Source organism: Diadema antillarum, unplaced genomic scaffold (genome assembly GCF_040938485.1).
Source record: "Diadema antillarum isolate AM-2024a unplaced genomic scaffold, OU_Dant_1.0 seq00000981_RagTag, whole genome shotgun sequence".
Lineage (NCBI taxonomy): Eukaryota > Metazoa > Echinodermata > Echinoidea > Diadematoida > Diadematidae > Diadema > Diadema antillarum.
This window is the reverse complement of record NW_027271821.1, coordinates 149,006-293,184: the sequence shown is the minus strand read 5'-3', so window position 1 is coordinate 293,184 and position 144,179 is coordinate 149,006. Positions and strand designations below refer to the sequence as shown.

Genomic DNA, 144,179 nt, shown 5'->3' with positions numbered 1-144,179 from the left:
CGAAAACTGTTCGAGTACGTGGACGGTGATAAGTATATAGGCCCCTATGAATCACTCTGTAGAGTAAATTATATATGAACCAAATGGTTTCTTTTGAACATGTGTTGTGTTGAAAAGTTCTTGGTAATTCTTTTCCAGGCAAAATGTATAAATTACATGAAAATTCCGATTAAAAGCATGTGATGGGAAATGTAAACAGTATGTGCGAATGCTTCTATGTTTCCTGCTAAACTTATTTGTTCGTGGGGAAAAGAAAAGAAAAGATGAGAGAAGTCTCGCTCTACCACGTCTACATACCACAACGTCTACGGATATCTTTGTTTCACATTGTTAGTGGGGAAAAGAAAAGAATAGAGAAGTCTCGCTTCATGAGAGATGTGCAGATCCCCCTCTACACCACAACGCCGACGAATGTCTAGGCTGAAGGTGGGTTTGATTGTCTTATAGGGCCTATAGAGCACCAACAGTAGGGGAGACCGGGTCTAGTTGTTACAATTTTCAAATTTTTAGGTCTGTACAAAAAACGAATAGAGGAATCGGCTTCATTTTTGCTTTGAGGATACCTTATTTCCTCCTTTAATTAAAAACAGTACAAACTTTGGAAGTCCAGATAATATAAACAAGATATTACGTAATCAATAAACACAAAATTTTGTAACAACTTTCCCCGATGTTGGGGTAAGTTGTTACAGCACATGGGGTACTTTGTTACACCGTAGAAAGTCAACTCAAATCGGGTAATGCAGATCTGACGTGTTAGGTAATTCTTAATATTAACCTGTCTGGCCAGTGTGCATGTTAGCCTATGCTGGGGTGTATGAGTGTGTTGGGTGTGTGTGTGTGTGTGTGTGTGTGTTTGTGTGTGTGTGTGTGTGTGTGTGTGTGTGTGTATATATAACCATAAATTCAATTGAAAGTGCATTGGGGTAAGTTGTTACACCACTCGATTCTCCAGACGGGTCAAGTTGTTGTAACAACTTGCCCAGTGCGTTTTCAAAAACTTTTCACACGTGTGGCCAATAAACAATCAAACATCACGTGTTGCTACTTTCACCAAAAGACAGCCAAAACACGCTTCTTTCAACCACATACTCATCACTTACTGGAGAAGAATGGGTTTGCTGTAATAAAAGAAAATCGAATTTTTCAAAATTTTACTCGGAGAGGTAAAAAAGTGTTTTTTGGACCTACCTTCTACATGTGACGTCCAGGCAACGCCAGATTTCGCATGCAGGGATCGTTGGCTATACGTTTTGATTTGATATTACTTGAAACGCCCCTCTTTTGATAATAATAGAGAAAATGACAGTGTAACAACTTACCCGTGTAACAACTAGACCCGGTCTCCCCTAAGTGCAGATGAATTGGCACGCTATCTTTTGAATAGAAACAATACTTTGTTTCACACAAGATGATAGCAGAAAGACAATTGATAATCATCCGCTCATGTGAAATCAAGCAGAACTTTTTTTCAAAACATTTCAAGAGGCATCTTGGTGAGTTACAGTCTGTTACACATCCTATATTATAATCGTGTAAGGATCGGCCCCATGCCTTCCCGTGCTTTATTTTGTGCGGCTATCTCCTCCGAAGCCGCCGGCTCCGGGCCCCCGAGACCGGTGCTGTCCGCAGCGGGAGGGTCTCTTCTATTCCCCGTTCGGATTTCGTCCGCGCTCCTCCTCCGTGTCGACGTCGAGAGCGGTACAAAAAACAAAGACAAACAAAAGACAAACACCGACATGCAGCGTTTGCGCGCTGGTATCCCGCGTCAGTGCGTGGCGAAAGCTCTGTCGCGATCGTTCTTGGACGCACACACACGCACACGATGTATACGGGTTATATACAGCTCGCGCAAGCTCGCAGGCTCAGGTCGCACACACAGAACTCTATACTATCTGTGGCGGTAGTACAGTGATCATTCTCGCTCGCCCAGCTGATCATCGTTCGCGGAGACATGACACACACACTATAGGGTATTATAGAATGGGTAGCGAGAATCCTGCGATCTGATTGGTCGAGAGCTATGTGTTCATTTTTACTGGCCGCACGCTGAGTCACAGTGGTAAACATGTTATCGCGCACTTAGCAAAAGTACGCGTACTTGTAACAAAGGTTCGCGCACTAAAGCAAGCGTTCGCGCACTCAGCTTGGCCATGCATCCAGTAAAAACTTATGCATGGCTGGCCATGCATCCAGTAAAAACGGTAAGTATGGGTATGCATGCCCTTTACGGAAAGCCAAAAGGAAATGCATCCAGTAATTTTGTCATCGGGTAACACGATAGAAAACTGGGTTTTTGACTAGAAAATTACCCATTCTATAAATCAAATGACGCACATGTCTTTTCGTGCGTCAGTCGGAATATAGTGTGCATGCGGTAACTATGGAATTTAGCCTAAACCCACTCGGCTTCGCCTCGTGGGTTAAGCATTCCATAGTTACCTTATGCACACAATTCCGACTGACGCACTCAGACCACCGAACTAAAACATAGTGGAATGCGTGTCCTTATTCCCAACATACACGAGACCGTGCAGCCAAATTACCGTGTTGCGTCGCCATCTTGTTCGGTCAATTTTTCCTTATATGGAGTGCACGCTTAGGCGCGGTCAGACTGGGCCACTGGTACGCGCGCAAGCAAGAGTACGCCGTCCAGTGGCTAGTGATTATGACTTAACAATGCACGTTTGTACATGACAATGATCTTGCGCTTCGGAGACACAGCCCGCACTCCATATAAGGAAAAATTGACCGAACAAAATGGCGGTGGTAGCAAGTTTTGGTGGCTGCGTATTTCCTGGGTGAACACGCATTCCACTATGTTTTAGTTCGGTGACTCAGACCTGTGCGTCATTTGTATACTGGGCAATATATCGCAGAGAGATATGTGTATGCATTGAGCCTGTCGCTGTGTTGCGTTGCATATCATGATGCGTACTCGGTACGCGGGAAGCTACGAATGCCGTATTTTATTTCCAAAACTGCAGGATCCTCTGCAGCTCAGCTACGTCATTCAGTTTGCTCTCAAGTCGGGTATCATTGTACTCAGACCGTTTAGCAGTGATGTCGACGGCTAAGTATCCACTTAAATTTTGTTCTTGCCGATCGTTCCTTTCCATATCAGATTACAGGCCTGCGCCTGTGTATGTAATAGGGAGCTTTAGATTTTAGACGCGCGGACGTTCAAAGAGAAAAAAACATGGTCTGAGTGTGCGCAGTAACTTGATCCGCGCTACTGCGCACGCTCAGACCATGTTTTTTCCCCTTTGAACGTCCGCGCGTCTAAAATCTAAAGCTCCCTATTGACGATGGTTACACGAAACACACTATCTGCGTGCACGTTGATATGGGCTCTCATATGGTAAATACACGGCTCGGTCATACAAGGGCATTTACGTAACAGCGAATGCTGCTATTTTATTGTATTTTGCACAACTACAGGATACTGTGCAGCTCAGGTACGTCATTTAGTTTGCTCTCACGTCGGGTATCATTGTCAGACTGTTTAGGACGGCTAAATGTCCACTTAATTTTTCATCCTTGCCGATCGTGCCCTTCCATTTCAGATTACACGCGCCGCTGTCCGTTCGTCATAGCTGCTGTAAACATGAATATTCATAAGACATGTGCGGACGTAGAGGAAAACCTCGCTTTGCCGACCACCTATTTTTGAAATTACCGTACAAGTGGAAATAAAATGGGTGGTTCTTTATGGTCCATCAAACCAAGTTTTGGTGATGAAAATAAAACAGAGGGAGCAAATGAAGACAAAAATATTTTTCTTTCCCCCCCATAACGTGGGCCCTGAGACCCATGGATTCCAACGGGTGCCTACTTATTAACATGATGACTTCGGACATGTGTCATGGACAAATGAACATTTTTTCCTTCCCTTCCCTAGAATAATCATTCGTCCCTATAATATACTTTTGTTCTCTTTTTTTTGTGTGTGTTGTTGTTTTTTTATGCACATCCAGACCCTCTCGATCCTATTCCTCCACATAAAGGGGGTAAAACAGAAAAAAAAATGACAATACAAACAAAACACGAAAATTAGTAAAATAAGGAAATAGAAAAAAAAATTATTTGAAGTCAAAAACAAAAAACAGCAAAAATTCGAGTCAGATTGTCAGGTCATTTTCTAAAAGACCTTATTTCCTTGATGCAGACACGTGTTCTCACACTCTTATTTATATCCTGTACAACTGAGCAGTGGAATACTTAGCGTACTTCCAGTGACAATTCTATAAACACAAAACACCACAATTTTTTGGATGAAAACAAACAAACATGAAATATATAAAACATGAAGTAAGAAAATACCACAAAAGTCCGAGTCACATGAATGGCTGGCTTAATGAAAAGTCTGACTTTGTCTATATAGACACATGTTCTCGAGAGGAAATTAAAGAAATCGGAATGAGAGAGAGAGAGAGAGAGAGAGAAGGGGGGAACAATGATTGATCCATCAAGTGCATTTCAGAAACAAGTCATAACCCTCGGATGAGATTGTCATCGGATGGAAAGAGCACAGACGGGTTTTTCAAATAAAAACTTCGGAAAAGGGATATTAATGATGATATAACCCATTTGCATCTTTTTATTGAACCGAAAAGGTATGTGTGTGTGTGTGTGTGTGTGTTATTATGTGTGTGTAATGATCGATCAAACAGGTGTATTAACATTAGGAACGGACGACAACTTATTAGATGGGATTGCGTTGGGAGGGAAAATAATTTTATAATGAAAATGTGGTAAAAGAAGTATGTAAGCTTCTTTCAAGCTTACGAATGAAGAGAAAAGATGTGTGTCTATGGGGACCAGAGAGGACTCATGTATATAAAAAAAAAACATAAACAAACACGAAGTTCTTATTTCGCTTCAACTAATAAAACGGGGCGAAAGAAATATATATAAATCTAAAAATATGGGGCCCTCAGACCCGTGGATTTCCACGGGTGCTGCTAGTGCCAATATAATGTGAAAAACAAAATTGAAGGCCACCTGCAATAGGCCACCTGCAATACATCTTCGCATTTTCCGACATCACAAAAACTTTGATCAACACGTTCCATATGTACCCGTGATGGAGAGGGAAAATAATAAACAACAACATTGCAAGATTGGTGCATTTCTGCCAAGACAACGGACGGGAACTGATTCCACGTAAAATACATAAACATGTATTTTGATTTTCCCATGCATTTTTCCCATATTATTACACACAATCATTATACACGTATACTTGATATGGTGTTCAGCTCACTGTGTGCAGACTGAGCACGACCTGATAATTCAGAACCTCTGCCTGAGAAAGGATTGTAGCCTATCCCGCGAATCAAAAAGAAGCTTTCTTATATATATATATATATATATATATATACATATATATATATATATATATATATATATGCTATGATACAAAATATTTCAACACGTGTGCCCCCTTTACTACTGCTTATTTTTGTGTATTTTTGTTAATGCGCATGCGCAATTGTTTGTTGTTGTCATAGAAGAAATCATAACAAAAGAACGCTTTCATCCACTGAGCTGATCCGAGTCCAACGTTACCGGACACCCCGCACTCTCGCTTGTTTTGTGGATAATTTATCCACATTCAACACCAGTTAATATCGGTAAGTTTGACAAGAAATATCATTTTATTCATTCTGTGACAATGTATGCAAATATTGATTATTTACAGAGTTATTTGAAGTAATTTTATTGAAATTTATGAGGCACTCGGATGCTGAAGTAAGGGAGAGTCATTGAATATTGATAGATTGCACTTTGTCGAATTCTCGCCGTAATGAATTCATTTACAAGGCTAAATGTGTGTCATTTAATTTAAGATAAAGAATTTCGTTGACATTCTTTGAGTAAGTGCATCTTGTTCAAATCTTTCCTGCCTCTCTGATGATATGATTTATTTGATGTTGCATTGTCAATGCGAAGGATTGAATTGTTGTAAATATAGATTTATCTAACATAAAGAATAAGAAATTTGTGGATTTTGCCATTTTCGTGTGCGGTGTGCCGGTGTTCAAATGCGCTATGTGGATTACTTTTGGGGCACGCGCGGGGTAGCGCTTTCTTGATGCGCGCATCCTTGTAGGTGCACGCGCGTACCCCTGCTTGCTACCCTGGATGGGAACATGACGAAATAATGGCCATTATGACGTCAACAATACTGTTATTATTATGTTAACAATGATCTAATTAGCATATTATGCTGTGTAATGAAATTCCTTCTGTTTACATTGCATTATTTACATGTCATCTACTTGACAGTGAGTAATGATGAAATGGATATGTTGTGCAGGTGGCTGAGGCATACTCTCTCCATCACGGAGTTTGTCAGGACTTTGTTGTCTGCCTCCTGTTTTAACGGTAATTATAACCTTTGTAAATTGTAAATATTTTTAATACAATACTACGTTGGCGAGGCTTATATCCAATATGTTTTTATGAATATTTGTACCCTTGTTTTGGATAGGTCGCCAATAATTTGCCACCTGATGTGAGAGGTTTTGCAGGTCTTTGCTTTCATTGGTGTATTTCCTCATTTCTTGTTAGATGTACCTTATTATCGACACTCTATTACGTTAGGTTTTGAATAGTGAAGATAATATTTAAAGCTTGGTTTCTAGAGTTCAAATGAAAATGTGTTTCATGCAGGTCAATAATGATTTTTGTATGAATGTATTCGTAGAAGTAATACCAGTTGTACCATAATGTGTTTCATTGTAATAATTAATGTCATCCATATTATTATTGATTTCCTTTGTTAAAATAAGGGAAAGTATTATTTTACTTCATCGCTATCTTCTTCTCCCTCTTTTCCTTCTACGTCTTCTTCTACTTCTTCTTCTCTTCTTTTACTTCATCTTCTTATTTCCTCTCTCATTATCATGATTATCTTATCGTGTATTCTTCTTATTACAATTGCTGCCATTATTATTAACAGAATAGTTGTTATTTTCGTTGTTATTATCACGTGGATCTGTCTCTTTTAATGTGATGAGATATTCGCTAAACTATTGTTGAATCATTTTCTTTCTTCTGGTGTGCACAGCCTGACTGGATCACGATGAAGATGGTGTAGCTCTTATGGTTTAGCTCTTCACCTTGAACACAGTGTTGCGTTGTTTTAGGTTTAAATTTTAATTTCATTCTTTGTATTCTTGTATTCCAAAAATATATTGTTTTGTAATTGTTATTCAGATTTAAAAAATAGATAAATAAATAGATTTATTATTTAATTCAAAAGAATTGCTTATAATGCGTCGTTCTTTCTCCCCCAGTCTTCTTATTTGAACAACAGATTTAGAAAATAGCTCTCCCACTTTGATATTCATATTTCTTTTGTATTTACTTAAATACCGAGTGGACGCCTATTTGTCCCGTCGGTGACATAATTTTTGGTGCCGAAACCCGGGAAGATTGAATGAAAGAACGATCACCGCAATTTGTGTTTTAGCGATATTATAACTAAATTCATAAAGATTTAAACAAAACCAACGCAACACTGTGGACTGTGGACCGAGGACTACCTGATCACGATGGATACACCAGGACCACCGCATCTGTCTCCCATCACGCCGAATGGATCACCATGTGACACCCCCGTTTCTCAACGTACACCCAGCATGACGACAGCAAGTCTATCACCCCTACAGCTGGCCGGATTCGACCCGATGCCTGCCCCAGAAGTTCATCATGGACGCTACTCCAGCTCTACCCCGACGCTCCTTGTATCACAGCAGTTGAAAAGTGTTAATGTGTTCACAGGTAAAGGGGGTATGAGTGTTGATGACTGGGTGCGTGACATGCGTTACCTTCTTGATTCTAGAGGAAACATTTCTCCCCGCGCGAGTTTTAACGAAGTCGTCAGACACTCGGGTGGTAGGGCTCGTGACCTGGTCCTGAATCTAGAGCTTCAGGGAGGAGAACTGTCGGCCGAGAGGGCATTCAGAGAACTGCTCGATGAGTATGGGGATAGTGATGTCACATCATCACCCATGGCAAACTTCTACTCACGCACGCAACAAGCCAATGAGACGCCGTCGGAGTATGCAGTGGCTTTAGAGGCTAAACTAAGGACTGCACGAGATCGTGGTGACCAGGCAGCCCTCTGTGGAGAGTCGGTCCGTGACGCTATGCTGACCACACAGTTCATGTACGGCTTACGCGATCAGAAGGGGAGAGCCCGTCTGGCACCAATGAGGCCAAGAGACATGTCATTCCGGGAGCTTCGGAAAGAATTACGGGTCATCGGCGCGGAAGAGAAACTTGCCTCAGCCCAAGTGTACAGACAGCAGACCAGGCCGAAGGAAGGGAAAGAGGGAAACACCCAAGATCTGGATACAGTTGTGAAGATGGTGAACGAGCTGGCCGTTACTCAGGAGAGACAGATGGACCTGTTCCATCAAACGATAGAGAAACAGCACCGTCACATCGAGAGTCTTGAACAGCGGCTTCAAGAAAAGGAACAGGTTAACAAAGGAGAAAGACAGACCCGTCGACAACTGTTGATCTGTTACCGATGCAGACAACCTGGGCACATCGCCAGCTCCTGCCCAACCCTTCGTACGCAGTCAAACTAGGACGACCCGCAGATGAAGGGCGATCTGTGGGTGTAGGAGTATATGAGCAACGCAGCCCTAAAGGAGGAGAGGTGAAGCATGGCCATGGTGAATCGTTAATAGGACCAGTGAACAGCACTACGGTGATAATTTGTGGTCAACCGTGTATGGCTATCTTAGACACTGGTTCTCAGGTAACGACGATCACAAAAGACTTTGTCTTAAGCAACCCCCACCTCCAGAAGCAAGAAATCCAGTTAAGTCCTGTAAGAATAGAAGGAGCCGGAGGTCAAGACATTCCTCATGACGGTATCATCCTTTTAGACATTCAAATGCTCGGGACTGAAGTGAAATCAGTGCCGGCTTTGGTAGTCCCAGGAATTGGACAGGATGGACAAGTATCTTGCTTGTTAGGCACCAATGCTCTACGTGCATCCCGTGACAGAATTCACACGATGTACGGAAAGGACTTCATGGGAAAAGTAAAGGAGATGTCGACTCCCTACTTCTTGGCGTTCCAGGTATTGAACTGTGATGGCCTTGATCTTGCTGACGAGACTGGATACGTTGGAGATATACGGTTTGAGGGAAAGAAACCGCTAACAATAAATCCAGGACAGCGCATGGAAATCAGGGCCAGTACTCCAGAGTGCACACGTGGGCGCAGTTTTATGGCTCTGGTCGAGGGCTATGATTCGCACGGTATCAAAGTAGATGCTACATTCTCTCCTGTCGAAAACGAGAAGGTGACGGTAACAGTGTCTAACATGTCTGCAAACACAATGACTTTGAACAGAAATACACCACTTGGGAAGTTAGAAATTGTAACTCAAATGCCGGAGATTCAAAATGAAGCTGATGGCAAAGAAATTGAGTTGGAAGACTATGCCTCCCCTCAAGAGATATTGGTGAATATTTTCAGTCAAGAAGTCAAGACACAGATTCCTGATTTGAACCTACCGACTGGTGAGCTGACGCCTCCCGAAATGAAGGCACTGGAGGAACTGTTGCAGAGAAACGAAGATGTCTTTTCCAAGGGCCCGGAAGACTTTGGATGTACTGACACAATAGTCCATGACATCCCTCTTATTGATCCGACCCCCTTTCGTATGCCTTACAGACGAATTTCCCCATCTGACTTCAGTGAAGTGAAGGACCATTTGAAGGAGCTTCAAGCAGCCGGGATCATCAAACCAAGTAAAAGTCCCTTTGCATCGCCGATCGTTATCGTCAGGAAGAAAGACGGTAGAATTCGGCTCTGTGTGGATTACAGGAAGTTGAATACCCGAACAGTTCGCGATGCCTTTCCCCTCCCCAGAATTGATGAATCCCTGGATGCGCTGCACAAAGCTAAATACTTCACAAGCCTTGATCTGATGTCAGGATATCTCCAAGTCCAAGTGGCACAAAAGGACCGGCAGAAGACGGCCTTTACTACTCCAATGGGACTGTATGAATACACAAGAATGCCTTTTGGACTGATGAACGCCCCAGCGACTTTTCAGCGTTTGATGAATACGGTATTCGGTGACATGCATCTCAGCGAGTTATTGATATACCTAGATGATGTAATCATCTTTAGTTCTACTCTGGAGGAACATTTGAAAAGACTGGAGCACGTCTTCACCCGGTTGCGGCAGCATGGCCTAAAACTGAAACCAAGTAAATGTCACTTTCTAAGGAAAGAAGTGAAGTACCTCGGGCATGTCGTTTCAGAGGAAGGCGTAGCTACCGACCCGGAAAAGATCGCAGCCGTGAAAGACTGGCCTATTCCCAAGACGAAGAAGGAAGTCAGAAGTTTCCTCGGCTTTACAGGATACTATAGACGCTTCATTCGAGATTATGCAAAGAAGGCTAATCCATTGTTCGCTCTGGTTGGAAGCAAGGTGAAACCAGGCAAACGATCAGCCGTAGCAGATGTCTGGACCCCGCAATGTCAAGAAGCGTTTCAATGTCTGAAGGAGACTTTGATATCGGCTCCAATTCTTGCATACCCTGACTTTGAACTGCCTTTTATTCTACAGACTGATGCATCCATATCTGGTCTAGGAGCAGTCTTAGCGCAGGAACAGGACGGGAAGGAGCGAGTGATTGCTTACGCCAGCAGAAGCTTATCACCCGGAGAGGCAAGGTATCCAGCACACAAGCTGGAATTCAAAGCGCTACATTGGGCGGCAACCGTGAAGTTTCGAGACTACCTTCTTGGTAGGAAGGTGACTGCAGTGACAGACAATAATCCTCTAACGTATGTGCTCGGAAAGGCACACCTCGATGCGCACGGTCAACGCTGGGTGAATGATCTGGCTCAATGTAACCTCGATATCAAGTACCGACCAGGAAAGTCGAATGATAATGCTGACAGTCTTTCAAGACTCTCGTCAGAGGATGTTAGAAGGACGCTGGATCTCTCTTGTTCAGGAACCACTCACACAGAAGAGGACCCGTCGCCAGTAAAAGTTGTTCAAGTCAATGCCATGGAAGTGCGTGATGCAGAGGAAGAGGCTTCAACGGTGGTTCCAGGCTTGTCCCTCTGTGAAATCGCCCAATGTCAAAGACAAGATACGACTATACAGCGCGTCATTGAGCTGCTTCAGACGCGCAACAAACCCAAATCACGGGAACTGAAGGAGGAAAAGGTCCCTGTGAGGATGCTGGTTCGTCATTGGAATCGTCTAGAGATTTGTGAAGAGGGAGTACTATGGTATGTCAGGCCGGATGACCGCAAGCTGTTGGTTCTGCCGAAGGGCATGAGGAAGAAGACACTGCATAGAGCACACCGAGATATGGGCCACCTTGGTGTTGAGCGGACACTGGCTCTCATGCAAGACAGATTCTTCTATCCAGATATGAAATCTGTTGTCCAACAATATATCTCACGATGTCGACGATGCACTGTCAAGAAGACTAAGGAATGCAAATCGAGAGCCCCACTGATGCCGATCAAGAGTACGAGACCACTTGAACTGGTTTGCCTTGATTTCCTAAGCGTGGAGTCGTCAAGAGGTGGACTAGAAAACATCTTGGTGATAACTGATCACTTCACCCGACACGCACAAGCCTTCCCCACCAGGGATCAGACGGCATCAACTGTTGCAAAGACACTTTGGAGTAGATACATTGTACATTATGGCATACCAGAACGCATTCACAGCGACCAGGGCAGGTGTTTCGAGGCAGCTGTAATTAAGGAACTTTGCGAAGTCCTTGGCATGGAGAAGAGCAGAACCACTCCATATCATCCCCAGGGGAATGGAATGACTGAGAGGTTCAACGGAACTCTCCTAAACATGCTTGGAACACTAGAACCTTCACAGAAGCCTAACTGGAAAGAATATGTGGAGTCAATGACACATGCCTACAATTCCACAAGGCATTCATGTACCGGTTACTCTCGATCTCATGGCTGGAAACGATGATGTTGATGAAGACGAGCCCCAGGAAGTATCAGCCTATGTTGGCGATCTACTCAACACGCTACGGGAAACTTATCGCACTGCCGAGAAACAAGCGGACACTGCCCGCAAGAAAATGAAAGGGACCTACGACACTGCAGCGAGAGAAGCACCGTTTTGCAAAGGCGACAGAGTTTTATTAGCCAATGAAGTCATTATTGGTAGGCAGAAACTCGCAGACAGGTGGCTGGCAACTCCATGGACTGTAGAAAGTAGAATGCCACAACAGGACGTCTATGTCATACGTAACGACGAAGGCAATTGCAAAACGGTCCATCGAAATCTACTTACTGCCTGCACGTTCTCAAGTGATGACGAGGAAGAGGAACTTGCGGTCGAGGAAGGCACGCAGATTCTAGAAAAATGTCGAGGCTCGACAAGAACGAGGAGGAAACCACAACGCTATGGAAGCGAGCACTCCACCTCAGTGTCTAATGCAGGCTAGTATGTTTGTCACATTAATGTAATAACTTTGTTCATCTAATTCATATTGGTCTAATTTCACTTATTGTTGAGGACAACAATAATTTTAAAGCGCGGGTGAGTGTTATGATACAAAATATTTCAACACGTGTGCCCCCTTTACTACTGCTTATTTTTGTGTATTTTTGTTAATGCGCATGCGCAATTGTTTGTTGTTGTCATAGAAGAAATCATAACAAAAGAACGCTTTCATCCACTGAGCTGATCCGAGTCCAACGTTACCGGACACCCCGCACTCTCGCTTGTTTTGTGGATAATTTATCCACATTCAACACCAGTTAATATCGGTAAGTTTGACAAGAAATATCATTTTATTCATTCTGTGACAATGTATGCAAATATTGATTATTTACAGAGTTATTTGAAGTAATTTTATTGAAATTTATTAGGCACTCGGATGCTGAAGTAAGGGAGAGTCATTGAATATTGATAGATTGCACTTTGTTGAATTCTCGCCGTAATGAATTCATTTACAAGGCTAAATGTGTGTCATTTAATTTAAGATAAAGAATTTCGTTGACATTCTTTGAGTAAGTGCATCTTGTTCAAATCTTTCCTGCCTCTCTGATGATATGATTTATTTGATGTTGCATTGTCAATGCGAAGGATTGAATTGTTGTAAATATAGATTTATCTAACATAAAGAATAAGAAATTTGTGGATTTTGCCATTTTCGTGTGCGGTGTGCCGGTGTTCAAATGCGCTATGTGGATTACTTTTGGGGCACGCGCGGGGTAGCGCTTTCTTGATGCGCGCATCCTTGTAGGTGCACGCGCGTACCCCTGCTTGCTACCCTGGATGGGAACATGACGAAATAATGGCCATTATGACGTCAACAATACTGTTATTATTATGTTAACAATGATCTAATTAGCATATTATGCTGTGTAATGAAATTCCTTCTGTTTACATTGCATTATTTACATGTCATCTACTTGACAGTGAGTAATGATGAAATGGATATGTTGTGCAGGTGGCTGAGGCATACTCTCTCCATCACGGAGTTTGTCAGGACTTTGTTGTCTGCCTCCTGTTTTAACGGTAATTATAACCTTTGTAAATTGTAAATATTTTTAATACAATACTACGTTGGCGAGGCTTATATCCAATATATTTTTATGAATATTTGTACCCTTGTTTTGGATAGGTCGCCAATAATTTGCCACCTGATGTGAGAGGTTTTGCAGGTCTTTGCTTTCATTGGTGTATTTCCTCATTTCTTGTTAGATGTACCTTATTATCGACACACTATTACGTTAGGTTTTGAATAGTGAAGATAATATTTAAAGCTTGGTTTCTAGAGTTCAAATGAAAATGTGTTTCATGCAGGTCAATAATGATTTTTGTATGAATGTATTCGTAGAAGTAATACCAGTTGTACCATAATGTGTTTCATTGTAATAATTAATGTCATCCATATTATTATTGATTTCCTTTGTTAAAATAAGGGAAAGTATTATTTTACTTCATCGCTATCTTCTTCTCCCTCTTTTCCTTCTACGTCTTCTTCTACTTCTTCTCTTCTTTTACTTCATCTTCTTATTTCCTCTCTCATTATCATGATTATCTTATCGTGTATTCTTCTTATTACAATTGCTGCCATTATTATTAACAGAATAGTTGTTATTTTCGTTGTTATTATCACGTGGATCTGTCTCTTTTAATGTGATGAGATATTCGCTAAACTATTGTTGAATCATTTTCTTTCTTCTGGTGTGCACAGCCTGACTGGATCACGATGAAGATGGTGTAGCTCTTATGGTTTAGCTCTTCACCTTGAACACAGTGTTGCGTTGTTTTAGGTTTAAATTTTAATTTCATTCTTTGTATTCTTGTATTCCAAAAATATATTGTTTTGTAATTGTTATTCAGATTTAAAAAATAGATAAATAAATAGATTTATTATTTAATTTAAAAGAATTGCTTATAATGCGTCGTTCTTTCTCCCCCAGTCTTCTTATTTGAACAACAGATTTAGAAAATAGCTCTCCCACTTTGATATTCATATTTCTTTTGTATTTACTTAAATACCGAGTGGACGCCTATTTGTCCCGTCGGTGACATATATATATATATATAAAGATATATAACGACTAGCAGAGAGTAGTGTTTAGTATAGGTCAGGTCAGGAATAATCAACCCTGCTACTAGTACCACGTAACCTAGTACAACCTGCCACGTGGTCCCACTGCCTTGTGGTTATCTTCGGGAGAAGTAAAGGCTAAGGAGTAAACCCTACAGAAATCCGGAGTGGAGTCCCTAAGGCGGTCGAGCAACGTATTGCGTTACCTTCCGGCAACTCCTGCAGCTGTGCTGGTGCCAAATTGTATTGGTTCATCCTTTCCTTTGGACTACATCAGCAACGCCGAGAGGGGGAACTTGACGTATGGGCAGCACAAGTTCTCCATTTCACATCAGCCCAGGCTCGTAGCACTCTGGAGAAGACACTCCAGCGACGTCTCAAGACGTCGACACAATGTAAGAAGGAGAAGTTAAGAAGTGAAAATGAAGACTCCAACTCTTCGGCTAGCAACCTGGAACGTTCGAACCATGTGCCCTGGTTTTAATAACGACATCGAACAGATTAATGATGCCCGAAAGACTGCGGTTATCGACAAGGAACTATCAAGACTAAATGTTGACATTGCCTGTCTACAGGAGACCCGTCTGGCAGACAGTGGTTCTATCAAGGAAGCCAATTACACCTTCTTTTGGAAGGGTCTGTCACAGGACGACCCAAGACAGCACGGGGTGGGCTTCGCAGTGAAGAACTCTCTGGTTTCCACCATTGAACCACCAACTGGCGGGACAGAGAGAATACTCACTCTGCGTTTGTCTACAACAGTGGGCTTCATCAACATCTTCAGCATTTATGCACCGACACTCTGCTCCACCTCAGAGACTAAAGACCAGTTCTATGAAGAATTGGATGAGATGATATCCAGGATCCCCAGCACTGAAGGACTTTATCTTCTAGGAGATTTTAATGCTAGAGTGGGAGCTGACTACAACACCTGGTCTTCCTGCCTCGGCCACCAAGGCACGGGAAAGATGAATGACAATGGACAGCGGCTGCTGGAGCTGTGCTGCCATCTTGGTCTGTGTGTGACAAACACCTATTTCAAAGGTAAAGAACGCCACAAAGTCTCCTGGAGACATCCACGGTCTCAACACTGGCACCAACTTGATCTTGTCATCACCAAGCGTACAGACCTTAGCAGCGTTCTCCACACACGGAGCTATCACAGCGCAGACTGCGACTCAGATCACTCCCTCGTCAGTAGCAAAGTGAGATTGATGACAAAGAAAATACATCGAACCAAAACCAAAGGTCTCCCACGCATCAACACCTGCTGTATCAACGACCTCGAGAGATGTCGACGATTTCATGACACGTTCAGTGAGAAAATGATCACTTCAATTCCAAATGACAATGATATTGATAGTAAGTGGTGCCACCTTAGGGATACTATCTACACCTCAGCCTTCTCTGTGTTCGGGAAGAAGGAACGTCGGAGCGAAGACTGGTACGAAACTCACTGGGATGTGATGCAATCAGATGTTGAAGCCAAGAGGAAAGCCCTGCTGGCCTACAAGCAGAACCCCATCTCTAGCACACACGATGTCCTAAGAACTGCTCGCAACAAGGTTCAACAGACTGCGCGCCGTTGTGCTAATGATTACTGGTTGAACCTTTGCCGCAGGATTCAGACAGCTGCAGTCAGCGGAAATACCAGGGACATGTACGACAGCATTAAAGCTGCAATCGGTCCCACCGCCATCAAGACTGCACCATTGAAGACAAAGACTGGAGAAGCCATCACAGACCAATGTAAGCAGCTTGAACGCTGGGTAGAACATTACCTGGAACTTTATGCAGCCCAAAATAAGGTAACAGATGCTGCCTTGGACACCTTACCTAGCCTTTCAATCATGGAGGAGCTGGATGCCCTGCCTACAAAAGAAGAACTCAGCAAAGCCATTGACCGTCTATCCTGCGGGAAGGCTCCTGGAAATGATGGTATCCCACCAGAAGTTCTAAAGAGCGGCAAGCCAGTACTACTGCAACACCTCCATGAGCTCTTGTGTCTTTGCTGGGAAAAAGGCCACGTACCCCAAGATATGCGTGATGCCAGTATCGTCACTGTCTACAAGAACAGGGGAGACCGCAGCGACTGCAACAACTATAGAGGCATCTCTCTCCTAAGTGTTGTGGGAAAAGTCTTCGCACGTGTAGTTCTGACACGCCTGCAGAGTCTTGCCTCCCGGGTGTATCCAGAGTCACAGTGCGGCTTCAGAGCAGGCCGATCTACAGCAGACATGATCTTCTCACTACGCCAGCTACAGGAGAAGTGCCGTGAGCAGCAAAAGCCGCTGTACATTGCCTTCATAGACCTGACGAAAGCCTTTGACCTGGTCAGCCGAAGTGGACTCTTTAGTCTCCTGCAGAAGATTGGATGCCCCCCGAGACTGCTCCAAATTATCATTTCCTTTCACGAGAACATGCGAAGTAGAGTCTGCTACAACGGGAGAACTTCTGATGCCTTCCCTGTGAACAGCGGTGTGAAGCAAGGCTGTGTCCTCGCACCGACACTTTTCGGAATCTTCTTCTCCATGCTCCTTCAGTACGCCTTTGTTGACTGCACAGAGGGAATCTACATCCGTACCAGAGCGGATGGGAAGCTATTCAACATCGCCCGACTGCATGCGAGAACCAAAGTTAGAGAGGTTCTTATCCAAGAAATGCTGTTCGCTGACGACGCTGCTCTGGTATCGCACACAGAAGCGGGATTGCAGAGGCTTGTTGATTGTCTGTCCCATGCCTGTAACGAATTTGGACTAACCATCAGCCTGAAAAAGACTAAGATCTTGACCCAAGGCACTGACTCTCCTCCAGACATCTCCATTAATGTCACACACCTGGAAGAAGTGGACTCTTTCACCTACCTTGGTTCAGCAATCTCCAGTTCCCTTTCCCTTGACAATGAGATAAGCAATAGGATAGGGAAAGCTACTGCAGTCATGGCCAAACTGAACAGGCGCGTATGGAACAACAGTCAGCTGACCAAGAACACCAAGCTCCACGTTTACCAAGCCTGCGTCCTCAGCACCCTGCTATACGGCTCTGAGTCCTGGGCAACATATGCTGGCCAGGAGAAGAGGCTCAACACCTTTCACCTCCGTTGCCTCAGACGACTCCTGCACATAAAATGGCAGGATAGGGTGACAAATGCAGAGGTCCTCCAGCGTGCCGGCATTCTCAGCATGTTTTCACTCCTCAGCCAGAGACGCCTGAAGTGGTTGGGTCATGTGCGTCGAATGGAACCAGGTCGCATCCCGAAGGACATGCTGTATGGAGAGCTAAGCGAGGGGTCTCGTCCCATGAGAAGGCCGCATCTTCGCTTCAAAGATGTGTGCAAACGTGACATGAAGACGATGGACATCAACACCAACACATGGGAAGGTGTAGCTGAAGATCGTCCGCTATGGAGAGGCATCGTCAGGGAGGGCGTTCAGAGAGCTGAAGCTGTAAGGCACGTACAGCAGACCGACAGGAGAGCTAAGAGAAAGGCACGGGCAGTCTTAGTATTGGCCCCAACAGACTTCATCTGCTGCAAGTGCTCTAAGGATTGCCACTCAAGAGTGGGGCTTTACAGCCACTCAAGGCAGTGCAAATTTCTTGCCTAGCTAGTGCTACGCCATCGTTTCTCGAGACGAATGGATGCCAACCTAACCTATAGTCTAGGTCTAAACATGTTGCGAATTCACGTATTGGCTGTGTGAGGAGGGGGGGGGGTGGACTGAAGATCGATGAAGCCAATCCTGCCTACCGCCACCCCACCCCCCCCCCCCCATATTGAAACGCATATCGACCAATAGGCCTACACAATGACGAGTAATGTATAATGTAACAATTTTCGATCTCCGTTGATTGGTGATTGAAATATTAACAGGAAAGATTGAAGGGAAAAGGAGTGGAGAAGAAGCGCATGGATGGAAAGCTTGAAGGGAGAGTAGTTGAAAGTTATGGAATAGGCTATACAATGGTACATGTACATGCATAAGAGTTGTGAAATAACATGTACATGTATTTATTTCTCAGCCCCCAACCCCCTCTGTTATATCTGTTGCTATTAAAGGCCCCTAAGTTTATCTTCAGACTGATGGTATATTATTTTGTTTCTCAAACCTGCCCCTCTTTTCTTCATATATACTACTTTCAAAGACTCACTCTGCATATTAATTTTCCGACCTCTCTCGACTTCCTCCTTTTTCAAATGCATATGACTCGTGTATTTTTCCCTTCCTCGATCACTGCTTGAATTATCACACAATTTATTTGTTTCTCATACTCTCTCTGTCTCTCCCCCTTCTCTCTTTCTCATTTTAAAACTTTACAATGTTTGTTTACAAGACCACTTTCTATAACTCTCTACATTGATCAGTTTGTCTAGAAACATGTACAGTCGCGTGCAAATATGTACGAAGGAAAATTACACAACTATTGCAGGAATTCATTATGCATTTTATTCACTTCTTTATGTTCAAGCACTTCTTTTTTTCATGAAGATATACTGAGTATACAAATGTAATCTGATCCTCCAATATCCAAGAAGTATTGTAATACAAACTAGAATTATCACTCAATGTTGTACTTTAACACTAACATCTCAAGTAAAATGCTCAAAACCTGAGTAAGTAAATAAATCAACAATTTCTATGATTTTCATTAGAGATACTGTTACCATGGCAACACAATGTTTGACATTAAGAAAAAATGAAGTTTGCACAGCTCTATATCATAGCTGTCACATGTGCCAAATTTCAAGTCAAATGCTCAAAAACTGAGGGAGTTAAGTTCAATTCACAATATCATTGTATGATTTTCATTTAAAATAAAACTATGCTGTCACCATAGTGTCGAGCCCATCAATGTCAACAATATTCGACCACTAATGTGGCTGTCGTATCTTTAAGCTATATATGCTTATTTGACGGCAGTCTTCTGCATTTACACTCCCGATCTTGTGCCATAATTCAGTGAGATCATTTATTCCAAATGGTTCCCAATCGACGTGTTCTCTTACTCTTTTCTTTAATCTGTACACGTACAATTTATATCTCAGTTTTATATTCGAATGTACACACTGTATGTTCCATTCTCTTGTAAACAACAAGAAATGACTATTTCATTTTTGTAAAATATGATCGATGCAGAAAATTCCTAATTGATTTAAATTTATATCGTGTAATGTCATAACAACCACTTATGTCATAAGACGTAGACGACAAATTTCATAACGACCGCTAATGTCATAACACTTCGACGACAAAGTTCATAACGACCGCTAATGTCATTACACGTCGACGACAAATGTCATAATGACCACTAATGTCATACCATGTCGAAGACAAATGTCAAAAATTTCCATTTTTATTGCAAATGTCATAACACGATGTGTTACACGACCACAAATGTTAATGGCAAAACCAATGCTGCATTACAGGGGCGGATCACAGAATTCCATAAAGGCGAGGCGCCTTTGCAAAAGTAAAGACTGCCGCACCCACTCCTTTCTTCTCTTTCTTTTTTCGTGTAAACAAAAGAAATAAGAGGAAAATAATAAGGGGGAGGGGGTTGCGCCAGCCTTTCATTTTCAAAAGGTGTCTCCCCTTTACGGAATTCCTGGATCCGCCCATGAAATGCAAGCAATGAGTTTGACATAATTATTTTGTGGATGACGCAATCGCCGGTTGAGAGGGGGCGCACCCCCTTTGATGACCCTTTCTGTTTTTGTTAAAACAACAGAAATAAAAAGAAAAAAATAGGGGGTTGCGCCAGCTTGTATAGTTTTGAAAAGTCGCCTCCCTGTAATGCAAGCATTGGGTTTTGCCATTAACCTGTGGCTGACGCAGTCGCTGATCTAAAGGGGGCGCGGCGCCCCTCCCCGTCTCTATTTTTGATAAAATCAAAAAAGGGAGGAGGTTGCGCCAACCTTTGATTTTGTAAAGGTGCCTCCCCTTTACGGAATTCCTGGATCCTCCCCTGTGACGCATTATGACATTTGCAGTAAATTTGGAAATTCTGACATTTGTGGTCGACGCGTTATGACATTTGTGGTTAATTCGATTTTGACATTTGTCGTCGACGTGTTATGACATTTGCAGTAAAAACAGAAATTTTGACATTTGTCGTCGACGTGTTATGATATTTGTGGTTAATCCGACTTTGATATTTGTCCAATGTTATGACATTTGTGGTCATTATGACATTTCTCGTCGACGTGTTATGACATTTGTGGCTAATCCGACTTTGATATTTGTCCGATGTTGTGATATTTGTGGTCATTATGACGTTTGTCGTCGACGTGTTAAGACATTAGTGGTCGTTATGACATTTGTCGTCGACATGTTATAACATTTGCAGCAAAAATTGATATTTTGACATTTTTGTCGTCGACGTGTTATGACATTTGTGGTCAATCCGATTTTGACATTTATCGTCGACATGTTAAGACATTATAGTGGTCATTATGACATTTGTCGTAGACTTGTCGTGACATTAGTGGTCGTTATGACATTTGTCGTCGACGTCTTATGACATATAGTGGTTGTTATGACATTACACGATCCAAATTTACATTGATTTATTAGGAATTTTCTGCATCGATCATATATTACAAAAATGAAATAGTCATTTCTTGTTGTTTACAAGAGAATGGAACGTACAGTGTGTACATTCGAATATAAAACTGAGATATACATGTACGTGTACAGATTAACGAAAAGAGTAAGAGAACACGTCGATTGGGAACCATTCGGAATATGATCTCACTGAATTATGGCACAAGATCGGGAGTGTAAATGCAGAAGACTGTCGTCAAATAAGCATATAGCTTAAAGATACGACAGCCATTAGTGGCCGAATATTATTGACATTAGTGCATGGGCCCGACACAATATGGTGACAGCATAATTTTATTTTGAATAAAAATCATACAATAATATGTGAATTAACTTAACTCCGTCAGTTTTTGAGCATTTGACTTGAAATTTGGCACATGTGACAGCTATGATAGAGTTGGGCAAACTTCATTTTTTTCTTAATGTCAAACACTGTGTTGCCATGGTAACAGTATTTTTAATGAAAATCATAGAAATTGTTGATTTATTTACTTACTCACTCAGGTTTTGAGCACTTTACTTGAGATGTGGCAAATGTCAGTAACTGTGTTAGTACAACATTGAGTGATAGTTCTAGTTTGTATATATTACAATACTTCTTGGATATTGGAGGATCAGATTACATCTGTATACTCAGTATACCTTCATGAAAAAAAAAAGTGCTTGAACATAAAGAAGTGAATAAAATGCATAATGAATTCCAGCAATAGTGGTGTAATTTTCCTTCATGCATATTTGCACTGACTAAACATGTTTCTAGACAAACTGATCAATGTAGAGAGTAGAAAGTGGTCTTGTAAACAAACATTTTAAAGTTTTAAAATGAGAAAGAGAGAAGGGGAGAGACAGAGAGAGTATGAGAAACAAATAAATTGTATGATAATTCAAGCAGTGATCGAGGAAGGGAAAATATACACGAGTCATTTATGCATTTGAAAAAGGAGGAAGTCGAGAGAGGTCGGAAAATTAATATGCAGGGTGAGTCTTTGAAAGTGGTATGAAGAAAAGAGGGGCAGGTTTGAGAAGCAGAATAATATACCATCAGTATGAAGATGAATTTAGGGGCCTTTAATAGCAACAGATATAACAGAGGGGTTGGAGGCTGAGAAATAAATACATGTACATACAATGTATATAGATTTAAGCGATCATGTTATTTCACAACTTTCTGATACATGTACATATACCATTGTATTCCATAACTTTCAACTACTCTCCCTTCAAGATTTCCATCCATGCGCTTCTTCTCCACTCCTTTTCCCTTCAATCTTTCCTGTCAATATTTCAATCACCAATCAACGGAGATCGAAAATTGTTACATTATACATTACTCGTCATGTGTAGGCCTATTGGTCGATATGTGTTTCAATATCGGTGGGGGGGGGGGGGGAGGGGTCGGGCAGGATTGGCTTCACCTTCAGCCCCCCCCCCCCCCCACATATATATTGTAGCCAATACGTGAATTCGCAACATGTTTGGACTTATAGACTATATAATCTTTGGTCACTGTAGCCCATTAGGAGCCAGCCTATACTCATCCCCATCATACACCAATAAAGTTGTGGTCTTCCATGGAACCCGCAATAATATTGATCACTGTTGTGCATGAATGATGATTGATGAGATATCACAGAATATTCATTGCTTTTTTTATCTCTTTCCTTATGATTCTCTCCCCCCCCCCCTCCTTCTTGTCAGATTTTTTTTCGTATTGTGTTGTTTTTCGCACTCTCACCCGTTTTTACACGTATTTATACGTACTACTAGTAATTGGATGAGGGTCTACCACGGCGAGCAAAACTTTCACAGCGCGTGCACACACTCACTGATGTACGAATCGAATCGTCGCGAGCGGAGGGTACTAGTACCACAGAAATACTCACAGAACTCTTCGCAACACACAACCCGAGCGGAGTAAGCATAGACGCATCAGGAGCGGTTTCATTGAATTTAATTGCCAAAAGCCACAGGTTTGCGTGTAAATAAAAAATACGCGGCCGGACGTACAATTTGACCTTTGGTATTTGTTTACAAAATCACAAGGTTAGTTATTTGCGGCAGATGGGGTGCGGCATTATACTGAACCATCACCCACTTTTCATCATCTCCCGCGATTTTTATGTCGAACACATGCATGTCCAACTTGATATTGTATCTCGCTAAATGAGCCAACAAAAGAAGTCGATTTAATCAAAGTTGTTCTGCATGGGCCCTAGTTATACAACAAATTGCTAAGAATTAAGTTTTCTTCAAGCACTTGCTTCCTTAAACCACCACTTCCTCCACTCTCCCTTATCTCTCCAGCCTCTCTCTCCTCCTCTCCCCTTCCCCTTCAGCTCCCCAGCCCTCTTCTCCCTCTCCCCACCCCCCTTCTCTCTCTCTCCCTCTCTACACACAAATATATGATTCTAAATATGCACGATATGTATGTACGGTACGTTTATTAGACCGATGTATGAGACATATCCATATATTTTTTCATACCGAAGTTTGATCATACATAATTATACTTAATTTCTGTGCATAGGACCAATAGAAATAATTAATGCATGAAATAGCGCATGACTGTGTGTGTTAGAGAGGAACAAGACAGGATGCGCATGTATGTTTTGAGTTATTGTGATTTACTGAATTTATGTCTTTAATTTGCTGAGTCCTGAAGGACTGCCAAGCCTTCTAACATGGACAGGTCGCAGGTCCATGAAAACATCGCAATTACCAAAATCATCTGCCAGATACACAACACATGATTCAAACACTGTATGTATGCACATAACAACAACACACACACTTATTGCAAAGCATACCGTATATATAACAGACAAGTATAATTCTATTCATGAAGTAACACTTTATCACTATTTAAAAGACTTTATTTTGGAGAACAATGTTAGAATAAATTCATACATAGGTCTACGCGTTGCCATGATCGGAATAGAACATACTTTGGATGCTAATAGCGTCGATGATTAATCTACACTTTTCCTTTCATTATACACACAGTGTGGCGACAACTTATAACAGTATATAGAGCAAAATTAGTGAAGAAAGTTGAGAGAGCTTGTATGTACGTATGATAGGCTAAAACGTGTTTTCGAAGTTTTTTAACGATAATTGAGAAAATGCAAACGTAATGATTTTACAAACGTTTAAGATGACACAACAGCTGGAAACGCTGCTGAAATAAGAAGAATATAGATTATGGATGTTCAAAATTAATTTTAGGATATAAAGTAATGGAGAGGAAAACACACTTTCTGTACAACCACCGCATATTATTGCCTTTGTACTGTATTTCGGTTAATCTTCAATATTTACCGAATCGTGCTATTATGATATGTCAAGGGTATACGCCACAAATTGTTCAGCGGAACTTATACGTATCTTTTTCATTATCAAAGAAACTGTAAGAGAACATAGATAAGTATACAGTAAAATCATATAATATCTCCAATGCTGGAAACACAAACCCAAATACGACTAATGACGTCATTCTACTTTAGTTAGTGGCAAGCACAAAGCTAAGCTGTCTAGTACGAAGACTAGCGGTGATGATGACATTTTTCCATGCTTTTTCAAAATGCTCATCTGCGTGTCTTTGTTTTCTTAAGTATATACAAAACATGCATACCCGTGAATCATTCTTGTATTTTTTAAAAACAGTATAGAGTGGCATATTTCAGTGCTTCGGGGCGTCAACATCAACAGAAGCCATACTATTCATCGATAAGAACTTAGCGAGCTAAGAAAGTTCTCCAGATAGCACTCGCCAATAGATGATAAAGCTTATTGCAGAAAACTTTCTTCTTTCTCTTGCTGCTTCACAGGCTCCTTTGACTGCATCAAATAAATTTTGTGATTCTATCTCCTCTCAAATTAGCTGATAAGACCAAAAACTTTCAGAAACTTAATGATTGATTTACTGGCCTCTTTCTCTCAATGTTGGTGCAAAGAATAACGCAAGTGTACATAACCTTTCCAAAAACAAAATACATTACACTAGTTTGCCGACAGTCAACAGAGTGTAAGTCAGAGAAAGCTGAGAGAACATCAATCAAAACACATAGCATGTATATAGACCAAGAATCAGGAAACGCAAAACATTGACTATCGACTTACACCGAAGAATATCGGTTACTATAGTGGGCTAAATCGCAAATTTGCACATCCTTGTCTTTAACATGTCTTTTTGGGCAAGAAAATGAAATCAGCCACATGTCATTACGAAATAATATACAAAAAGTAACATAAAAAATTTATACTTCTGCTGCATTTAGGTAATGATTGATGCCCGGGATTGATGTGAGTACCAGAATTGGTCTTTCTTCTCCCTTATGGAACATCTACACCGTAACGTTAAAAACGGAAAACACAAACAGACACACACATAGCGCCCACTGTATAGTTTCTTGCATATTTGATATACCACCAATCTCATCAAGAAAATGTTTGAACGTGACGACACTACCAGGACTCATTATGCGAGGCAACATCCAAGCTAGCTTTCAACAGTTCGCCGACCTTTGACCTCGCGACATGATCATCGCGATCGGTCACTCCGGAAGATTGCTTCTTCTCCCAATGGCAGTGCGAGATGGATAGATCATCGGCCTCGGGGCGATGAGATGTGGAAAACGCAGCCCTGGCTGACGGGTAAAGGTCTGGCTTGTTCCATGGGTCCGTTTCCAGGCAACCTGCGGGTGGGTGGGGAGATGCCGATGGAAGTGGGGAAGTCTGTTCCTCCTTAACGATGAGACAGGATGGGTGGAGCGATGGGTGGAGCGATGACTGGCTGGGCACCATCTCCTTCTCACCGGATGTAGACACACCTTAAGAAAGAATAAACACAAGCGGTACAGACTTTGACTTGTAAAAACCAAACAATAGAGTACGCCACAACTTAAAAACTAAACAATCAGACAAACTTTACACTGGTAATCATCACAACATCGTAATGATTCAATGGTAAATTGCTGCAAAGCGATACCATTTTCTTTTGTTGCCATTATACTTCATTTCGTAGCAGTTTGTTTTAATGCTTTTTATTTAAGACATCCGTTTGATGTCCAGGAGTAATGGAAATTCACAGATGGCATAACACCATGGTGAGTGGAAGAGATTATTCAATTTTTCTTTAATTCAGCTCAAATTCAATATTCATTTTTCAATGAGAACATAGATATTTCACTTTCTAGGGTAACAGAGAATAAGGTTTCATATGCAAAACAAAGCAAACTGAGAAGAATATACAATATTATTGTAGAACCTTCTAGTAATCATGATAATTTCATAAAAACTGAAGTGATGAAAATGAAATCACACTTGTACACAAACTGCGAAAAATGGGTATCATCCTTCTGACATTATTATTTTTTTTTTGGTCTATATTCTGATTGATTAATGCCTAAAACAAAGCTGGAAGTAATTGAATCCAGCTTTCACCTCAAGGCATAATACAGTTTTCCCCCTTACCTCCTCGCATGGACAGAGAGTGCATCGATGACTTCGTAGTTCTGGTCTCCATGACTTCATTTACACCTCTCTGGAGTTGCACCTGCGCGTCGACGTCGTAGGTCGGATATTCCCAGCGGCGCGAGTAGATGTCTTGATGCATTGATGTGCCCCACACTTGTCGCAGGTAATCTGCGTACGAGGTGCTGTAGCCTGTGGGCTTGGCAGCCGAGATGTTCAACGTCTCGAATTCGTTGAAGACTTGAAAGTTGCTACGGCGGATGACCCTTTCGCACGTAGAGTGGCTTCGATGGAGCAAGTCCCAGCCGGTAGAGGGCGACATTTGATAGAGCCCGGCACTTTTCTGGCTGTGCTGAAAACGGCCGCACGAAGAATGCCTTGAAGATTGAGAGGAGGAAACCCGGTATGGACCCTGAAGAGGACAATATGAATGTTAACCGTTAGGACAGTTTACGCATAATAGGAGATATTTCATCACAGTAAGCATCAAAATAGTATCAGTGGACTAGACAGTCTAGTGATACAAGAAATGAACGGAAACAAAATAAGAGACACTGGGACAAAAATAACAGAGACAAAACAGTTTGTTGTCATGATGGTGGGTTACATTGCCGTCCATTCAGTTACGAAATTTCGACTTTGTTATTCCCCCGTGTTTTGGCTTCCTGCAATTGAGTGAGGGGAAAATCTCTTTCAATGTTTCAACATTTATAGGGAATACGTTATCTCAAATCCTTTGGTCGGCAGGGAGGCAAAACCCACAAAAGAGGAAAACCTTTCAACCAATAGACATGATTGTGACTATATTTTATCATGTCCAATATAGCCTAACCCTATTTAACCTAACGGTTAAGTTTGTGACCTACTTTTTCATACAATGATATACGTAAAACTATAAGTTGAGTTTAAGACCTACTTTTTTCATTTCACGTTGGTACCTCATAGAGTCATTTTCTGAGTGTTAGTCTGACTCCTCACTGAAATATGGATCATTTGCAGCATACAACAATGTACAGAGTATAACTCACGTTGATCGATAGGTCGAGTGGATTCTCCGAGCCCGAGGACGAGTCCCAGTCGGCGTTGAACGTCGCGTCCCCATGACGAGACTCCAGTCCTCCTCCTCCGTCGACGTCGTACAGTGAGAGGTCGATGGAATCGTCGGTTTGGAGGAGGTCGTCGTTGTCTGCCAGATCGTCGAGACTTGAAGAATATCTTTCTGCGGTTATCAAGATTACAATGACAGAATGATGTGATAATAACTTTTTGTCATAATTATTCAGACGAAGATAAACAAGGTTAATGGGAAAAAAATGACAGGCGAGACATTCATAGGAACGAAGAGTGCCAACATGGACATGGGTACACTGGATTTCAATAAAACATTGTTCTTATTTTCATTCGAAGTACTGTCACTTGAAGAAAAATGATAAAATATGATAATAATAACCATTATCATCATCATCATTATCATCATCAAAATCATCATCAATATCATCATTACAATGATAACGACTTATAATGAGTTTCTTTATTTAGGGTAGCTTCTTCAGTGTTGCCACTGCTCTGTCAAAGGTCTGGCCGCTATTATTATCCCAGCGTTGCCAGGTACTCACTTAATACAACTGAGCCGAGAGGAAGATGGTGGGTTAAAATATCTTGTCCAAGGATGCACACACTTTACTTGACAGGGATCGAAGTCGGGACCTCTGACTTTCAATGTCAAGAGTCTTATCCACTTTGCCACAGCCCCCCTCCCAATTATCATTATCAACATCATTGCCATCAGTAGTACCATCCTTATCATCATTCTATTTAGTACCAGCAGCAAGCATCCTACAACTAAAATAACCACCATCCTTTCTATCATTGTTATCATCATTACTAATATCTTACCATTGCTGGTTGGCATGATACCGGCTATTTCTGCGTTCAGCAATCTTTCTCCTATCTTGAGAATGCGTCGTCCTTCCGCCAGCTGGGTTGTCGCGTTGTCGCCGACATCGTGACAAGGGTAGAAGTCAGTGTCGGCGTCATCCATGGTGACGTCCGCTGCTGGGCAGTGGTCCTCCTCGACATCGAGTAAGACACAGTGGTCGCAGTCGTCGATGACCCCGTCCGAGCAGGCTGAGCAAGTTGGTGACGGCGGCTTCTCGTCGCCGGGAGTTGGTGGCGGAGGTAGAGGAGAACAACTACCTAGTTGCTGACCCTCCCGTTGTCGATGCGGCGAGAAATTGGGCGATATGAAATTCTCAGCAGAAGTCATCGTCAGTGAAATGCTGTTGTCCAATCTCTGCAGTATCCGAAGAAGGAAGATTCAATTCAATTCAATTCAAAATTATTTTATTTCCATATAAAGTAATACAAAGTAATATAGCGCTTACACGAGTACATGATATATTAAGGAACTTTGAATCACGTAAGTTTCAACAAAACATAAATACAATGATATCAACTTTGGTTTGGATAAATAAACAAGTAAGCAATACAATCTTAATTTGTAACTCTACATGGAAAAGAGGAATTCACAAGAAAAACAGCTTGTAAAATTTGTGAAGCATAGCTTGTAAAATAAGTGAAAATTCTGTGAAGATTAATCGTAGTAGACATGCGCACGATCATGATTTTGGGCAAATTGTTGGCCAATTAGAAGAATTTTCACAAATATACATTTATTTCATACAAATACATGCAAACTTGAAAACAATAACGGTGACACAGCAAATGCCACCTGTAAAATTCCATCTTACATGATTTGATATCACATGTAATATACAATTAAAGGTCAAGTTCACATCAATATAATTATACATGGGTTGACAGAATGCAGCAATATTAGTAGAATACATTAATGAAAGTTGAGGAGAATCCGTGCGCTAAAAGTGGTGCATATGCAAAAGATATAGAAAAAGCACAAAACAGAAATTGAATTAATGATGAAGAAGTTTAATTTTGATTTAGTATCATGTATACTGATGAACAAGAACATGAATAACTGCTAAATTAATCATCAAAAATCCGAAGGCACAGTCGAAATTCTCACCGGACTGGCGGCTGATTTCGTCCCAAAGCCGTCGGCGTTCCTAGTCATATTCGTTCCGAGTTTCTTGGCTGTTCGCCGCCTGTTCGACATCAGTCTTCCCCACCTCCACTGACGAGCGACGCGGATGAGATCGTTACCCCCGCGGCAGTGGGAACAGTTCTGGTTCAGCGTCCAGTAATGCGTCCGACCCTGCGAGGCGCCTTTCACCATCGGTACCTGGCAGGGAAGTGTCGAAGGAAAGAGAAAAATGATGCGTTACTATGGATGCAGATATTGATGGAACCATGACTAAATCAGTCAGAGTTCCAACTACTTAGCCCTATATGCCTTCCCTAGAAAAGAGTCTAGTGTAGAATCTGCGGGTCATGCAGATTATACCCCCTTTTGATATGTCACACATGAAACGAGATCCACGCATGGTATAACTTTGCCGATAGCATTCCTGAACGGTGGAATTTGTATGATTACTCGGGAACAACATTAAAATTACACTTCACAGTCGATTCGTAATTTTAAGCCGAATATCCCCCATGTGTGATTGGCAACATGATGATACATTGCATAAATGTAATGTGCTATATCTACACAGAGTTAGGAAAGAATTATACTGGGCTTTACATGTACACAGAACCACTAAAGACAATGATAACCGCATTCTGTTTATGTAACAACGCATGGGATTTTGTCTTCAGAACCTACTTTGTAGAAGCATTCCCTGGCCGAGAGATTGTGACGAATGCTGTTCCTCCACCCGCTGTATGACGTCCTGAAGCAGTCGAAAGAGTCCTTCATGAATTGCTGTATCTCCGTGATGGTCATCATGCCACTCGGAGAAGACTGGATCGCCATCGCGATGAGCTCGGCGTACGTGTAGCCCGGAAGATCGACTCGGGAAGGTCGCTTCCCTGATCGCCGGGGAGGGAGGGGCGTCGGAGATGTGTCTGTCGCGTAAGATGCTGTCAGCCCAGTCATGTTGCCAGCATCCTTCACACACATTGGCGCGCGCCAGGGCGTCATTCTACACACTTCTCGATGTGCTACTCTGTTAGGCAGGCAGATACGTTTACACGAATGCATTAACACTAAAGAAAAACTGTCCTTTTTTTTGGGGGGGGGGGGGGGGGAGGGGGATAATATCCTTAATACATTCTTAGCAGATATTGAAGAGCCAACGCTTTCTCTTCATGAACAGGACAGTAAATAAAACCGAGAGGTAACAACGTACTCGTCAACCAATTAAAGGATGCAGAGGACTGAACACTCAGCTCAGACACATGATAAAGATAAACAACTTTTAAAAGTTGTATACAACTATAATCTTAAAACTAAGAGTCTTGGTCTTAAAACATGAGTGATATTTCCTTTTTTTGCGGACAAAAAAACAATTTGTATGGACAAGATTTGTCAATAATAAGAATCATTCGAGAAATGAGAAATTTTGAGGGAAATGCAAGCCAGATTTGTCAGTGATATGGGTCGTAAAAATAAGAAACATCGAATTGGGATATGCAAGAATTGTAAGAAAAGGTTTATCACTTACCACAAGCAATAGCAGCACGTTAACGCAGTCTCCTTTGGAAACTTCGACTTGATTGGATACTGGAGAAGATGGGAAGAATCAAAGGATTAGAGGTGGCCGACGAGGAAGAGGAGAAGATCCCAACTGCTTATGAAGCTGGTGAGATCGGTGGTTTTCTTCCACCAAAAGTTCCAGAGTTACGTAATAGGCCTATTGTGTCACTGGAACACGGCGAGTCGGGTGTATCTGTCTGCGCTTGCGTACTTTCACTAAGGGAGGAAAGGGGGGGGGGGGAGGGGACCGCCAGAAGCAAAACAAAAGAAACTTGTCTTTCTACCCAGCAATACCAGTTTGGACCAAAAAAATGTGTGTGTGGGGGGGGGGGATTCTAACACGTTATCATTAGTCACTAATTTACACGTTTTAACAGTAAAATTCCTACGGGGGAATGCTTTCACCCTTGAAAGTAAAAAAGAACTGCAGAAAATTACGTAAGATTTCATTAGCTTAATGTGTGGTACTAGCAAGAAATAGGTAAAACAGTTGGTTCACGTCTTTATCACGAAAAGGAAAGGGGGATTTTAGAATCCTATATATTCATAAATATATGTTTGTGACTTTTAACTCTTTGGTTGATTCGGTAATTAAGCCACATAAGCAACAGCTTATTTTGTTTGAAAAACAATTCATGGAAGAATCTCTCGTAAGGTTTTTTTTGGAAAATATTCGTTTTTAGTCATTTCGAACACCATTGATTAAATGTGTATGCATACAACTACCTATAATAAAATGTATGAAAGGCTGAAATGACTGTTTTCGAGATTATTTTAAAGAGAAGAAAGAAGCATAGGTTGCACACACACATGACATAAGTTATTATGTGCAGAGAGAGTTGGAGATGGGGGAGAGGTAGAGGGAGATAAGGTAAGGAAAAGGTGGACAAAGAAAGATGGAAGATTGAGCAAATGGCCCTCTTGGCGTAACGATTTAGCAGTGTGTTTCACGAGATATTTTTGTTTCGTTCATTTCTACAATGAAAATTGCTAGTAGAGCGCAGAGGAGAACGTAACAGAATGCTTCCCTCTAACTAGTATATTCCTGAGTGAGAATTTCAACCAAAATGACACGGAAAAAAAGATGAGCGGGTGTAATCTCTTTAGATCTAGATGGCGTTATTGCGATGACGTCTCCTGCCAAACGATGGGGTTTTCTTTTAGGGCTGATAACCATTTCTAGACCTTATCCTATAGCAACAAAAGACTGTTTCATAGGTGGCCCTTGAACTACATCACTCTTTCCCACGCTACGAAAACAACCTCTCTCACTGTTCTCTGGTAATCCTACTCCACCATCGACGATAATCCCAACAAAAACAACTGAGTCATTCGCGCCCCTTTGTTACAAGTTTCCGGATTACTACCTATTCGAGGCTTCTGTTTCAAGGATTAAAAAGGCTGCCACGAGGGCCTATGCATTTGAACTTGATGAATGAATTAATAGCCTCGTTCAAAGCCGCTACTAAGCCAATAAACTTGTTATTATTCCGTTAAATTTTTGTCACATTGTGCACGGTGACCCACTGTACCTGCTGCCTTGTGTCTAATCACCCCTCCTTTATTTTTTATTTTTTATTTCAGAGGGATAGTATCTTTAGATCTTCTAGATTGCAAATTATATTTGTATATTGTTGTTGATGCTCTGTTGAGAATGAGAAGGGCGTTAAGTTGTCTTGAACACTATATGAGTTTATACAGTGACAACTTAACGCCCTTATCATTCTCAACCGACGAGTATTTTCGTAAATAAAATGAAAGTAGAAAGCCTTAGTTCGATGTCTTAACAAATAATAATATATTATTTACACTGAGTTGGAGACACTCTGGTTTGCTATCACTATACATAAACAAACAAAATAAAACATGATTTCAGTGATAGAAGTAAAAGGGGTGAAGTTTGCTGGGGTTAAAAGCTAGGGAGTATAATTCGTTCATGATTATATCAGTTTCTGAAGATTACCTTTTCAAACATACCTATGTCATTACTATTACTAGCATCAACCATAGTCTTATATTGTAGGTTGAAAATGTTTAATCGCATTGACGTTAAAGAAGGTACACTTTCTTTTAATTCAATTTAATTCAATTCAATTTTATTTATTCCACATGCTAAAAAGTATAAAAAACACAAATACATGTACACGGACATAACATATTGCACATTACGTTTACATAGGAAACAAAGGGAATGTTGCAAACAGATATAGTTAGCATGTGTGGGAATCAGAAAAAGACCAAATAGGACTTATCAAGGCCGATTCCTTTACAAATGAAGAGGCTACAAATTGCAATAAAAGATTTACATTTTAAGAATAAATCTATACCATTCGAAGTTATACACAAAATTGCAAGAAAGGACAAAATACACACAAAAGACAAAACAAAACAAAAAGGCAAATATCCCAAGAATTATTCAGCTGCACTTTGGTGGCTCTTGAAATAAGGGATATAAAGATACCAAAACTTCGAATATATGTAAAAAACAACCTGAATCAACACCCTAAAAACGAATAATCATTTACATTAAAAAAAAAGGTCTGAGTGTTTCGTTGTTTCGTTTTGTTATTTCGTTTCGTTTTTGTTTTCGCAAAGATTCCGTCGTGAACCTGTCAATGCTCAAGGTGTCAATCTGCCGTCAAACAGTACATCAAACTTCTTCTTTTTTTCCATACCTGCATGATGTACCTATGGTAACCGACGGAACGGTAAAATGATGGCCGGAAGTCCTTGCAAAGATACAATATTGCTTAAGAGCTGGCGACAATTGGATTTAACCTTAAACTTGTCGTACAAGTTCTCTTCAGGAAGGGCAAATGTTTGTCAAACTCTTAGTTGAAGTTCCTTCTATAATGAGCGATGTAAAGTTTGCGGATGTTTGCCGTTATGTCAAGAGTGCATTTCCCAGTATTCTTGTTTGTCGGGGTCCTAAAGTTCTCAGCGAACTTATAACAACCAAAATGTTCATTTGGTTGTGGTTTTCTATACGATTCCAATGGAAAGATGTGTCTTGTAGGTGTTTTTTTTTTAGACACAAAATTTATCAACGCTTAAGACTAAACCAAAGTGGTCGTAATTGTCAAGGTACTTCATTATTTCATTATAGATATTACTAGAAAGCACGCAATGTCCACATTTAATGTAATAATTTAGTAAAAAATTATTCATATTAAACAAAACCCAGAATGGTGTACGTTTCATTAAAATCCGACTTAACATTAGCAAGTGATGGAATTTTAAGGTTTCAAGTGAATGCCCATGCATGGAACAACGATCGACAGAGAGTAACCACATACAAGAACCCGGAGAGGCGATGACGTCACAATCACATCACAATTACTCTCCCATTGATGGTTAATTTGTACACAAATAATGTTATCACAATCATGTTTTAGGTCAATATTATTCAGCAACTCAAACCTCTTGTCCCTGAAAGTCGTCATTGCTGCCTTACTTGCAGACTGAAATAATTTGATACGGAATTTGAATAATGTATATGGTGCCTAACTTCTTCTTGATATCACGTTAGAAGAAAAGTCTTTTTGAAAATCTTGGAAAGGAAATGACATCATCACCATATGATTTTGCACAATTATGTGATTCTTAGTAATATCACGGTTGTGTAAAAACGATGTGGAGAATTTAGAATTTCAAGATTGTCTTATCTCAAACTCCGATTGTGATGTCACTTCTGTAACAGTCTATTTCTTTTTTAATCCATCGTTTAAAATCCGCTTGAGCATATCACAGTATAGCATTGCAAATACACAAAGTGAATAAAAAACAAATGTCGCATGAATATCACACTTTCTCTTCGCACACAATCCCCCCCCCCCCCCTGAAAGTACAGTAAAACTGAGGAAAATTGTCAAACTGCTGATGAAATGCTTAGGAAACATTTAACAAAATGAAAGAAAATGGTTGCCGCATTAATTGGCGCTAGTAGTCCTTCTTGTCTAGGTGTGCAATCTGAAAAAGAAATAAACCAATGTCGATAAGAAGACATGATAGCGCGGACACCCACATCAGTTGATGAGTAATCATCGTTTTGGGGTATAGGTCCTTCACCAGTAATAGCATCTCAAAGAAGAGAAAACGGAAACACTCCGTTGACGTTGAACCGGTCTATGAATGGAGGACTGTTGACGTGGGGAGTGTTCGGCAAACATGTTGTTTGTTGACGACTTGACCATCAGAAATAGGCCCCAAGAAACAGGTTTGTTTGATAATCTTCGATAAGGTAAGCTTGTTAGACTGTCAAAATGGGCTGATGATCCTGTTAGAATTAATCTTGATTAGCACCTCTATGGAGAAAGTGACTTTCGAGAGAACACCAGTTTTGACAGACAGGTATAAGACGCAGCCCGAATTTTTCGTAAAGCTCTATCCGGAATACGTGATTGCCAGGTTCAGTAATAAGATATGTTCAGCTTAGAATAATAACAGCTTCAAAGTTCAATAGAAGAAAGAGATATCAAATTAGGTTTTTCTCTTGAATTTTTTTCAATGTTTTGGGATTCCGCTCCTGACAATAGTGCCCAAAAGTTTCATTTCCTAAACAGTAAATTTACGTAATGGGAAGTAGATGACTGCCGTGTTACACGACGAATTATTACCCCATGGTAATATACAGTATAATTATGGTATGTAAAAGAGGCATTCTTTATACAGCATGTTTGTTTCGTCTCCCTTTGGTCAAAGATAATATGCACAATATTCTAAGATGAAATCCCATATTTTATGTATTCAAAAATACTTCATATTTCATGCTGCCTTGATGAATGAATGAATGAATGAATGAATGAATGATGTCTAGTAAAGCCAATTCGATCATAAAGTAGAAATGATCTCTCAATCTCAGCTTAAATTGGAAGCCATGTATTACACTCTGATGATTCAGAGTTTAAAATGAAATAAACGAAATAGGTGGCGTGAACATGGTAACAGTGGGAGAAATAGATAACGGTGTGATCTAGATAATAGATTTACAGAGCTATATATTATCCAGCTTTGTAAGCATAGTGAATGAAGCGGTCAATAAACTTTATATTTTAAAATTGAACAGTATTATTCCACTGTGTTTGTAATTGTGAACGATATACTTCCATTTCCTTAAAAGAACATGTTACTCTTTTAACATTCTTATACAAGTCAGACTGTCGAGGACACTATCACAAATATGAATATCTGACCTCAGTTCTATTCATCGTAATAACGTGGATCAAATTGCAATTACCGCAAGCGCTTCTGTCTTGTTTATCAGCTTGTTATGTTTTCATTTTCATACTCTATCAAGACGAGGCGGCCGTTTAGCCCATATTCAACTGCGCTGTTACGATGCCGCTGGTCTTTAATTGGGACCACTTCATAGGGTTATGCAAAGAGATGAGAGATTTTGCCACCAGGCTATTGATGCTCCTTGACCGCGCAAAATAAAAGCATGCAAATAAGCATTACACAAAAGTATACACAGATAAATAAAAACATATAGAAATAACACATAATAATACAATTGATCGAACGGAATCCGTATTTCATTCCCTATCTATCCCACATCCTCTTGATAATTTGACAAAACAGTAAAAATTCTGTGTGTCCTTGTAAAAAAGCACCAACTTGATCGTTACCCTCTCGTTATAAGATTATGCCTCTCTCGCCTATCGACTACCCTAACCACCCCGTGCACACAAAACCTTTCCACACACAACACACTCTATACATCCTTATTCACATTCACATGCCCATGCAACAGCACGCAAAACAGACAAACACACACACACACACACACCCCACACAAACATGCTTCCAATTACCACTCATTAGTTTGAAATGCACTGCCATCACAAAAGATAAAACCTTTCTGATTATCACTATTTCTATAAATCCGAAAACACACACACACATACACACACACACACACACAAACACACCCACACACACAAATAAATAAATGAAAATAGACACTAAACAGGAGGTCAGACATAAAATGGTTGAAGACAATATAAATCAAAACAAGAGATTAACGCACAGGAAACTGTCAACCAGTATATTTTACTTGTCAACCTTTGGAAGGAAAACGTCTCAAAATTGTCAAATATTTATATAATATCTTCATGTGACAGAAGCTTGCCTTCTTGTTATTCCTCTCTCCTCCTGAAGTCCAAAGCGACTATCTGTATCACTTCCGTCGAAGGTAAATTGTTCTCCACAAGTTTTACTAAAGTTATCAGACCATTCACACACTTAATTCTATTTGAACTACCTTGTAATCCCAAAATGATATCCCTGGATTCCATATCCATAACGCCCATACAGACGATAATAACAAATTGAAATATTATTGGCTTAACTCTGATAACATAAAGGGATAAGTGTGCATAGCTTATCGTTTACAGTTGACAAAATGAACATAGAATATTATTTACCGAGCAAATTAACTAGGTATATAAGTCATGTAAACATATACACACATACATGCACCTGTTTATTATATCATATACTGTAATAACTTTCATTCCATGCAAGATACAATTTGGGAGATACAGCCATGTCATCGAACTGCCGCAATGAACAGAGGGGGACAATAACTCTGAATGTGGGTCTACATGGGGACACTTGCTTGTCCTGGTAATAGTTTATTTGCTTCCTTTCCATTCCCCACCCCAACTCCCCATCTTTCCCTCCCGCTCTCTCCCTCCCCATCCAGACGAAGAGGGATTCCACCTTCGTTACTCACCGATAAGTTATCGACGATTCATTTAATTGTAGACTGGATACTAGCAACTCAGGGCGCATAGCGTCGTCCTGCACCATTAATCGCCGCTTTGTTAATGAGATTCATCATTCTAAGTGCTTTATTTGCATCGAACTTTCTTAGCCTACGGAGACACCGCTATGCGCTATCCGTTCTCGAAGGCCAAGGCACAAGTTGTGAACAGAGCCCTATGTGGTTTATATACAGTAACTAGTAACAGCGTTTATATTTACAGTAACTAAAAGGTGAAACTTTATAGCTGCCGTAGTTCTAAATTGCTCATGTATGGCTGGATTATAGAGCGTGACTATTAACGAATTTGTTACTCTAATAGCTTTAGCCAACCCCTGAGCTTCCTTCCCACCAAACATCTACCATATGTGTGTGTGTGTGTGTGTGTATAGCAATTTCCATTTAGATATGGTAAAGTAAAAATGAAATGAAATATATGTATAGTGCAGAAACCGAATGCATAATGGCGATAACATAGCTATGTTGGTTCTTATTTGCATGGGAAACCATTAGGGAAGAAAATCTTGAAAAACAGAGTGAGCGCTTCTCTCAATACGAAAACATTATGATGTTGGCATACGCGAGGAAATTGTCTTTATAGAACTAGAGAATTTGATAATCCTGTCAAAGTTTCATCATGCACTCAAAATATTACAGGGAAACAATAATAATCACTGTCCGAAAGCACACAGTCAAAATAACCCTATAGTGTTTCTCTTTAACCTATAGATGACGGTCACCAACATTTCTTAAAATTTTATACGTTTGTTTAAGTGCATGTTGGGATTTGCGTAACAAAACATTAAGTATCAAAGATATCGTCATTTCAACGCAATCATAAACTTCTTTTGTAAAATTTCCGAGTGCTTTAAACTGCGAATGAAATCTTAATAATGATTGAAAAGACACATCGGATTTCATTCCATTCACACTTCCATTCACAATTGTAGACTCAAAATTTCATAAACTATTTTTGTTTTCAGCTTCACTCAGATCTATTATACACATTGCTTTATTTTTCTCCAAAGTTCATTCTATTCTAAAACAGACTTCAAGGAAGCATGTTTGACGTCCAATTCAAACATATGAGGTAATTCACAAATCAGACATGGCTATGGAATGCGATTCAATCACAGTTTATAGAATAGAATTTGAGGCAATACAAAATCTTGACACGACCACATTATGTCCTGACATGCTATCAGTACATTCGAATGTAAATAAAAGCTATATGAAAGGTGACAAACAAGGACTATGAAATTAGGTTTATAAACGTTTAAAATGATATGTTGTAAAAATCTTTAGCAGAGACGCTCTATGGTGCCGATATTGGTATTTTACTTCGAACGTTCATACATTATACACACTAGAAATTTTGCATATCTGGAAGCACTTTGAAGAAAAATAATTTTGATGCAATTTAAATGTAATCACGTTTGACAATTCTATGTACTGTTTCCCAATAAACAATCTGATAAAGCTGTCTGTTCAAAAAAAAGATGCTCCACTATTAGAAGGTCATTTAGAGAATTAAAACGCCTGTAAATACACAAGGCACACTTGTATACAATGCAACTTATATGATATACATAACATCTCTAATAACATATTGCATAAGATCAAATACGTTATTATAGGAAATTACAATAGCAGTAATAATTTTGTTGGTGAGACTAAATGTTGCAGACCCATATAGCAAATATTTATAGTTTTTTTTTATACAGGCCAGATTTTGCGAGTGGTTTGATTAAACGCATTGATGGAAAGGGAGAGATGAAATCAGTTACCACCATTGTGCCTATGTAGGCCTATTTATACAGCACTTTACATCTTTTGTTTTGATTAACTCATGCAACAAAAATGTTTAATAAATCTGCAGCATTTAAGATTTCCTATACACCAAAACCATTTCACACATTGCAAGACTTAAACTAAAAGCTGGTAAATGTAGTGTAAATGCAAACAGAAATCTGCCAATCTATCCATTTCGTGACATCAAGACCGCGCTCGATTGTTCGTTATCGTAGATGTCGATCGTACCAACGAAACACGATTATTCAATAACAAAAGACAAACAGACAAAAACAAACAAACATACATATGGTTCCTGCTGTTGACAGTGACAGTGATATAGTTGATACTGATAGATGATTGATTGTACAATCATAGAAAGGATGTGAACATTCGTTATCCCCTGATGGTTGATATAAGAGTTGTAATTCTTCATCTTTTTTCTTCTTCTGCTGTTATCGCTTCTCGCTGTTGTTGTTGTTGTTGGTTGTAGTTTAGGTCTTCTTCTTTTTCCACCCCCTCTTCTTCTTCTTCTTCTCCTCCTCTTCTTTCTCTTCCCATTCCTCCTTCTTACACACATGAGAGACCGGACTCAGGACGTGGATTTAGCAGACGGCATCTTTGCGGGCCACTGCCCGGAGGGTGACACCGTCGGGAGGGGCCAGGAAACCATTATTCCCCAGTTTCAGGGGAATCTAAAGAAAAAAAAGTTTTGCCAAAGAAAACGGCTGTTATTACACTTCATTTGTGTATCTTTACAAACAAATAATCTCATGTTTGAGGTTTGATCTAAAGGTGTGTATGTACTATGTATAATGTGTAGTACTGGTAGCTGTCGCGATATAGTCAAGTGTCAATAGTGGCATTAGTCTGTAGCATTTGAAATTTTGGGTGTTACAACCAAAAGTTGGATTACAAATCACAATGATGAGTACGAAGTCATTACGTGCAAATCAAACTTGCCATTACTGTTATTTTCCATGTAATAGACAAAACTAAATCTTAAAAAAGATAAGATATGAGAGCACACATTAAGAAGGTAATGCATTCCCGATGATTAAAAAATGAAGCATGTTACGTGTGGCTGATCGAGTGGTATGATGATGGAGTGTCTAAAATTGTAGGTCCCCGAGTCAATTCCCAAGGAATTGTTAAGCAGCATGTAGTGGCGCTAATCATTGTCTATTATTACGTAGAAGACGAAGTCATGTGGTCACTTGCTAGCTACAAGTAGGTTGATTCTTATTTTTCTCAAGTCAACCGCTAGTCTTACCTCTGTCTGTGGACACGTCTCGAATCGGTACTTCTGGAGGACCCGAGCGATCGCCATCTTAGCTTCCATGAGAGCGAACCGCATTCCGATGCAGTTCCGGGGTCCAGCGCCGAACGGGATCCAGGAGAACGGGTGGTGCTTCTCTCGGTTGGCCTTTGAAAATCTAATTCATTTGTAAAATATACGATAGTTTCAATTAACGTCAGGTGAACGGCACAAGGTCTTTATACACTTGTACTTTTAACTTTTGACACCATGAACACGAAGGGCTGTTAAGTTTTGAATGAACTTGAAGCTTTTTTTTTCCTGAGAAGTAATTACGCAAGCTTATTTTTCACTTCCGATTTGCCAGCTCTCTTTCATACTTCAAGGCCAAAGAGTTATCATGACATCATAATACATGTACTTGCCATGAGCCTGCGGCTTTTTATTTTCTTTTCTCATCACATTCTTATACTTATGTTACAGTATTTCTGTCGTAGCAGTGATGTTATTTTCTTGTGATAATAACTATCAATTTTGTCATAATTATCACCATTAAAACTATCACTACTTTAAAGAATATTACTGTTCTTTCTTTACATTATCAAAATCATTATTCCTAGCCATCAAAGTTTTTCTTCATGACAATGAATTACTTTTCATTAGTGATTTAGGACAACAATTGTTACCGGCTTGGATCAAACTTGTCCGGATCGGCCCAGTAGTCCCCATCACGCTGGATGTTGTAGATCGGGATGAATACCTGTACGCCCTTCTCTATGGTCAGGTCCTTGTACGTGAATGTCTCATGGCACATCCGGTTTGTTCTGTTGGCAACCATGATTATTTTCATCAATCGTGTGTCAACTACTATCAACGATTGTTCCAACAAAACTCACTAATTTACTGTTTAAATTCGTGTTCACTCTTGACAAGGACAATGCAAGGAGTGTTGCTGTGTTGTTGTTTTTTGTTTAGCTTTTTGTTGTTTTAAATCAAATGTGGGCATAACCACAGTCATTCCTTTTATCAGAGAAAGAAGAAGAGTGCGAGAAAGAGCAATAGAGGTATCTGTACCTTTCATTCTCTTATACTATACTTGTGCATTTTATGTTGGCAGTTCAATATATGTATGTGGGTGGGGGTGTCTGCCTTTGCTCTAGACAGATAAAAAGGTGCTGAAGAGACTTGAAGATGTATATAGAAATACAGAAATAGACCAACAAATCCGCTTACACAGCAGCAGGAGGATAGAGGCGTAGAGTCTCACACACCACCTGATCCAGGTAAGGCATGGTGGCTATGGACGTGTACCCTACCGAGTCACGAGAGGGCGTCATCTCATCGACCTCCTCGATCAACTTTTCCTGAATCTCGGGATGAGTGGAGAGGAGATAGAAGACGAACCCCAACAAGGTGTTGGTAGTCTCGTATCCAGCCGTGAAGAAAGTCATGGCCTAAAACATGGTGAAATTACAACATTACGAGAGTGGACAGAATTGTTATTTTGATGGTCGTCTTATTCTTATATTCTTATTTCTACTCTAATGGTACAATGTGCATGTTTGATTCCATGTGGTTACCATTGTTAGTCACATGTAGCTAACAATGAGGGGTCAGTATCATTACATTACCCGCGTTTTCTCGTGTGGGTGTTATGTGGGAGGACCACTTCACTTCACTAAACGTATTATTTATAGACCTCTCAATCAATATCAATCTTCTATCAAAGACGATTAAAAAAAAGATAGACAATATTGCCCTCAACAGCAACGATGATTGCATGATGAATTGAGCACGAATAAAGCTCCTTTTCTGGATTTTTTTTTCTCACAAGCCACACTGTTACCTTATTATCTAGTAATGTAGTTATATGTACGTTATCTCAAAGGCGTATATTTCATGTTTTACAATCCGGCCCTCCCCCCCCCCCCCCCCCCCCCCGGCCTGATTAGTGTTAAACAGTGTCAAAACGTCTTCTCATGTTTTACAACTTCCATCGGGAAGAGATATAAAAAAACCATGTAAACTGAAAAACAAACCACATTTTGGGCAGGTCAGCATCACGCTAACAGTGCATTTGATTGTAGGACATTGTAAATATGGGCTGTCACGTGACCCGGAAGTAAAAAGTCTCACCTGACCGATGAGCTCCGTATCAGAGAGCTGAATGCGCTGCGCATATTTATTGGCGTGGTATTCCATGTTGTGATGACGCTCGATGTCGGCATGGATGTCGTCTTCGTCATCTTTTTCGTCAGCGGGAAGTTGGTCGACTTCGCTGGAGGGACTCTGGGCGTTTAGCATCAGCTGAAGGAAATCAACCAGCTGTTGGACATCAAGTATGATAAGTCACATAAATGAAAGAATTAAATATCGCTACCCTCGCTTCTCTCAGGTGTGCAGCTACGTCGCGAAGTCGCGGCATACCTGGAAAGAGCTTCGGGAGGCGTTGGCCAAAAATAAGAAAAAAAGATAGTTGAATTCTATGTAACTGTTTCGAAAAGACTTAAAGAGGTCACAGAGGGGCTCTTGTTAAATAAAGTTGAGAAGTGTTGAAATGGTGGAAAACAGGAAAAAGAAGAGAACACAATATAGGCATAAAAGTACTAATGAATTTTATCGCTATGCTACCTCGTGCACTTTCACTACATTTCAGAACTTTGACTTTGTCGTAATGCTGCTGAATGTGTGAACATGCGCAAATCAAAACACAGTGTCTTTTGTCGATGGGGGAGGGGGAGGCTGGGGCTGAAAGCCCCTCAAATTTTGGCTTTTGAAATAAGAGCGGGTAAAATTGCGATCCCCAAACACAAACACAAAAGATGGTTTCGCGCAAAGATTCTTCCAATTGAGAAGGGGGGGGGGGTGGTGACACCTTGAACCCCTCCCACCCCCACCCCCGCACACACACAGAAACCTTCTGGGGCTCCTGTAGTACGTCCGTCATACCCAAAGTTGTTGACATGATTTTTGAGAACAAAGAAACACACACACACACTCACATACACGTTACCAATCAATCAATCAATCAATCAATCAATCAATCAATCAATCAATCAATCAATCAATCAATCAATCAATCAATCAATCAATCAATCAATCAGTCAGTCGGACTCAGTCAATGGGTCAATCAATCAATCAACTAACCAAGCGAAGAAGGAAAAGGCTATTTTGATCAAAATGGCAGTCCATTAAGATATGACTACACAACCAACCTTCTTCTTGACGGCGCCCACGGTCTGTTTTCTAAGAGCAACTGCTTTGAGCGTGACGTCACAAAAGAACTGGACAACGTCCCGGGGAACGAAGCCGTAACCACATTCGGCAAGAAGGCGTCCAATTGATGGAAACATGGCTGGAAACGTAACAAAGAAAGAGTCTCCAACAACAATGACAATACACAACAACAAATGGAAATCACATTTTGATTTAGCATTGAGGGATGCAATAACTGGGTCTTTTCATACCTCACAAGGCGTGATTAGTTTGTCGGGTTTACGTCGAACCTGTTCGTGCCTTTTATTACGCGTATCATTCTCATCAAGTCTACATCACAGACATTGACACAACTACATGCGAGTCTACGATTTGGAACAACAAAATAACTGTTTTAATCAGATATGTCAAGCAACAGATCTATGAGACGTATACTTTTTCTTGGAGATAACGGGTCAAGTGATGACTGCTTGGCAGAATATGATGGAATATCACCATTCTCTCTTACATACACAGTCCTGCTTCACCTATACTTCCAAAAACAATGAATCTTTTATGCAATAATAGTGACAATAATAATAATGATAATGATTATAATAATAATAACAATAATGATAATAATGTGCAATACGATTCTACGCTCACATCACTCTGATATAACGAGACTGATATGGCAGTGAAATACAGGCCATAATGAACGAGGATAAACCTTCTTTTTTTCAGATCATAGCTTGATGCCATGTATAGATATCGATTGTCATTACCCGATATGACGAAGATGGGGCTGTTCTGATCGATTCTGAAGGCTCGCTGGGCGTGGGTTACGAATGGATCGTTTGGCCGTCCCTGAGAATCGATGTTCAGTCCAAAGGCGCAGCTTCCAATGGTATCCATTACAAAAGCGCCAAATAATCTGCAGTTAAAAAAAAGATACAAAGTTGAATTGATCTATATGCATATCTAATAGCTTTGTTAAAAGGAGAATCATACTCAGCATCTACGTTAACTTTGTTTCTCCTCCACACAATATTGACAATTATTTCACTTTTGTTACTTTAGCAACCATTGTAATGTATTCTTACTGTAGTGTTAATAATTGTTTTCTTTGTATAAATTTACATGTATCATTTTTGTCACTAAAGACAGTGAGATTTACGTTTATATAATCATTCTATTGTGAAAAAGCGAAATAAATTTGACTGAACTGAACTACCCCCTCTCACCTCATACTGTCTTCTTTAGCCCGATAGTATAAACTATACGCATATACTTCTGTAATCCCCACCTCCATATTCTTATCTTTTCATTAATATTATAACCAAAGTGGTTGTTGCATGATTTTGAAGAATTTGAAGATTTTGAAAATATGCATTGTTTACATTTATTCGTTAATATATCATATTTTGTATTAAACTTTCTGATTCACACCGCTTACAAAATTGTTAACAATAATTAAGATTTATCAGATGTATAACTTTGTATTTGTATTACATTTTTGTTGGATGGAAATTAAAAGAACAATTGAACTGAAATTGAAATTGAAATACCTCACACATCACACACACATACACACATACAAACACACAGACAAACTTACTTCCTGCACTCCATGTATCCTTTGTCGTTTTGCTCTTTGCCAATGTTCTTCAGCAGGTTATCTGCGCTGTCGTTCACCAGGGAAGACATCTACAACGAATCAGACGATAAATAGGTAATGATTGTCGTCTTGAGTGATGTCATCGAATGCCATGATTTGGTTTGATTTGATTTAATTCATGCATTTCTTCATCAATTTTATTGGCACATATACATGTTTTGATACATAACTTAAAGAAAAAAAGCCATACAAACTCAAGTCCTGCTTTGTTGTGGGCAACAGTATCAATCGCTGCATTACGCAATTTTGATTATACCCACAAATGAAAATTTTATCTGAATTGTATTAAAAAAAGAATCTTGCACACTCAAGAATGTCTAACTAAAACCCAGGAGGAGAGAATTGCAATCGCTTTACATTTACAATGCACAGTGGTATGTAACCCGCGATTCTCACCGCTTTTTCAACAATCTGTGGACATTTGAATTGTGCATTGAGACACTATCCGATGCTCTAGCTCCCCGCTTGCTGGAATGATATAGAATGAAGTGCTCCTCTTTTTGAAGTCTAAAAGATTTTTTTTTTCAGATTATTTTCAGACAGAAAACTGCTCATTTCTCACACGTTGTCACCATGAATAAAGTGCATCACGCTGATTTCTTTGATAGCCGTTTGCGCCTTAGGTATTCATAGTGAATCAGTTGTTCATTTTTTTTCTTCTTCATTCAAACACGCCGTTGTAAGGTACAATACACTGGTCTCTAAAGTAGACACCTCCTTTTGAGATACATGGATACAATATAAACATGCTGAAAAGTAGATGATAGAGTTGTAGAGTTCACGGAGCCTTTTATGGTTGGGTAATTTCTATTCACGGCGCTCGTCATGGATTGCACAATAATTATATTCTATTCGCACAATGAGCGATCCATTCGTCCATGTTTATTGCAAAGTTCAGCAGGCAGACAATTCTCATAACTCCTGTAGTGCGCTATATACTGAATCTTAATGCCCTTTTGAACACGGCGGCACGTTATCGTATATTTATGTGAAGTGCAACGCCACTCCTTGTTAAAGTTACTTTACAAACTAGGGGTAATTCCAAACCAACAAAATTACCAACATTTCATCAAATTGACATGTAATGCTGCAGTTACGGAATGCTAGGATATGATATGTTTTTGCGGGACCAGGGTATAATATGTTGGTGGCAACCACGCGTGCAAAGTAGATGAGGTGACACTATCACCACCTCGCATTAGGTTCAGCGCCGTGACATTTTCATCATAACAGCCGATGAAAATTTTCTGCATCATAAATATTGTGTCCTTACCGGTGTAATTTACCAGCTATGAATGCTTCCCACTCACAGCAATGGATTTTATGAGAAGGCTTCAAGTTTCTTCATGTGATTTTCTTTTAAAAATAGTAAAGACGTGCGTGTAAATGTCGATTGGAGACGCATTTAGTGATGATATGAAGAGTTTGTTCGCAAAAACCGATAAGTCCATATTTGCCAAATGGAGATATTTCCGATAAAAGGTCAAGAAAAATAAAGAGAATAATAAGAAAATCTTTGCTTCTTTTGACCATGACTTCAAATATATACCTTTATATGTAGTGACCAATATATCATTTAAAAGGTATTATTTTGTACTTTATGAAAGAGACCGTACTTCAAAATCTTCAAAAATGGACTTATCGGTTTTTGCGAACAAGCTCTTCATATCATTAATGTTACAGTGGTTTACTATTGTATGAGCCATCATAATACTTCTCTTCTGTTCGAGAAACGCTTGTCTTGCATGGTAGTCTGTAATTCTGTAAAATGAAATACTGAGTAGCTTATTTTCCTATAGACGATAGACCCACATCAGCCGACGTTTTGCTATCCAATGAGGAGCGCGCTCGTGGAGTGCCGCTTCGCAAGCCTTGCCCTCCTCGAGCTCTACAGAGCAGCAGTTGCTCGCCTGACACACGTACGGAGGTGAGCTCCGTTAGTGACTGACCAATTTCATCTTGGAGCCGCTGAAAGTTGGCGTGAGCAGGTTGCGGACCTCCTTCCATCGCTCGCCCTCCAGGGTTCCGACGCCTTCTATGAACTCTTTGTTGGTCAGAGGAAAACGCTGTACTCATCGTCAGGAGAGAACCGTTATGAAAATCAGAAAGGGAGATTATGAAAATAGGCAAAACTGTAGGGAATGTCTGTGTTTCTTGCGATTTTACGAAAAAGCCCAAATACATACGTAATGAGTCTTGTAAAAGGCAAATTATGAACCTTCTTCACCTTACAAGTCATTTGCAGAAAATCATTCAACGCTAAGTTGACGTTTAGTTAATTTCTGTATATCTCAGGACAAACCAACATCAAATTATAGATTCTTTGATACATGATAAACGAGCAATTCTACAAAGGGTGATCTTATAATAGTAAATTGAAACACATACGAGTGTTCTTAACAATCTTGAAAGCAAAAGTACGGTGTGTGGGAGGGGGTATAACTGTAACTGACGAGAAGAGAACCGCAGACTTTCATATAAAGCTAGTGCTTTATGAAAATGAGAACCTAAACGTAAGCATATACATTCAATCTAGAGATGGCCGTGGGACTAGAAAGCTGTGCTACTGAAGAGTGCAAGTGCGAATTGCAGAGAAATGTGTGTTTTGCATGTGTGCAAAGTTAAAGAAGATGTTGGAAATGACGAAATTATTTACCACTCGGCTGTGGAAATTTCCGAAGTTTTTGACCATGATATCTCTCAACATGTCAGGTTCTGTAATAACCAGCACAGGATCGTAAAAACTGTAAAACCTGAGGTATCAAGAGTGGAAAGAAGATAAAAAATATCAGTTAAAACATAGATACAAATATGTTCACACCCAGACTTCAGTATAATATCCTTAACGTTCTCCTATATTTCGGTGTTTAAACAGTTGTATTTCTGATTAAAGATAACTTGATTTCACCGTGTTGCATGCAATTTGTTCAGGCGAAGGGGACTTTCGACATCAATTTGCTATGAAATCAACATTTTCTTTTTTTGAATATCATTACAAGCATCACTGCTGCTATCGGTATTACCATTATTCTGTCATTTAGATGCCTTTTTTTTTTAATCAATATAATTCTAATAATAATTATCACAATCACTCTTACCACATGACCACCATCGTTCATCATTCACTTATGCGTCATTTTTAATGCTTGTCATAACCAGTCCTTTATCCTTCTTATCAACGGATTGCACTTGGGCGATTCAGACTTTGATGACGTCATTTCTTTTGTGCTATGAGTATCTGCTCGTGAGCAGCCGCAGACATTTGGATTTCATTACATTGCATTGCATTGTGGACAAGTGTCCCCTCTCGCGGAGCAGCTATGGAAGGCAATCGTTTGTACAACGTTTACATACAAGTAGGCCTACGTAATGCATATAGATACGACAACGTATCAAAAGAGGGCAGATTCGGACTATGAGGTACAGGCTGCACACAATTTCTTGATTAGTGCCCCTAATTTTAACCAGATCTGAGCCGTATTGTGTGGTCATAAAGACTTAGGCCGATATCACTGTCTGTGTATAGCTGCATGCTTGTTATACCTACCCATATACCTTCCCATGCCTCTTGCCCATGTTGGTAAACACTTGCGGTATGCCCTGATCAGAGAGTGGGAGAGAGAATCAAACTATTATAAATGTCAGGTTAGACATATCCAATAAGTCGATGGTACATAGCAATTCCTTTGTTGCAAAATATCTTAAGATTATATTAAAAGACTTAAAAATGAAATAACGTATATAAATATAGCGTATATATATGTTTATCATATATATATATATATATATATATATATGCGTATAATACATTTCATTATATTACGTAACTGACCTTTGAAAACTCCCTCATACAGCCAATGACAGGCCAGGCCGACTCGCTGACCACGCCCTTCCGACGCCAGTACGTATGACACCACGTGTCGTACCTTAATTGGAGAAAAGAAAGTGATACGAAGGAAATGTGCCCAGTTGCCATGGTTACATTCGATAAAAAGCATCTACGACGAATTTATAGCATCAAGACCAACAGTACAAGATTATAACGTTCAGCTCTTTCAACTTATCGTGTAAGTATAGTCACTTTAACGTTGCCTCATAGTAATTATTCATGACTCTCGAAACGCTAGGCTGTGGACAAACAGACTCGATGCATCGAGTTTTACACTCAACCATACCTATTTTCCAGAGATCCGTATCACATCGACTAAGATTGTCATGTTCTCAACTCAGAAATACCATACGAGGATAGTTACTTAATGACACTGTTTATACCGATTTCACTTCAAGTTTAAGTTTGTTTCAGTTTGCTTTATTTTTCCACTTGTACATTAGACAAATCAACAATGTTCTCATCAAAATATGATGAAGAATACTTAAAGGAATACTTCTATAATTTCGCGTTAGTAATATAAGTAAGAGAACGTAATAATTTTATTTGGTAAACCAAGGTACATGTGAAGGAGACCTCATCAATATAGTTTGCTAGACTATAGGATGACAACCTCGAGGCGAAAAGATGTTTTGCATTTGTGTGTGTGTGTGTGTGTGTGTGTGCGTGTGTGTGTGTGTGTGTGTGTGTGTGTGTGTGTGTGTGTGTGATTGATGGATGAACAAAACAAACACGAAAAATGGCTTGAGAACATACAATAGAATTTCACCAAAGAAGATAAGACAAAGAGGATGTATCTAGACAGACACAAAATGTTTGTACGATGGAACAATTGAAGGGGAGAGGGAAAGCACAGACCAGTGATCAATAGTTTGGAGTTATTATAATCATGAACACGAACAGCTTGACTTTCACAAGAATTTGTATTTTGCACCTGTAACAGGTAAGATACAGTCTATATAACATGACAGTTTATCAGGTCCCGGAGCTAGATTGTTATGAGAGCTATGATAAAAGCAAATTAAACCTGACCATAAACCACAGATTTTACAGTATTATTTATCGCATTTATACACTGTATCTTTATGTATATTCTTTATTTTTGTATTTGTATTTTTGTATTATTCTGGACAGAATAATAATTTTCCGTTAAATTGTGCCCTTAGAAACATCTATATTAAGCGCCTTATAAATGCATCGTATTATTATTGTATTGTTATTATTCGTAGCTTGACATTTCCTAAATAGTTGAAAAATGTTTGGTTGACCCCCTTCGACATGCAGGATGATCTGAACATGCTATTCACACCGCCTGCAAACATCTCGACAGTGGTAAAGGCAGAGATAATCTAGCCAAGGTTTTTTTTTGCAGGATTTCTTTCGCACACACACTAATCATTCATAATTCAGCGTTCCTTCACTGGTCATAGTGCACGTTTGTTCGTGCTTACATTTTCTATATATGCACACCTCGCACTGGAAGACGCAGTGTATAGATGATAAGCATACATATGCACCTTTTGAACCTTGACTCAGCAATTTCCAAATTAGGCCATGGTTCTCTGAACGACATGCAAAACGTGAGAATGGGCGCGACAGCATGATTTGACGTTGTCGTTGTAAATAGTGGATCGTGTGATAACAAAGATTTTCATAGTAATTTCCTCTCTTTATTCCTACATGAGCTGGTAACAACAACAACAGTGAGGCTACTCAGATCAACAACGGATCATCTGACTCATAAAACTCTGCATGCCAAGTTAATTTCCTGCCATTGGTATGTGTGTGAGATTTGAGGCACATTTTGACTTATTGGTGCAAAAAGGGTTAAAAAAGCTCAGCTCAAAGTCAACAATAATCCACTCGTCCTCGTTGATGACCCCTTTTGGTACGACAACATGCTGTATTTGAGGGAGCAATCCATTGACTATCCACACAAAGTATAAGGTTCAGTGACAGGGTCCTACATTTTGCCAGACACACACTCAATGTCAACATTGAGTTAACGACTTTCAGCAACTATTATACACATTAAGATTCCCATTCACTCTGTTGACATCCACGATCATAAGCAAAGACAAACAAACAAACAAAAATCACCTAGTCAATAATAAAATGAATTCTTAAAAAAATTAATCGGTTTTCGAACATGAAGAGACTTGAAGAATGATTATTTCAGAGAAATGTCTATTTTAATATTTTAGGTCTGACAAAATTGTAATAAATTTAAACATAATCATCATCATCATCATCATCATCACCATCATATCTTGGTAATGATAATGATGATAATAATGATAAAATGATAATAATGATAATTTTGCCTCTTTGTTCCTTGACAAACAAACAAACAAAAAATTGTATCATTCTAGAATCAACATCATCAATTTGTTCTAAACCTGTGTGTCGCCTAAACTGATGAAAATATTAACACTGGCATATGATGCAATCATGTTACTGGTATATTCAAGCACAAACAACCGGGAACGAAAGTGTATTGATGAAAATAATACGGTCTCCCGCAAAAGCCGCAAACCGGCAATGCAAGGATACATTACCGGGCAAAGACAACCGCTGTCATTAGATACCTAGAGAATATGCGGCGTAAGGGATGAAAAAGCATTTTTATGTTGCAAGTAAAGATGAAAGTAATGGCAGTACGTCTTCCTATTACTAGTGATAATACAAAATAAAAGATAATCACATGATGATGATGAAGAAGAAGAAAAGGAAGGGAGGAGGAAGAAGAGGAGCAGGAAATAGAATGGCTCCGGCAAAATTAATGCTTGGTTACGTGTACTTATAAATCATTGCATTTGTACATATTTTTCTCTTTTTGGGGGGGTCCTTATACTCGCCGTTCCTATTTATCCCTTCGAGAATAAATAATCTCTTAATCCTCATGAAATCCTGGATAATATCACTGCACTTTTAAGGGGATTATGCATCTCTTTCTGCACTCATGTCTCAATGACAGCGAACAGGGTCTGCAGCCCCCCCCCCCCCCCTACATACGCTGTTTGGGGTCTTAAAAAATAACCCCAAGTGCCCAAGAAAACCATTTATTTTAAAAGGTTCCGTCCGGATTCTTCCCTTCTAAAGGGGGGGGGGGGGATACCATTGACCCGCAGTCCGCCCTTTAAAACCAACCAATCAATAAATACAGTATACTTACAAAAAAACGAACGAACAAACAAACAAACAACAAACAAATATTTCCACGGCTCTTGCACCCCATCATGGTCACGCGCAGTATAGATAAACCTATTTCAGCCTCGTCTAATGGTCAAGTAGCCTACATGTATATCAGTATGAATATACAGTATCTCTTACATCTAAGTGAAATTATGACGCCATAACTAAAAATACATGCAACATTGATAATGGGCGTAACGCAGCTGAGCAGAGTTTTTATTTCTTGTCTTGACTTGCTCGTCTGGTCCTTTAATATCCCTATCATGTTCCTGTAAAGCCCTAGATACTATAGTAATCTTAAAAGTACACACATAAATTATACTACATGCAATGAAATGAAGAGAAGACATAGTGTGTGTGTGTGTGTGTGTGTGTGTGTGTGTGTGTGTCTGTGTGTCTGTGAAAGAGACAGGTAGAGAGACAGAATTACAGACTGTGCGAATGCAAGAGGGAAGGAGGGAGAGAAGAAGACGAGAGAAGGGGGAGAGTAGAAAACTCTTTTTGAGACCTATAAATTGTGTCGACTCTACTTCTTGGATTGATAATACATATAGATAATTCTACTGCAAAGACTCATCGGCAATTAAGTCATCAGCAAAATCGCCATGTGCACGAAAGTAACAAGTGTTTATGATTTAAATTTTGAATCACACGCAAAAAAAGAGAAAAATAGAAAAGGAAGAATAACAGCCTCACCACCAAGTTGAAAACTGAGGGTAGGTGGCGATGACATAATTTCAAGTCGAAACATACAGTAACACAGTTATTGGATGATGACAGTTGCTACAACTACATCGGAGGTCATGATAAAGTAAAGTTCATGAAGAGAGGATACCATTCTCAAAGCATGACATTTATATAAATCCAATCATCCAACTACTTCATATGATCTACATACTCTGCTGTGATGTGGGAAATAGGTGCGCCATCTGCAATTTACTTACACGAAATAGAGAATGACCGCTGCAAGCAGCAAGAACCACGAGAGTGGCATGGCCCAACCAAAGATCTCCACTTCCATGCTTTCGACGCGTAGCAAGTAAATTTGCAGAATGTGCGATCCGAGAGAAGATGCAACGAAGGACCAGATGAATATTTGAATAGACGCGCAAATGAAGGCAACTTTTTACGAATTACTGTTCATGTTCCTTCACTTTTATACGGCGAAGTGTAGTTTTCTCCCATGTAACAGGTACAGCTGTTTACGTAATACTGAGGTGCACCTATAAAAAATCTCTGCAATATGAATTACGATTGCGTGTCCTCAATGTATTGCAGTACCGCGTTATTGTAAACACGTTATTATCAGTGACGTCACCGTTACGGGAGCAAAGTCTGCGTTGAATACGGTCCTCGCAATCGAGTGTGTAATCATTACTATCACGTACAGAGAGACGGTGATTTTTATTATACAAATGTACTTGAAAGCGAGGGGGTATTTGTATATGGAACCGTACCTCCCCGGGGATTTCGCTCTACAATACTCTATTCACAATCACTAAACGGTACATTGAACATATAGGGCTAAGAACGATCTGTTGGATTTCTTATTATTCATTTTCATTTTCTACCTCTCTCTGCTTTCCTCGCCTCCCCCCCCCCCCCTCCATTTGCCTTCCATTATCCTTGTGAAAACTGTCATCGGTTGAGTATGAAACCTGTGACGATCGACAAGGTTCAAACCACTCGTGAAGATTGCTCTTGATGAAGTTTAGTCTCTTTCAAGACCAAACGCTGTACGTACTCGTACATCGATAGACGTCGAGTCATCACCAGCTCATGACGAACTGTGGGCTTTTGTGATCAAAGATCAACGAACTTTCCTGTACTATAGTCCTCTGTCATGGTCCACCTGACACGGATTCTCATCCATTTGACGAATTTCGGAAAACTGCTTATTTTCTCCCCCTCCCCTCCTCTTTCTCTGGATTTCCTATTAAACATTCGAAGGGGTAGGATAATGAGAGAAACTGAGTTTAAAAGAAGGGGAGGGGGATTGGAGTGAGGACATAATAACTGACGAGTTTTATGTCCCTACTGGCATGGACATATCCATTTTGCATAGAATATAATTTATGAATGAATATGTCGTATTTAAAGTGGGTTGATGTAAACAACATCAACTGTTTCATACCAGTCATAATCGGTATTTTCTAAATTTGATTACTGATATTACGAGCAACATTTCCACACGTAAACTTTAATCATCGCACGTACTCTCATCTTTGCTTTAATCATAAAACGGGGAAGAAAGAACAGCTGAACGGGGAAGAAAGGATAGCTATGAAGAAATTTGATTAATGTCATCGCGCTGATCAAGATGTCCTTACACAAAAGAAAAAAAACTGGTTTGCAAAGGAATGGTGTTAAAGAGATAAACCTTTTTTTTTGTATAGGCAATAAGGACATTTTGTATTTCAATAAATGGTTCTTGATGTTTTAAACAAAAATCTAACAAATTCATATCAATGTCGGGTACATATCCCATCTTTATGATGAGACATGATTTCTTTATTTTCTATGTTGAGTAAGTATTTTTATTTTTCTATGCGTGTATCTATTAGTTAACGCCTTACCTCCCCAACTCCATCCCCCCCCCCAAAAAAAAAAATAAATAAAAAGAAACCGATTGATGCATATCTCAATGAACACGGGTGTTGGATCTCATTCAAATGCGTCATTCCCTTGAAGAACTGAATATTCGAAAAGTTGTACTAGATGTATGTTTTATTCATCGGCTACAAGATTCTGAAATCAATACTAGGGTTTGTAAAAAGCCCACTTATTTCTTGTGGGCAATACGTTTATGAATAAATATGACAGTCACCATTTTTTTTTTCATCTGTCACTTAAGTCGAGTTCAGTGTTTTGATGTATGTTAAAATCTCATGCTAAAATGATATAAAGACATGACACTGGATGTTGCGTGATAAACGATGGATTTCTGCACACTGTTTTTACTCTTCTCCAAGGGGTTAAACAGACTCTCTCTTTTCTCCGTGTTTATCTTTGATTAGAGCGTAGACAAGAATGTTCCAACTTCAAGGAAACATAGAGACATGGAGACATTGTAGAGCTGGCGACACTTTTATTTGAAAAAGTTTCAAAGAGCAACAAGCAGCAGAATGTGTGTATGTATGAGACATTCATTGAACAATGCTTGTATTCGAAATTTAAACACTGGGCAACTACAGTGATCGGCGCACCTCTTTACGCAGCGTGGATTTTCCACGATATTGTCAAACAAAACAGTATCACTTCTGAAAATCTAATAATAACTTATATGAGAGGAATTTCCGCCCATTATTCAGGAACACCATTTCTTTTTACTATTTTTTTGTTTTATTTACCTCCGTTGTTTCTTGAAGGATATTAAGGGCTACGGGAAAAAAATTTTGACCAATTATTGACACAAAAGTGATGTAATTAAAAGTGTCTTTTTGTCTTGTTTTATGGTATTTGTCACGTGATCCTTGGGCAGAATAGTCATACCATTGCTCGAAAGAAAAATCCAAAAATCTTAATTTGATTTATACGAATAAAGTTACATCATCTATTTACTGGAAGAACACTGTAAATATACCTGAAATAACGCTTTTACAAAAAATTAAAATTAAAAAACCCAAAAAGACACGTGGTTTGTTTTCTGCTTCAAGTGATAAATCAAGAGAAAATGATATAGAAAACAACAGTTTCTGAAAGATCAAGGTATACGCAACGTGGAAAACAAACAACATCAACACACTAAGGCTATATACTCCATACATTGGCATAAGGACACGCACATACACAAACTAAGAGCATAAGACACAACTCATACACAAAGGAAAAAAAAACTTAAGTACAACATGATGAATAAAATGGAACGGTAGGTGGGTGACACACACACACAGATAATAATCCGACGATATTACCAATATCATCGTTCATCCTAGATTAAGCGGGCAATATTAGGAACTGTTTGAACTTCATTTCCTTTGTACCGTATTCTATAAGAAAGGTGTCTTGCATCACTATACACTTTTGACAGAGACAGCTTCTTGCGTATTCAAAATGGCAACTACTTCTATAGAACTCATCACGTCTTTATTTTCAGTTTCTCATATTCAGTTCTATTACTCACTGCTTGCTATACTAGCATAACCTTGCCACCTGTACGCTTTTGTTGCACATGCATCTTATTGCGTTTAACATTAAGCAGCCTATACATATTGATTTGACACTATGTAAACTAAAACAATTGAATCGCTCTTTATTTCAGGAAAACCGAAGCTGCTTGAGCATAAACTCAATCCAGACTATGCATGGTAAATATCAGCAACTGAAACCTAAAACGTCCAGCTTCCGACAGCGTTGCGTGCTAAAGCTTCACAACTTTAAGTAAAACAGATCCTTCCGGATCATACTAGTATCCTTTACTTGGCAGAAACTAAAACAAAGAGTGAAAGAAAATTCTTGTATTAAATTCCCATACAGTATCCATCCCATCAAAGAACGCGAACATTTCGAACGTTTATTCAGTCTTTGATTAGAAAAAAAAAAAGTTTGGTAACAACGCTTTGCCGTAGAGGGCTTCTGACGACAAGTATAGTGAATTTGAGCAATTGAACTTTCACTACGCTTTAAAAGAAAAGAAGAAGAAGATTATAGGATAGAAATGAAACAATTTTGTTTGCACGAAATAACACCTTAAATGTTACACCACGCTGAAAACACATTAATTATTCGTGTATTTTACACAGTTTGAACGTTTCTAAAAAAAAAATCTCTGTGATGGGATACAGTGTATCATGTTGTAAGTGTGAGGCTTAATCATTTCTTCGGCGTTGGTACTCATTTGAGTACTCGAGAATAGTCCAGATCAGGGAGGTGGAAAAGAGACAGGGAGGTGGAACCTCTTCCACCTCCGTGGTCAAATTAATGAATAACTGCAGCGCATTAAAATCAGTTGACGGCGTCAGTGCGTGTGACGATGCGAAGACTGACCCCATTGGGCGGTGACAGAAAGCCGTTATCACCAAGCTTAGGGGGAATCTGAAAAATAAAAAGAAAGAAAGATAGACAGACAGAAAGAAAGAAAGAGGACAAAACTGATTTCTTGCATGACGTCCATACAGTAACATTGATGTGTAGGCTTTATAGATAAAAGTGGTGAGGGGATTGCCCCATAACGGCTGTATAGGATTTAATACACTTTTTATTCGTAGTGTCATCTTAATGTGCGATGGTCCTTTGGGAAGCGTTCCATAACTTTTATTGTGGTGTTGAGGTATGTCAGAAAATGCCCTAAAAGGAAAACATATACATGTAATTCCTTTTAAAAATTCATCTGTATTTGAGGCTTTCCAGTGTAAAAATTGATGTCATATGAATATTCGTTGTTGAGTTAATCGCTATCCTTTTAATTTTGATTTTTTTTTTTTTTTTTTTGGGGGGGGGGAGGGAATGATGTTACACATGAACTAACAACATAAGCTACGTAAATCCTTTTGAAAACTTGCTGTACACTCGACTTTAACTTTGTATCCAATGTTTTGAATAGCAGTACGGACATTATTTGTGATGATAAAATTATTCAGGGACTCGCACAAGTAAAAGCCTGCTCAAGAGGCAAAGTTACTGCGGCAAAGGCAAAAACAATGAAATTGCATCCATTAAAAACATGTTACATCAGATGAATTGTTTTCAAAGCTGGCAAAGATATGCCTAAGCTACTTTGGCCTGCGAGCTCCAAATACCTCTGTCTGTGGACACGTCTCGAATCGGTACTTCTGGAGGAGCCGAGCGATCGCCATCTTAGCTTCCATGAGAGCAAACCTCATACCGATGCAGTTGTGTGGACCCGCTCCGAACGGCAGCCAGGCGAACGGGTGGCGCTTATCTTTCTCTGCTTTACTGAATCTGAAGACGGAAGAATACATCGATGTATTGGCAGCGAAATACAGTGTGAAATATACTTTGAAAAAAAGGGATAAAGAATAGTAGTTTAGCTAAAAAAAAAAACACAATAAAGAAGTAAAACTTCAAAAACATCATCAGCAAAACCTCGAGATTTTCTTGATCAGTGCATATTCATGACAGTTGAATTTATTCAGTCAGTTGTTAAGAACCACTCTGGTTCATTCCACGTGTGAAAGAAGAAGTTTCATAAATTTTTATAGCTAAAATTCCCTATCGTCAATATGTACCTGAAATGACTTGTAACGATGAATCTTTTCAACCTCTTAATTGCTGTCGTTCCTGTATTTGCAATACGCATTTTATGTTAATTCGAGAATACCGTAATAGAATAAGCGTGATTAAATTCAACACACAACAATGCGAAGAAAAACAGTGATTTACTTAAAGACATCGATATTGATAAGATAAAAAGAAACACTGATTAAAACAATGATTAGAAAGTCATCTTTGATAACGAGTTCCATTCTTGTTCATAGGCTGACGCGCGATTGAATCTATTTAATTTACATAAAATTATGAAAAATAAATCCAATTTCAATTTCAGTAAGATAGGGTTTCAACTCAGAGTTAGGCATGTGAGCCATAACCAGCTGAATTCCATCGCTCTCCATAGCTTCAATTACAGTACGCTTACTCATCGTGAAAGACAATTTAAAAATTTTAAGTTTTGTTACCTGTCCGGGTCAAATTTCTCTGGGTCAGGCCAGTACTTCTCGTCATGGTGTATGTTGTAGACAGGAATGAAGATAACCACGCCTGGTTCGATCGTCATTCCGTTATAGGTAAAACTTTCGGTGCACCGCCGGTTGATCCTGTAGTACATCATGCAATGATGGAATCACACACGCATACGTGAACACCAGTACAGATCAGAAATGTCATGATGTTATGACAATTAAGGCGGAATAGAGCAGGCGTATACTAAGAATTCACCTGGGACAAATTGTAATAAATGCCTGTCTATGCTGAACGTGGGTGCGTGCTGCCGATGCTTTTTTTATTGATACAGAGGACGCGGTACAAGCGTTAAATATTGCGCTTATCACCAAAACAATAAATGCACAAATATACCAAATATACGAATAACGTGTATGAAATGAATATGCTCGGTTAATTTGTAAACGCTGTTATTTCTTCATGGAAAACATTTCCATGATATGCATATTTTGACATTTTATTGGCAAAAAGATCTCAACAAAAGAAACTGTTCTAGTATTCCTCAACCCCGGTCATCGACTTTTATACCAGTTTTTACGGGTAAAATTTCAAAATATCATATCTTCCTTATTTCTTTTCTAATTTTTGTCATTTTTATCATTCTGCAGGGAATATTTTCTCTTTCTTTTGAAGTTTATTTATTTTTGGGGTGGATCCCCAGGTAGGAGGTTGGGTTTACACTCTGTCGAAGAGGGCATAATAACTTTATTCAGGTATGTCGGTGCCGAAACTGATCCAGGTGAGAGCAAATTAGGTTTAATCAGGTGTACTTACACAGCAGCAGGAGGGTAGATTCGTAAAGTCTCACACACCACCTGATCCAGGTAAGGCATGGTGGCTATGGATGTGTAGCCTACCGAGTCACGAGAGGGCGTCATCTCATCGACCTCCTCGATCAACTTTTCTTGAATCTCGGGATGAGTGGAGAGGAGATAGAAGACGAACCCCAGCAAGGTGTTGGTAGTCTCGTATCCAGCAGTGAAGAATATTATTGCCTGAAAAAGTTATTCAAACTGAATGGCATTTTTCTTTTCCTGATCATTCTAACGGTTCAGTACCCTTTAATGTGTGCTAAACTGACTACTCTCGTACAAAGAAGTGAGGATCCCCATTAGGGCCTATGTTGCTTTGACTACCAATGATTGAATGATTTTTTGTATACATTTGATATAAGTTTGATATTCAAACTCTTATTGGCTCTATTGACGCCCATTATATACATTTCAATCTGTCCTTGTATAATGTTGCTCCTAATGTTGGTATAGTCGAAAGGTCTTGCAATCACGCAATAGTGGGTCATTAGCAAAGAAGCGATAAATTGCATTCTGTCTGTTTTCCACATTCACATTTGCCCAAGTAGTCGAGACCCCTTTGCCCTAACCATAACAAACTCTTTGTATACTACCATGCAGTGAGAGACAGGTAGTCCTAATAGCTTGACAGGAAACACACTCATTTAAAAAGACAAAAATTATTTCCCACCGATGATATCGGTAGAATACTCCCGATACTGTTTGACGTGCCATAACAACGTGTATGCCGATTCTACTACTTTCAAGGTGGTTTGTTTGTGTATGTGTGTATGTGTGTATGTGTGTGTAAGGACGCTGCTCACGTCTGTCGCCAGAATCGCGCCCAGAGCAGACTGTCTGCGCCTGACGTCACCCCTGACGTGACGGACACACCCACCTGACCGACAAGTTCCGTGTCTGTGAGCTGAACGTTCTTCGAGAGAGTCTTCGTGTGGAAGTCGACGTCGTGGTGACGTTCGATATCGGCATGGATGTCATCCTTGTCTCCTTCGTCTTTCGTTTCGGTTACTTTTCCCTTGTCAGAGGATTGTGCATCGATCATAAGCTGCAAAAAGTCGACCGACTGTCCAGCAAAAGGGGATAAAATAAACGTTGACACTTCTTGGAATCATAATTTATCTACGATCCAAAATCTATAAGAGTGATGAATTATGCATAGAAAGTCAATTTTCTGCCATTCTTTTCAAATTGGTTTATTCATTTATACTTCAGTAATGTTTTACTATGTACACTGGGCAGGTAGCACAACGGTATCCAACCTGTCGCACAAATACGTCGATCGCTACACATGCTGAATTCAGAAATAAAACATATTCACACTTATAGGCTACTGGATATGATAACATTCACATAACGTTCGTACTTATCGGGGCATATCTCGTGTGATCGTCAGTATGAACTGTTTTGACAACACGCAAAGCTAAATAACTTTCACGAGATGGAATATGTCACCGCCCCCTTCGTATTCTTCAATTTGTATCAATTTCACCAGTTAAAACTGATGCCATATCGTTGAGAAAATCATTTAAAATAGGTGCACAATGATTACGAATTACCTATCAAAACGTTAATGATGTCTTAACGGCAACAGCAACAACCATCAATACAAATGGAAATAATGATAACAAAATAATACTGTACATATAACACCAGACTATACTCTGAGACAGAACATGACAAAATGCATAAAGCATGTATATATATAATGTTATATCTCTATCTCTATCTCTATCTCTATCTCTATCTATATCTATATCTATATCTATATCTATATCTATATTTACATTTACATTTACATGGATGGGGACAGAGCTATCGCTAATTGTACACAAAATAACTGAAGTGAGTCTGTGCGACCCTCACCTACCTTGCCTTTGTTGCTTTGAGGGGCCGACTTCCGAAGGGCCACAGTTTTCTTCGTGATGTCGGCGAAAAATGCCACTACGTCCTTAGGAATGAATCTCACGATTCCTAGGAAGTTGAAAATTTCTCCCAGTGCAGGAAATAAACCTGTGGAGGGAAATATAAAAAAAAGAGATTATAATGAATATCACAAGTGAGGGAGAGAGAGAGAGAGAAAGAGGGAGGAGACTTGGGATAAAGAGAGCATGATTGACGTAGGATAATATCAGTAACGTACGAAGTGAGTGTTATAATTTTGTATGATTTTAAGATAGCGGTTTCAAATCTCAAGCATCGTAAAAAAAGTTACCAAGAACAAGTCCAAAAGCTTGCCAGAGTCGAGCCCAAACTTTCAACAAATTACAAAGTATGAATACTAAAGCATTTTATAATGAATGTTTGCCAATGGTCAAGACGAAAGGATGTAACAAAAAAGAAATACAAACGTAAATGGTCTATAATGGTCTTAGGGTGAATTGTGTGTGATATTACATGTATATCAACTGCATTATGAATCTTCTGTAGTCCGATAGACCATGCGCTAAATTTATGCTCCCTTCTTTAATGATTATTATAAAAATTATTCTTGCTATTATTGTTATCATTACATTATTATCACTATTATCATAGTATTATTGATGTTATTATCAATATCGTTATTATCATACTTGGATGGTATCCCACCCCATGATTTCACTCATGCACTCAAAACAATAAATATCCATCTGTTATTTACGTCGATGAGGGGCAATTTGTTAGTCAATTGCGATGCAAGTTTCCGTTAGTCTCAGTGAAAACAACAGCTCAGTGGGCAGATCAGTCAAAAGTTGACCGTTCGGACACGTTCGCCTGAGAAAATCGGATATCGGTACTGCGAGTGAATAATCAACAGTTTCTCACTGTCATGATCCCACCTAACTATAACTCTGTTGCAAATTACTTCTGAATAATATGTCATTGCCATATTGCAGCGATATCAATTGCGTCTTTCGAGGTTCAATTCAATTCACTTCTATTCTATTTCATTGTCCACTTATGGAATTTTGTTTTGATTGCATGAATACACATTACATTGGTACATACATAGAATGCACACATACATATCAATAAACGTAGATACATGCACATGGATATGGCAGACATACTAAAAATGCACAGTGATTAGAATGGTGGGAAAGGTTTGGTCGTGACCGGTAAAATTCTACTGCAGGATATCGTACTCGAGAGAGCGACTAGAGGACTTTTCGCATCGAAGGTGAAGGCTCGCCTGGCGTGGGCCACGAAAGGGTCTTTGGGGTTGGCCTGAGAATCCACGTCTAAGCCGAATGCACAGCTTCCTATGACGTCCATCACGAACGACCCGAAGACACTGTCGCACCAGCATCAAGGAATAAAGTTCATGGTTATCGACTTGACACTGGAAAAGCGCAAATTTACAATTTCTCAAAATTACAAGGTGAGAGAATGTTCACAGGATGTTTATCTTAATCATCTGGGACTGTAAACAAGCAGCATAGTTTATTTCATCTTGTATTGTTCGTTACTTGACAAAGAAATGAATTTTCATGTTTTTATCGTTGTATAATGATTTTTGATCAAGATGTATCGCACCCCCTTTGAATGTCAGGTATTGGTCTGCATTTTTTTTTTAATTTTTACTCGTGAAGACATAAATAAATGACATGAAATTAAACAAAACTAACGTAAGTCAAAGCTGGCATTCCGATAATGTTTTCAATGCAATCCTCAGACTTAAAAGACAAAAGGATATCACTTACAATCGCCATGTAATTTGCAATGTTTTGTTGTGAGCCTGCATAAATGAAGTAATTTACATTTTGGGGGGATATCTTTTTACTAATTGATAACGATTGGCCTTGAATAGGTTTCGTTGTAATCTTTCAGATATGTGCCACTCTCATATAAATGAGTACCGCCCATTAAGATAAAAAATAGGTTCCTTTTTATATATTTTTTAATTTATGATCATCACCTGCGGCGTTGCAAAAATGATAATTCTTGTTTCAAATATTAATGAAAACAATCCTCAATCCATAGTTCTAAAATATGATATCGCATACTAGTCTATTATACCGTAACATTTCTGAGATGGGTTTTCAGTTTCGAAACAATTAGGGTATGACATTATGTTGCCATTATGATATAGATATTATCTACAGAACGAACGAAACTTTAAATTCTCATGTGCTTTCAAGAGATTGTGACATTGGTCAAAACTACAGACTCTTAGGTGCCGCGAACACTATAACTTTTGTGGCAACTTAACACCCTTATTATTCTCAACCGATGAGATGGAAATTCAGGCCTTTTGGAGCATTTCCCTGCACTATGCAGACAGTTATTATTACCTTTTGCACTCGATGTAGCCGTCTTTCTCCTGCTGAGACCCAATGTGCTCCATGAGTTTGTCAGCGGCCTTGTTCACCAAATTGGACATCTTGAAATTCAGAACGTTGACACATGTTTAAACTTTTTTTGCACCATTTACCCAGGATTATGCTTGTCATGGTGCTATTCGCTCGTGCCTCTCTATTTGTGTATTGTTTGTTGGAAGATTGAGCAACATTAAATGGTTTATTGTTGACGGTGCACATTGGTGACGGTGCAGCAGCCATGACAGAATTTCACACATTTGTCTTGTCTCGCTTAAGTCGACCTCGCAACAGTCGAAAAATAATTAGCTAAGTGGAAGACATTTCTAACTCGGATAGGTAAAAAACATGAAAAACATGTGCTAATTCTATCGCGTAAGTCTTAATTCTGGTAAGACGAAGTATTAATTTCGGTTTCTTTAGATTCGACTCAGAGGAAGTTGACTGCATTTACAAAGTGTCTTCAGAGAGCTACTGGTATATTCACTCTGGTGTTACATTCTTTGATTTGCAGAAAATACCCAAAGTATTTCTGGGATGTGGTCCTTAGAAGGTTCATCCTCATCAGGTGCTCCCTTTTTAGTCTTGGATGATGCGAAATTAGTACGTAATTGTCTTTACATACATGTTGGCCTATTTACGAATTTATATGCTTTATGGATGAGTAATGATAGGGCACTGTGTGTATGTACATCCGTTTGTTTGTATGTCTGTGTATGTATAATGTTTGTATGTCTCTGTGTGTGCCTGTGCCTGTGCCCGTGTCTGTGTATGTGTCTGTGTCTGTGTCTCCGTGTCTGTGTCTGTGTCGATGTCGGTGTCTGTGTCTGTGTCTGTGTCCGTGTTCGTGTTTGTGTCTGTATCTGTGTCTGTGTTTGTGTTTGTGTCTGTGTCGGTGTCGGTTTCGGTGTCTGCGTCTGTGTCTGTATCTGTATCTGTGTCTGTGTCTGTGTCTGTGTCTGTGTCTGTGTCTGTGTCTGTGTTTTTGACTGTAGCCGAGGGCCAGAAGAATCTCACCTGTCTCATCTTGGCTGCGCTGAAGGTCGGGGTGAGTAGATTGCGTACCTCGCGCCATCGTTCGTCCTCTAACGAGGGGAGTGCTTGACGCAGTTCTCTGTTATTCAGCGCAAAATCCTGTCAATATAGAGATGTATCCAATGCCTCAGTTGGTGATGACATAATCATAATTATACTACTCTTATGAGTACGTCGAGTGACTAATTAATATTTGGTCTGAGAAAATGTTCCATAAGAATGATCTGAAAAAATGATTGTAATTTTCTTTTCTCTTATTTAGTAGCTGATGCTGATTCATGCTAACAAACATGTTACCCAAACCACAGATATATTCAAAGTGCAAAATACGTGATATATGTATGTATGTATATATATATATATATATATATATATATATATATATATATATATATATAAAGTCGCTTATACACAAACACACACACACACACACACACACACACACACACGGTTTAACAATGACAAGTATGAACAAAACGATAACCAAGAAATACAATGCAATACTCAGTGAGTGGTCAGTAAATAATTCCCACACAATTCATAATGTGGAGAATTTGTGCCTGAACGCTTTACACATTCTTACCAGTCTATTGTGGAAATTGCTGAAGTTTTTCACCATGATAAGTCTAAGCATATCGGGATCTCCAACCACCAGCATGGGTATTCGAGGGGCGTAGACTCTGTGATATGAAAAGAGGTTAATGATCGCATGACTAAAATGGTACTAAAGCATTGCAAGAAACCCATTACATCATTACAACATCACATGCGAGGCCGCCATCAAACTCAAGCTTCAGCTTAAGATGACGGTCTCTTGCATTTTGTATATGATTTTCCAATAGCTTAGTTGTATGATTATATTATTATAATTCACCGATACGACATTCCATTATTTGTACATTATGACTGTATTTCTATTAATGATAATAACAATAATAATAATAATAATAATGATAATAATAATAATTGCATTTATATGGCGCTTCATACTGGTGTATCTAAGCGCACTTTGTCATACAAAAAAAACCAACAAAACTAAACAACACAATTGCATTAACAAAACCAGCATATCAAGAGTAACAGGTCTATTCATCATGTGTTGGATATGATGTGTTAAAGTACTGGAAAATTGTTTGTTATGTTTTATAACTTTGTGAAAAATGCAGAAATAAATCAAATCAAGTCAAATCAAACATTCTGTGACAGAATTATTTACAACGTGTGTTGCAATTTCAGAGACTGTCAGTCAACTCTATACTTGTCAGAACTGCACAATCTGTTTAAATATTCACAATCATTGTGTACCTTTGGCACTTATATTGTCCATGAAAAAATTTTTGTTGTCTGACTTTATGACTGTCCTCTACTCTTTAATTAACAGACAAAATCATCAGCTTCAAAAACAGCGATTCAGCCATTTAGTGTCCAAGTTGTTGCATGATATCTTTCAAATGCACATGACGGCCTTACCGCTATTAAAATGGTCATCATTGTCAACATGAATATCATTTAGGTCTAGTATTTTCGTCATTATTTGCATTATCATTATTCTCATCATACTTATGACGAATATGTTCATGTAACTGGACGGCAAATAATAGTACATACCCGTAAACTCGGCCATATTTCTTTGCTAAGAAGGTGAAAACTTCTGGAACTCCCTGAGAATGAACAAGAGGGAAATGTCAAAGAAAATAGCAAAGTGGTACTTCTGGTCGGTTTCCAACCATCAACTTTTACTACTGGTGGGTTAGAAGTCTGTTACGGTAAACCCTTAAATATTCCACATGCAGGCAAGAATTATGCATCTCATTTTGACAAATGATATGGCTCAGTATTCGACTAAACTGACCGGTTGTTTCACCGACCCTGGAAGAGAAACAAAGGGTGGTGAATTCAGAAAAAAAGTTTTTGTAACTTGTAGCTATATAAGTAAATTATGATATTGGGAGTGATGTTATTGATGTTTCATTTTCTTTGACTTTGTACCTCTTAACATTAGATCTCTTTACAGGTTGGTTCAATGCCGTATGTCAAAACACTCACTCTGCGTAATCAGGGCATCTGCTTGTTTTCTATGTACTGTGACTAATCAGGCAATTTCATTCTACATTTACGTTGTAGTTTTCTTTTTTTTCCCCCTAACTGATAAGCTTCTTCTTCAAATGAGAAGCTGAAAACATACAATTAAAATGTGTAACAGTATGCATGTATGCGTTTCAGTCGACACTATCACGCCCCGTATGATAACAGATAGAATAGATAGTATAACGGATGCTAAAAAAACAACAACCAAACACTTAATTGGTGACTTTCGATTTATACCATTATGTTCTCTGATAATTACCATGCTGAACTCTAGACTACCAATAATAGGTAGTGCGGGATGGTAGACCACGCCCTTCCGTCGCCAGTAGGTGTGGCACCATGTATCGTACCTGATGAAATCAAACGGAAAGTGTTAAAATTGATTAGATTGACAGCAGAAACCCTTAATTCGGGGACACTGTGGCATTATTATAGTGGACAAGATTCCTGACTTTCAGTCGGGTGACCCGAGTTCGAATTCAGTACAGTAGTTATGTTCTCGGGCAAGCTGTTTTTGCCTATCATGTCCCTCTCGACCCAGGTGTGTAAGTGGGTATATCATAGGCCTACCTGGCATTGGAAGGGTATTATACACTTGTAATAATGGCAGGCCCTCTGGTACAATAATGTCAATAGTGAAGAGGGTACCCTAGATGAAGTATGTTATTATTATTATTATCATTATCATTATTATTATTATTATTATCATTATTAGTGTTATTATTATTATTATTATCATTATTATTATTATTATTATTATTATTATTATCATTACTCTTATCATTATTATTATCATCATCATCATAATTATGACGATATCTGTAAAACCTAAGTAAGCATGATGCTAGTCCCAACGAGCCAAAACATCCCTGTGCCTTTACTTTTAGGAGTAAAACGTGAGAGTGCGTGTTTAGGATGGACCTCCCAGGCCTGGTATCATTTATTGTGTTGCCGAATGTGACATTACCATAGTAACGTCCTGTTACTCGTGTTTGACGTTGAATGGGAAATATTATCTTTAAACTGCAGCTGCACTCTTTACTACAGGATCTTGGTTTGCAGACTCCCTGTGAAAATGCGGTCACAATAAAATCACAACAGAACTATTTAATTACTTTAATTTTCTCAAGAAAAGAAATACCCCACACAGTGGCGGATCAAGAGGGGGGCGCACCAGGCGCGGGCCCCCTTTCTATTCTTTCTTAAAACTAAAGAAATAAAATGAAAAAAATGGGGGAGGGGTGCTCGTGCGACTCCTTTAATTTTGTAAAGGCGCATCCCCTTTACGGAATTCCTGGATCCGCCCCTGCCAAACTTTTATCTCATTCATGTCAGCAGACCATATAGGCAGACATCCAATACAGCCATCACTTTTCAACAAGTTCTACGAGTTGAAGGCCTGCTCTTGTGCACCACACACCTATATTCTGGCTTACAGCATTCATTACTTCCGTGAGCTACTACTACTACTATACTACAATGTAATTATACGCTTGGATGACATTAGTTCGACCATTATGGCTTGCAGTGTATAGTGAAAATCATTGTGCCTTTTTACGACACTTTCGGACAGCCTAGGAAATAAAATAGTAAGCAGTGAATTGATATATGAAACTAAAGCATTACAGTCAGTCATCTCATCGTGTACGGTTGACAATCGAGTTTCAGTATGATGCTCAATTGTCTACACCACCAAACATTTCACAATAAGGTATAGCATAGCACACATCATAATAAAGGGACGCTGAATGAAAGAGACGTTGCAGTGTATAGGCCCCATGTAGTATAAGGGGACCAATGTAGGAACGGTCTATTGAAAGGATAGGCGTTTGAACACATCATTCCTGTGTTCGTTGACTGATTAGCCTATACTTACAGTAGAAACACGACCACAAGAAAGGCGATTGTCAAGACGAGAAGCCATGTCAAAGACATGGAATATCCGAAGATTTCCAGCGTCATGGTACCTATCCTTGGTGGGCGACGTGTCGGCAGCAAAATGAAGATGTGGTACGAGCCGTGACACCATGTAAACATCCAAAAGTGAATAATCTTTTGAGGCAACGACGGAAGCGTTGATCTAGCCAAATATGGCGAGTCTCAGGCTCGGCAAAGCCGCTCAAAGTACAAATGCAAATGCAGCCCATACCTACTCGAGATGAAGGACAAACATTGAACAGTTTTCCATAATTGGGGTGTGGGGATGGAGATGAACAGGGTTTCCCAATGTTTGACATTTAATATTATCCGTCTTGGTTGTGGTTATCAAAGCTACAGAATAAATTCCTTGTAATCCATTACTTGCAAATACATGTGCTGGGGATAAGCAAAGGGGGTGGGGGTATCAAGGTAGATGGATCATTTGAAATTCCGATAATTCTTCGTCGGGGCTCTTAAAGTTACAAAAGATAATCATCGTAAACCATTACTTGCACCTTTGGATGATTGTAGCCTTGGGGTAGATATAAAAAAGAAGGGAAAAGGAAAATGATATGCACATGCGCCTACCTTTTCTTACACATGCGCAAAAATGTACAAAAATATAATGTACCAATAAAATCTTTTTCAGTGATAGGTCTATATAGCACCATATGACTAAACATAAAGTGATATTGAAAACAAATTGCTGATGGAAAAAAAATGTGCTACACTGTGACGACATTCATGTGTTAGCGTACTATACCATGAATGTCGTCATACGAGTATATCAGATAATGTATGGGTGTCATATAATAGACCACTGTGTGACTTATAGATTTTTTTTATCATCTAAAATTATTACATATAATTTCCATGCACCCCAGACGACGCGTCAACCAAACTCAAATAATGTCCATTATAGTGAAAAAAGCGAATCTTTCAGGTAGCTGTTGTCTTTTTATTCAGTATTCCATTTTATTGATTCCACTTCCAACCACGAATCATTTGATACAGAGTGAATATCAAGCAAACAAGGACAAATTCTCATTTCCACATTAAAATTCATCCTGGTTAATCTTTATAGCTAAAAAAGATAGGTGACGTATACCACGATTACTAAAGTAACAAGCAGTTAACTGTGCAAAGGAGGAAAACAGACTTTTTAAAGACTTTCTTTTGATCTTATTACGACAGCTTACTTCCGCGATGCTGTAAGCTCCCTATATTCGCGTCTTATTTAAACATTCAACTGGCTATACCTATATGTTTGTCCAAATCGTGATACAAAATTCCACAATGAAAACCAGATATCCACATGCTGCAGGTCTAGATATCTTCATTTTATTGAACACCGCATGACCATCCTCTTTATGACGTAGTTCGTTGTTTTTTTTTCTTCACCTTTTTTCTGCTTGAAGTTACAACGAAGTAAATATTAATACCCAACACTATCAGAGAATTGTATTTCTATACAACGGAAGGAAACTGCCGGTCCCGAGGACCTCTTCCTGACGGGAATCGCCTCTACTTTTCTTCTCCTTGGACTTTCAATATTTGCTTTATCATAATCTCTAAGATTCATTTCAAGAAAATCCAAAAGTAATAATTTACATTCTATTTCTCGTATCGATCCCATCCTTCTTCGTTACTTCCGTTTCAACTGACAGTTCATCGAAAAAAAAATAACAACACATCATTGTCACATATAAAGATATGATTGCATTTCATTCATTCATCCGATATGATTTACCATGATATAATAATTCTATGATTATTATGTCTAAATTCAAACCTTATACCAGCATGATCAGGAGTGATGATTGACACTAATATGCAAGTACCCACTTATTCTACAATCTCACCATATATATCATATAAACCAAAATAAATTGAATTTCAATAAACGGTCTGTTTTGTCTATTAATGTGCATTCTTTTGTTACTAAATCTACAGTCACCCTCCCAAACCTTAGACTTCGCTTGCTGGACCTTTAAACCCTCACGCACTGTAACATCCTTACGCACCTTAAGGGCCACATCATCCTAAACTTCAATAATCGTACCTACTACCTATATACCTTCAATCTTCTTTCCCTGCAAGAACCGTTACAAATTCTAATGTAAATATAACTGTTGATACTACAGAAATGATATATTGGGAACAGGTTAGAAGAGTATGAGTGTTGAGGAGACTATCATACATAGAGAAAAACAAAGCAAAAACAAACATGCAAAAACAAAATGAAACATGGCTGGCTTCCACAGCTTAGATATGGAATCTCGGAATATCATCGCAGAGGTTACAGAAAGTCCTCGAACAATTCACTAATAATGTTTTTCTGTACAATAATACTTCAAAGTTGTTGTACCATCACATAGCAACATAAGCACCCACATACACACAAACGAATAAGCCATTAGGCATTTTGGCGATTATGTCAAGATTTTCAATCATAATACGTATCCCCTCTAAAATTCATTATTCCAACATGATCTTGAAGGAATAATGTGACCTCTGGAACAGGCAGCAGGACAAATAAGACGATCCATCTTTGTCCCCTTTAGATTCGTATACTACAAGCATTTTCATAATCGGCAAAGCTTGGTTTTATCCACGATGAGAGACCTGTCAATACATCCAACGTTGGCACAACCTGTCGATCAAATCAACAAAATTGTTATAGATGTCACCTCCAAGTCCAAGGAAAAGAAAATGTAGCAAGAAAGTGTGTTTTAAAAACTAATTCATACACAGTTGTGTGTGTGTGTGTTTTTTTTTGCAGCACAACACAAAAACGGACTGATTACGTAACAACTGCGAATTTTTCATCAGCCTTCCAGGAGAAATCAAGAAACAATGCCAATTTAAAAGCTCCAGACAAATACAATCGTGCAAAACTTACTTAAACCTACTGAAACTTGAGTGAAATACGTAAGTGTTTTTAAGAAGTTAACACCGTTTTATGAAAATTGTTGACAGAGCTCACAGATCAACTCATAAAAGAACACACAACCAAGTCAGGTGCTACTGAGACGCTTACGCTTGATATGAACTAGACCTTGCGCTTGTCCCAGACAAATATTCATTTCTTAAAATCCATTTTGAAGACAGCAGAAAAAAAATCCGGATGACTATGTTTTGAATCTTTACTGAAAACAGTTTATTCCATTTTAATAAATTATATCGTTCCCCAGAGATACGTGTATCATAACATACCTGTCAATGCCATGGCTCGGCTGAATTCATCTTTTAGAATCTCTAGGACTCCTGTTACTCCTGCTTCCCCCTAAAAAAGACAAAAAGACAAAAAGACATGCGCAATTATAGGGAACAGCCATCATACTGTATATAGACTATATGTTGTAATGAGGACAATAATCTGCGTCCGGTGGGCACTGCTCCCTGATCTGATGTATAATACATTGTATTTCGTTTTACCTTCCATTTGAACGTAAAGGGCGACAACATGAATGATCAAGTATTTCAAAATGTTATTTTATATTTTTCGATATTCCATGCAATCAGTTCTGTTCGTGACCTGTCTTTTAATCTCTTCAGTACATTAACGTACATTTTCATTAGATAAGAATATGATTATGATTTTGGACACATTTCTTTATTGGAGACGGTGGAGGATTCAGTATCACTTGAAAACTCCCCGTGCTCTTATCGGTTCGTATTGATCTCAAGTCACGCTATATAACCCTCCTAACCCTCCTAACACAGGTACAAAAGCATACCAGACACATGGACATTATAATTTTCATTCCCAAGTCCCTGAGCCTAATCCTTTGCTCCAAGACCCCCCCCCCCTCCAACCTCTACACTTCTGTCAATTAACCCTTGTTGGATCACCATCCTAAAATCCTAATGGAATTTCGTATAGATGTGTTGGCAATAAGGACAGAAAGGGTTAACTTACTCCACATGCAAGTCCCCATATCACCGGCCTGCCGATGAACGCAGCCCGGGCTCCAAGGGCGAGTGCCTTGAGGATGTCCGCTCCAGTACGCACGCCTCCATCAACGTATACTTCTACATTGGTACCACGTACAGCTTCAACCACTTCCGGCAGGGCATCAAGCTAGTGTTAGAGAGTAGATTTAGAATTTGGATGACAGTTGATGATGAGGAACTGTGATCGTCCATTCATCCCGAATCACGACTGAATATGAATAAGACGCATATTAATGAAGATAGGGAATTGACAATTCTCAACCAATATGATTAAAAAGAAAATATAGGGAAAACGCATGCAGAAAATGATGAAAACCGACAAAAAAAATGGTAAAGATAAAAATGAAGTGTAAGTTTGTAGACTAGAAAAAAATCGAAGGTTTTGAATAAACCACAATAAAATCGATTCCATAAGATAACTGTGGCCTGTTCTACATTAAAAAATAGCACTAAAAGTCGGGTAGCAATGCACTTATATAGATGCTAATTAACTAATTTGCATGTACAATCATGATTTTCGAACCGGGGCTATGACCGAGTCCAGCTGCCTGCCCCCGTGAGCCGAGACCAAGATCCCGTCTACCCCGGCCGCCGCAGCCTCGCGTGCCATCTCGCCTGTTGCAGAAAAGAGAAGCGCTGTGCTATGCAGAGAATGTACAGATTCGACAGCAACAACTGCATTAATGTGCAGGTCTACTTGTCCAAAACACTTGAATAAAATGCTCCTCTAAACCGTGTTGAGGTTGGTAAACGTATTATAAAATTATGATGTTTATGTGGGTGGATGGCATGCATACTGGTAAGTAGTGTATTCATAATATTCATGTTAGTATGAATGTGTATAGTAAAAAAATTAATGTATAGTAAAATCCTGGTTATAATTGATAATTGTTATAGTTATAGCATTCACATACAATATAGGGTGTATTCACAAGAATGTTTTTGGTTTGAAAGCATAACTTCTATAGATCTCTTGTTTTGTATCAACTGTTACTTGCCGTAAGATCGTGTGCTCGATCTGCATCAATGTGAACACAAATAGATTGCCAAGCGAAAAAAAGAAAGATCCGGGAATTTGGAACCGCGTCACCAGCGGCACTATACCTCTGCAGTTTACTGCAATGCCACGATGATGCCGATTTGTATGGGCAGTGGTGGGCAAGGGGACATCCTCATACCTGTGAGTACACCCTTGACCACCAAAGGTAAGGATGAAATGCTCTTGATCCACTTTATATCTTCCCATGTGATGGAGGCATCAATGGATTGAGCGTAGAGCCAGAGCAGAGAGTCGCCCTCGGCGGTGGCTCGTGCGACATCTTCCTCGATCAGGTCCATGATCACACATCTGTGAGTCAAGGAGGATGGAAAGAGGGTATCAGTAGGCTGGTGCTGCCTTAACTCTTTATGTGCCATGTTCGCACCGCCAACTCAGTCGACGGCGTGCCAACTTCGTATATTCTGCTCAAAACCACAAAGCCGCCCAAACGGACCGATAAATCGCCAAATGCCAGAGTACGATGGACGCGTTTCTCGTGATTTCATTCTTGTCACAGGAAACTTGATTTTATGTGGTGATTGACAATCAAGTGGTGTTCCCTATTGGATTTGCGAGTAAATTCTAAGTTTCTGGCACTGTTTTGCGTGCAAAAGTAATGGCTCTACAGTAGTATGGCTACTGGTCATATGAAGGAAAAACGATCGCAGATTTGTCATACAACTTACATCAAAGCAAAGTTTGGCATTTTCTCGACAACTTACATCTAAGCAAAGTTTGGCATTTTCTCGACAACTTTGATCATTTTATTTCCAAGGTAACAAAAATCTACTTTAACTTAAAGCGATTTGAGAAGCGGATTGTTTCTCCAAAGCATGGCTACATTTGTGTCTCAGAACAATGTGGCACACAGGGGATTTATACCATGGCTCATAAAGAGTTAATTTGGGTTACCTGGTTACCAGTTTATAAGAGGTATGATCTCACATGTCCTTACAGAAGCAATTATTTATGTAGTATTCGCATTCGTTAAACATATCCAATTGATGCTATGGCCATACAATCTCAGATGCGTAAAGGTGCTAACTCAAGATCATCAGATGCCTTTAATACTTAATATCGTTAAAACAGCACGTGTACAATCATTGCTATGAGAAGGATAAAGGTATAGGCAATGATAAAAATGAATAGCACTTCACCTCACTGTCAACTTTGATAAGTGCGACAAAGATCGGTAGGATTTTCATATATAGTGGACATAAATTCAGAAGGTTTTGAACTATTACGATATCAAATTTTCTCACCAATGAGTCACAAAATGCAAACGAGTCAAAGTGAAGATGACCTCACACTAATGACTTTCCCCATTTTGTTGCATACAAAATATCACTAAGATTTATATCTTATCCATATCTTGTATGATTCGTCGCAAGATAATATCAAGCAACTGAATTTACATCTTATTTCAACTTTCGGGGAATGGAAATACATGACAATATTGAATTGAATTGAAATTGGAATTGAAAACAGTTCTAATCATTTGGCAACGATGCTTCCTAAGGTACCGGTATAGGGGTTGTTATTAATAAAATAGAAAGTATAGTAAAGTAAAGAAAGTATTGTCACTGATATCCTGTAGAAAGCAGTGGGTTAGTGAGAGTTTTGCCTTTGAATTTACATCAAACAATAAATATATCATCGTTTCGGTGATTGCATGCTAAATAGTTTTATATTTCCCTTGATAAACAAAGTACATTACACTGCCTCTCAGACTTAAAACCAAAGATAAATCAGACTTTATTGTGTTAGATTCCCTTTATTAATACATGGTTAAGCAATATAGCCATGTGAGATGTTATGCAGTGGAAATACGAGAGTGAAGTCCTGTATACACGTATCACAAACTACCTCAGAAAGGCATAGGCTGGATTTGTGATGACCACTTTGAAGGTGTCATTCCGCAAATCTTGCCTCCTTTTCCCGTAAACAGATACGTCAACAGTGACCAAAGTAGCTGGGATGTACGACAATAAAAGATGATTCATAAATGAATGTGTCATGGAAAATAAACCGCTACATTTAAGTTATTTCTACGCATGTCATGGAGAACATGTCCACTCGTTCAGACAATTAAAAGTTACAAAATGATAGTCTTTATCCTAATTATATGATAGTGTCTTGCACAAAGTGACGTGCTCTCTACAAGTCCATGGTACAATTGCAGGATGATCTATACAGCATAACTCAACACATGGATCTCTAGTTCATCCCTTCAGTTAGCCATATCGTGTAAATGATAGAATGATTAACTGTTCAGACTCTTTCGTCCACCAAAGTATTTATTTGCGTATGTATGTGTGACCATGCTATTCCGTCTGCGTTAATTCTATCTTATGAATCAATGTTTAAGTTGGACTTTGTGCACATTCTTAAGATGCAAAAAGAAAAAGCGCATAATCAATCATTGAGCAATAGACAATGTTTGCCTATTTCCAAATTACGTCAAGGCTATCCTGGGTATAGACAAGATACACAAGACACAAACACGTTGTGATTTTCAATGGGTACACGTGCTACCTTGAAAGTTGGCCTTCTCCGCCTGCTTAACGAGTAACTCGGTTATTTTTCTGTTCTTGAAAGGATATAACTGCATCATCCGCAATCCGGTCGGGGCAGCCTTGGTGATATCTGCAACGGAGCAGGTGGAAGAGGAGCTTACGGCCATCAGTACGTCATGGGAAGCGGCGACTGTGGAAATGGTTGTCGAGACATTGTTAACCGAAATTGTATCTTTTTTTTCAAATCATCTGATATCATTGCCTTTTACTCTTTCACTGTCACCATCATTTTACAGATATTTAAATCTAGTTTATTGCATCTTGTAACTTACCCTTCGCAGTGGCCAACTCCCCATCGGGATGAGCACCCTTGTGGAAGGCTGTGGGCGAGATGCAACAAGGAAAGGCGATTCGATGACCCAGTATCGTGGTCGAAATATCTCTGTTCGAGACGTCACGAAGTATCCTAGGCCGAAAACGGTACCTATCACATGGAAAGTGAACCAAACTGAATATTCAACAGGAAGATTTTTAGTTTGTGTGTGTGTGTGTGTGTGTGTGTGCGTGTGCGTGCGTGTGCGTGCGTACGTGTTTATTAACTTTGTTGTTTCGTTGTCTCTACTTTTAATTGTTCCTCTTGTTTATACTGCCAGTTAGTCAATAATGATTGATTACAAACATTAATCACAAAAGGATGTAGAGCAAGAAGGGTAGCTGTTTATGATATTTCCTTTTGGTTGTAGTGTATACATGTACTTTGATTGGCTTTCTGTATCTTTCTTAAATGTTCAGGAAAATTATAATCAAATTGCATCGTCAATCATGATGCAACAATTTCTTTCATATTTTGGGGTAGTTGTCAAGATGAATTTCCGGTAGTTGTAAAAAGAGCTGATTCACATCTTGTGTGCCTTCTTGGGTAGGATGCTAAGCATACACAAGTAAATATGCAGACACAGTATTGGGGAGTCGTATGGCGCCACACATGGTGAATTTCAATTGATTTGATTTGATTTGATTTGATATTTTTTTGGTTCCTGTACTATCAATGTACATGAACAATATGCAAGCAATGATTGTTCCGTAGCTGACAGTGAGTCTTTTGTAACCATTAAAAAACACAAATAATTTACGCACTCTCAAGTAAGCTTCACTATTGTCTTATCGTTTTGTTTGGCTATTACTACTATTTGCCACTCACGTGGGGACTGCATTTTACAAGCTAGGTTTTTTAGCAGTCCCCTTCATTTCCGATATCTTTCCCTTGATATACGACTCAGTAATAAAGTTTGACTATGTATTTCCTTAAACTAAGTTTTGTTTTATCAAAAAAAAATCTGCTTTAATTTCGATATGCAAAAGTCACATTGTACTCTATTTTTGTATATGCAACTGTTATATTGTATTGTGTAATTTTGTAGGAAATGAAATAAATGAAATAAAATGAAATGAAATGAAATGAAGCATCACTACAACTTTGGTTATCCTTTTGACGTACCGCCTGAAAGCCGTGCGACTCTCATTGAGAGTAATCTCTTCGTCCGCTCCTCCCTGGTAGTAGTCCAACAACAGCGGGTCAATGATTCTCTTGGCGTCTTTCTCGTAGTCGTCTACACACACTCTCCTCGTTCCATGAGACATTTTGGGTTCTAGCCGGTGTTCTCGAGTGTGACGAGTTTGGTTATAGCGCCCTTTTGTCTATGGATGAAAAACGAAAAATAGACTCAGCAGACTCAGAATATTCTTTACGTGGAAGTGATTTCATGGACTGATTAATGGATTTGTGGATAAAGAAACATGTGGACGTCGAGAAACACATGCACACAAAAAGGATGGTATAGCATTAGCTGAGGTGAGGATTCAGCTTTTAATTTTCTTTTTTTTTTGCAAGATACGGAATCTACTTTATGGGACGGTAAAGAACATATGCGATTTTAAGAGGAATTCAAAGTTTAGTTGATGAAAATTTGTTTTTAAATGGCGGGGATATCCTAAAAGCACAATAAAACAAACCGATCATAAAGTGAGTCCAACCTTTCATTATGATCGCTTTTTTCAATGTCTTAGCCATTTCAAAGCCAATTTTCATCAAGCTTGGAATTCCTCTTAGAATTATATGCTCTGTCATATTTCGTAAGGAATTTTTCAAGATCTTTCAAAATTATCATGAAAAGAAGTTAGAAACCTGAATCCCCATCACAACCGAAGCTGTACCATCCCTTTAAGAAGCAAAGAAGGAAAAACAAACAATGACAAATAGCCTGCAAAAGATTCTGAGGTACCAACATTTTGTTCACACTCACAAAAAAAAAAACATACATACACACACACATACAAACAAATGCTAGTTGTAATCACTCGGTAAATAACAATTCAAAACATCTACCCGTATCTTTCATCTTAGGTAAAAAAAAAAAACACCAACAACAAACCACTCACTTCAAATCAAATCAGATTCTATATACCACGTTTTTCCCGATAAATTTACCCCCAAAAGAATGTAATACAGTAAATACATTACATACATTGTGATATAAAACTATTCGATGGAAATCATTTTATCATTCGAAAAATATTTCGCGTGAAACACAGACTTGCAGAAGTGTGAGCCACTCAATGAATTGAACTGACAAAATATAAACCAACGGAAAAGTGACGTCCGGGCCCCGAGCGATAAGCTATAAGCTGTTGACCCTGTCCATGATATACTGTACTATGAAATGGATTTTATACCACCTGGCTTACATTGTTGGGTGCAAGCAAAAAACAGCATAAACAAATGGTCATGTATAGTTCTAGTACTGTATGTCTGAAACCAAGGAGCGATTTTCTCATGAACCATGCGAGGAAACTGTGGCGGATACTTACAAATAGCAAAGGCAGGAATAAAGTAGCCAGATGTTTAAATGCACAGTCCAAAGGGTATGGAGAAAAAGAAATGAATATATTGAGAAGCAATGGTTGTTGATATCAACGAGGACCTTTGATCTAGAAGGGCGTCTTTCGGAACGTGCCATGACACTGTATGAGGCTGGAAAATGACGTTTCACTTTTCACATTGACGACTCATAGTTAGGTTGCTCTGTTCATAACTGTATATTTTTTATTATGTATATATATATATATTTTTTTTTTTATTATTATGTATATATATATATTTTTTTTTTTATTTTTTTATTTTTTTTTTTAAAGCACGCGAGATGTACACAAAACCTTAATTTTGGTAGTGTATTGAGCCTGGAAGAAAAAAGAACGCTGGTAAACCAAAATTCTAGCAACAGAGATGATGAACTTTTGAGGATGACCTCTTTGTTACGTGGTATAGTAGGTGCTTTTTAGAAATTCGTGCTACGAATTTTCAAAAAAGATGATGAACGAATTTATGTGTCATCACAATCTTTAGCTCAGCTCGACATTCCTGCAAAGTATAATTGGAGAAGTTATGGGTATATATTCGATACCGACTGTGGTTTGGAGGTATTTTTAAAAAGATTTAAACAGTGTTTAATCATCATGAGAACTTCGAAAATGGTTGGTACATGATGAATATATAACACTACTTGCTTCTCTATGTACACTGGTTAATAATACCCGAAAACAGCTATGCACTTCAAAATAGCAACTGTAATGAAAGTAATCTGAACGTTTTAACGGTATTTTGAGGGTTTGGTGTAATTTGATTAGGCTAAAACACTGCATCTGTTTATTAGAATCTTTCTTTTCAGCTACAACCTCGCAAGCCGTGGTCGCCGGGAACATGGCGTTTATCAACGTAGCATAACATAAATTATATTATCATAGGTGATAATTATATAATATTGGATGGCCTTGAGATTAATACAAGGAAATATTGGACGAGCTATGCACAAATATTGGACGAGTCGAAGACGAGTCCAATATTTTGCTTAGCGAGTCCAATATTTCCATGTATTAATCGAAAATAGGACATTCAATATCATCATTATTATCCTACAGAGGATTTTAGCAAAGAATGTTTTCACTTGACTTAGGCCTACCCTTTCTGTCTCCGACTCCGAGCGCTGTTCCTACTGTGTAGTGATCCTGACATGGGGTATGGTACATGTACACTCTTCAGTGCAAGTTAATCCACTTCAGGTCAGTCTCTGATAAAACAGTGATCTATGTATCCAAGGTTGCCGTCATGTTACTGCTAGACCGAGATCTAGCTAATTTAGACCAGAATTAGATGTATTTGTATCCGAGATCTGAGAAACAATTCACGTCACATCTACCGTAGATCGTGAAAGATCGAATTAGGCTACTACTACCACAACTTTTCTAGTCCTACTGTGCTGTATATAACGTACTTGTACACACGTACGTACACATGTACAGTATAGTAACTGTAATATGCACATCGCGCATGCAAATGTAAGCGCAGCAGCGGCGACCGGCTACATTATATCGCGCGCGGGCTATCTAGCAGTAGCGCTGAGCATGCAGAGCTGCAGATCAATCGTCGCCTTGCGCCTGCATGCACAAAAAAATGCAACTTGTTTTCATCAAACCTAAATTTAACTTCCTGATACGAAAGTGATATTTTGAAAAATTGTGTGAAAAACAATTTCAACTAATTGATATATGAAATTGTTTGTATAAACACAGAATTTTAGAAGAAACGATATTCTAGTTGATTCGTGATTGACCAATCACAGACGTTTTTACTTCTTATTTCAGGTCATCTCGTATATATCTCAACCAATCACGGTGCAGTTTATAAAAACTTTGGGGAATCCCCCTCTTGCCGTCCAATATTTTAAATATTGGTCGCCTCGGCAAAAAATATTGGTCGAGTTCAACAAACTTTTTAAGTGGGTTGGAGGTTATGAGGTGCGTCGACAAAATAACACTTGTATTTGGGCTCTAAAAATCCTCTGTATGGATAATAATTGACGATATTCTGGTCGACTCTGTGGTTTTATACACGTTTTCATAGTGATATCGGGGAGGTCATATCATGAGATTGGTACCTGACACGTTTGTAATAAATGACACGAGTTCTACGGAGGTATACACTTACCTTTCTCCAGCGGGGCAACAGAACACAGGCACGGTCAATGCACAGAACGAAACAGTAAATTCTTGTCAGTGCTCGTAACTGCAACTTATAGCTCCACGGTCAACGTTTGTAGCTAATCGAGGACGTATATTCTATTCATTATGTGACGGTATTGTTACTCTCTTGTATTTTTTCTTTCTTTCTCTATACAGTCAGGCGGGGTGCGTGCAAGTCCACAACATTCACGACAGAACAACTATCAAGTCAGGATGAATAAAGTCGTGTCAGTTCAACTATTTACAACAAAAACGTAAAAAAAAAAATAAATGCCATTCATTCGGAGCGATTAGGCATCGGGAAAACCTCTTACAGATATGGCGCAGGTCAACCAATGTCAGCTGCTTGTATTCAGAAGAAAGTTTTGCTATGTCGATCTGCGCTATCCGTCCGTTGTAACGAGTATGTCTCGTAAATTGTAGTGTTTGTACTTTAGGCCTAACTGTATAAGGATTTGCAAGTGGTTCAGAATTAGACATGGGCACCTCTTTAAAAAAAAAACCTTTAAGACCGTACCACATTGGAAGGGTATATAATGTGAAAATGTATATATATGTATATATATATACACACACAAATGTATATATATATATATATATATATATATATATATACACTAGTATATTAAATGTAAGACGATACATTGGTTCAATATAAGAAGAAATCGCCTAACAATAAACTCCTGTAAATGCAGCCTATTTCATATATTTATACTCTGAACAACTAATCTGAAATTGTGTACTTTATATTCGCCGAAGATTACATTATCAGAATTGAAATCCAACGATCAAGTGCTCTCTTTTGGTGGAATATTTGGAAAACTTTCATTCAAAAGGTGTACAACATACACCTTATTCAAGTTGCAAAAGAAAATGGCAAAAACACGAAATTCTGTAATTGTTTCATAATTTTCATGTTGTGTGAATCCATTTGTGCACACATTTACCTTGCATGTTTACAACGGGGATAGGCAATCCCAGTTTGTCGTTTTGTTTTTACAAAGCACATCGCCATAGGGCTAAATTTGTCAATGTTTACTTCATACCAATAATCTCAATAATGAATGAAGAATGAACAATGAATTTGTATATGCCATGAAAATAATTCACCTTTTCAATTCACTCATGGTTTTGTACGTTATTGGACATAAATTGGCATTAACAAATTTGCAAGAAATTATAAGATTACATTCAATTCCTTTATGGACCACACTATATGATAGAATACATAATGTTTTATATCTAACGGTCTAAGTTACAATGCCTCAACATCCAAAATGTCACAAAGTTGACTGGTTGTCAAAACAAATGATCACGTGTACAACTGCAGTACATTTGAGTTAGACGATTTGTTTATTTGTGTCTTTCGATTATAATAATATACAGAAATCAATTATTAGAAAGCAGTAAAAGGAAATATAAACATACACTTATAGTGCCCTTTTTACCAATACCATGCCTATGGAATATATTATGGAAACAACTGCATTGCAGCTAATATTCAATTTAACCTTATCATTAAAGACACGCACACACACAAGCGCGCGCGCAAATACTCCTAACAGGTCCAACGTGATATCGCTTTTTATGTAGGCCTAGATATAACTTACGCACGTACAACATAATTTACCATTATCAACCTCTGTTACATCTTAAACAATCTTAGCGTTGGAGGCGTCTCACTATCTGCATTATGAGAAAAAACTTACTTATCGATTAAGCAACATTTTGTTACTTTCAAAAATACCAACACGTAACTTCACAGTTATCCAAATACCAAATAAGTTTACAAATTTCCAATACAAGAAAAGAATGTGTTATCGCTGTGTATGTACGGCTCACATCCAAGATGATTATTTGCCATATTACAATCAATTATACCTCTGTTATACATAAATACTCATCAATTAGGCAACTGTTTGTTATAGGCCTATTACCAAGAATTAACATAAACATCCGTGGAAGACTTTTAATGGTTGTTCCCTTCATTTGCTTTCTTATCTCCTTAGAGCAATAACCCATTCGAAGGGTGAAGCCTCTAGAAATAGGAGAATGAGTTTACAAGTTAAGAAAATCCACAATTATTCAAGTAACCTGAATATCAACTGCAACACCAATAACAATACCTAGAAGTTTATGGGCTGCGGCTTTATTTTGCTTCTAACTTGTTTTCCAGCGATACAAACCCATTGTGAAAATACAATATACCTAACCTGTAACATTACCCACAATTTACCTTTATAACATTATTGATTTTACCTTCGGTGTTGTTTTCATCCATTTTGAGTCATAAATACTTCGTTTGGTTTACATAGCTACACACCATAGTTGTAGAAAAATAATAGGGTCCTACATGCAGTGCGCTATATTTAAAACCATTTAGAACATCAGTAAGCCTGTTTCCCCTGAAATCATCTCCTTTTATTTTCTTGTGCCACGCATACGAGCAAACATGGGTTGATTTCTTTCTTGGCTGTTTCTCAGCAGAAGGAATTCTTACAGGCGGGAAAAGTTGTTTTTATCAGCCAGGAGAGACCTCTTCACGCAGCCAACGTTGGCACAGCCTGCGTAATCAAGAGAACAGCTTCGATCAAACAGACTGCTATATATAGACATAAATTATTCCTTGATGAAATGATTTTGAATTCGTTCTAGCTTTTCAATCAATAACAACAGACATCCGAAACAATGACACATTCACATATAAAAAGCGAAAGCTACGGATAGAGACATGGCACTTTCAAGTTGACAGAAGGAAAGATATTTCAATCAAAAATGTGTAATGATGCTCATGCATCAAAACTGATTAGCCATCAAAAAGATAAATTGCTTTTTGAATATGGACAATAAACAAGGCAAGTGCCAAATTGTGTCTCGCCCGTTCGCGTACAAGAAATTAATATTTTTCTAAGTTCATTGACCCGCCTATGACCTTTGACCTTGTGGTGACCTTCAACTCCCCAAGGGACATTTACCATCCAAGTTTGGTCACAAACAGACAAAGGGATCAAAAGATATGAGCCATAATCAAAACGTGCCATAAAACTTAACATTGGGCCCTAAAAGTTCGTTGACCCCTGTCTGTGACAGTTTTGCAAGTAAACTTTAACGTATGACCTCAAATGACCTTTGACCTTATCATGTGACCTCTTACGGCACCATAACATGAAGGTGCAACCAGTGCATCCACCACCCAAGTTTGATTGCCATTGTAGCAACATGTGTCGAGTTACGTGTGATAAGAGAGTCTTGCAAGTAAACTTTAACGTATGACCTCAAATGACCTTTGACCTTATCCTGTGACCTCCAACGGCACCATAACATGAAGGTACTCCCAGTGCATCTACGCCCCAAGTTAGGTTGTAATCCAAGCAACTTATGTGAAGTTATTTGTCAAAAGAGAGTCTTGCAGGTAAACTTTAACATAGAAAAGAGAGCCTTGCACATACTCTTTAATATATGACCTCAAATGACTTTTGACATCATCACATGACCTCCAACAACCCCATAACATGACGACGGACGGACGCCATTTGGATCCCTTAGTCTCGCCTTCACCTCCGGTGGGCGAGACAAAAAGGATCGAAAGCGGCATGCCTGCATGCAATGTACTCCAACATGCTTTGCATCGGAAACAAATTTGTGTTTATTGCCTCATGGAATATAAAAGTAAACATAAAGATAGGCGATTGCGTACCAGCCTGTTAATGCCATTGCTCTGTCGAATTCATCCTTTAAAATGTCTAGGACTTCTTTCACGCCATCTTCACCCTGTGAGGGAGGATAGATTTCGGAAATAAACACAAAATGAAATCACAACCACAAAAATTACAGCAGCATGACAAGACACTTAAGTGACATATATTGATTTTGATACATCAGAATTGATGATTGTCCAGGGAACGGATGTACCTTGTTCACATCAATGTAATCTTTGGTTTACAGGGACGACAGTGCATATTATATAGTACAGAACTATAATAGTATGAGAAGTTGAACATACAATTCATTACCAGGTCCTAGGAGAGAGTAATACATTGGATTTTAATACAAAAGAATAAAGAGCCTGTTCTACACTCCGTAGGCAAGTGAAATATGCATACCCCACATCCAAGGCCCCATATCGCCGGTCTGCCGATGAAGGCGGCCCGGGCTCCCAGGGCGAGTGCCTTGAGTATGTCCGCCCCAGTACGCACGCCTCCATCAACGTAAACTTCTACATTGGTACCACGTACAGCTTCAACTACTTCAGGGGGAGCATCAAGCTGGTACAGAAAGACGATAAAACAGAGTTATATAACTTCTGACAAACGACATCCATTATTGATAATGTTATAGATAGTCATGACATACAAAGAGGTTGATAATGATGATAAGAACCATTCATTGACATTTTCTTCTTATTGAAAATTACAATCATCATTACTTGTTTGTTACTTTTTCTATCTGAGAATATGACTGGATATTTAACCTACACGACTACTGCCTAATGATAAAAATGTAAACAGCTACTTATGAGGAGTATAATTAGAGATACGCGTGATTAAGTGCAAGTATGATTAACATGAGAACAGCTCTTAACAAGTTGTCAAATGTCCAATGTCTTCCCACCGAATGACTGCAACAAAACGATCAATAAACTGAAGTACAGTATCAATAAAACAGCCACATCGTCATTTTCATATGCTACAAATAGGCCTTCCGTAATGTCTTGCATAGGCCTACTCGAGAAAAAAAAATCAACCGAAAAAAAAGTGTAATTTCTTAGAAGTTGAGTTTAAAAGTCAAGTTGGATTTGAAAACTAACTGGGCCTATGGCTGAGTCCAGCTGCCTGCCGCCGTGAGCCGAGACCAAGATCCCGTCTACCCCGGCCGCCGCAGCCTCGCGTGCCATCTCGCCTGTTGCAGAAAAAAAAATGATTGAAAACAATTGTGTCGGAGAAACAATACTAGTATAACGATAATGGCAAATATTACCAGGGACGGCGGAATAAAATATCGCCATTTCGTTGGCAGTATCTTCAACACAAACACAGAGGTTCGGACATCTGTACAATACATTTGGTGAAAATCAAATCGTTTATTGCTGAGTCATTGAGATATTAAACTTATTTTATGTCCTCTATGACTTCATGACCTTTGACCTTAGACCTCATGACCCCAAATTCCCCTTTCTTACTTCATTATGAAACATCCTGCAAGCATGGAGATAATCCGATCACTCGTTCTTGAATCATTGGGAGATTAAGTTCATTTCATGTCTTTCATGACCCCTATGACCTTTGACCATGACCCCATAATAAATAGCGATTATGATTTACTTATTATGACCACAGTCTGTAAGTTTGGTAAATGTCAAATTGTTTGTTCTTGAGCCCATAATAAAAATAGCGATTATGTTTTACTTATTATGACCACAGTTTGTAAGTTTGGTAAAAATCAAATTGTCTGTTCTTGAGTTATTAAGATATAAAGCTGTTTTTTTTTTGACATTTTATTTTATGATCCTTTGACCTCTGACTTTTGACGTCACCAGCCAAAATTTAAAGTTTCTCTCTTACTATATTAAGCTTGGTGAAAATCCGGTCTTCCGTTCTCGAGTTATCTTGTAGACAGACAGATAGACAGACAGGTAGACAGATAGACGAACAGACATACAGAACCGAAACGAAATGAAAGCAGATAAATGCAGCGGAATCTCTCGCTAAGTTGGAAGTTTGACAGATTCCATAGTCTTTAATACCTGTGAGAACACCTTTGACCACCACTGGTATGGATGAGATGCGTTTGACCCACTTGATGTCCTCCCAGGTCGCAGAGCAGTCGGCTTGGTCGTTGTAGACCCAAAGCAGCGTGTCTCCAGCGGCTTTTTCTCTCCGCGCTTCTTCCCCCATCATGTTCATGTTCACGCATCTACGAAGAAAATTACACTATACCAGCAATATTGGCTTCAATCAATGAAGGATTAAAAAGAGAAACGGTTTAGCGTTGACGCGTACAAGTAGAAAATGTCGGTCTGCACCGAAATTGTACTTTTTGACCTTTTTTCAGGGAAAAAAAAGATCAGCTTTATTGTCATTTGATTGAAAAGTCGCATTTTTCTTTATCTCCTCCGGTAGGGCAGCTTATGTGGACCTATATAATATGGAAAAATCAACGGCCAAACAATACCAAACTTGGATACTTTCACAGCATTTGCTGTCTATGCAAAGGTGACTTTTTTTCCCTGTATAGAATAAATGAGAGGTGTATTCAATGGTGGTTTTGTTTGTTATTGGTAGTGATCTATAGTGATTTTTTTTTCACAGATCTTTGATCTATTTTGTTTCTTTTTCGTTCTTTTTGTCTTTGTTTGACATTCCTCGTAGCTGGTTAGTAATTGCATTACGTGCCTAAGAGTCATCCGTTTTATGGCAGGAATAATACTCACAGATGAATCTTAGACCACAAGATGAGTGAACAAAAAAAATCAACTACTAGAATAGTCCCTCGTATGGGGAGAATGTAAAAAGTCAGTTTGACTGCATTATTCCAAATATTTGAAGTGCATCTAAACTATATATTTTACGCACTAATGGAGAATTCGCTATGTGGAGAGATTACTGACAAAAACAAACAATCGAGGACATTTCCAACAACATCATAGCGTCTACGTCACACTTTTGTTAATAAAATATGAATTGATATTATACAATTCTTACTCAAGATGTGCGTAAGCTGGATTCTCTCTGGTCGTCTGATAAAAGTTGTCATCCCGTTCTCCCCTTCTCTTTCCGTATACAGCGAAGTCAACAATCACTAACATGGCTAAAACAGGTATTCATGCAAAAAGAAATCAAGATAGTACTGAAACGCCTGATACTTGACCGAAGAAGAAATTCCATTCAGAACCCGGTAACATACAATCTGTTCATCACTTCGCGAATATTGTAATGAAAGCAAGCTATTCCTCTTCTCATGTTGTGCATCAGAGTGACGTAAGTAGTTGTAGCAGATAGAATACATACAAAAAGGGTAAATTAGGGACTTTTCGTACTTGGTTAAATTCAAAGATAGCGATACAAAAAAAGAAATAAAATAGCTGACTATACTCACATAACGGTTAATCCAAATTAACAGACACATGCACCAAGCTCCCGGGGTAAAATTCAGTACACCCAACTTAAAGGAGCACATTTATCTACATCAGCTGATTATTTGATTGATTTGATTGATTTGATTGATTTGTCACGTATATTTCTGTAGGATGAGCCATCAAAAGTACACCAGCAATCCCAGTAAACAGCGTTTCGTACGTAATATTGGTACTATACCATTAAAGTCGGCTTTCTCCGCTCGCCTTACGAATAACTCTGAAATTTTTCTGTTTTTGTAGATGTACATCTGCATCATTTTCAGTCCGTTGGGGGCAGCCTTGGCGATATCTTCAATCAGGACATTGGATCCACAGCTCAGTGACATCCCTACGTTCCGGGATGCAGCCGCTTTGGTCAAGCAAAAGAAATACCATGTGTTTATAAAACAGTGTTAGATTAGGTCATGGTTCCGGGGTCAAACTGTGATGAGCGTCGGGGGTAGTTTAACAGAAAAAGGGATTCATTGACAGGCAACAGTGGCTCGTTGTAGAAGCCCAATTTTGACTATCTTGTTTAGTTCGCACTGGTTGACAGTTGAGAAATGTTATGTATAGGCCTGCTCAGTACCGGAGGAAATGAGGAAAGCCATGCCTTCACTTATACAAATCTGCCCTGGATTCACAAAAAACAAAAACAAAAACAAAACAAAATAAAAACCCAAAGGTGATTAATCTTTTTTCTTATTGCAAACTTGCCACTAATTTTGACGACTCTAATTTACTCATTTTCATCAAAGTCAAAACCAGCTTGATGTGGAATCGCATATATGAATGAATATTCCTTTAGACAGGGCACACAGATGATTCTTATTATCAGTGAGACACGGTCCAACGTTCACTCCTCTGCCTGCCTCTATTTCTCGTAGCTGCGTGTGAGAAGAAGACCACCGTCGATGATGTCTATTATATATGAAGAGCTTGCTTCCAAAAGGCGCTAAATCCATTGAAAAATGATGGATTTAGCGCCTTTTGGAAGCAAGCTCTTCATATATATATACATGTGTATATATATATATATATATATATATATATATATATATATTAAGATAAGTAACAAAGCTGCAACAAAGTTCATGCTGTATTCACCAACGGTTTATTTCTTCACACAAATTTTCGAGCGTCTCGCCGCCCTTTCTCAAGTGTTGATACTTGAGTATCAACACTTGAGAAAGGGCGGCGAGACGCTCGAAAATTTGTGTGAAGAAATAAACCGTTGGTGAATACAGCATGAACTTTGTTGCAGCCTTGTTACTTATCTTTTTATCTTGCCAACACGTGGACTACCTTATCAACATATATATATTATATACATATATATATATTATATATATATATATATATATATATATATATATATATATATATATATATATATATAACATATACGTAGGGATATAATAATACTTCATACATCATATTATTATTCTTACCCATCGCAGTGGTCAACTCCCCATCAGGATGCGCACCCTTATGGAAAGCCGAGGGCGAGATGCAACAAGGAAAGGCGATTCGGTGACCCAGTATCGTGGTCGAAATATCTCTGTTCGAGACGTCGCGAAGAATCATAGGTCGGAAGCGATATCTGAAGTGTGAAATCGATTTGCAAAATGAATGCGCGAACAACAACATGTGAAGAAATGGGTAGACCTGTGCATTCGTCAGCAGTTAAACATGGCGGGGTTTTGGAGCAAGAAAAGAAGCAAGACTTCCACTAAACGGGAAGAAGAGTGTGACAGGTGTAACATTGATACATTAAATGTAACATCTGTCATAAAACACCGATGCATCGCTGAGCAGGCGTTTCCTTTTTCCATACTCCTTGTCGCCTCTAAAAAAACGATGAAAAAAAAGAAAGAAATGCAACACCCTTAAACTACTGAAGGTACATGGGCTATGTGCTGGAAACCAATGTTTTTTTTTTTTTTTATATGTCTCTATAGAAGTTACATGTTCATAATGACGATTAAGAGTGACATCTACTCGGTAATTATGAATAAATCATAAGAATAGGCGAAGTGTCAGATACTTGAACAAAGGAAAGCACCACACGCAGAGTCCCAAAGTTTTAACTAAATTGTTTACAAAAGCGTGACTCGATCCTTCATAAAGTATCTTTGTGTCGGAACAGTTAGAAATTGTCTGGAAGCTATATTCTTGGTCATTTGATTAAACTTTGAACAGTTTACTTCTAGGGCCTACACTATACCAAAATATTGGAAATCACTTGGAACAATTCTTGTTCAGTCACAAAGAAAAATTTGATTCTCACGAAGTCTCGGCAATTTCTTGACAGTGGCCATCTTGTCATCATGGTATTTAACTTTTTATTGTAGGAAACTATAGAGTCTTTAAAAAAAATCAGAATAGCTTTTATTAGAGACTTTTTTTCCAAACCACTATGGCAGCGATAGCTCCATTTTGTTTGAATAGAGGTGCGGTCCCTTTCCAAGGGGACAAATTAGCTGACCCATCACAGAGGAACTCTGACATCCGCCTTGAGATAGCTGTACGGTATCAACACCCTCACGATCCAAGCAATACAGTTTTGTGTCTGAGCACAAAATACATGCTTACATAAAAAAAAGTGTTAATGCTGGCAGCGCAGTCGCATTGCAAACACACAAACCTTCTGTGAGACCAATTAAGCTCGTTGGTGAGACCACGGAAGGTTACTATCGAAGTATAAGCTAAGGAGTAACTATAATACAAGACAGCACGCTCGCTATGGTAACTCCTTGTTATAATAACACTGAAGTGTCGTATAGTCACGCCCAGGTCCCATGGAATCTATGCCCTCTTCTCTCTCTGTAACATTCTGCAAAGCCTATGGAGTTCTTTCATCAGCAGAAAACACTCAGTACTCTATGGATCGAAAGTTTGCTGAACATCTACAACAGACGACAATGCTTATCAATCCGTTCCACTTCTCGGTTGCCATCAAATATCGATTAATGCCGCCCTTTACTCATTCAAAGCGCTTTTGCGCCCCTGCTCTTCATAACAGACACTCTGGAGCCTTAATTAGAGAACATCAACATTTCAAGCCTTTAAACTAACTTCGATAATGATTTTCAAGTATGAAAATCTATGGTGGACGTACCGTTTGAAAGCTTGACGACTGTCGTGTAGGGTGATCTCTTCATCCGAACCTCCCTGGTAGAATCGGTACATCATCAGTTCGATGAACTCCTTGGCATCTCGTTCAAAGTCGTCTACACACTCTCTCTTACTCTTATAGTCTGGTAGGAATGGGGGGTCCCCATGCACCCCCCGAACACATTTTTTTAACTTACTTTTTTGTAACCCTTAGGGTGTCTAGTTAATGATTTTTTTTTTTGTTCCCAAGAAAAAATCGTGTCCCATGGGGGTCATTGGCGGCCATCTTGGCAGCCATCTTGGATTTTCAGGGAAAATCATTATCTTCCATAACTTTTGAACTACACAGCATAAAATTATAAATAAAGCATTTCTTCAGGGTAAACGTGACACGAGGAATCGATTGCAATGGTTATTTACGTGATTAAAGCAAGTCTGAAACAAGAAAAGCCTAAGAATATGCAAATTTCGGTGTCATTTTCACCGAAAAATACCTAAATAGTTTAACTTTTGAATTACACAACATACAGGGACAAATAAAACAGTAATTCAGAGTTAATATGGCATGAGGAATCGTTTGAGAGAGTTATTTACATGATTAAAGCAAGTTACATACAAGAAAAGTCCAAACATGGGAGGAAAACCAGTGTCGTTTACTCTAGAAATATTCCCAAGTAGTCTATATACATACATACATGACAATCTCATATCTCCTAAGAGTAAACTAACCTCTTTTTCTTAACAGTCTGGTAGGAATGGGGGGTGGGGGGTCCCATGCACCCTCCTTTTTGTATCCCTTAGGGTGTCTATTTGATTCTTTTTGTCTCCAAGTGAAAATCGTGTCACATGGGGGGGGGGGTCATTGGCAGCCATCTTGGATTTGCGAGGAAAATCATTAATTTCTATAACTTTTGAAGTTTCCAACATACAAGGACAAATAAATAATTTCTCCAGGGTAAATTTGGCATGAGGAATCGATTGACATTGTTATTTACATGATTAAAACAATTATGATACATGAAAAATGCAAACATGCGAATAAAAAAACAGTGTTGTTTGCTCTGCCCAAATAGTCCATATACATACATGACAATTATATACCTCATATGATTGACTAACCACTAAAGTCTAGGAATGGGGGATCCTCATGCACCCTAAATTTTTGTATCCCTTCAAGGTGTCTATTAGATGATGATTTTTTTTTTGTTTCCAAGTAATAATCGTGTCGGGGGGGGGGGGGAGTCATTGGCGGCCATTTTTTATTTGAGAGGAAAGTCAGTAAATCACACATTGAAAGTGTGAGATAAGGTTGCCTCTGCCAGGTGGGAGCAAGGAGAAATCCACCTTGGATTTGGTCATCAGTTGCTCGCCCTCTCCCACCATCTGTTTCAGCATGATGCTGCGAACGCCATTATGATAGACTTCTCCCGGACCTCGCTATACATTTTAGGCATGTGAATGCTTCCATGTCATCTGTCACCTCTGGCTCCACAGACCACCCATCACCAAGATTTGTGAGGAAAAAACACTCAACTTGGCATATTGTATAGTCATATTCTAATATTTTAGTAGTGTTTATTATGATATAATACTGAGCAACTTATTAGATTTCAGTAAAATACTTCTGAAATCACGAAATCAAACAACTCTCACCTGAATGCTATGTGGTATATGGGGTGGCTTTTGTTGATTCTTTAGGGGTCCAACTTTTCCCAACCCATTAAGGCACTTTAATTGTTACATCTTCCCCGGTAGTCCAGGTATTTTGGTATACAGTATATGAGCTCCCGTTGATTCTATATAAATGCAAGTTAATTGACATTGACAACCTGGCAATACGTGACAGTCCGTTTATTAAGAAAGATACTACATTGTAGAATGGATTAAGCAAGGACCAAGGGGATCAAGGAAATGTGTGTCTGGATCCCTCACCAAAGCTACCTTGTACCTAAGTTTAGCAGCGCACTTGAGGTAAAGCACGACCCTGGTGTCCGTCTTCTTATACTGGTTAGACAGTCACTCATGGATATCGCGCCATTGTCTCTTGGAACATATCATTGTGTAAACAAAAGGAATGTAACAGAAATCACATTCTCTGAAGCTTAAGTGATTCCTGTTACATTCTTTTTGTTCACCTAATTACTCATCCCAGGAGACAATAAGCTCTATCCATGAGCTGCCGTCTAACCAGGAGAAGGACACCAGGGTAGCGCTCTACCTCGAGTATTCCACTATTAAGCTTGGGTACAAAGCAGCTGTGGTAAGGACACCAGACACAGACATTTTCTTGATCTTCTTGCGCCATCTCACTCCGTCACCCTCACTATCCTCCTTTATAAATGGACTGTCGAGCATTGCCAGATTGTGAATGTTGTTGAACTGGCATACTGAATCAAAGGGAGCGGGCTACTGTACCACAATACTTGGACGACATGTGCTTACAGGGGAAGATGTAACAAGTGCCTTCAAGAGTAGGGGCAAAGTCGGACCCCTAAAGAATCTACAAAGCCACCCCATGTACCATACAGCATTCAGGAGAGAGTAGTATGACATTATAATCTCTGCAATATTTTACTGAAATGTGGTAAATTGTTCAATATTACATTATAATGAACACTGCAGAAATCTTACAACATGATTTTGAAATGTGCCAATGTTTTTTCGTCCCCCACTTAAACCTTGGAGATGGGTGGTCTGTAGAGCCAATAAGAGGTGACAGAAGACATTGGAGCATTCACATGCCTAATGTATGACCATAAGAGGTGGAGAAGTCTATTTACAGCAGCATCATCCAAAGCAGATGATGGGAGAGGGCGAACAAATGACGACAAACTCCAATGTGGATTTCTTCATGCTCATATACACCTTGCAGAGACAACCTTATCCCACACATTAAATGTGTGACCCATCGCCTTGCCATCTTAAAGAGAGCTGACCAACCATTCTTCTGGTGCTCTGTATATGACTCCTTTGATTCTGGACGACAAGGATGGCAGAAAGTAGCCTTTGTTATGATGGAGCCAGTGTGGTCAAGTGGCCCTATCTTTCCGACTTCCCTCATTGACTTGCTTCAGAAAATTACTGAGGAAATGAAGGAGGATGAAGAAGAGGACCCAGACATTGATTACAATGATCGTTTTGATGATGACTACCGGTATAGAAATTAAAGAAGTGTGAAATGAAAACCTGATATATCGCATAACCGCTTCTGTGGTTTGTACAGTTACACAGGGTGAGCATTCAGAATACTTTTTAAGAAAAGTGAAGTCATATTGTGTTACTTTATATTTTTTCAATATACGTTAATTCCATACTTCATGAAAAGCATATACACATGTCACAAACGTTGAAATATATAGATGATGACTGGCGGCGGAGGGAACATACCCAATGTTCCACCCGAAGGGTTTGAAATGCTATTGAGGGAGGTTATAAGTGCGCTGCGGTCCATCACGTGGAAATGTTTTCCCATGGGAGAACATTACAAGAATGTTCGCCCGTGGGCCAACATAACGAATGTATACTTCCATCACGTGACTGTGTTCAGCCAATCACTAATCGGTATGTGACTAACCCTTTCAAAATATCATTATGTCTTTTGATAATAGCTTGAATATTGCGTCTTATATCAGACAACTTTTAACAGAATTCGAAAGGAAACTTAATTCCAATCAATGTGAACTTGAATTGAATGCATACAGGATGTAAGCACAAAAGCGATTCACATGCAAATATTTCTAAATTAAAGTAGCAGCAATCCACATTGATATACAGTCCCTATTCACAGGCTAGATTTCCGGCTGTCAAATGAAATGTTTCTCTTTTTGTTTTCGGACAATAAACTTTAAACAAATACATTATTGAATGAACTGCTTTTTTAACTTGAGAATAAATGAAACCATTTTGGCATCTAAATTTTTGAAATCGGCTCGACATTTTGACACAGTGATTGTTTCCTTGAATATATCCCAACTCAAACTCGTTTTAAATATAAAATGAAACGAAATTGAACGCGCACAAAGAGTATCAAATTTAAGTTCCAGTTTTATCTTTGTCCATTAGTCACTTTTAAGTGTTGTGATCAACATTATTATCATGTGTCACCTCTTTTTAAGGGTATTTGCATATGAATTACCACAGTGCTTACATTCTTATTCTATTTCACCAAGTGAGGGGTGACAATGCTTGAAATTAATTTTCTCTTCAGATTCTATTTAATGTTTTTGATACAAAACAAAAAAGGCCTATTTGGGCAATGATCTAAAGACAGAGTTGTTAGTCACTTTTGTGAGGTATGCAATTTGTCATGTATGTAGCATGAAATATTTGGGCCATTTCCAGAGTAACAGCACTTAATTTTTCAGTTTTGGGACATTTCTTGTGTCAAACTTGCTTTCATTATGTAAATGACAATCTCAATTGATTCCTCATGCTGTGTTTCGTCTGAAGAAATGTTTTATTTGTCCCTGTATGTTCTGTATAGTTCAAAAGTTGAACTATTTGGGTACTTTTCAGTGTAACCGATACAGAATTTATCATATTTGGGACTTTTCTTGTATCAAGCATTTTTTAATCATGTAAATAACCATCTCAATCGATTTCTCATGTCACATATACCCTGAAAAAATGTTTTATTTTTCCTTGTATGTTGGAAACTTCAAAAGTTATAGAAACTAATGATTTTCCTCGCAAATCCAAGATGGCTGCCAATGACCCCCATGTGACACGATTTTCACTTGGAGACAAAAAAAAAAATCAAATAGACACCCTAAGGGATACAAAAATGAGGGTGCACGGGATCCCCCCCCCCCTTTCCTACCAGACTGTTAAGAAAAAGAGGTAAGTTTACTCTTAGGAGGTATGAGATTGTCATGTATATATGTATATAGACTACTTGGGAATATTTCTAGAGTAAACGACACTGGTTTTCCTCGCATGTTTGGACTTTTCTTGTATGTAACTTGCTTTAATCATGTAAATAACTCTCTCAAACGATTCCTCATGCCATATTAACTCTGAATTACTGTTTTATTTGTCCCTGTATGTTGTGTAATTCAAAAGTTAAACTATTTGGATAGTTTTCGGTGAAAATGACACCGAAATTTGCATGTTTTTAGGCTTTTCTTGTTTCAGACTTGCTTTAATCATGTAAATAACCATTGCAATCGATTCCTTGTGTCATGTTTACCCTGCAGAAATGCTTTATTTATAATTCTATGCTGTGTAGTTCAAAAGTTATGGAAGATAATGATTTTCCCTGAAAATCCAAGATGGCTGCCAAGATGGCCGCCAATGACCCCCATGGGACACGATTTTTTTCTTGGGAACAAAAAAATTCATTAACTAGACACCCTAAGGGTTACAAAAAAGTAAGTTAAAAAAAATGTGTTCGGGGGTGCATGGGGACCCCCCATTCCTACCAGACTATTACTCTTGAACGACATGATGCTTTACCCTCTATCGGGCTGAATCCTTTGGAAATTCACGTCTTGACGATGTACCTGGCAATGTGTCAACGTTGGGAAAACGTGGCGTCAGCAAGAGGACTCCATGCAGTCACTATTACAAGGTATTAGCAGACTTTGACTGTTTTAGTCATCGATTAGTGGTCATCGGTTGGAAGAGAGATCGTGAAGAAAGCGAAAAAGCGAGACTCAATCTCTCACTCAGACAGAGATCTAGGACAGCGGCGGTGATGGGGAGGAGAAGAGAGAAAACAGACAACGAAAAAATCCAGACAATACTGCGAATAAGCTGCATGGAGCTGCTGCAGTTTAAAGGGGAACGGGGATGTGATATCGGAACACTTGAACTGAGATCAAGTGCAGCTACAGGTGCAGCTCCATTATGACCAGTCTGCACCCCCCTGAATCGACTGTGTGTTCACTGGTATTGGTAAATAGGGACAACGCACGCCCACATGCAGTTGGCGCAAGTAACGCTATTTTGCAGCTTTATCTGTGTCGAGCTTTTATTTTCAGTCCAAACCCTGCAACGATAGGCCGTACATGTAATAGCACTTCCCTTGACTTGTCTGAAATTGACAATTCGACTCTGATAAAGATTTATCATGAGTGAACTTTGTACGAACAAGCGGTGTTAAAAGCCAAGACAAGTATTATTTGGTCACAACAGTCAGGTGATATAGTGTCTCACTCACTCAACTATACACCAAGGATGGGATACGACATTTAAAAATATCATTTCATAGCGGCTTGAAAATATTTGAATAAAAAACAAAGAAGGAGATTGTAACCGATGATTAACGGCACTATTATGAGGATAAATTTTATCCGTGGATGACATTTAAAGGGAAGGTAAACCCAAAGAACAATGTGGAGTGAGTGAAAGCAGCAACATTAGTAGAACACATCAGTGAAAGTTTGAGGAAAATCGGACAATCGATGCAAAAGTTATGAATTTTTAAAGTTTTGGTGTTGGAACCGCTGGATGAGGAGACTACTAGAGGATATGACGTATGAGTGGACAACAATACAAAGAAAATATAAAGGAAATTCAACAAAAATTCACTTTTCTAGAATTATGAAAGAGCAATGGACCAACCGCTTTCAGAAAGCAGGAAGAATAATTGCTACCCTTAACATATGTCAATATCAAGTTGATGGAATTTGTAATTTTCATGAAAAATGGATTTTTGCAGAATTTTCTTTATATTTTCTTGGTATTGTTGTCCACTCATACGTCATAACCTCTAGTAGTCTCCTCATCCAGCAGTTCCAACATAAAAACTTTAAAAATTCATAACTTTTGCATCGATTGTCCGATTTTCCTCAAACTTTCACTGATGTGTTCTACTAATGCTGCTGCTTTCACTCAATCCACATTGCTCTTGGGGTTTACCTTCCCTTTAATTCCGGTCGCACCGTGTAGACAGAAAACATCTCACTCTGGTTATAGAAAGGAAGTATACTCGGCTCGTTTAGTACCTCCTTGGTTGGAGCAAGTCGTGCTCTGCAGCTATACAACACAGCTTCCAAAGTAGAGGTGTTCTATTTTATCTTCACCCGTTGCTTGAAGGCGTCGTTCAATGTCCTCAACTGCTCGCGGAGGTACGACGCAGGTCTATTATACTCAAACGCATTGCTCCATTCCACCGCGGGGTTGCATCAGCCAGTGTACTATTATTACGTCGATTAAAGGTATTGAACGTTATGCCCAGGGTTCAACTGCGTGAACTCAACCTTCCTTTCACACTGCGGGGTTACCCGGGTGCCCCCGGGTGCCCCCGGGGAAGATTTCCTTCAGCGGGAAAGGGGTATAAGTTGCAATTCGATTAAATTGTAATACAAAGATCAAAATGATATACGAAGAACAGTGGTATTTTCTTGCAACTGATTGTCATATTGCCCTCCATCGGCGTAAGTATATAATCACCCATTGTAGTCGGTGTTTTATAGCAGTATAACTATGGCAAGGAAATACAAAAACAAAACTTAACACGGGCAGACATACTCAGGTTGGATCCTGAGTTGGATAGGCCTACATACTTGGGTTAGATCAAACTCAAGTACGTTCGAACCCTGTATATCATGATGGCTTCTATACTGCATCACTATAATCGGTGCTTACTTACGTCGATGAAAGGCATTTTTTTCAATCAGTTAAAACAACTCGACGCAGGAATTCATTAATTTGAAGTGTGGTGCCTGTTTCTTCAAACTCGCTTTAGTGATCAAAGATCAACGAACTTTCCTGTACTTGTCCTCTGTCACGGTCCACCTGACACGGATTCTCATCCATTTGACGAATTTCGGAAAACTGCTTATTTTCTCCCCCCCCCCCCTCTTTCTCTGTATTTCCTATTAAACATTTGAAGGGATAGGATAATGAGAGAAACTGAGTTTAAAAGAAGGGGAGGGGGATTGGAGTGAGGATATAATAACTGACGAGTTTTATGTCCCAACTGGCGTGGACATCCATATCCATTTTGTATAGAATATAATTCATGAATGAATATGTCGTATTTAAAGTGGGTTGATGTAAACACTATCGACTGTTTCATATCAGTCACAATCGGTATTTTCTACATTTGATTACTGATATTACGAGCAACATTTCCACACATAAACTTTAATCATCGCACGTACTCTCCTCTTCGCTGTAATTATACAACGGGGAAGAAAGGATATCTATGAATAAATTTGATTAATGTCATCGCGCTGATCAAGATGCCCTTACACAAAAGAAAAAAAATGGTTTGCAAAGGAATGGTGTTAAAGAGATAAACCTTTTTTTTGTATAGGCAATAAGGATATTTTGTATTTCAATAAATGGTGTTTGATGTTTTAAACAAAAATCTAACAAATTCATATCAATGTCGGGTACACATCCCATCTTTATGATGAGACATGATTTCTTTATTTTCTATGTTGAGTAAGTATTTTTATTTTTCTATGCGTGTATCTATCAATTAACGCCTTACCTCCCCATCTCCACCCCCCAAAAAATAAAATAAAAAGAAACCGATTGATGCATAACTCAATGAACACGGGTGTTGGAACTCATTCAAATGCGTCATTCCCTTGAAGAACTGAATATTCGAAAAGTTGTACTAGATGTATGTTTTATTCATCGGCTACAAGATTCTGAAATCAATACTAGGGTTTGTAAAAAGCCCACTTGTTTCTTGTGGGCAATACGTTTATGAATAAATATGACAGTCACCATTTTTTTTTTCATCCGTCACTTAAGTTGAGTTCAGTGTTTTGATGTATGTTGAAATCTCATGCTAAAAATGATATAAAGACATGACACTGGATGTTGCGTGATAAACGATGGATTTCTGCACGCTGTTTTTTTTTTACTCTTCTCCAAGGGGTTAAACAGACTCTCTCTTTTCTCCGTGTTTATCTTTGATTAGAGCGTAGACAAGAATGTTCCAACTTCAAGGAAACATAGAGACATGGAGACATTGTAGAGCTGGCGACACTTTTATTTGAAAAAGTTTCAAAGAGCAACAAGCAGCAGAATGTGTGTATGTATGAGACATTCATTGAACAATGCTTGTATTCGAAATTTAAACACTGGGCAACTACAATGACCGGCGCACCTCTTTACGCAGTGTGGAAGGATTTTCCACAATATTGTCAAACAAAACAGTATCACTTCTGAAAATCTAATAATAACTTATATGAGAGGAATTTCCGCCCAATATTTAGGAACGCCATTTCTTTTTACTATTTTTTGTTTTGTTTACCTCCGTTGTTTCTTGAAGGATATTAAGGGCTACGGGAAAAAAATTTTGACCAATTATTGACACAAAAGTGATGTAATTAAAAGTGTCTTTTTGTCTTGTTTTATGGTCTTTGTCACGTGATCCTTGGGCAGAATAGTCATACCATTGCTCGAAAGAAAAATCCAAAAATCTTAATTTGATTTATACGAATAAAGTTACATCATCTATTTACTGGAAGAACACTGTAAATATACCTGAAATAACGCTTTTACAAAAAATTAAAATTAAAAAAACCCCAAAAGACACGTGGTTTGTTTTCTGCTTCAAGTGATAAATCAAGAGAAAATGATATAGAAAACAACAGTTTCTGAAAGATCAAGGTATACGCAACATGGAAAACAAACAACGTCAACACACCAAGGCTATATACTCCATACATTGGCATAAGGACATGCACACACACAAACTAAGAGCATAAGACACATCTCATACACAAAGGAAAAAAAAAACTTAAGTACAACATGATGAATAAAATGGAACGGTAGGTGGGTGACACACACACACACACACAGATAATAATCCGACGATATTACCAATATCATCGTTCATCCTAGATTAAGCGGGCAATATTAGGAACTGTTTGAACTTCATTTCCTTTGTACCGTATTCTATAAGAAAGGTGTCTTGCATCACTATACACTTTTGGCAGAGACAGTTTCTTGCGTATTCAAAATGGCAACTACTTCTATAGAACTCATCACGTCTTTATTTTCAGTTTCTCATATTCAGTTCTATTACTCACTGCTTGCTACTAGCATAACCTTGCCACCTGTACGCTTTGGTTGCACGTGCATCTTATTGCGTTTAACATTAAGCAACCTACATATTGATTTGACACTATGTAAACTAAAACAATTGAACAACAACTAAATCAATCCAGACTATGCATGGTAAATATCAGCAACTGAAACCTAAAACGTCCAGCTTCCGACAGCGTTGCGTGCTAAAGCTTCACAACTTTATATAAAACAGATTCTTCCGGATCATACTAGTATCCTTTACTTGGCAGAAACTAAAACAAAGAGTGAAAGAAAATTTTTGTATTAAATTCCCATACAGTATCCATCCCATCAAAGAACGCGAACATTTCGAACGTTTATTCAGTCTTTGATTAGAAAAAAAAGAGTTTGGCAACAACGCTTTGCCGTAGAGGGCTTCTGACGACAAGTATAGTGAATTTGAGCAATTGAACTTTCACTACGCTTTAAAAGAAAAGAAGAAGAAGATTATAGGATAGAAATGAAACAATTTTGTTTGCACGAAATAACACCTTAAATGTTACACCACGTTGAAAACACATTAATTATTCGTGTATTTTACACAGTTTAAACGTTTCTAAAAAAAATCTCTGTGATGGGATATCATGTTGTAAGTGTTCATTTCTTCGGCGTTGGTACTCATTTGAGTACTCGAGAATAGTCCAGATCAGGGAGGTGGAAGAGAGACAGGGAGGTGGAACCTCTTCCACCACCCTGGTCCAAATGAATAACTGCAGCGCATTAAAATCAGTTGACGGCGTCAGTGCGTGTGACGATGCGAAGACTGACCCCATTGGGCGGTGACAGAAGGCCGTTATCACCGAGCTTAGGGGGAATCTGAAAAATAAAAAGAAAGAAAGATAGACAGACAGAAAGAAAGAAAGAGGACAAAACTGATTTCTTGCATGACGTCCATACAGTAGCATTGATGTGTAGGCTTTATAGATAAAAGTGGTGAGGGGATTGCCCCATAACGGCTGTATAGGATTTAATACATTTTTTATTCGTAGTGTCATCACAATGTGCGATGGTCCTTTGGGAAGCGTTCCATAACTTTTATTGTGGTATTGAGGTATGTCAGAAAATGCCCTAAAAGGAAAACATATAATTCCTTTAAAAAATTCATCTGTATTTGAGGCTTTCCAGTGTAAAAATTAATGTCATATGAATACTCGTTGTTGAGTTAATCGCTATCCTTTTAATTTTGATTTTGATTTTTTTTTTGGGGGGGGGGGAGGGAATGATGCTACACATGAACTAACAACATAAGCTACGTAAATCCTTTTGAAAACTTGCTGTACACTCGACTTTAACTTTGTATCCAATGTTTTGAATAGCAGTACGGACATTATTTGTGATGATAAAAATTATTCAGGGACTCGCGCAAGTAAACGCCTGCTCAAGAGGCAAAGTTACTGCGGCAAAGGCAAAAACAATGAAATTGCATCCATTAAAGATATGTTACATCAGATGATTTGTTTTCAAAGCTGGCAAAGATATGCCTTAGCTACTTTGGCCTGCGAGCTCCAAATACCTCTGTCTGTGGACACGTCTCGAATCGGTACTCCTGGAGGAGCCGAGCGATCGCCATCTTAGCTTCCATGAGAGCAAACCTCATACCGATGCAGTTGTGTGGACCCGCTCCGAACGGCAGCCAGGCGAAAGGGTGGCGCTTATCTTTTTCTACTTTACTGAATCTGAAGACAGAAGAATACATCGATGTATTGGCAGCGAAATACAGTGTGAAATATACTTTGAAAAAAAAAGTGACAAAGAATAGTATTTTAGCTAAAAAAAAACAATAAAGAAGTAAAACTTCAAAAACATCATCAGCAAAATCTCGAGATTTTCTTGATCAGTGCATATTCATGACAGTTGAATTTATTCAGTCAGTTGTTAAGAACCACTCTGGTTCATTCCACGTGTGAAAGAAGAAGTTTCATAGATTTTTATAGCTAAAATTCCCTATCGTCAATATGTACCTGAAATGACTTGTAAACATGAATCTCTTCAACCTCTTAATTGCTGTCGTTCCTGTATTTGCAATACGCATTTTATGTTGATTCGAGAATACCGTAACAGAATAAGCGTGATTAAATTCAACACACAACAATGCGAAGAAAAAAAGTGATGTACTTAAAGACATCGATATTGATAAGATAAAAAGAAACACTGATTAAAACAATGATTAGAAAGTCATCTTTGATAAAAAGTTCCATTCATGTTCATAGGCCGACGCGCGATTGAATCAATTTAATTTACATAAAATTATGAAAAATAAATCCAATTTCAATTTCAGTAAGATAGGGTTTCAACTCAGAGTTAGGCATGTGAGCCATAACCAGCTGAATTCCATCGCTCTCCATAGCTTCAATTACAGTACGCTTACTCATCATGAGAGACAATTTAAAAATTTTAAGTTTTGTTACCTGTCCGGGTCAAATTTCTCTGGGTCAGGCCAGTACTTCTCGTCGTGGTGTATGTTGTAGACAGGAATGAAGATAACCACGCCTGGTTCGATCGTCATTCCGTTATAGGTAAAACTTTCGGTGCACCGCCGATTGATCCTGTAGTACATCATGCAATGATGGAATCACACACGCATACATGAACACCAGTACAGATTAGAAATGTCATGATATTATGGCAATTAAGGCGGAATAGAGCAGGCGTACTAAGAATTTACCTGGGACAAATTGTAATAAATGCCAGTCTATGCTGAACGTGGGTGCGTGATGCCGATGCTTTTTTTTATTGATACAGAGGAGGCGGTATACAAGCGTTAAATATTGCGCTTATCACCAAAACAATAAATGCACAAATATACCAAATATACGAATAACGTGTATGAAATGAATATGCTCGGTTAATTTGTAAACGCTGTTATTTCTTCATGGAAAACATTTCCATGATATGCATATTTTGACATTTCATTGGCAAAAAGAGTTCGACAAAAGAAACTGTTCTAGTACTCCTCAACCCCGGTCATCGACTTTTACACCAGTTTTTTACGGGTAAAATTTCAAAATATCATATCTTCCTTATTTCTTTTCTAATTTTTGTCATTTTTATCATTCTGCAGGGAATATTTTCTCTTTCTTTTGAAGTTTATTTATTTTTGGGGTGGATCCCCAGGTGGGAGGTTGGGTTTACATTCTGTCGAAGAGGGCATAATAACTTTATCCAGGTATGTCGGTGCCGTAACTGATCCAGGTGAGAGCAAATTAGGTTTAATCAGGTGTACTTACACAGCAGCAGGAGGGTAGATTCGTAAAGTCTCACACACCACCTGATCCAGGTAAGGCATGGTGGCTATGGACGTGTAGCCTACCGAGTCACGAGAGGGCGTCATCTCATCGACCTCCTCGATCAACTTTTCTTGAACCTCGAGATGAGTGGAGAGGAGATAGAAGACGAACCCCAGCAAGGTGTTGGTAGTCTCGTATCCAGCAGTGAAGAATATTATTGCCTGAAAAAGTTATTCAAACTGAATGGCATTTTTCTTTTCCTGATCATTCTAACGGTTCAGTACCCTTTAATGTGTGCTAAACTGACTACTCTCGTACAAAGAAGTGAGGATCCCCATTAGGGCCTATGTTGCTTTGACTACCAATGATTGAATGATTTTTTGTATACATTTGATATAAGTTTGATATTTAAACTCTTATTGGCTCTATTGACGCCCATTATATACATTTCAATCTGTCCTTGTATAATGTTGCTCCTAATATTGGTATAGTCGAAAGGTCTTGCAATCAAATAGTGGGTCATTAGCAAAGAAGCGATAAATTGCATTCTGTCTGTTTTCCACATTCACATTTGCCAAATTACTCGAGACCCCCTTGCCCTAACCATAACAAACACCTTGTATACTACCATGCAGTGAGAGACAGGTAGTCCTAATAGCTTGACAGGAAATACACTCATTTAAAAAGACAAAAATTATTTCCCACCGATGATATCGGTAGAATACTCCCGATAACTGTTTGACGTGCCATAACAACGTGTATGCCGATTCTACTACTTTCAAGGTGGTTTGTTTGTGTATGTGTGTATGTGTGTGTAAGGACGCTGCTCACGTCTGTCGCCAGAATCGACTGAGCAGACAGAGCAGACTGTCTGCGCCTGACGTCACGCCTGACGTGACGGACACACCCACCTGACCGACAAGTTCCGTGTCTGTGAGCTGAACGTTCTTCGAGAGAGTCTTCGTGTGGAAGTCGACGTCGTGGTGACGTTCGATATCGGCATGGATGTCATCCTTGTCTCCTTCGTCTTTCGTTTCGGTTACTTTTCCCTTGTCAGAAGATTGTGCATCGATCATAAGCTGCAAAAAGTCGACCGACTGTCCAGCAAAAGGGGATAAAGGAAACATTTACTCTTCTTGGAATCATATCTACGATCCGAAATCTATAAGAGTGATGAATTATGCATACAAAGTCAATTTTCTGCCATTCTTTTCAAATTGGTTTATTCATTTATACTTCAGTAACGTTTTACTATGTACACTGGGCAGGTAGCATAACGGTATCCAACCTGTCGCACAAATACGTCGATCGCTACACATGCTGAATTCAGAAACAAAACATATTCACAATTATACTGGGTATGATAACAATCACATAATCTTCGTACTAACATTATCGGGGCATATCTCGTGTGATCGTCAGTATGAACTGTTGTGACAACACGCAAAGCTAAATAACTTTCACGAGATGGAATATGTCACCGCCTCCTTCGTATTCCTCAATTTGTATCAATTTCACCAGTTAAAACTGATGCCATATCGTTGAGAAAATCATTTAAAACAGGTGCACAATGATTACGAATAACCTATATGCTTTAAAGACTACATGGTCAAAACGTTAATGATGTCTTAACGGCAACAGCAACAACCATCAATACGAATGGAAATAATGATAACAAAATAATACTATACTTATAACACCAAACTATACTCTGAGACAGGACATGACAAAATGCACAACCATATATTCCTTTAATATATACCTCTAAAAAGAGAAAATACAAACGAAAAACAAGGTTAATGAATCTCTTTTCTATATCTATATTTACATTCATATGGACGGTGAACAGAGCTCTAGATAATTACACACAAAATAACTGAAGTGAGTCTGTGTGACCCTCACCTACCTTGCCTTTGTCGCTTCGAGGGGCCGACTTCCTAAGGGCCACAGTTTTCTTCGTGATGTCGGCGAAAAATGCCACTACGTCCTTAGGAATGAACCTCACGATTCCTAGGAGGTTGAAAATTTCTCCCAGTGCAGGAAATAAACCTGTGGAGGGAAATACGAGAAGATTATAAGGAATATCAGATGTGTGTGTGTGTGTGTGAGTGTGTGTGTGTGTGTGTGTGTGTGTGTGTGAGGGGGTGGGGGTGGGGAAAGAGAGAGCATGATTGACGCAGGATACCATCAGTTACGTACGAATATAGATGTTATAATTTTGTATGATTTTACGATAACGTCTTCAAATCTCAAGCATCGTGACAAAAGTTGCCCAGAACAGCTCCAAAAGCTTGCCGGAGTCGAGCCCAAACTTTCAACAAATTACAAAGTATATTAAAGCATATCATATATGTTTCCAATGGTCAAGACGAAAGGATGTATCAGTAACAAAAAAGAAGTAGCAAATGGTTTATCACTGTTTATAATAGTCTTTATGGTGCATTGTGTATGATAACATATCAACTGCATTGTGGATCTCTTGTATTCCAATTAGCCATTTAATAAATTCATGCTTCTACTCTTTTATTATCATTATCAAAATTATTGGAATCATCAGTGTTATCATTATTATTATTATTATCATTATTATATCATTATCATTAGTATCAGTAGTAGTAGTAGTAGTAGTACATGTATAGCATTATTAGTGATGATCATTATCATTAAAATTGTTATCATCATTATCATACTTTAATTGGATCCCACCCCTCATGATTTCAATTATGGCTATTAACTCAAAACACTAAATATCCATCGGTTATTTATGTCGATGAGGGGCAATTTGTCAGTCAATTGCGATGCGATGCAATCCTCGTTATTTTCAGTGAAAGCAACAGCATGCTCAATGAGCAGATCAGTCAAAAGTTGAAGGCTAAAACTCTTAGGATATGATTACCTGAAAAAATCTGATATCAGCACCATGCACGGTTCAATAATTGACTAATGCTTACTGTCATAATCCTAGGTAAGTACTGTACTGTATAACTCTGTTACAAATTAGTTCTTAATCTGTCATTGCCACAGTGAAGCGATGTCGATTGCGTCTTTCAAGGTTCAATTTAATTCCATTCAATTCAATTTAAATTCAGTTCAATTCAATTCAATTCAATTCAATTCAATTCAATTCAATTCAATTCAATTCTACTTTATTGTCCACTTGTGGAAATTTTGTTTTGTTTGCATGCATACACATTACATCGATACATACATAGAATGCACACATACATACAGCAATAAACTTAGCTACATACTGGATACATGTACATGGATATGGTAGACATACTAAAAATACATAGCAATTAGAAAGGAGTGAAAGGTTTGGTCGTGACGGATAAAATTCTACTACAGGATATCTTACTTGAGAGAGCGACTAGAGGACTTTTCGTATCGAAGGTGAAGGCTCGCCTGGCGTGGGCCACGAAAGGGTCATTGGGGTTGGCCTGAGAATCCACGTCTAAGCCGAATGCACAGCTTCCAATGACGTCCATCACGAACGACCCGAAGACACTGTCGCACCAGCATCAAGGAATAAAGTTCATGGTTATCGACTTGCCACTGGAAAAGCGCAAATTTACAATTTCTCAAAATTACAAGGTGAGAGAATGTTCACAGGATGTTTATCTTAATCATCTGGGACTGTAAACAAGCAGCATAGTTTATTTCATCTTGTATTGTTCGTTACTTGACAAAGAAATGAATTTTCATGTTTTTATCGTTGTATAATGATTTTTGATCAAGATGTATTGCACCCCCTTTGAATGTCAGGTATTGGTCTGCATTCTTTTTTTTTACTCGTGAAGACATAAATAAATGACATGAAATTAAACAAAACTAACGTAATTCGAAGCTGGCATTCCGATAATGTTTTCAATGCAATCCTCAGACTTAAAAGACAAAAGGATATCACTTACAATCGCCATGTAATTTGCAATGTTTTGTTGTGAGCCTGCATAAATGAAGTAATTTACATTTTGGGGGATATCTTTTTACTAATTGATAACGATTGGCCTTAAATAGGTTTCGTTGTTATCTTTCAGATATGTGCCACTCTCACATAAATGAGTACCGCTTATTTCACGCCTTGTTTTCATGCCCATTAAGATAAAAAATAGGTTCCTTTTTATATATCTTTTAATTTATGATCATCACCTGCGGCGTTGCAAAATGATAATTCTTGTTTCAAATATTAATGAAAACAATCCTCAATCCATAGTTCTAAAATATAATATCGCATACTAGTCTATTATACCGTAACATTTCTGAGATGGGTTTTCAGTTTCGGAACAATTAGGGTATGACATTATGTTACCATTATGATATAGATATTATCTACAGAACGAACGAAACTCTAAATTCTCATGTGCTTTCAAGACATTGTGACATTGGTCAAAACTACAGACTCTTAGGTGCCGCGAACACTATGGCTTTTGTGGCAACTTAACACCCTTATTATTCTCAACCGATGAGATGGAAATTCAGGCCTTTTGGAGCATGTCCCTGCACTATGCAGACAGTTATTATTACCTTTTGCACTCGATGTAGCCGTCTTTCTCCTGCTGAGACCCAATGTGCTCCATGAGTTTGTCAGCGGCCTTGTTCACCAAATTGGACATCTTGAAATTCAGAACGTTGACACAATCATGTTTAAACTTTTTTCGTGCCATTTACCCAGAATTATGCTTGTCATGGTGCTATTTGCTCATGCCTCTCTATTTGTGTATTGTTTGTTAGAAGATTGAGCAACATTAAATGGTTTATTGTTCGTTGACAGTGCACATTGGTGACGGTGCAGCAGCCATGACAGAATTTAATTTCACAGATTTGTCTTGTCTCGCTTAAGTCGACCTCGCAAAAGTCGAAAAAATAATTAGCTAAGTGGAAGACATTTCTAACTCGGATGGATGTAAACATGATGAACATACGCTAATTCTATCGCAGAAGTCTTAATTCTGGTAAGACAAAGTATTGATTTCGGTTTGTTTAGATTCGACTCAGAGGATGTTGACTGCATTTACAAAGTGTCTTCAGAGAGCTACTGGTATGTTCACTTTAGTGTTACATTCTTTGATTTGCAGAAAATACCCAAAGTATTTCTGGGATGTGGTCCTTAGAAGGTTCATCCTCATCAGGTGCTCCCTTTTTAGTCTTGGATGATGCGAAATTATTACGTAATTGTATTTACATACATGTTGGCCTATTTACGAATTTATATGCTTATATGGATGAGTATGATAGGGCACTGTGTGGACACATCCATATGTTAGTATGTCTCTGTGTGTACCTGTGCCTGTGTCTATGTATGTGCATGTCTGTGTCTGTACAGCTGCTAGGCTTGTCACCCTTACAAAAAGATCTGACCACATTACTCCAGTTCTCCAATCCCTCCACTGGCTCCCCATTCATCAACGTATCACCTTTAAAATCCTCCTCATTGTTTACAAGATATGCAATAATCTTGCCCCATCTTATCTTAAAGACTTAATTTCCTTCCGCTCCTCCACTTCAACTCGTTCTCTCCGTTCTTCCTCCACTCGCCAGTTATCATGTGGTCCCCGCATCTGCACCCGTTCTGGTGATAGGGACTTTTCTGTTATTTCCCCACTTCTTTGGAAGAAACTCCCTCTTTATATTCGTAATGCTGAAAATGTTGAAAACTTATCTGTTTACACAACCTTAATTATGCTGTTGTTGTTGTTGTTGCTGTCGTTGTATCATAATATGTACATAATGCTGTATTTTACTTTTATGTTATATTTTCTTTTCTTTTTCCGGATTGATGCGCTTAGAAACATCAGTATTAAACGCTAGATGTTATTCATCATCATTATCATTATCATTATCTGTCTCCGTGTCCGTGTCTGTGTCTGTGTCTGTGTCGATGTCGGTGTTTGTGTCTGTGTCTGTGTCTGTGTCTGTGTCTGTGTCTGTGTCGGTGTCGGTGTCGATGTCGGTGTTTGTGTCTGTGTCTGTGTCTGTGTCGGTGTCGATGTCGGTGTTTGTGTTTGTGTCTGTGTCTGTGTCTGTGTCTGTGTCTGTGTCTGTGTCTGTGTCTGTGTTTTTAACTGTAGCGGAGGGCCAAAGGAATCTCACCTGCCTCATCTTGGCTGCGCTGAAGGTCGGGGTGAGTAGATTGCGTACCTCGCGCCATCGTTCGTCCTCAAGCGAGGGGAGTGCCTGTCGCAGTTCTCTGTTATTCAGTGCAAAATCCTGTCAACACAGAGATGTGTCCAATGCCTCAGTTGGTGATGACATAATCATATACTACTCTTATGTGTAGGCTGAGTGACTGATAAATATTTGGTCTCAGAAAATACTCGCTGATCATAATTTTCTTTTCTCTATTATAGCTGATGCTGATTCATATAACAAACATCTTATGTAAACAGATATAAGTGTGATATACGATATACGTGATATATGTTGTTATTAAGTCGCATATATACACGGTTTAACAATGACAGGTATGAACAATACAATAAGCAAGGAACAATGCAATACTCAGTGAGTGACCAGTAACTCGTTCACGAAGTCATTACGGAGAATTCGTGTGTGAAAGCTTTGATCCGTTCTTACCAGTCTATTGTGGAAATTGCTGAAGTTTTTCACCATGATAAGTCTAAGCATATCGGGATCTCCAACCACCAGCATGGGTATTCGAGGGGCGTAGATTCTGTGATATGAAAAGGGGTTAATGGTCGCAGGACTAATATGGCATTGCAAATAAAAAAAAAAAACCATTACCTCAATACAGCATCACACGCTGTGACGTAATTATTTACAACGTGTGTTGCCATTTCAGCAATTGTCAGTCAACACTATGCTTGTGGTATTAATTGTTTGAACATTCACTATCATGTGTACCTTTGGCACTTATATCGTCCATGCAAAATGTTAGTTGTCTGACTTTATGACTGTCCTCTACTCTTTAATTAACAGATAAAATTATCAGCTCCAAAATCAACGATTGAGCCATTCAATGTCCAAATTATGATATCCATGATATCTTTCAAATGCACATGACGACCTTACCGCTATCAAAATGATCATCATTATCAACATGAATATCATTATTTGCATTATCTCATCATACTTACGACGATTATGTTCAAGTAATTGGACGGCAAATAATAGTACATACCCGTAAACTCGGCCATATTTCTTTGCTAAGAAGGTGAAAACTTCTGGAACTCCCTGAGAATGAACAAGAGGGAAATATCAAAGAAAATAACAAAGTGGTACTTCTGCTCGGTTTCCAACCATCAACTTTTTCTACTGGTGGGTTAGAAGTCTGTTACCGTAAACCCTTAAATATTCCACATGCAGGCATGAATTATGCATCTCAAGTTGACAAATGAAATGGCTCAGTATTCGACTAAACTGACCGGTTGTTTCACCCTGGAAAAGAAACAAAGGGTGGTGAATTTAGAAAAAAAAAGTTTTTGTAACTTGTAGCTATATAAGTAAATTATGATATTGGGAGTGATGTTATTCATGTTTCATTTTCTTTGACTTTGTACCTCTTAACATTAGATCTCTTTACAGGTGGGTTCAATGCCGTATGTCAAAACATGCCGCGTAACCAGGGCATCCGCTTATACTGTGACTAATCAGGCTATTTCATTCTACATTTACGTTGTATTTTCTTTTTTTTTCCCTAACTGATAAGCTTCTTCTTAAAATGAGAAGCTGAAAAAATACAATTAAAATGTGCAACAGTATGCATGTATACGTTTCAGTCGATACTATCACGCCCCGTATGATAACAGATAGAATAGATAGTATAGCGGATGCTAGAAAACAAACAAACAACCAGACACTTGATTGCTGACTTTCGATTTATACCATTATGTTCTCTGATAATTACCATGCTGAACTCTAGACTACCAATAATGGGTAGTGCGGGATGGTAGACCACGCCCTTCCGTCGCCAGTAGGTGTGGCACCATGTATCGTACCTGATGAAATCAAACGGAAAGTGTTAAAATTGATTAGATTGATAGCAGAAACCCTTAATTCGGGGACACTGTGGCATTATTATAGTGGACAAGGTACCTGACTTTCAGTTGGGTGACCCGAGTTCGAATTCAGTATACTAGTTATGTTCTCGGGCAAGCTGTTTTTGCCTATCATGTCCCTCTCGACCCAGGTGTGTAAGTGGGTATATAGGCCTACCTGGCATTGGAAGGGTATTTATACACTTGTAATAATGGCAGGCCCTCTGGTACAACAATGTCAATACTGAAGAGGCTACCCTAGATAAAGTATGTTATTATTATTATCATTATTATCATTATTATTATCATTATTATTATTATCATAATTATCATTCTTATTATCATTATCATCATCATCATAATTATGACGATATCTATAAAACCTAAGTAAGCATGATGCTAGTCCCAACGAGTCAAAACATCCCTGTGCCTTTACTTGTAGGAGTAAAACATGAGAGTGCGTGTTTAGGATGGACCTCCCTGGCCCGGTATCATTCAGTGTTGCCGAATGTGAGATTACCATAGTAACGTCCTGTTACTCGTGTTTGACGTTGAATGGGAAATATTATTTTTAAACTGCAGCTGCACTCTTTACTACAGGATCTTGGTTAGCAGACTCCCTGTGAACATGCGGTCTTAATCATAACTGTTAAATCACTTTTATTTTCTCAAGAAAAGTAATACGCTATGTATACACCTTTATCTCATTCATGTCAGCAGACTATAGGCAGATATCTAATCCAGCCATCATTTTCAACAAATTCTACGCGTTCAAGGCTTGCTCTTATCATTATGCACCACACACCTATATTATGGCTTACAGCATTCGTTACTTCCGTGAGCTATATACTACTACTACAATGTAATTAACGCTCGGGTGGCATTGGTTTGACCATTATGGCTTGCAGTAGTGAAAATCATTATGCCTATTTACGACACTCTCGGACAGCCTATATGAAATATAATGGTAAGCAGTGAATTGATATATGAAACTAAAGCGTAACAGTCGGTCATCTAATCGTGTGTGACTGACAATCGATATGCAGTATATGCTCAATTGTCTACACCACCAAACATTTCACAATAAGGTATAGCATAGCACACATCACAATAAAGGGACGCTGAATGAAAGAGACGTTGCAGTGTAGGCCCCAGGTAGCCTAAAGGCCACCGCACACTACACGATCCGACTGGTCTTAAAGTCTTAAGCCAAGCTGGGTCTTAAGACCAGTCGTACGACCGGACACCGCACACTATACGACCCGACTGTAAAGCGCGCGCAGTGCGCACTGTGTGCGTTTGCATTTTGCTGCATTGTGAATGGCTGAAAGCTCACGACTGGTCGTAGAGATTCAACATGTCAAATCTCTACGACTGGCGCTAAGACCCAGTCGTAAGACTAGAAAATGGCAAGACTGTGACGTCACACTTCTAGTCTTAAGGTCTTAAGACCGGTGAATCGGGGCAAAATCGTGTAGTGTGCGGCGGGCTTAAGGGGACCAATGTGGGAACGGTCTATTGAAAGGATAGGGCGTTTGAACACATCATTCCCATGTTCTTGACTGATTAGCCTATACTTACAGTAGAAACACGACCACAAGAAAGGCGATTGTCAAGACGAGAAGCCATGTCAAAGACATGGAATATCCGAAGATTTCTAGCACCATGGTACCTATCCTTAGTGAGCGGCGTGTCGGCAACAAAGTGAAGAGATGTGGAACGAGGGGCCGTGACACCTTGTAAACATACAAAAGTGAATATCTTTTGAGGCAACGACGGAAGTGTTGATCTAGCCAAATATGGCGATTCTCGGGCTCGGCAAAGCCGCTCAAAGTACAAATGCAAATGCAGCCCATACCTACTCGAGATGAAGGACAAATATGAACAGTTTTCCATAATTGGGGTGTGGGGATGGAGATGAACAGGGTTTCCTAATATTTAACATTCGATATTATCCGTCTTGGTTGTGGTTATCAAAGCTACAGAAGAAATTCCTTGTAATCCATGTCATATACTTGGGATACTTGCAAGGTGGGGGCCAGGGGTTAAGGTGGATGGATCATTTGAAATGCCGATAATAATATTCTTCGTCGGGGTTCTTAAAGCTACAGAAGATAATCATCGTGAGCCATTACTTGCACCTTTGGATGATTGTAGCATTGGGGTAGATATAAAAAAGAAGGGAAAAGGAGAGTGAAACGCGCATGCGTTAACCTTTTCTTGCACATGTGCAATAGTGTACAAAAATAAGTTATTATATAACCCATCAATGAAAACCTGTTCATTGATAGGCCTACATAGCACCATATGACTAAACATAAAATTGATGTTATGATATATGATGTTGATGATATTGAAAACAAATTGCTGATGGAGAAAAATGTGCTACACTGTGACGTTATTCATGACGTGTTAGTGCACTATACCATGAATGTCGTCTTAGATAATGTATGGGTGTCACATATAGACCACTGTGTGACTTTTAGCTTTTTTTCTTGTCATCTAAAATTATTACGCAATTTCCAGGCACCCCAGACTACGCGTAATATAGATTTACCAGACTGAAGTTATTTCCATTATAGTGAAAAAACAAATCTTACAGGCAGCTGCTGTCTTTTTATTGAGTATTTCATTTTATTGAATCCACTTCCAACCGCGAATCATTTGATACAGAGTGAATAGTAAGCAAACAAGGACAAATGAACAGATCAGCATTCTTCAATTCTCATTTCCACATTAAAATTCATCCTGGTTAATCTTTAGCTTTAAAAAAAAAAGATAAGTGACATATACCACGATAACTAAAGCAACAAGCAGTTAATTGTGCAAAGGAGGAAAACAGACTTTCTTTTGATTTTATTACGACAGTTTACTTCCGGGATGCTGTAAGCTCCCTTTATTCGCGTCTTATTGAAAGATTCAACTGACTATACCTCTATGCTTGTCCAAATCGATATACACAAATTCCACAATTCGTGATACAAAATTCCACAATGAAACCATGATATCCACATGCCGGAGGTCTTGCCGTCTTCATTATATCGAACACCGCATGACCGTCCTCTTTATGACTTAGTTCTGTGTTTGTTTGTTTTTCTTCACCCGCTTTCTGCATGGTTGAAGTTACAACGAAGTAAATATTCAGACCCAACACTATCAGTAAATTGTATTTCTGTACAACGGAAGGAAACTGCCGGTCCCGAGAACTTCTTTTTGACGGGAAACGCCTCTACTCTTCTTCTCCTTCGACTTTGCATGTGAATATTTGCTATGGCATATAATCTCTCAGATTCATTTCAAGAAAATTAACAAGTAATAATTTATATTCTATTTCCCGTAACCCTTCCCTCTTCTTTACTTCCGTCTGTCCGTTTCAATTAACAGTTCTTCGAAAAAACGCATCATTATCACATATAAAGATATGATTGTGTTTCATTTATTCATCCAATATGATTTATTTACCACACAATCATTCTTCTCTTTATATTATGTCTAAACTCAAAGCTTATACCAGTATGATCAGGGGTGATGGTTGACACTAAATCCATGTACCCGCTCATTCTACAATCTCATCATATCATTATTATAAACCAAGATAAATGGAATTTTGATAAACTGTCTCTTAAATCTGTCTATTGAAATGTGTTTTCTTCAATTACTAAACCTGCATTCATCCTCCTAAGCATTACACTTCGACTTACTGGACCATGAAACCCTGAAGACCACCTCACCCTTAACTTCAATAATTGTACCTATATACCTTCAACCTTCTTTCCCTGTAAGAACCATTACACAATTCTAATGTATAACTTTTGATACCGCAGAAATGTTATAAACAGGTAGAAGAGTGTTAGTGTTGAGGAGACTATAACATACATAGAAAAACAACAAAACAAAACAAAAACAAACAAGCAAAAACAAAATAAAGCATGGCTGGCTTCCACAGCTTAGATATGGAATCTCGGAATATCATTGCAGAGGTCACAGAAAGCCCTCGAGCAATTCGCTAATTACAATGATACCTCAGTGTTGTCGTGCCATTACATAACAATCGTATTAAGCATATACACAATCACTCACTTACACAAAAACAAATACGTCATTAGGCATTTTGGTGATATGTCAAGATTTTCAATCATAACACGTGTCACCTCTAAAATTCATTATTCAACACGATCTTGAAGGAATAATGTGACTTCTGGAACAAGCAGCAGGACAAATAAGACAACCCATCTTTGTCCCCTTTAGATTCGTATACTAAGCATTTTCATAATCGGCTAATCTTGGTTTTATCCACGATGAGAGACCTGTCAATACATCCAACGCTGGCACAACCTGTCGATTAAAGCAACACAGTTGTAATAGGTGTTACTTCCAAATCCAAGGAAAATAAAATGTAGTAAGGAGGGGTGTTTTAAATACGAATTCATATACATTTTTTTTTCAGCATAACATAAAAAACGGGCACGTGATTTTTCATCCGTCGTAGAAAAGAAATCAAGAAACAACACCAATTTAAAAACTCGAGCACAGATGCAATCGTACTTGAGTAAAATACAACAAGCAAGTTTAATCAGGTGCTACTTTAAATCCATTTTAAAGACAGAAGAAAAAACACAGGATGACTATGTTTACTTATAACAGCAAATTCCATTTCAAGTTATATCATCCTCCGCGGAGGTATACGTATATCATAACATACCTGTCAATGCCATGGCTCGGCTGAATTCATCTTTTAGAATGTCTAGGACTTCTGTTACTCCTGTTTCCCCCTACAAAAAAAGAAAAAGAAAAAGACATGGACAATTACAGGAAACATCCAGAAGACTGTAAAGGCCATTTTTGTAATGAGGACAATGTTCAGTGTTCGGTGAACACTGCTCCCAAATCCGATGTCTGATACACTGTGGATATTTGAGAGTAAAGGTCGACAACATGAATGATCACTATTCCATGCAATTATTTCTATTCTTAACCTTCTCTCTTTTCATTTCTTGAGTACATTGACGTATATTTTCATTAAGAACGAACCAATTATAATTTTGAAACAGTTTGCTTATTGGAGGCTATGGAAGGATTCAGAATTCAGATATCACTTGAAACCCCCCCCCCCTCCCCTGCTCCTAATGGTTCTTATTGATCTCAAAACACGCTATTCCAGACTTCATCATGCTGACACAGGTACCAAAGCATACCAGACACATGAACATTATCATTTCAATTCCCAAATTCTTGAGCCTTTGGGTCAAGACCTTCCCCCGTCCTCCTCACTTCTGTCAATTAACCCTTGTTGGATCACCATCCTAAAATCCTGATGTCATCTCGTATAGATGCGTTGGCAACTGGACAGAAAGGGTCAAACCTACTCCACATGCAAGTCCCCATATCACCGGCCTGCCGATGAAGGCGGCCCGGGCTCCTAGGGCGAGTGCCTTGAGGATGTCCGCTCCAGTACGCACGCCTCCATCAACGTAAACTTCTACGTTGGTACCACATGCAGCTTCCACCACTTCCGGTAGGGCATCAAGCTAGTGTTAGAGAGTAGATATAATATTTAGATGACAGTTGATGATGAGGAACTGTCATCGACCATTCATCCCGAATCAAGACTGGATATGATTAAGACGCAATCAATGAAGATAGGGAAATGACAATTCTCAAATAATATGATAAAAGGATAATAATAAGAAAATGCATGCAGAAAATGATGAAAACCGACAAAAAATGAATAAAGATGAAAATGCAGTGTAAGCTAGGAGATTAGAACTAGTTTAAAGGTTCTAATTGATTGCCACGATAAAATCGATTCCATAAGATAACCTTGGCCTGTTCTACATAAAAAAGTAAAACTAAAAGTCGGGTAGCAATGCACTGATATAAATGCTAATTAGATAATTTGCATGTACAATCATGATTTTCGAACCGGGGCTATGACCGAGTCCAGCTGCCTGCCGCCGTGAGCCGAGACCAAGATCCCGTCTACCCCAGCCGCCGCAGCCTCGCGTGCCATCTCGCCTGTAGTAGAAAAGAAAAGCGCTGTGCTATACAGATAATGTACAGATTCGAGAGCAGCCACAACATTAATGTGTAGGGCTACTTGTGCAAAACACTTGAATAAAATGCTTCTGTAAACATTGTTGCACCAGGGAGGTGGATCTCTTCCACCTCCCTGGTTGCACTAACGTATTGTATGATGTTTATGTGGGTGAATGACATGCATATTAAAGTGGTGTATCTATAATATTCGTGTGAGTATGAATGTGTATAGTCGAAAAAATTACTGTATAATAATAAAATCCTGGTTTTAATTGATAATCAGTAATTATAGCATTCACAGACAAAATATAGTGTATTCACAATATTTTTTTTTTTTTGTAAAAGCACACCTATTCTAGATCTTTTGTTTTGTTTTAGCTGATTCTTCCGTAAAATCGTGTGCTCGATCTGCATCACTGTAAACACAAAATAGATTGGCAAGTGAAAAAGAAGGATCCTGGGATTTAAACCCGCGTCAACAGCTGCTTAACGGGAAGCGACACACCACCGAGCTAAAGTCATGCAATTTACTGTAATGCCACGATGATGCCGGTTTGTATGGGCAGTGGTGGGCAAGTGGGCATCCTTACCTGTAAGTACACCCTTGACCACCAAAGGTAAAGATGAAATGCTTTTGATCCACTTTATATCTTCCCATGTGATGGAGGCATCGATGGATTGAGCGTAGAGCCAGAGCAGAGAGTCACCCTCAGCCGTGGCCCGTGCGACATCCTCCTCGATCAGGTCCATGATCACACATCTGTGAGTCAAGGAGGATGGAAAGAGGGCATTAGTAGTCTGGTGTCGTCATTTTGGTTGCCCTGGTTACCAGTTTATCTTGGGTATAGCTTCACAAGTCCTTACAGAAGCAATTGTTTATGTAGTATTCGCATTCGTTAAACCTATCTAATTGATGCAATGGCTCAGATATTTCAGATACGCAAAGGTGCTTGCTCAAGATCATCAGATACGTTAATAGTTGATATCGCTATAATAGCACGTGTAAAATCATTGCTTAATCTATGAAAGAGTTTAAGGGTTAGGCAATGATGAAAACAAATAACACTTCACATCACTGCCAACTTTGATAAGTAAAGCGCGACAAAGATCGGTGGAATTTTCAACAAAAGTGGACATAAATTCAGAAGGTTATGAACTATTACGATATCAAATTTTCTCACCAATGAGTCACAAAATGCAAACGAGTCAAAATGAAGACGACCTCACACTAATGACTTTCCCCATTTTGTTGCACACAAAATATCACTGAGATTTATATCTTATATTCTTATATAATTCATTGCAAGATAATTATTAAGCAACTGCATTTATATCTCATTTCAACTTTCGGGGGAATGGAAATACATGACAATATTGAATTGAATTGAATTGAAATTGGAATTGAAAACAGTTCTAATCATTTGGCAATGATGCTTCCGAGGGTACAGGGGTTGTTATTGCTAAAATAAAGAAAGTATTGTCACTGATATGTTGTAGAAAGCAATGAGTTAGTGAGAGTTTTGCCTTTGAATTTACATCAAAGAATTTATATTATCTTCTCGGTGATTGCATGCTAAATACCGTTTTATATTTCCTTGATAAACAAAGTACATTACGCTGCCTCTCAGACTTAAAACCATGAGGATAAATCAGATTTTATTGTGTTAAATTTCCTTTATTAATACATGGGTAAGCAATATAGCCATGTGAGATGTTATGCAGTGGAAATACGAGAGTGAAGTTCTGTATACACGCATCACAAACTACCTCAGAAAGGCATAGGCTGGATTTGTGATGACCACTTTGAAGGTGTCATTCCGCAAATCTTGCCTCCTTTTCCCGTAAACAGATACGTCAACAGTGACCAAAATAGCTGGGATATACGACAATAAAAGATGAGTCATAAATGAATCTTGTCATGGAAAATAAGCCACTAAATTGAAATTATTTCTACGCATGTCATGGAGAACATATCCACTCGTTGAGGCAATCAAAAGTCACAAAATGATGTCTTTATCCTAATTATATGATTATGTCTTGCACAAAGTGACGGTGTTCTACGGGTAGTTATTGCTGACGTGTTTTTCTTTTAATAACTCTGTGTTAGTAATTCCGTTCTCAAACTACTCCAAAGAAAATAACGTTCTCTCTACAAGTCCATGGTACAATTACAGGATGATCTATACAGCATAACTCAACACAGGGATCTCTAGTTCATCCCTTCAGTTAGCCATATCGTGTAAATGATAGAATGATTAACTGTTCAGACTCTTTCGCCCACCAAAGTATTTATTTGCGTATGTATGTGTGACCGTGCTATTCCGTCTGCGTCTGCGTATCTTGATATGAATCAATGTTTAAGTTGGTCTTTGTGCACATTCTTAAGATGCAAAAAGAAAAAGCGCATAATCAATCATTGAGCAATAGACAATGTTTGCCTATTTCCTAATTACGTCAAGGCTATCCTGGGTATAGACAAGATACACAAGACACAAACACGTTTTGATTTTCAATGGGTACACGTGCTACCTTGAAAGTTGGCCTTCTCCGCCTGCTTAACTAGTAACTCGGTTATTTTTCTGTTCTTGAAAGGATATAACTGCATCATCCGCAATCCGGTCGGGGCAACCTTGGTGATATCTGCAACGGAGCAGGTGGAGGAGGAGCTTACAGCCATCAGTACGTCATGGGAAGCGGCGGCTGTGGAAATGGTTGTCGAGACATTGTTCACCAAAATGAGATCTTTTTTTTTCGTCAAATCATCTGATATCATTGCCTTTTACTCTTTCACTGTCACCATCATTTTACAGATATTTAAACCTAGTTTATTGCATCTTGTAACTTACCCTTCGCAGTGGCCAACTCCCCATCGGGATGAGCACCCTTGTGGAAGGCTGTGGGCGAGATGCAACAAGGAAAGGCGATTCGATGACCCAGTATCGTGGTCGAAATATCTCTGTTCGAGACGTCACGAAGTATCCTAGGCCGAAAACGGTACCTATCACATGGAAAGTGAACCAAACTGAATATTCAACAGGAAGATTTTTAGTTTGTGTGTGTGTGTGTGTGTGTGTGTGTGCGTGTGCGTGCGTGTGCGTGCGTACGTGTTTATTAACTTTGTTGTTTCGTTGTCTCTACTTTTAATTGTTCCTCTTGTTTATACTGCCAGTTAGTCAATAATGACTGATTACAAACATTAATCACAAACGGATGTAGAGCAAGAAGGGTAGCTGTTTATGATATTTCCTTTTGGTTGTAGTGTATACATGTACTTTGATTGGCTTTCTGTATCTTTCTTAAATGTTCAGGAAAATTATAATCAAATTGCATCGTCAATCATTATGATGCAACAATTTCTTTCATATTTTTGGGGTAGTTGTCAAGATGAATTTCCGGTAGTTGTAAAAAGAGCTGATTCACATCTTGTGTGCCTTCTTGGGTAGGATGCTAAGCATACACAAGTAAATATGCAGACACAGTATTGGGGAGTCGTATGGCGCCACACATGGTGAATTTCAATTGATTTGATTTGATTTGATTTGATATTTTTTTGGTTCCTGTACTATCAATGTACATGAACAATATGCAAGCAATGATTGTTCCGTAGCTGACAGTGAGTCTTTTGTAACCATTAAAAAACACAAATAATTTACGCACTCTCAAGTAAGCTTCATTATTGTCTTATCGTTTTGTTTGGCTATTACTACTATTTGCCACTCACGTGGGGACTGCATTTTACAAGCTAGGTTTTTTAGCAGCCCCCTTCATTTCCGATATCTTTCCCTTGATATACGACTCAGTAATAAAGTTTGACTATGTATTTCCTTAAACTAAGTTTTGTTTTATCAAAAAAAAATCTGCTTTAATTTCGATATGCAAAAGTCACATTGTACTCTATTTTTGTATATGCAACTGTTATATTGTATTGTGTAATTTTGTAGGAAATGAAATAAATGAAATGAAATGAAATGAAATGAAATGAAGCATCACTACAACTTTGGTTATCCTTTTGACGTACCGCCTGAAAGCCGTGCGACTCTCATTGAGAGTAATCTCTTCGTCCGCTCCTCCCTGGTAGTAGTCCAACAACAGCGGGTCAATGATTCTCTTGGCGTCTTTCTCGTAGTCGTCTACACACACTCTCCTCGTTCCATGAGACATTTTGGGTTCTAGCCGGTGTTCTCGAGTGTGACGAGTTTGGTTTTAGCGCCCTTTTGTCTATGGATGAAAAACGAAAAATAGACTCAGCAGACTCAGAATATTCTTTACGTGGAAGTGATTTCATGGACTGATTAATGGATTTGTGGATAAAGAAACATGTGGACGTCGAGAAACACATGCACACAAAAAGGATGGTATAGCATTAGCTGAGGTGAGGATTCAGCTTTTAATTTTCTTTTTTTTTTGCAAGATACGGAATCTACTTTATGGGACGGTAAAGAACATATGCGATTTTAAGAGGAATTCAAAGTTTAGTTGATGAAAATTTGTTTTTAAATGGCGGGGATATCCTAAAAGCACAATAAAACAAACCGATCATAAAGTGAGTCCAACCTTTCATTATGATCGCTTTTTTCAATGTCTTAGCCATTTCAAAGCCAATTTTCATCAAGCTTGGAATTCCTCTTAGAATTATATGCTCTGTCATATTTCGTAAGGAATTGTTCAAGATCTTTCAAAATTATCATGAAAAGAAGTTAGAAACCTGAATCCCCATCACAACCGAAGCTGTACCATCCCTTTAAGAAGCAAAGAAGGAAAAACAAACAATGACAAATAGCTTGCAAAAGATTCTGAGGTACCAACATTTTGTTCACACTCACAAAAAAAAAAAAACATACATACACACACACATACAAACAAATGCTAGTTGTAATCACTCGGTAAATAACAATTCAAAACATCTACCCGTATCTTTCATCTTAGGTAAAAAAAAAACCACCAACAACAAACCACTCACTTCAAATCAAATCAGATTCTATATACCACGTTTTTCCCGATAAATTTACCCCCAAAAGAATGTAATACAGTAAATACATTACATACATTGTGATATAAAACTATTCGATGGAAATCATTTTATCATTCGAAAAATATTTCGCGTGAAACACAGACTTGCAGAAGTGTGAGCCACTCAATGAATTGAACTGACAAAATATAAACCAACGGAAAAGTGACGTCCGGGCCCCGAGCGATAAGCTATAAGCTGTTGACCCTGTCCATGATATACTGTACTATGAAATGGATTTTATACCACCTGGCTTACATTGTTGGGTGCAAGCAAAAAACAGCATAAACAAATGGTCATGTATAGTTCTAGTACTGTATGTCTGAAACCAAGGAGCGATTTTCTCATGAACCATGCGAGGAAACTGTGGCGGATACTTACAAATAGCAAAGGCAGGAATAAAGTAGCCAGATGTTTAAATGCACAGTCCAAAGGGTATGGAGAAAAAGAAATGAATATATTGAGAAGCAATGGTTGTTGATATCAACGAGGACCTTTGATCTAGAAGGGCGTCTTTCGGAACGTGCCATGACACTGTATGAGGCTGGAAAATGACGTTTCACTTTTCACATTGACGACTCATAGTTAGGTTGCTCAATTGCTAATTGGAGAAGTTATGGGTACTAGTAGTATATATTCGATACCGACTGTGGTTTGGAGGTATTTTTAAAAAGATTTAAACAGTGTTTAATCATCATGAGAACTTCGAAAATGGTTGGTACATGATGAATATATAACACTACTTGCTTCTCTATGTACACTGGTTAATAATACCCGAAAACAGCTATGCACTTCAAAATAGCAACTGTAATGAAAGTAATCTGAACGTTTTAACGGTATTTTGAGGGTTTGGTGTAATTTGATTAGGTTAAAACACTGCATCTGTTTATTAGAATCTTTCTTTTCAGCTACAACCTCGCAAGCCGTGGTCGCCGGGAACATGGCGTTTATCAACGTAGCATAACATAAATTATATTATCATAGGTGATAATTGACGATATTCTGGTCGACTCTGTGGTTTTATACACGTTTTCATAGTGATATCGGGGAGGTCATATCATGAGATTGGTACCTGACACGTTTGTAATAAATGACACGAGTTCTACGGAGGTATACACTTACCTTTCTCCAGCGGGGCAACAGAACACAGGCACGGTCAATGCACAGAACGAAACAGTAAATTCTTGTCAGTGCTCGTAACTGCAACTTATAGCTCCACGGTCAACGTTTGTAGCTAATCGAGGACGTATATTCTATTCATTATGTGACGGTATTGTTACTCTCTTGTATTTTTTCTTTCTTTCTCTATACAGTCAGGCGGGGTGCGTGCAAGTCCACAACATTCACGACAGAACAACTATCAAGTCAGGATGAATAAAGTCGTGTCAGTTCAACTATTTACAACAAAAACGTTAAAAAAATATATGCCATTCATTCGGAGCGATTAGGCATCGGGAAAACCTCTTACAGATATGGCGCAGGTCAACCAATGTCAGCTGCTTGTATTCAGAAGAAAGTTTTGCTATGTCGATCTGCGCTATCCGTCTGTTGTAACGAGTATGTCTCGTAAATATTGTAGTGTTTGTACTTTAGGCCTAACTGTATAAGGATTTGCAAGTGGTTCAGAATTAGACATGGGTACCTCTTTAAAAAAAAAAAAAAACCTTGAAGACCGTACCACATTGGAAGGGTATATAATGTGAAAATGTATATATATGTATATATATACACACAAATGTATATATATATATATATATATATATATATATATGTATACTAGTATATTAAATGTAAGACGATACATTGGTTCAATATAAGAAGAAATCGCCTAACAATAAACTCCTGTAAATGCAGCCTATTTCATATATTTATACTCTGAACAACTAATCTGAAATTGTGTACTTTATATTCGCCGAAGATTACATTATCAGAATTGAAATCCAACGATCAAGTGCTCTCTTTTGGTGGAATATTTGGAAAACTTTCATTCAAAAGGTGTACAACATACACCTTATTCAAGTTGCAAAAGAAAATGGCAAAAACACGAAATTCTGTAATTGTTTCATAATTTTCATGTTGTGTGAATCCATTTGTGCACACATTTACCTTGCATGTTTACAACGGGGATAGGCAATCCCAGTTTGTCGTTTTGTTTTTACAAAGCACATCGCCATAGGGCTAAATTTGTCAATGTTTACTTCATACCAATAATCTCAATAATGAATGAAGAATGAACAATGAATTTGTATATGCCATGAAAATACTTCACCTTTTCAATTCACTCATGGTTTTGTACGTTATTGGACATAAATTGGCATTGACAAATTTGCAAGAAATTATAAGATTACATTCAATTCCTTTATGGACCACACTATATGATAGAATACATAATGTTTTATATCTAACGGTCTAAGTTACAATGCCTCAACATCCAAAATGTCACAAAGTTGACTGGTTGTCAAAACAAATGATCACGTGTACAACTGCAGTACATTTGAGTTAGACGATTTGTTTATTTGTGTCTTTCGATTATAATATACAGAAATCAATTATTAGAAAGCAGTAAAAGGAAATATAAACATACACTTATAGTGCCCTCTTTACCAATACCATGCCTATGGAATATATTATGGAAACAACTGCATTGCAGCTAATATTCAATTTAACCTTATCATTAAAGACACGCACACACACAAGCGCGCGCGCAAATACTCCTAACAGGTCCAACGTGAGATCGCTTTTTATGTAGGCCTAGATATAACTTACGCACGTACAACATAATTTACCATTATCAACCTCTGTTACATCTTAAACAATCTTAGCGTTGGAGGCGTCTCACTATCTGCATTATGAGAAAAAAACTTACTTATCGATTAAGCAACAGTTTGTTACTTTCAAAAATACCAACACGTAACTTCACAGTTATCCAAATACCAAATAAGTTTGCAAATTTCCAATACAAGAAAAGAATGTGTTATCGCTGTGTATGTACGGCTCACATCCAAGATGATTATTTGCCATATTACAATCAATTATACCTCTGTTATACATAAATACTCATCAATTAGGCAACTGTTTGTTATAGGCCTATTACCAAGAATTAACATAAACATCCGTGGAAGACTTTTAATGGTTGTTCCCTTCATTTTTCTTATCTCCTTAGAGCAATTATTATAACCCATTCGAAGGGTGAAGCCTCTAGAAATAGGAGAATGAGTTCACAAGTTAAGAAAATCCACAATTATTCAAGTAACCTGAATATCAACTGCAACACCAATAACAATACCTAGAAGTTTATGGGCTGCGGCTTTATTTTGCTTCTAACTTGTTTTCCAGCGATACAAACCCATTGTGAAAATACAATATAACCTAACCTATAACATTACCCACAATTTACCTTTATAACATTATTGATTTTACCTTCGGTGATGTTTTCATCCATTTTGAGTCATAAATATTTCGATTGGTTTACATAGCTACACACCATAGTTGTAGAAAAATAATAGGTCCTACATGCAGTGCGCTATATTTTAAAACCATTTAGAACATCATATAGAATTTAGAACATTATATAGAATAAGCCTGTTTCCCCTTAAATCATCTCTTTTTATTATCTTGTGCCACGCATACGAGCAGATAAGGGTTGATTTCTTTCATGAATGCTGCTCAGCAGAAGAAATTCTTACAGGCGGGAAAAGTTGTTTTTGTCAGCCAGGAGAGACCTCTTCACGCAGCCAACGTTGGCACAGCCTGTGTAATCAAGAGAACAGCTTCGATCAAACATATACTGCTATATACAGACATAAATGATTCCTTGTTGAGGAAGTGATTTGGAATTCGTTCTAGCTTTTAAATCAATGACAACAAACATACGAAACAATGACACACATATAAAAAGCGAAAGCTCAAGAATTATAGAGACATAAGCACCTTCAAGCTGAGAGAAGGAAAGATATTTCAATCAAAAACGTGTAATGATGCCCATTAGAACTGATTTGTCATCAAAAAAGTAAATTGCTTTTGGAATATGTATGGACAATAAAAAATGATCGAAAACGGCATGCCTGCATGCAATGTACTCCAACATGTTTTGCATCGGAAACAGATTTGTGTTGATTGCCTCATAAAATATGAAAGTAGACATATAAGATAGGCGATTGTGTACCAACCTGTTAATGCCATTGCTCGGTCGAACTCGTCCTTTAAAATGTCTAGGACTTCTTTCACGCCATCTTCACCCTGTGAGAGAGGATAGATTTCGGGAAATAAACACAAAATGCAATTACAGCTACAAAAATTACAGCAGTATGACAAGACACTTAAGTGACATATTATATTGATTTTGATACATCAGAATTGATGATTGGCCAGGGAATGCATGTAGATTATTCACATCAACGTATCATCTGTGGTTTATAGGAGCGACAGTGCATATACAGTACAGAACATACATGTAATTCACTACCAGGTTCTCGGAGAGTAAAATCTGAACAACAAAAACTAAATAAAAATAAAGAGCCTGCTCTACACCCTGTAGGCAAGTGAAAAAGGCATACCCCACATCCAAGGCCCCATATCGCCGGTCTGCCGATGAAGGCGGCCCGGGCTCCCAGGGCGAGTGCCTTGAGGATGTCCGCTCCAGTACGCACGCCTCCATCAACGTACACTTCTACGTTGGTACCACGTACAGCTTCCACCACTTCCGGGAGAGCATCAAGCTAGTATAAAAAGACGATAAAACAGAGTCAGCTTCTGTCAAACGACCTCCATTATTGATAATGATACATATCATAATGAAATATGATAAGGATAAGGATAATAATAAGAAGCACTCATTGTCATTTTCTTCTTACTGATAATCATAATCATCATAGCTTGTTTGATTTCTATCTGAGAATATGGCTGGATATTGGAACCTACACGACTACTGTGTAACGATAAAAACGAAAACAGTTATGAGGAGTATAATTAGAGATACTCGTGATTAAGAGCAAGTATGATTTATAAGAACAGCTCTTAACAAGTTGTGAAATGTCCAATGCCTTCCCACCGAATGCCTGCAACCAAACGATCCATAAGCTGAATTACAGCATCAATAAAACATCCACATCCTCATTTTTATATACTACAAATAGGCATTCCATATTGTCTTGCATAGGCCTACTCGAGAGAAAAGAAGAATCAACCGAAAAGATGTGTAATTTCTGAGAAGTTGAGTTTAAAAGTTAAGTTGGATTTGATAACTAACTGGGGCTATGGCTGAGTCTAGCTGTCTGCCGCCGTGAGCCGAGACCAAGATCCCGTCTACCCCAGCCGCCGCAGCCTCGCGTGCCATCTCGCCTGTTGCGGAAAAGATGATTGAAACGATTTTACAGTAGAAACAATACAAGTATATAGATAATATATTATTTTGGACATTTATGAGCCTTTGACCTCTGACTTTTGACGTCATCATCCAAAATTCATAGTTTCTCTCTTACTATACCATTATGAATATACACTGCAAGTTTGGTGAAAATCTGGTCATCCGTTCTTGAGTTATTGGGAAATTAAGCTTGTTATATGTCCTTTATTACTCTATGACCTTTGACTTTTCGACCCCAAATTATATCATTTCTTTCTCATTTCATCATATACACACCCTGCAGGTTTAGTGAAATTCCGATCATCTGTTCGTGAGTTATTAGAAGATTATGCTCATGTCATGGACTTTATGATCCCTATGACCTTTGATCTTTGACCTCATGACCCCCAAATTTAATCATATCTGTTTACTTCATATTATGAACGCACCCTGCAAATTTGGTGGAAATTTGTTCATCCGTTCTCGAATTATCTTGTACACGGACACAACCTGCACAGACAGATAGACGGACAAACGGACAAACAAACATACAGAACCGAGAACGTAACCTCCGCCGGCAGTAGGTTTCACCTAATGGCGGAGGTAATATTTATAAAGTGCACAGCAATAACCATTTATTCTTTATGCGTTTGACATGAAATAAATAATTATTAATGGAGTAATAAAGGAGTATATGTTTTTCAGCAGATTCAGAGGGGTTGTTGCAGCGGAATCTTTTGCTTAGTTGAAAGTTTGACAGATTCCGTAGTCTTTATTACCTGTGAGAACACCCTTGGCTACCACTGGTATGGTTGAGATGCGTTTGACCCACTTGATGTCCTCCCAGGTCGCGGAGCAGTCGGCTTGGTCGTTGTAGACCCAAAGCAGCGTGTCTCCAGCAGCTTTTTCTCTCCGCGCTTCTTCCCCCATCATGTTCATGTTCACGCATCTACGAAGAAAATTACACTATCAGCAATATTGGCTTCAATCAATGAAGGATTAAAAAGAGAAATGGTTTAGCGTTGACACGTACAAGTAGAAAATGTCGGTCTGAACCGAAATTGTACTTTTTAATCTTTTTCAGGGAAAAAAAAGATCAGCTTTATTGTCATTTGATTGAAAAGTCGCATTTTTTTTAATCTCCTCCGGTAGGGCAGCTTATGTGGACCTATATAATATGGAAAAATCAACGGCCAAACAATACCAAACTTGGATACTTTCACAGCATTCGCTGTCTATGCAAAGGTGACTTTTTTCCCTGTATAGAATAAATGAGAGGTGTATTCAATGGTGGTTTTGTTTGTTATTGGTAGTGATCTGTAGTGATCTTTTTTTTTCACTGATCTTTGATCTATTTTGTTTCTTTTTCGTTCTTCTTGTCTTTGTTTGACATTCCTCGTAGCTGGTTAGTAATGGCATTACGTGCCTAAGAGTCATCCGTTTTATGGCAGGGATCTTAGACCACAAGATGAGTGAACAAAAAAAAATCAATTACTAGAATAATCCCTCGTATGGGGAGAATGTAAAAAGTCAGTTTGACTGCATTATCCCAAATATTTGAAGTGCATCTAAACTACATTTTACTCACTAATGGAGAATTCGCTATGTGGAGAGATGACTGACAAAAACAAACAATCGAGGACATTTCCAACAACATCATAGCGTCTACGTCACACTTCTGTAAAATATGAATTGATATTATACAATCCTTACTCAAGACGTGCGTAAGCTGGATTCTCTCTGGTCGTCTGGTAAAAGTTGTCATCCCGTTCTCCCCTTCTCTTTCCGTATACAGCGAAGTCCACAGTCACTAACATGGCTAAAACAGGTATTCATGCAAAAAGAAATCAAGATAGTACTGAAACGCCTGATACTTGACCGAAGAAGAAATTCCATTCAGAACACGGTAACATACAATCTGTTCACCACTTCGCGAATATTGTAATGAAAGCAAGCTATTCCTCTTCTCATATTGTGCATCAGAGTGACGTAAGTAGTTGTAGCGGATAGAATACATACAAAAAAGGGTAAATTAGGGACTTTTCGTACTTGGTTAAATTCAAAGATAGCGATACAAAAAAAAAAGAAATAAAATAGCCGACTATACTCACATAACGGTAAATCCAAATTAACAGACACATGCGCCAAGCTCCCGTGGTAAAATTCAGTACACCCAACTTAAAGGAGCACATTTATCTACATCAGCTGATTATTTGATTGATTTGATTGATTTGATTGATTTGTCACGTATATTTCTGTAGGATGAGCCATCAAAAGTACACCAGCAATCCCAGTATAAACAGCGTTTCGTACGTAATATTGGTACTATACCATTAAAGCCGGCTTTCTCCGCTCGTCTTACGAATAACTCTGAAATTTTTCTGTTTTTGTAGATGTACATCTGCATCATTTTTCAGTCCGCTGGGGGCAGCCTTGGCGATATCTTCAATCAGGACATTGGATCCACAGCTCAGTGACATCCCTACGTTCCGGGATGCAGCCGCTTTGGTCAAGCAAAAGAAATACCATGTGTTTATTAAACAGTGTTAGATTAGGTCATGGTTCCGGGGTCAAACTGTGATGAGTGTCGGGGGGTAGTTTAACAGAAAAACGGATTCGTTGACAGTCAACAGTGGCTCGTTGTAGAAGCCCAATTTTGACTATCTTAGTTTAGTTTAGTTCGCACTGGTTGACAGTTGAGAAATGTTATGTATAGGCCTGCTCAGTACCGGAGGAAATGAGGAAAGCCATATGCCTTCACTTATACAAATCTGCCCTGGATTCACAAAAAAAAAAACAAAAACAAAAACAAAACAAAATAAAAACCCAAAGGTGATCAATCTTTTTTCTTATTGCAAACTTGCCACTAATTTTGACGACTCTAATTTTACCCTTTTTCATCAAAGTCAGAACCAGCTTGACGTGGAATCGCACATATGAATGAATATTCCTATAGACAGGGTACACAGATATGTCTTATTATCAGTGAGACACGGTCCAACGTTCACTCCTCTGCCTGCCTCTATTTCTCGTAGACCACCGTCGATGATGTCTAATATACAGTGCGTATAAAAAAAAGGTAATCCAACTTTGAAGGGCTACTATCTTATAATCATCAGTTATGGAGAGTGCAATGTTGCTTGAGAGGAAAGGGGAACTCTTCCTCTTTCCATTGATACCTATTTACGTTGACAAATGTCATGCATGACTGAGCACACGAACTTTAAAGACAACAATGACAAATTGCACGTTTTCCAAGTTTGCATGTTACTGTGAAGGAACAATGCATATCTCACTGCATGGCTGAGATCTGTCAATGGAGGTGGTCATCAGGCCAGCCTGCATGACTGCAGATTCGGGGTTTCATCTAACTATTTATAGTTCATAGCCTTCAACATGGCCACGTTGTTGTAAACTTGGTCCTTACCATAAAGGCTAAACCATCATCCATTTTTCTCTCTTCACATTTAAGACATATTTGTCGCTGCGAGCTATGTGTTGAATATGAACAGAGAAAATGGATTGTGTGGGTTGACCTCTGTGGGAGTGACTTTAGTTATCCAACAGGTGACCATCTTAAAGGTTATGAACCATAAAAGGTTAGGAAAAAACCCCTAAACACAAACCCTAAACACAAATCTGCATTCGTACAGGCTGGCCTCTTTGGCCACTTTCATTGACAGATCTCATCCATGCAGTGAGACATGCATTGTTCCTTCACATTAACACGCAAACTTGGAAAAAGTGCAATTTGTCATTGTTGTCTTTAAAGTTCATGTGCTCAGTCATGCATGACATTTATCAACATAAATAGGTATCAATAAAAAGAGGAAGAGTTCCCCTTTCCTCACAACAAACAGTGTGCTCTCAATAGCTGATAATTATGAAATAGTAGCCCTCCAAAGTTGGATTACTTTTTTTTTGATACGCACTGTATATACATGTATACATGTATATATATATATATATATATATATATATATATATATATATATATATACATACAGTGTATATATAATATCTTATATTTCATATATCATTTTATTATTCTTACCCTTCGCAGTGGCCAACTCCCCATCAGGATGCGCACCCTTGTGGAAAGCCGAGGGCGAGATGCAACAAGGAAAGGCGATTCGGTGACCCAGTATCGTGGTCGAAATATCTCTGTTCGAGACGTCGCGAAGAATCATAGGTCGGAAGCGATATCTGAAGTGTGAAATCGATTTGCAAAATGAATGCGAGCAACAACATGTGAAGAAATGGGTAGACCTGTGCATTCGTCAGCAGTTAAACATGGCGGGGTTTTAGAGCAAGAAAAGAAGCAATTTGACTTCTATTATTGATACCGTGAAGAAAAATGTGACAGGTGGGTGTAACATTGATATATTGAATGTAACATCTGTCATAAAACACCGATGCATCGCTGAGCAGGCGTTTCTCTTTCCATATTCCTTGTCGCCTCTAAAAAACGATGAAAAAAAATGCAACACCCTTATTCTGCTGAAGGTACAAGGGCTATGTGCTGGGAACCAATATCTTCTTTTTTTATATATGTCTCTATAGAAGTTGTTACATGTTCATAATGACGATTAAGAGTGATATCTACTCGGTAATTATGAATAAATCATAAGAATAAGGCGAAGCGTCAAATACTTGAACAAAAGAAAGCACCACACGCAGAGTCCCAAAGTTTTAAGTAAAATGTTTACAAAAGCGTGACTCGATCCTTCATGAAGTATCTTTTTGTCGGAACAGCGACAAAATGTCTGGAAGCTATATTCTTGGTCATTTGATTAAACTTTGAACAGTTTACTTTCATAGGGCCTACACTATACCAAAATATTGGAAATCACTTGGAACAATTCTTGTTGAGTCACAAAGAAAAATTTGATTCTCACGAAGTCTCACTAGCGGCAATTTCTTGACAGTGGCCATCTCGTCATCATGGTATTTAACTTTTACTATTGTAGGAAACTATCATAGAGTCTTTAAAAAAAAAATCAGAATAGCTTTTATTAGAGACTTTTTTTTTTCCCAAAGCACTATGGCAGCGATAGCTCCATTTTGTTTGAATAGAGAGGCGGTCCCTTTCCAAGGGGACAAATTAGCTAACCCATCACAGAGGAACTCTGACATCCGCCTTGAGATAGCGGTACGGTATCAACATCCTCACGATCCAAGCAAAGCAGTTTTGTGTTTGAGCACAAAATACATGCTAACATTTAAAAAAAGTGTTTATGCTGGCAGCGCAGTCGCATTGCAAACACACAAACCTTCAGTGAGACCAATTAAGCTCGTTGGTGAGACCATTGAAGGTTACTATCAAAGTACAGCTAACGAGTAACTATAATACAAGACAGCACGCTCGCTGTGGTAACTCCTTGTTATAATAACACTGAAGTGTCGTATATAGTCACGCCAGGTCCCATGGAATCTATCATATGCCCTCTTCTCTCTCGATCTTCAACATTCTGCAAAGCCTATGAAGTTCCTTCATCAGCAGAAAACACTCGGTACTCTATGGATCGAAAGCTTGTTGAACATCTACAACAGACGACATTGCTTATCAATCCGTTCCACTTCACGGTTGCCATCAAATATCGATTAATGCCGCTCTTTACTCATTCAAAGCGCTTTGGCGCCCCTACTCTTCATAACAGACACTCTGGAGCCTTAATTAGAGAACATCAACATTTCAAGCCTTTAAACTTACTTTGATAATCATTTTCAAGAATGAAAATGTATGGTGGACTTACCGTTTGAAAGCTTGACGACTGTCGCGCAGGGTGATCTCTTCATCCGAACCTCCTTGGTAGAACCGGTACATCATCGGTTCAATGAACTCCTTGGCATCTCGTTCAAAGTCGTCTACACACACTCTCTTACTCTTGGGCTTGAACGACATGATGTTTTCCCTCACAGACTGAATCCTTGCGAAATACACGTCTTGACGATGTACCTGGTAATGTGTCAACGTTGGGAAAACGTGGCATCAGCCAGAGGGCTGTATTCCATCCAGTCACTTTTACAATAACGGTTTTAGCAGACTTTGGAGTTTAAAGTGGCCATCGGTTACAAGAGAGATCGTGAAGACGAAAAGCGAAAAAGCGAGACTCAATCTCTCACTCAGAGATATATCTAGAACAGCGGCAGTGATGGGGAGGAGAAGAGAGAGGAAAGAGGCAGCGAAGAAAAAAAATCCAGACAATACTGCGAATAAGCTGCATGGAACTGCAATTCAAAGGGGAACGGGGATGTGATATCGGAACACTTGAACTGAGATCATAGAGCTACAAGTGCAGCTCCATTATGACCAGTCTCCAACAGGGACAACGCACGCCCACATGCAGTTGGCGCAAGTAATGCTGTTTTGCAGGTTTATCGGTGTCGAGCTTTTATTTTCAGTCCAAACCCTGCAACGATAGGCCGTACATGTAATATCACTTCCCTTGACTTGTCTGAAATTGACAATTCGACTCTGATAAAGATTTATCATGAGTGAACTTTGTACGAACAAGCGGTGTTAAAAACCAGGACGGGTATTATTTGGTCACAGCAGTCAGGTGATATAGTGTCTCACTCACTCAACTATACACCAAGGATGGGATACGACATTTAAAAATATCATTTCATAGCGGCTTGAAAATTTTTGAATGAAAAACAAAGAAGAAGATTTTAACCGATTATTAACGGCACTATAAATTATGAGGATAATTTTCTCCGTGGGTGACGTTTAATTCCGGTCGCACCGTGTAGACAGAAAACATCTCACTCTGGTTATAGAAAGGAAGTATACTAGGCGCGTTTAGTACCTCCTTGGTTGGAGCAAGTCGTGCTCTGCAGATATACAACACAGCTTCCAAAGTAGAGGTGTTCTATTTTATCTTCACCCGTTGCTTGAAGGCGTTGTTTCAATGTCCTCGACTGCTCGCGGAGGTACGAGGCAGGTCTATTATACTCAAACGCATTGCTCCATTCCACCGCGGGGTTGCATCAGCCAGTGCATATACGTCGATTAAACGTATTGAACGTTATGCCCAGGGTTCAACGGCGTGAACTCAACCTAAGTTGCAATTCGATTCCATGTTAATATAAATTGTAATACAAAGATCAAAATGATATGAAGAATAGTGGTTATATCTTGCAACTGATTGCCATATTGTCCTCACCGATTATAATCACCGATTATAGTCGGTGTTTTATAGCAGTATAACTATGGCAAGGAAAAACAAAAACAAACTTAACATGGGCAGACATACTCTGTTTAGATCCTGAGTTGGATAGGCCTACATACTTAAGCTAGATCAAACTCATGTTCGAACCCTGTATATCATGATGGCTTCTATACTGCATCACTATAATCGGTGCTTACTTACGTCGATGAAGGGCAATTTTTTCAATCAGTTAAAACAACTCGACGCAAGAATTCATTAATTTGAAGTGTGGTACCTGTTTCTTCAAAGTCGGACATAACGCACTGTTCTTATGGAAGAGTTAAGTAAAAATTAAACACAATGTAAGTAAGATGAATTGAGGTTGTTTACGTCCAACTCGAGCTCATATCTCTCCCAATGTTTTATTTTTATAAAAACATCACAAAATCCAGTTAATCGACCGCTTTACTAACATATTTGATATCATGCATGTCTCTCAGACAATGGTTCTTCTTTTAAGCAACAACTAAAATACTTGCAAACTGAATTCCAAGTATCAAAATGTGTTTTGAGGTACAGGATAATATGAGCAACTGCGTCAGGACGGACGAAACAAATTTGAATATTTTAGTAAACCGGACTATATTGTCAATAATCAGGGACTACCAACAGTCAACCCCCTATAGTCACATTCGGTTATAACGATGCAACGATGATTTCATGTGAGGGATTGAGCGTTTTTTGTTGACTTTTATGTTGACTTTTATCCAAGCTTCATGGCTGATATTTTTGACGCATTAAGAGATTTCACAATGATGAAGATAATAATGATAAAAAAATTATGACTCTGGGGATCACTATAGAATAATAACGATAGTAATAGCAATAATTTGATAGTTATTGCTATTATCATTATTATCAATATCATGATAACATTGATAAAGATAATAATATTGATAATGCTTATGATAATATGAAAATGTTACTAATCTATTGTAATAGACAAACATTTCAATCATTGCTTTAAATTCCCTATACAAGGAACGACTGAAATGTTTATCTATGACAAGAGATTAGTAACATTTTCGCATTGTTATTTCTTATTATTATTATCATCACTATAGTATTGATAATGACAACACTATCAAATTATTGGTATTATCATCACCATCATCATTCCTTTTATTTGTTATCATTATTACTATCATCATCATCATTGTTAAATCTCTTAATGCGTCAACTATAAATAAAATTTCCATTCAGTGCCTTTAAAATCTAAAGGAAAGACAACGCGACACTAGTTTAAAATTTGATAAACTTCTTGACACAATGTTCTTACACGATCAAGATTACAACTATATAGGGACCGAAGCGAAAGGTGCTAGGCCTATTTTCTGCTATATTGAGCTATTTCCTTTCTATCGCCTTTGAACACACTAATAGATTAACATTTTACATTTATTATGGTGTGACAACTCGATCACAGAGCAGGAGACCATACCTATTAAAACTATTCACTACGGCTGTATTATGTTATCACACCTAATATTCTATTTACATCCTGTATACCCATCACTAATTTTTTCACACATTTTTCTGACACTTTTTTAATGACCCCATGCAGTATCAGAACATCAAATTATTTTTTAATGTGTATTTTTCAGTGTAGAGTATGACATCAAAGAGCGTAAATAATCGGCCTGGAACAATCACGATATGTGGAAAAACACTACAATGGGACGTATAGGCCTACGTGTAAAGATAATCGAACATGAGCATGTTTCTGACGCGAATGTACACGGTTACTTTAGAAGCAAAACTTGTATTCTATGAAACAAATTCACGGCATTGACGTATATAGGAATGCATAATGATAATGATACTTATCAAATATCACTGACCTTAATATTGACATTAATGTATCTGGGTGGGGCATTGCTATCACTGCATGATTATACAGTGATGTTTAGATACACGTGTGACAGTCAATATTACTACTGCAAGTGACTTTAAAGCACTGCACATACCATACCAATTTACGATCAATACTTTCGATACACTTGACATTAACTAATACATGTTCATACACTGATAGCAGCCATACAGACAACACGCTAGCACGACGCATTTCGTTAAAACGGGTAAATGAGGAATGCTCGTGTGGTCATGTAAGAATAATTTATCGTTAACTCAATTTTCTTTTTCAATGTGACATTCTTTTTAAAATGGAAATAGACAATGAAATGCAGCTGTATAACAATATACAGGCGCACACCTGTGATGGATCGTGCATGTGTTGGAAACATGAATAATTGATACGCTACGAACACTGCTTTAATGGTAAAACATGCTGATATCTATTGATTACAGTCTGTTCCGGAATAACAGCATTGCAGTTTAAAGCAGCAACAGAGCACCTAAAAGTCTAACACGAAACTCTTTATGACGCAGGAAAATATATCATGACACTCTTTATAGTGACGATATTGATGATGTATATTATGATTGACCTCGTTTATAATTTTGTCAGTTTATAATATACCTATATATACGAGAGCTTTATTGTTTCTGTGTCCACTTCATGATGAAATGAGAAGCTTTAGACGCCGAAGTGCTAATATTGACATTTTATGAGCAACTTCGTGTTTTTGTTCTCTTATCCAAACGGTGGACATTTAATCGATAGCTGAGACATAGAGCATAACACTATATATAACAGCGGACTACATTTTTATCCACAGAAGTGTCGCTATTCAGCCACACGTTAATGAGCGTTCGGAGCGGGAAAGTACAGACGTCACCGCTAGATAAGGTATTGCCTGATTAGGCCTTTCGGAAATTTGTAAGAAAGAAAAGTAATTTTACGACGTAACTCTTGACCTTGATTGCACCAAATGAACTTCAAACACTTAGGTCGAATAACTAGCTAACTCTTATAGTGACGATATTGATGATGTATATGGTTGCCCTCGTTTATCATTTTGTAATTTTTTATTTATACGAGTGCTTCAATATTTCTGTGTCGTATCTTCTCCCACTTCATGATGACAGCTTTAGACGTCGAAGTGCTAATATTGACATTTTATGAGCTGCCTTGCGTACTTTTGTTCTCTTATCCAAAACGTTGGATATTTAATCGATAGCTGAGACATATAGATCATAACACTATCATACAGGGTGGCCCAGAAAGAACGGAACACCTAAGATCTTTAATTTCAGCAATATTGTTGCAAATATGTCATTATTTTGCATACTGTTGGAAAGGTCATTCTTTTTCCAACAGAATGACACCAAGTTCTTTAATTTTGGTTATATAATGTGTTATGATTTTAGGACCATTTTTGTCAACCCTTGCAATTTACCAAATGTGATCATTTTGCACTCTCGATACCGAAACCAGCGAGAATTTGGATTGCCATAGAACCAGTAGCATTCACAATGATATTCACAATGACATTCACATTATTCACAATGATAACGGACAATGACAATCACACCGTCCGCCCCACATTCCACACATTGTGAACGCTACTGGTTCTATATGGCAAGCCAAATACTCGCTGGTTTCGGTATCTCTGAGAGTGCAAAATGATTATCACATTTTTAACATTACAAGGGTTAACAAAAATGGTCCTAAAATCATAACGCATTAACCAAGATTAAATAACTTTGTGTCATTCTATTGGAAAAAGAATGGCCTTCCTAGTAGTATGCCAAATAATGACATATTTGCAACAATATTGCTGAAATTAAAGATCTTATGTGTTCCGTTCTTTCTGGGCCACCCTGTATAACAGCGGACTACATTTTTATCCACAGAAGTGTCGCTATTCAGCCACACGTTAATGAGCGTTAGGCGCAGGAAAGTACAGGAGTTACCGCTAGATGAGGTATTGTCTGGAAAGGCGTTTCGGAAATTTGTAAGAAAGAAAAATAATTCAACTTTGACGTTGATTGCACCAAATGAACTTCAAATATCTAGGTCTAATTCATATTTCTATATTTAAAGGGACCTAACAGTGCTGGCTGAGGTGAGGATTCAGGTTCATATATATATATATATATATATATATATATATATACATATATATGTGTGTATTTTTTTGGGTGAGATAATGAAAAACCTCTTAAATGAAATATGAAAGAGCATGTAATTTCAAGAAGGATTCAAAGTTTATTTTATGAAAATTGGCCTTGAAATGGCTGAGATATCCAAAAAAAAAGAAAAAAGTAGCGATCCTAATAAAACTGACAGGCCACGACTATTATTAAGATCTCTTTGTTTTTCATTGTTTGTAGATATCTCAGTCATTTCAAAACCGATTTTCATCAAATAAACTTTTGATTCCCCTTAGAAGTGTATACTCTTTAACATTTCATAGAGTGGTTTCTAAATATCTCGCAAAACGTTACAAGCTGAATCCTCACCTCAAGCAGTACTGTACAGTCCCTTTATAACATTCGCTGGGATATTTTTACAGGATAAAATAAGAATTACCGAAAATATTTTTGAATACAAGAAAGTGGTTGCTCTGACCTGAACTTAACCAAGCAAAACAAATTAGTTATTCGCTGCATATACAAGTATGTTGCGTGAAGATGATCTTACCTGTGGCCATGCTGGTGTGTAGACAAACATTTCAATCATTGCTTTATATTCCCTTATACAAGCAATGATTGAAATGTTTATCTATCACAATAGATTACATTTCAACATAGCTATACTGTCTTATCATTATCATCACTATGGTTATCGATAATGAGAATAATAACTATCAAATTATTGCTATTATCATCACTATCATTCTTTTTTATCATTATTATCATCATCATAGTTAAATTTCTTAATGCGTCAATCAATATATCGCCGCCATTTCCATTTAGAGCCTTTAAGATATAAAGCCAAAGACAATGATTCACTAATTCAAACTTTGATAAACTTCTTGACACAATGTTCTTGCACGATCAAAATTGCAACTATATAGGGACCGAAGGGAAAGGTGCTAGGCCTATTTTCTGCTATATTGAGTTATCTCCTTTTTATCGCCATGAACACATAGATTAACATTTTACTTATCAAATATCACTGACCATGATACACTGTATATAGACATATCTGGGAGGGGTGCATCACTATCACTGTATGATTATACACTGATGATTAGATATACATGCGACACAATCAATATTGCCATTGCAACCAATTTCAAAGCACTGCGGAAACTACACCAATTTACGATCAATACTTTCCATAATTATATATATTTCACATTAATGCAGCACTGATCGCAGCCACACAGACAACACGCAAATGCACGATGCACTTCGTTCAAACGGGTGTAGTCATCTAAAAACTCATCTTTAACTCGAGTTTGTTGGAATTTTTTTTTTCCGTTTGTTCACGCATGTGATTTTTATTTCATCTCTTTGGAATAGAAATAGAAAATGAACTGCAGCTGCATACTATAGTAAAGGCGTACAAATAGATCGTGTGTTGGAAACAGGAAGTAGATACGCAACGAACACTGCTTCGTAAAACGTGTTGATATTTTTATTGATTACAGTCTGTTCCGGAATACAATGTAATGTCATTGCAGCAACATGTATAAAGCAGCAATCTCAGAACACCTAAATGTCTAACACGAAACTCTTTATGACACATCAAAACATATCATGACACTTACGTGACGATATTGATAATATGATTGCCCTCTTTTATCATTTTATTTTTGTCATTTCTTTTATTACATGAGAGCTTTATTGTCTGAGTGTTGTATTTTCTTCTACTTCTACGATGAAAGCCTTAGACGCCGAAGTGCTAACAGTTGTATTGACACACTATGACTTGAGCTGCTTGGCATAGTTTTTGTTCTCTTATCCAAATCGTTGGACACAGATCAATAGCTGAGTCGTTACAAACAATAAAAATGTCGTTTTTATAAATCGCTATCCCGCCAGAAATTACGCCGGTCGATTGTATTTTGCTTTCTGCCATTGCGTGTAAATATTAATGTGCACTTCCCCTTGAATTCATCAAAACTACCGGTAAACTCCTATACAGCGAGTTAGTAAACAAAAGCTCATCTCGCACACGACATTTGGCTTTCGATCTCATATCTCCTTCTGTTCTACAAGCTTACGCGATAAGGCACGTTTTTATGGTCACATGCTTACTCTGCATGCTTACTCAATACCATTGTTGCTGTACAAATACATATTTCTACTCGTCTCGTGAAACGTTCATGGGCTGTTGGTGGTTATCTGACTAATCGGATAAACTATACATTGTTTTGAATATGGAAGACATTTAACTTTCGACTAAGTCATTATTCAAGTGATTAATTCCTTAATTAACTAACGTTGACATCTTCCATTCATTCATTTGTTACTTTTTTTTCCTAATGAAGATAAATGCAAGGCTCGACAGTAACTTTTTTTTTTTTTTTTTTTTTTTTTTTTTTTTGGTGGCCCGAACGGGCAACCAAACATAAGTTTTCTTAAAAAGTGGTGACCCGACATCTACCTTTGGTGGCCCCGGGTCATCTTGTTACTGCTATTGTCGAGCCTTGGCTATCATTGTCTCTTTATGTTTGATCCTTAAAAAAGTCATTTTCATCCCTGTCCAACATATTCAAATAAAAAAGGCTAACAGTATCAATGGTTTTGTCCA

The 144,179-nt window shown here is 38.6% G+C and overlaps 6 protein-coding genes and 1 pseudogene across 6 annotated transcripts; all 7 read right to left on the bottom strand.

The window, feature by feature from the left end:
* Positions 1 to 40,304: 40,304 nt before the first annotated feature.
* LOC139742154 (cytochrome P450 3A6-like) lies at positions 40,305 to 54,265 on the bottom strand. The gene is made up of 13 exons (XM_071652723.1): positions 54,009 to 54,265; positions 49,813 to 49,906; positions 49,528 to 49,580; positions 48,637 to 48,733; positions 47,930 to 48,046; positions 45,921 to 46,009; positions 45,088 to 45,236; positions 44,323 to 44,462; positions 43,244 to 43,432; positions 42,341 to 42,561; positions 41,794 to 41,931; positions 41,123 to 41,285; positions 40,305 to 40,544 (listed from the first exon to the last, which is right to left on the bottom strand). Exons 1-13 carry the CDS (start codon positions 54,083 to 54,085, stop codon positions 40,455 to 40,457), a joined length of 1,617 nt encoding a protein of 538 aa, XP_071508824.1. The 5' UTR covers positions 54,086 to 54,265; the 3' UTR covers positions 40,305 to 40,454.
* Positions 54,266 to 56,958: 2,693 nt separating this feature from the next.
* LOC139742153 (cytochrome P450 3A24-like) lies at positions 56,959 to 69,991 on the bottom strand. Its single transcript, XM_071652722.1, has 13 exons — positions 69,849 to 69,991; positions 68,232 to 68,322; positions 67,493 to 67,545; positions 66,468 to 66,564; positions 65,867 to 65,983; positions 64,826 to 64,914; positions 63,677 to 63,825; positions 62,422 to 62,564; positions 61,432 to 61,617; positions 60,517 to 60,737; positions 59,700 to 59,837; positions 58,803 to 58,965; positions 56,959 to 58,098 (listed from the first exon to the last, which is right to left on the bottom strand). Exons 1-13 carry the CDS (start codon positions 69,932 to 69,934, stop codon positions 58,009 to 58,011), a joined length of 1,623 nt encoding a protein of 540 aa, XP_071508823.1. The 5' UTR covers positions 69,935 to 69,991; the 3' UTR covers positions 56,959 to 58,008.
* Positions 69,992 to 72,477: 2,486 nt separating this feature from the next.
* LOC139742133 (2-Hydroxyacid oxidase 1-like) lies at positions 72,478 to 79,045 on the bottom strand. Its single transcript, XM_071652701.1, has 9 exons — positions 78,903 to 79,045; positions 77,737 to 77,888; positions 77,424 to 77,594; positions 76,755 to 76,860; positions 75,028 to 75,197; positions 74,373 to 74,464; positions 73,815 to 73,976; positions 73,109 to 73,178; positions 72,478 to 72,545 (listed from the first exon to the last, which is right to left on the bottom strand). The coding sequence occupies exons 1-9, from the start codon at positions 79,043 to 79,045 to the stop codon at positions 72,478 to 72,480; spliced, it is 1,134 nt and encodes a 377-aa protein (XP_071508802.1).
* Positions 79,046 to 84,976: 5,931 nt separating this feature from the next.
* Positions 84,977 to 98,155, bottom strand: LOC139742132 (2-Hydroxyacid oxidase 1-like). The gene is made up of 10 exons (XM_071652700.1): positions 98,143 to 98,155; positions 92,716 to 92,854; positions 91,046 to 91,197; positions 89,794 to 89,964; positions 89,182 to 89,287; positions 88,224 to 88,393; positions 87,288 to 87,379; positions 86,584 to 86,745; positions 86,182 to 86,251; positions 84,977 to 85,044 (listed from the first exon to the last, which is right to left on the bottom strand). Exons 1-10 carry the CDS (start codon positions 98,153 to 98,155, stop codon positions 84,977 to 84,979), a joined length of 1,143 nt encoding a protein of 380 aa, XP_071508801.1.
* Positions 98,156 to 103,472: 5,317 nt separating this feature from the next.
* Positions 103,473 to 115,667, bottom strand: LOC139742131 (cytochrome P450 3A24-like). The gene is made up of 13 exons (XM_071652698.1): positions 115,549 to 115,667; positions 113,838 to 113,928; positions 113,112 to 113,164; positions 112,547 to 112,643; positions 112,064 to 112,180; positions 110,498 to 110,586; positions 109,332 to 109,480; positions 107,880 to 108,022; positions 106,885 to 107,070; positions 105,974 to 106,194; positions 105,155 to 105,292; positions 104,260 to 104,422; positions 103,473 to 103,562 (listed from the first exon to the last, which is right to left on the bottom strand). Exons 1-13 carry the CDS (start codon positions 115,632 to 115,634, stop codon positions 103,473 to 103,475), a joined length of 1,623 nt encoding a protein of 540 aa, XP_071508799.1. The 5' UTR covers positions 115,635 to 115,667.
* A 2,567-nt stretch (positions 115,668 to 118,234) lies between these two features.
* LOC139742130 (2-Hydroxyacid oxidase 1-like) lies at positions 118,235 to 124,164 on the bottom strand. The gene is made up of 9 exons (XM_071652697.1): positions 124,022 to 124,164; positions 122,850 to 123,001; positions 122,533 to 122,703; positions 121,771 to 121,876; positions 120,594 to 120,763; positions 119,891 to 119,982; positions 119,334 to 119,495; positions 118,670 to 118,739; positions 118,235 to 118,302 (listed from the first exon to the last, which is right to left on the bottom strand). The coding sequence occupies exons 1-9, from the start codon at positions 124,162 to 124,164 to the stop codon at positions 118,235 to 118,237; spliced, it is 1,134 nt and encodes a 377-aa protein (XP_071508798.1).
* A 4,529-nt stretch (positions 124,165 to 128,693) lies between these two features.
* On the bottom strand, positions 128,694 to 136,285 carry LOC139742129 (2-Hydroxyacid oxidase 1-like; annotated as a pseudogene).
* Positions 136,286 to 144,179: the final 7,894 nt, after the last annotated feature.

What these genes read in the sequence shown, in the direction of transcription:
- LOC139742153 (XM_071652722.1), bottom strand. Translation starts at nt 69,934, where the DNA reads ATGACGCTGGAAATCTTCGGATATTCCATGTCTTTGACATGGCTTCTC. An exon ending in GTAGTCTAGAGTTCAGCATG is followed by an intron (nt 67,546 to 68,231) that starts GTAATTATCAGA and finishes GTTCATTCTCAG; the next exon opens with GGAGTTCCAGAAGTTTTCAC. An exon ending in CTCAAAGCAACAAAGGCAAG is followed by an intron (nt 61,618 to 62,421) that starts GTAGGTGAGGGT and finishes TTTGCTGGACAG; the next exon opens with TCGGTCGACTTTTTGCAGCT.
- LOC139742131 (XM_071652698.1), bottom strand. Translation starts at nt 115,634, where the DNA reads ATGGTGCTAGAAATCTTCGGATATTCCATGTCTTTGACATGGCTTCTC. An exon ending in GGCTACATCGAGTGCAAAAG is followed by an intron (nt 109,481 to 110,497) that starts GTAATAATAACT and finishes CTGGTGCGACAG; the next exon opens with TGTCTTCGGGTCGTTCGTGA. An exon ending in ACACGGAACTTGTCGGTCAG is followed by an intron (nt 106,195 to 106,884) that starts GTGGGTGTGTCC and finishes TAACTTTTTCAG; the next exon opens with GCAATAATATTCTTCACTGC.
- LOC139742130 (XM_071652697.1), bottom strand. Translation starts at nt 124,164, where the DNA reads ATGTCTCATGGAACGAGGAGAGTGTGTGTAGACGACTACGAGAAAGAC. An exon ending in AGTCGCACGGCTTTCAGGCG is followed by an intron (nt 123,002 to 124,021) that starts GTACGTCAAAAG and finishes TCCATGTGATAG; the next exon opens with GTACCGTTTTCGGCCTAGGA. An exon ending in TATGGGGACTTGCATGTGGA is followed by an intron (nt 118,740 to 119,333) that starts GTAGGTTTGACC and finishes CTTTTTTTGTAG; the next exon opens with GGGGAAACAGGAGTAACAGA.
- LOC139742132 (XM_071652700.1), bottom strand. An exon ending in CCAGCTTACGCACATCTTGA is followed by an intron (nt 88,394 to 89,181) that starts GTAAGAATTGTA and finishes TTTTCTTCGTAG; the next exon opens with ATGCGTGAACATGAACATGA. An exon ending in TGGACTCAGCCATAGGCCCA is followed by an intron (nt 86,746 to 87,287) that starts GTTAGTTTTCAA and finishes TTTCTGTACCAG; the next exon opens with CTTGATGCTCCCCCTGAAGT.
- LOC139742154 (XM_071652723.1), bottom strand. Translation starts at nt 54,085, where the DNA reads ATGGAAGTGGAGATCTTTGGTTGGGCCATGCCACTCTCGTGGTTCTTG. An exon ending in GAAATTTCCACAGCCGAGTG is followed by an intron (nt 48,047 to 48,636) that starts GTAAATAATTTC and finishes CGATGAGTACAG; the next exon opens with CGTTTTCCTCTGACCAACAA. An exon ending in TGGGCGCCGTCAAGAAGAAG is followed by an intron (nt 43,433 to 44,322) that starts GTTGGTTGTGTA and finishes GATGTCCAACAG; the next exon opens with CTGGTTGATTTCCTTCAGCT.
- LOC139742133 (XM_071652701.1), bottom strand. Translation starts at nt 79,045, where the DNA reads ATGTCTCATGGAACGAGGAGAGTGTGTGTAGACGACTACGAGAAAGAC. An exon ending in GGAGTTGGCCACTGCGAAGG is followed by an intron (nt 77,595 to 77,736) that starts GTAAGTTACAAG and finishes CCATTTCCACAG; the next exon opens with TCGCCGCTTCCCATGACGTA. An exon ending in TATGGGGACTTGCATGTGGA is followed by an intron (nt 73,179 to 73,814) that starts GTAAGTTAACCC and finishes TGTCTTTTTTAG; the next exon opens with GGGGAAGCAGGAGTAACAGG.